General features: G+C 47.3%; 1 protein-coding gene and 1 long non-coding RNA gene across 3 annotated transcripts; one reads left to right on the forward strand and one right to left on the reverse strand.

The window, feature by feature from the left end:
- Positions 1–22,784: 22,784 nt before the first annotated feature.
- On the forward strand, positions 22,785–39,908 carry ARSI (arylsulfatase family member I). Of its 2 annotated transcripts, none has more exons than XM_088478356.1 (3): positions 22,785–22,853; positions 23,169–23,868; positions 35,978–39,908. In XM_088478356.1, exons 2-3 carry the CDS (start codon positions 23,549–23,551, stop codon positions 37,383–37,385), a joined length of 1,728 nt encoding a protein of 575 aa, XP_088334482.1. In that variant the 5' UTR covers positions 22,785–22,853; positions 23,169–23,548; the 3' UTR covers positions 37,386–39,908. The 2 variants fall into 2 exon arrangements, with proteins under 2 accessions (XP_088334482.1, XP_088334481.1); XM_088478355.1 differs by having other exon boundaries at positions 22,818–23,046.
- A 2,973-nt stretch (positions 39,909–42,881) lies between these two features.
- Positions 42,882–120,006, reverse strand: LOC148517693 (uncharacterized). The gene is made up of 3 exons (XR_015879262.1): positions 119,841–120,006; positions 82,104–82,156; positions 42,882–43,121 (listed from the first exon to the last, which is right to left on the reverse strand). It is a non-coding gene; the product is annotated as an uncharacterized LOC148517693 (long non-coding RNA).
- Positions 120,007–144,179: the final 24,173 nt, after the last annotated feature.

Here is a 144,179-nt window from a genome sequence, read left to right on the forward strand (position 1 = left end):
ATTGCACCCGGACTGGTGACCTGCCGTTCTTTCCCGCCACACAAAAACAAACCCACAAACATACCAAAATTTAAGGGGAGGGAGGGTGGGGAATCTGAAACAAGAGGCTTTGGCCCACACTTCTGGCCCTCTATATAATGTTCCCGTAACAAACCCGCCCCTAATTGCCATAGGCTAACTCCATCAAGTAATTTGCATACATGCCGGCCCCCATCATAGAGGTTTAAAACACCTCTTTTCTTATGTAATCATTCGGTTTCTCTTAGATAGAGCAAGCGCTGGGGCCAGCAGGGGAGCCAGGGACTCAGAGTGACAGCTCCGCCCCCTGCAGCCCAGCACTACAGCTCAGGGTTCTCACTGACTCTCCTGAGTCAGTGAACTCCCCGAGTCCTGGCAGTAGCTGTGCGACTCAGTGAGTCGCTGACAGCTCTGCCCCCCCAGGCCAGCTCAAGCCTCTGCACTGACTCAGGAGAGTAATGGTGCGTACACACTGGGCGATTAAAGTGGACGACTGAACGATAACGATATCGTTATCGTTCAGTCGTCCACTTTATCGTCCATTTTTAACACAAAAAAGATGAACGATGACGACGACGCGCGTTCCCGCGGGTCGTTCGTCATCCTCGTTCATCGGGCTGACATGCAGGCCAACCTGACGACCTCGTCAGGTTGCTGCATGTCAGGGAATGGGTGAGAGAGCCCGGCGCTGAACGATATCGCTAATGATATCGTTCAGCGGCTGTGCTCAATGTCATGAACGACATTGAGCACAGCCTGCCGGGGACACACTAGACGATATCGCTCAGGGAGCATATCGTCTAGTGTGTATGCACCTTTAGTGCACTGCCCTGAGCCCTGCAGTAGTTGTACGACTCAGAGCTGACAGCTCCGCCCCCTACACTGCTGATCTGACACAGTGCACAGAAGTATAATCAGGTCGGATCAGCAGTGTAGGGGGCAGAGCTGCCATTCACTAGCTCCCACTGGCAGAGAGGCTGGGGGAGGTGGGTGTCTCGATTCACCAAACACTGAGTGACTCCAATCATTCACTCATCTGAATGATTCGAGTCAGTGTGTTGAGACACTCACTCACTAGCCATCTCTAGTGCAAGCTCCTGTGTACTCCTGTGCTGTCTGCTGTGTGTGTGTTGGGCAAGGCAGATTGCTGCAGTGTGGAAGGCTGTGCTGGGATCACGTGTTTGATCCCAGCATGGGGCAGGCAGGGGGGATGTGTCCTCTGCGGGACACATCCGTTGCCGGCGCTGGGACAGTAATGTCCCTAGCGTCGGTGCAGATAGCGTGGGCACCAGTGCCGGCGGTACTTTGGCGCCGGGAGAAGCTTGGCTCCGGGCGCAAGCTCAGCGGAGCTTGGTGCCCGGCAGCCAAGAAGCGGCGGGTAGCCGGCGCTGGGAGAGAGTACCTGCTCCCAGCACCGGTCAGGCATTGGGCGCGGTGTACTGTGCGGTGGGCGTTTGGCTCTGGCCGCGAGCCAAACCTGGCTCGCGGGCCAGCAGCCAATCAGAGGCGGACGCGACGAGCCAATCGCGGCTCGCCGCGTCATAGCCCCGCCCACTCACTCCGTCTTGTATTAGACGGCGCCGAGCGGGAAAAGTCAGTTCGGCGGCGGAGAGGGAGGAGAGTAGACCTCCCGAAGAGCGGAAGATCGGCGCGGCAACAGGGGCGGCGGCCGCGGAAGAGGCCAGAAGACGCCGCTGTCAAGAAAGAAGAAGAAGACAGGCGGCGCCGGCTGGAAGAAAGGAAGAAGAGGCGGCTGAGGACCGGAGAGGACTGCGGGGGTGGGAAGTGAAAGAGCGTCACGAAGTTCCCCCCGCAGCCTCTTCCAACGTAGCAGGTAGGCCCTGCGTGAGGCCCACCATATACCCCCCTCCCTAGACCGCCGGGGTTGTCGGGCGCTAGGCCCGTGGAGCATTGTCGGGCACTAGGCCCGTGGGCAATTAGTCGGGCACAAGGCCCGGGGCACTATAGCGGGCATTAGGCCCCAAAAAGGATCCCCTCTTAATTAGGTATAAGTGGCCTGGGTACTAGGCCCAGGTCACTACCCAATAAAGTAGGCGGGCACCAGGCCCGTGGCCATAAATCAGGCATAGGCCTGTACCCATTCAGGAGGGCACTAGGCCCTATATATGAGCCCCACAGATAGGCAGGCAAATAGGCCTGAGCCCCATAATAAGTGATCTGGCCATTAGGCCCAGACCACTACCTACCACCGTTTGGCAGGCACCTAGGCCTGAGCCGCATGTAAGACCCTGGGCGTTAGGTCCAGGGCCCTGAGCCCATTAGGTATCCCCCGCATAGATGATTAGAGGTGTGAGCAGTGGTGGAGAGCTGTACGGCTTCCACCCATGAGGTAGTGGTTTCCCCAGTCACCGAGAAGAGGAGCTGGCCAGCTCTGGATAGGTAGCAGACATTTAAAGGGACAGCACCGTGTTTTGCTCTTGTATATTTAGTCTGTGGCTGGTGTTCCATGCAGGGCAAAAGTTTAGTTGTTGTTATATCTGTCGCACTACACACACTGTAGGTTGAGGGTGATGCCATTTTAGTATGTGTAGTTGCTTGACATAGGTTTAGGCCCTGCACGGCTGTGTTGTGTATCTCCTTACAGGGACCTGTAGGCGAGTGAGCGGACGAAGAGCAAGAGTGGACACGGTGAGGAATATCTGTGTGTACTGTCTCTCCCTGTTTGTCACTATCTATCTCTCCTTCCTTCTGGGCGGACGGTGAACCTTGCAACCTGGTGCAAGGACGGATCTTCACTTGGTGCGTGAGTACCGATAGGTGAAAATTCGGGATCTGAGGCCAAAAGTGCCCATGATGATCTTCACTTAAAACCTGAATTTATCCCCCGGTTCGGTAGGGCGCGTAGGTCATCGTGTCCGTGTTCTATTTGGAGGTTCCAGGACCGTCTGCTCAACACACGGCCTGAAGGTGAGAGGATGCGACGCAAGGTAAGTAACAGACGTACACCTGCACGGCAGCAGGCATTGCACCACACCCGCCCCTCACAGCAGACTCAGAGAAGCCAGACGCTGAAGAGGGGGCGGGCCGCAGATGGCATGTAGGCGGAGCCCTCAGTGGTGACTGATGGGCTCCGCAAGGGCTTATGGGAGGAGCTGCTGCTGCTGGGCATGCGCAGCAGCTCCCTCGGCGGCCATTTTGTTTATTTACTTTAGTGAGCTGCCCATCGGAGCCAAGCTCCGAACGCGCCAGCCCGGCCACTGCCAGTTCAGCAGGGGTGAGTAAAGGAAGGGCAGCGGCCACTAAAGGCAACACAAGGGCCGCCCCAGCGGGAACTGGCCCTGTGTCCCGGCGGCCCAATCCGCCCCTGCATGGAACTCTCTGTGGTGACTCATAATGGGTTCAGTACGGGAGGTGAGAATGCCAATGCCGGGATACCGACATTGGTGTAATTAATTATTTCCTTATTTATTTATTATCATTTTCTTATAATTTATTAACACACATAGGCCCTCATTCAGAGCCGTACGCTCTGAGCAGAGCGCATGCTCTGAATGAGGGCCGCCCTCCATGAAAATGGAGCGTCCTCCTGGACGCTCGTATAGCTGTGGGTCACCACCCACAGGCTATACGAGCGTGCAGTTTCATAGCCGCGATGGTCTTGACCATCGCGACCATCGAAACTGCGAGCCAGAGCCTGCGGTTGAGGTTTTCAACCGCAAGCTCCGGAGTGATTTTGGCTCTATCAGAGCCAAAATCACTCCCACTGACATCACTAGTGATGTCAGTGGGCCGGCTTCTGACGGGAGGCGTTCCCGTGGGAACGCCCCTGTCAGGGAGGCACGCCCCCGGCATGCCCACCAAAGGGGGCGTGCTGTCAATCAACATCGACAGCACGCCCCCTTTGATCAGACACAACGAGCGAAGGACTTTCCTTCGCTCGTCGCGTCTGGCGCATGCGCACGACGGAGCTCCCTCCGTCGTGCGCATGCTCAGTGCAGAACATCGACCCACTTGCGAGTGGACAGCCGCTCGCGAGTGGGTCTGAATCAGGGCCATATTCCGCTGTACTTTACAGAGTGGAGCTTGCAAGCTATATTCCCTATCACATGTGCACACATATACGCTAGGGTTCATTTTGCCAGAAAACAATTCATCTACCATTATGTGTTTGGATAGTGGGAGGAAACCAATGCAAACAAGGGGAGAATATACAAAGTCAGCCAGTTAGGGCAGTGGTGGGAATCAGACCCAAGACCTCAGTGATCTACTTAGCGAGTTACTTGAGCATTTTAATCGTGCGGGTGTTTTAACTTTACATATGCTGGTAAGCGGCATGTTTAAAGTAGGGGTGACGGGTTCGGATTTCTGAAATCCGAACCCCCCCGAGCCCCCCCGATCCGAGGCCGATCCGAGTCAGGCTCGACTTTTCCCGCCTGACTCGTATCTGAAATCGAGGCAAAACGTCATCATCCCGCCTTTCGGGTCTCGCGGGTTTTGGATCCTATATAAGGTACCCGCGTCGGCGCCATTTTCTCACTCGGCTGTGGACAGTGAAGAGGGAGGGTGGGAGTTAGGGCTGGCTGGGCTGTGTAGTGTAGTGTTGTAGTGTAGCGTAGTGTAGTGCAGTGTAGTGTTGTGCTGTGCTGCGCTGTGCTGCTGTTGTCCATAGGGGCTGTGTCCACTACTTCAAAGTCCATAGGGGCTGGCTGGACTGTGTTGTGCAGTCAGTTGTCCATAGGGGCTGTGTCCACTCCAAAGTCCTGTGCAGTGTACCAGTCTTAAAGGGGTGCTGTAGTGTTGTCCAGGGGGTGCTCTGTCCGTCAGGGGTGCTCCCCCCAAGTGCTAAAAAAAAAATATTTTTTCTGTGTTTGTGAATTGTGTGCACTGTGGCTGCACGTGAATCAAAAAAGGAGCAGCGCCAAGCGTGCGCCTGTGTCCCATAAGTAAAAGGCCGGCTGGCTTGTCCGTTAAAGGGTGCTGTAACCCCCAAAGGGCACTCCAAACAAAATAAAAAATATATTTTTTTGTGTTTGTGAATTGTGTGCGCAGTAGCCGCATGTGCATCAACAAAGTAGTGCCAAGCGTGCGCCTGTGTCCCATAAATAAAGGGCCGGCTGCATTGACCGCTAAAGGGTGCTGTAACCCCCAAAGGGCACTCCAAACAAAATAAAAAAAAATATTTTTTGGGGTTTGTGAATTGTGTGCGCAGTAGCCGCACGTGCATCAACAAAGTAGTGGCAAGCGTGTGCCTGTGTCCCATAAATAAAGGGCCAGCTGGATTGACTGCTAAAGGGTGCTGTAACCTCCAAAGGGCACTCCAAACAAAATAAAAATATATATTTTTTTGTGTTTGTGAATTGTGTGCGCAGTAGCCGCACATGCATCAACAAAGTAGTGCCAAGCGTGCGCCTGTGTCATAAGTAAAGGGCCTGACCGTTAAAGGGTGCTGTAACCCCCAAAGTGCACTCCAAACAAAATAAAAAAATATTTTCTGTGTTTGTGAATTCTGTGCGCAGTAGCCGCACGTGCATCAACAAAGTAGTGCCAAGAGTGCGTCTGTGTCCCATAAATAAAGGGCCAGCTGGATTAACCGTTAAAGGGTGCTGTAACCCCCAAAGGGCACTCCAAACAAAATAAAAAAATATATTTTTTTGTGTTTGTGAATTGTGTGCGCAGTAGCCGCACGTGCATCAACAAAGTAGTGCCAAGCGTGCGCCTGTGTCCCATAAATAAAGGGCCGGCTGGATTGACTGCTAAAGGGTGCTGTAACCCCCAAAGGGCACTCCAAACAAAATAAAAAAAAAAAATTCTGTGTTTGTGAATTGTGTGCACTGTGGCTGCACGTGTATCAACGAAGGAGCAGCGCCAAGCGTGCGCCTGTGTCCCATAAGTAAAAGACCGGCTGGATTGACCACTAAAGGGTGCTGTAACCCCCAAAGGGCACTCCAAACAAAATAAAAAAATATATTTTTTTGTGTTTGTGAATTGTGTGCGCAGTAGCCGCACATGCATCAACAAAGTAGTGCCAAGAGTGCGCCTGTGTCCCATAAATAAAGGGCCGGCTGGATTGACTGCTAAAGGGTGCTGTAACCCCAAAAGGGCACTCCAAACAAAATAAGAAAATATATTTTTTTGTGTTTGTGAATTGTGTGCGCAGTAGCCGCACATGCATCAACAAAGTAGTGCCAAGCATGCGCCTGTGTCATAAGTAAAGGGCCGGCTGGCTTGACCTTTAAAGGGTGCTGTAACCCCCAAAGTACACTCAAATAAAAAAATATTTTCTGTTTGTGAATTGTGTGCGCAGTAGCCGCACATGCATCAACAAAGTAGTGCCAAGCATGCGCCTGTGTCATAAGTAAAGGGCCGGCTGGCTTGACCTTTAAAGTGCCAAGCATGCGCCTGTGTCATAAGTAAAGGGCCGGCTGGATTGACCGCTAAAGGGTGCTGTAACCTCCAAAGGGCACTCCAAACAAAATAAAAATATATATTTTTTGGTGTTTGTGAATTGTGTGCGCAGTAGCCGCATGTGCATCAACAATGTAGTGCCAAGCGTGCGCCTGTGTCATATGTAAAGGGCCAGCTGGCTTGACCGTTATAGGGTGCTGTAACCCCCAAAGTACACTCCAAGCAAAATAAAAAAATATTTTCTGTGTTTGTGAATTGTGTGCGCAGTAGCCGCACGTGCATCAACAAAGTAGTGGCAAGCGTGCGCCTGTGTCCCATAAATAAAGGGCCAGCTGGATTGACCGCTAAAGGGTGCTGTAACCCCCAAAGGGCACTCCAAACAAAATAAAAAAAAATATTTTTTTGTGTTTGTGAATTGTGTGCGCAGTAGCCGCACTTGCATCAACAAAGTAGTGCCAAGCGTGCGCCTGTGTCATAAGTAAAGCGCCGGCTGGCTTGACCATTAAAGGGTGCTGTAACCCCCAAAGTACACTCCAAACAAAATAAAAAAATATTTTCTGTGTTTGTGAATTCTGTGCGCAGTAGCCGCACGTGCATCAACAAAGTAGTGCCAAGAGTGCGCCTGTGTCCCATAAATAAAGGGCCAGCTGGATTGACTGCTAAAGGGTGCTGTAACCCCAAAAGGGCACTCCAAACAAAATAAGAAAATATATTTTTTTGTGTTTGTGAATTGTGTGCGCAGTAGCCGCACATGCATCAACAAAGTAGTGCCAAGCATGCGCCTGAGTCATAAGTAAAGGGCCGGCTGGCTTGACCTTTAAAGTGCCAAGCATGCGCTTGTGTCATAAGTAAAGGGCCGGCTGGATTGACCGCTAAAGGGTGCTGTAACCTCCAAAGTACACTCCAAGCAAAATAAAAAAATATTTTCTGTGTTTGTGAATTGTGTGCGCAGTAGCCGCACGTGCATCAACAAAGTAGTGGCAAGCGTGCGCCTGTGTCCCATAAATAAAGGGCCAGCTGGATTGACCGCTAAAGGGTGCTGTAACCCCCAAAGGGCACTCCAAACAAAATAAAAAAAAATATTTTTTTGTGTTTGTGAATTGTGTGCGCAGTAGCCGCACTTGCATCAACAAAGTAGTGCCAAGCGTGCGCCTGTGTCATAAGTAAAGCGCCGGCTGGCTTGACCATTAAAGGGTGCTGTAACCCCCAAAGTACACTCCAAACAAAATAAAAAAATATTTTCTGTGTTTGTGAATTCTGTGCGCAGTAGCCGCACGTGCATCAACAAAGTAGTGCCAAGAGTGCGCCTGTGTCCCATAAATAAAGGGCCAGCTGGATTGACTGCTAAAGGGTGCTGTAACCCCAAAAGGGCACTCCAAACAAAATAAGAAAATATATTTTTTTGTGTTTGTGAATTGTGTGCGCAGTAGCCGCACATGCATCAACAAAGTAGTGCCAAGCATGCGCCTGAGTCATAAGTAAAGGGCCGGCTGGCTTGACCTTTAAAGTGCCAAGCATGCGCTTGTGTCATAAGTAAAGGGCCGGCTGGATTGACCGCTAAAGGGTGCTGTAACCTCCAAATGGCACTCCAAACAAAATAAAAATATATATTTTTTGGTGTTTGTGAATTGTGTGCGCAGTAGCCGCATGTGCATCAACAATGTAGTGCCAAGCGTGCGCCTGTGTCATATGTAAAGGGCCAGCTGGCTTGACCGTTAAAGGGTGCTGTAACCCCCAAAGTACACTCCAAACAAAATAAAAAAATATTTTCTGTGTTTGTGAATTCTGTGCGCAGTAGCCGTACGTGCATCAACAAAGTAGTGCCAAGAGTGCGCCTGTGTCCCATAAATAAAGGGCCGGCTGGATTGACTGCTAAAGGGTGCTGTAACCCCAAAAGGGCACTCCAAACAAAATAAGAAAATATATTTTTTTGTGTTTGTGAATTGTGTGCGCAGTAGCCGCACATGCATCAACAAAGTAGTGCCAAGCATGCGCCTGAGTCATAAGTAAAGGGCCGGCTGGCTTGACCTTTAAAGTGCCAAGCATGCGCCTGTGTCATAAGTAAAGGGCCGGCTGGCTTGACCTTTAAAGGGTGCTGTAACCCCCAAAGTACACTCCAAACAAAATAAAAAAATATTTTCTGTTTGTGAATTGTGTGCGCAGTAGCCGCACATGCATCAACAAAGTAGTGCCAAGCATGCGCCTGTGTCATAAGTAAAGGGCCGGCTGGCTTGACCTTTAAAGTGCCAAGCATGCGCCTGTGTCATAAGTAAAGGGCCGGCTGGATTGACCGCTAAAGGGTGCTGTAACCTCCAAAGGGCACTCCAAACAAAATAAAAATATATATTTTTTGGTGTTTGTGAATTGTGTGCGCAGTAGCCGCATGTGCATCAACAATGTAGTGCCAAGCGTGCGCCTGTGTCCCATAAATAAAGGGCCGGCTGGATTGACCGCTAAAGGGTGCTGTAACCCCCAAAGGGCACTCCAAACAAATTAAAAAATTTTTTTTTTGTGTTTGTGAATTGTGTGCGCAGTAGCCGCACGTGCATCAACAAAGTAGTGCCAAGCATGTGCCTGTGTCCCATAAATAAAGGGCCGGCTGGTTTGACCGCTAAAGGGTGCTATAACCCCCAAAGGGCACTCCAAACAAAATAAAAATTTTATTTCTGTGTTTGTGAATTGTGTGCACTGTGGCTGCACGTGCATCAACAAAGGAGTAGCGCCAAGCGTGCGCCTGTGTCCCATAAGTAAAGGGCCAGCTGGCTCATTTCTTAAAAGGTGGTGTAACCCACAAAGTGCACTAGTCTCCAACAAAAATAAAAAATTATTTTCTGTGTTTGTGTGCGCCTTAGCCGCACGTATGTATCAATATAACATAAATGGAGGACCAAACTTTCTCCGATAAAAATAAAATAGGGAAAGATCAAGAACCACTTCCTCCTAGTGCTGAAGCTGCTGCCACTAGTCATGACATAGACGATAACATGCCATCAACGTCGTCTGCCAAGGCCGATGCCCAATGTCATAGTAGAGGGCACATACAATCTCAAATGACAAAGTTCAGGAAAATGACCTTGAAAAAAACATTTAAATCATCTGAAGAGAAACGTAAACTTGCCAATATGCCATTTACGATACGGAGTGGCAAGGAATGGCTAAGGTCTTTCCCTATGTTCATGACTAGTGGTTCAGCTTCACATGACGATGGAAGCCCTCCTCCCACTAAAAAAATCAAACGAGTTAAGCTGGCAAAAGCACAGCGAAGAACTGTGCGTTCTAAGAAGATATCACAAATCCCCAAGGAGAGTCCAAGTGTGGTGGTGGTTGTGATGCCTGACCTTCCCAGCACTGGACGGGAAGAGGTGGCTCTTCCACCATTTGCAAGCCCCCTGCAAGTGCTGAAAGGAGCACACACAGTCCACTTGCTGATATGCAAATTGAAGATTTCACTGTTGAAGTACAACAGGATGAGGATACTGGTGTAGCTGGCGCTGTGGAGGAAGTTGGCGAGGAGGATTCTGATGGTGATGTGGTTTGTTTAAATCAGGCTCCGGGGGAGACAGTTGTTGTCTGTGGGATGAAAAAGCCCATCACGGTCATGCCTGGGCAGAAGACCAAACATTCCACCTCTTTGGTCTGGCAATATTTCTATCCAAATCCGGACAACAACTGTCTTGCCATATGTACCATATGTAAAGGTGAAATAAGTAGGGGTAGGGACGTTAACCACCTAGGAACATCCTCCCTTATACGGCACCTGCAGCGCGTTCATAAAAGTTACTGTCAAGTTCAGAAACTTTGGCTAAGACCGTAAGCAGTCCAGGGACACCTAAATCCCGTTGTCCTGTTGTATCCAAGCGCCTGCAAACCACACCGTCAACTCCCTCCTTGTCAATTTCCTCCTTATTCAGGATCGGATGTAGTCCTGCTGGCCATGTCACTGGCATGACTGACTCTCCGATCCGGGATTCCTCCGGAGGATCCTGCATTGCTACGCCTCCTGCTGCCGCTGCTGCTGTTGCTGCTGCTGGGAGTCGTTCATCATCCCAGAGAGGAAGTAGGAACACTACTACTTTTACTAAACAATTGACCCTCCAACAGTCCTTTAAGTACGACAGCAGTCATCCTGAAGCAAAACGTATAACTGAGGCCTTGTCTGCTATGTTGGTGTTAGACGTGCGTCCCATTAGTGCAGTGGGATTTAGACAATTGATGGAGGTAGTGTGTCCCTGGTTCCAAATCCCATCTAGATTCCACTTCACTAGGCAGGCGATACCGAGACTGTACAGAAACGTCAGAAAAAGTGTCCTCGGTGTTCTGAAAAATGCCGTTGTACCCAATGTCCACTTAACCATGGACATGTGGACAAGTGGAACAGGGCAGACTAAGGACTATATGACTGTGACAGCCCACTGGGTAGATGTATCACCTTACGCAGCAACAGCAGCAGCGTCACCAGTAGCAGCATCTCAGAAACGCCAGCTCGTTCCAAGGCAGGCTATGCTGTGTATCACCGGTTTCAGTAAGAGGCACACCGCCGACAACCTCTTAGAGAAACTGAGGGAAATCATCGCCCAGTGGCTTACCCCACTTAGACTCTCCTGGGGATTTGTGATATCTGACAACGCCACCAATATTGTGCGGGCATTACATCTGGGCAAATTCCAGCACGTCCCATCTTTTGCTCACACAATAAACTTGGTGGTGCAGAATTTTCTGAAAAGCGACAGGGACGTGCAGGAGACGCTTTGGGTGGCCCGAAAAATTTCTGCCCACTTTCGCCATTCAGCGACTGTGTGCCGAAGACTGGAGCACCAGCAAACACTCTTGAACCTGCCCCACCATCACCTGAAGCAAGAGGTTGTGACGCGGTGGAACTCAACCCTCTATATGCTTCAGAGGATGGAGGAGCAGCAAAAGGCCATTCAAGCCTATACATCCACCTATGACATAGGCAAAGGAGGGGGTATGCACCTGACTCAAGCACAGTGGAGAATGATTTCCATATTGTGCAAGGTTCTCCAGCCCTTCGAACTTGCCACACGTGAAGTCAGTTCAGACACTGCCAGCTTGAGTCAGGTCATTCCCCTCATCAGGCTTTTGCAGAAGCAGCTGGAGAAAGTGAAGGAGGAGCTAAGACAGAGCGATTCCGCTCGGCATGTGGGACTTGTGGATGAAGCCCTTCTTTCGCTTTGCCAGGATTCCAGGGTGGTCAATCTGTTGAAATCAGACCACTACATTTTGGCCACCGTGCTCGATCCTAGGTTTAAAGCCTATGTGGTGTCTCTCTTTCCGGCCGACACAAGCCTGCAGAGGTGCAAAGACCTGCTGGTGAAAACACTGTCAGCTGAAGCGGAACATGACACGTCAACAGCTCCTTCTTCATTTTCTTCCGCAACTGGGGCTGCCAGGAAAAAACTTAGGTATCCTAAGCAAACCGCTGGTGGTGATGCAGGGCAGGCAGGACCAAGTTTGGACATCTGGTCCGGACTGAAGGACCTGGCAACAATTTCTGACATGTCTACTGTCACTGCATATGATACTGTCACCATTGACAGAATGGTGGAGGATTACATCGGTGACAGCATCCAAGTAGGCATGTCAGACAGTCCATACCTGTACTGGCAGGAAAAAGAGGCAATTTGGAGGCCCCTGTACAAACTGGCTCTATTTTACCTGAGTTGCCCCCCCTCCAGTGTGTACTCCGAAAGAGTGTTTAGTGCAGCCGGGAACCTTGTCAGCAAAAGGCGTAGGAGGTTGCTTCCACAAAATGTGGAGAAGATGTTCATAAAAATGAATTATCAACTCTTCCAGGGAGACCAGCCTCCAGAACGTACAGAGGGACCTGTGGTGGTGGATTCCAGCGGGGACGAGTTAATACTCTGTGAGGATGAGGATGTACACAACACTGAAGAGGGTGAGGAATCGGTGGATGAGGATGAGGACGACATCTTGCCTCCGTAGAATCAGTTTGTGCAGGGACAGATTAATTGCCAGCTTGTTTTGTGGGGGCCCAAACGAACCAATCATTTCAGCCACAGTCGTGTGGCAGACCCTGGCGCTGCAATGATTGGTTTGTTAAAGTGTGCATGTCCTGTTTATACAACCATAAGGGTGGGTGGGAGGGCCCAAGGACAATTCCATCTTGCACCTCTTTTTTTTCTTTGAATTATGTACTGTTTGGGGCCTAGTTTTTCAAACTGCCATCCTGTCTGCCACTGCAGTATCACTCCTAGATGGGCCACGTGTTTGTGCCGCCCACTTGTGTCGCTTAGCATAGTCATCCATCTACCTCGGTGCAACCTTTTGGACATAAAAACACTATTGTGAGGTGTGAGGTGTTCAGAATAAACTGGAAATGAGTGGAAATTAAGGTTTTTGAGGTTAATAATAGCATAGGAGCAGGAAAATCAACACATTCTGTGATTTTAGCTGTTTTTATGCTTTTTAAAAAAAAAAATACAGATCCAAAACACAGAACCCAAAACACAGAAGGGTGGTTTTGGCAAAACCAATCCAGATCCAAAACACGAAGAAAGATCCAGATCCAAAACCAAAACACAAAACACGAAAAGTGACCGGTGCACACCCCTAGTTTAAAGTTATAAGTTAAAATGCTAGAATGTAGCATTATACCGCTGTGTACGTCACGGGACTGGCATTCTCATGGTGACATACTCACTGTGGACATACTTGGCCTGATTCAGAAGTGGATGCTGGCACTGCCATGGCAGCGTCTTTTTGGCGGTCGCCTGTCAGCAACTTTATGTAAATGTCACTACAAAGCCCATACGGGCGCAGGAATGTGCAAGGACTGAGACGCCCGATGTCAGCATCCGTACCACGCTGTTATACCATCTGCTGCAGCTGTACCATCACTCGCACCATAGACGCTGTCACCGTCACTCGCAACATAGATGCTGTCACCGTCACTCGCACCATAGATGCTGTCGCCATCACTCACACCTTAGATGCTGTCACCGTCACTCGCACCATAGATGCTGTCGCCATCACTCACACCATAGATGCTGTCACCGTCACTCACACCTTAGATGCTGTCACCGTCACTTGCACCATAGATGCTGTCACCGTCACTCGCACCATAGATGCTGTCACCGTCACTCGCACCGTAGATGCTGTCACCGTCACTCACACCTTAGATGCTGTCACCGTCACTCGCACCATAGATGCTGTCACCGTCACTCGCACCATAGATGCTGTCACCGTCACTCGCACCATAGATGCTGTCACCGTCACTCGCATCGTAGATGCTGTCACCATCACTCGCACCATAGATGCTGTCACCATCACTCGCACGGTCGCACCGTAGATGCTGTCACCGTCACTCGCACCATAGATGCTGTCACTGTCACACGCACCATAGATGCTGTCACCGTCACTCGCACCATAGAGGCTGTCACCGTCACTCGCACCATAGATGCTGTCACCGTCACTCGCACCATAGATGCTGTCACCGTCACTCACACCATAAATTCTGTCACTTTCACTCGCACCATAGATTCTGTCACCATCACTCGTACTGTTGATGCTGTCACCGTCACTCGCACCATAGATGCTGTCACCGTCACTCGCACCGTAGATGCTGTCACCGTCACTCGCACCATAGATGCTGTCACCGTCACTCACACCTTAGATGCTGTCACCGTCACTCGCACCATAGATGCTGTCACCGTCACTCGCACCATAGATGCTGTCACCGTCACTCGCACCGTAGATGCTGTCACCATCACTCACACCATAGATGCTGTCACCATCACTCGCACGGTCGCACCGTAGATGCTGTCACCGTCACTCGCACCATAGATGCTGTCACCGTCACACGCACCATAGATGCTGTCACCGTCACTCGCACCATAGATGCTGTCACCGTCACTCACACCATAGAGGCTGTCACCGTCACTCGCACCATAGATGCTGTCACCGTCACTCGCACAATAGATGCTGTCACCGTCACTCACACCATAAATTCTGTCACTTTCACTCGCACCATAGATTCTGTCACCATCACTCGTACTGTTGATGCTGTCACCGTCACTCGCACCATAGATGCTGTCACCGTCACTCACACCATAGATGCTGTCACCATCACTCGCACCATAGATGCTGTCACTTTCACTCGCACCATAGATGCTGTCACCATCACTCGCACCATAAATTCTGTCACCATCACTCGCACCATAAATTCTGTCACCATCACTCACACCATAGATGCCGTCACCATCACTCACACCATAGATGCCGTCACCATCACTCACACCTTAGATGCTGTCACCGTCACTCGCACCATAGATGCTGTCGCCATCACTCACACCATAGATGCTGTCACCGTCACTCACACCTTAGATGCTGTCACCGTCACTCGCACCATAGATGCTGTCACCGTCACTCGCACCATAGATGCTGTCACCGTCACTCGCACCGTAGATGCTGTCACCGTCACTCACACCTTAGATGCTGTCACCGTCACTCGCACCATAGATGCTGTCACCGTCACTCGCACCATAGATGCTGTCACCGTCACTCGCACCATAGATGCTGTCACCGTCACTCGCATCGTAGATGCTGTCACCATCACTCGCACCATAGATGCTGTCACCATCACTCGCACGGTCGCACCGTAGATGCTGTCACCGTCACTCGCACCATAGATGCTGTCACTGTCACACGCACCATAGATGCTGTCACCGTCACTCGCACCATAGAGGCTGTCACCGTCACTCGCACCATAGATGCTGTCACCGTCACTCACACCATAAATTCTGTCACTTTCACTCGCACCATAGATTCTGTCACCATCACTCGTACTGTTGATGCTGTCACCGTCACTCGCACCATAGATGCTGTCACCGTCACTCGCACCATAGATGCTGTCACCGTCACTCGCACCGTAGATGCTGTCACCGTCACTCACACCTTAGATGCTGTCACCGTCACTCGCACCATAGATGCTGTCACCGTCACTCGCACCATAGATGCTGTCACCGTCACTCGCACCGTAGATGCTGTCACCATCACTCACACCATAGATGCTGTCACCATCACTCGCACGGTCGCACCGTAGATGCTGTCACCGTCACTCGCACCATAGATGCTGTCACCGTCACTCGCACCATAGATGCTGTCACCGTCACTCACACCATAGAGGCTGTCACCGTCACTCGCACCATAGATGCTGTCACCGTCACTCGCACAATAGATGCTGTCACCGTCACTCACACCATAAATTCTGTCACTTTCACTCGCACCATAGATTCTGTCACCATCACTCGTACTGTTGATGCTGTCACCGTCACTCGCACCATAGATGCTGTCACCGTCACTCACACCATAGATGCTGTCACCATCACTCGCACCATAGATGCTGTCACTTTCACTCGCACCATAGATGCTGTCACCATCACTCGCACCATAGATTCTGTCACCATCACTCGCACCATAAATTCTGTCACCATCACTCACACCATAGATGCCGTCACCATCACTCGCATCGTAGATGCCGTCACCATCACTCGCACCATAAATTCTGTCACTTTCACTCGCACCATAAATTCTGTCACTTTCACTCGCACCATAGATGCTGTCACCATCACTCGCACCATAGATGCTGTCACCATCACTCGCACCATAGATTCTGTCACCATCACTCGCACCATAGATTCTGTCACCATCACAGATTTTCCCTCTGCATATGGCCTCCTACATGAGCGATTAAGTGTCTTTGGACGCAAACTTGCAACGACGCACCCGCAACACTCCCATAACACGCCCATAAGACGGACCATTTCTATACATCTAAATAGCTGCCTCCCGGTTATCGCCCAGGAACTCCCAATACAATTTAAATGTATTTCGCTGTGTGTGTGTCTGAAATTTTGACTACGACTCTGTAAGGACACAGTCGGGACACATGCACGATGCAGTAAAAAAAAATTGTACAACTACGTCTGCCATCGACATGGCGTGCTTCTCAGAATCAGACCCCGTGAAGGTCGACGTCCTGACCGCATCCCCTCATAATATACCCTTATAATTCACAGTAAAATGAACAACAATCCATACTGTATATGGATGAGCGTTTCGGTTTAGTGGATAACAGAACACGTGAACTTTGGGGTTCCGAGTTGAATCAAGTCCTGGTTTAGGTTACTTTGGGACTCCGTGTAGAACCGAGTCGCGACTCAGGTCTTCTCGCAAGTTCGGAACTTAGATCTAAAAATGGATCTCGCGCACTTTGGATTCCATGGAAGTCTCTCCTGTGTGATATCTGGTGCTGTGAGGTGGTCAAAATTAACTGGAAATTTATTTTATTGACGTTATAGTTATAATAGTAATATATAGTAATACTACAGGAACAAAAGCAGGTCCAAGCTACATGATTTTAGCTGTTTTTATAAAATTTTAAAGAAAACCAAAACCGAACAAAAAAACACTTGAGGGTGGCTTTGCCAAAACCAAAACACGGGGGTCCACGAACTTCTCTACTAGAGACCCGTGGCATCATTGAGCCAGTTTTCTCTATGTGTAGGTAATTGGTCCACTAAAGCAAATACATGAGCTGCGCCTGACCTGCCGACACAGACATTTAAGTGTTTCTTTTCCTTCAATTAAAGGTCTATAGAGACATTAACTTCAGCGCACAAAAAATAATAATAATGATAAAAACTTTTTTTCCATTTTAAAATCTTCCATTGACATTTGCAGAATCCTTCCGAAATCACATTTTTGTTCCCTGCCTGCTGGAAACGCATTTGTAACAGTACAATAGGAGAAGAAAGGATCTGAATTTAATAAAGAAAAGGACATAAGACTTTTTCGCTACCACTGGAGATAAGATGTTTTGATTAAAAATGTGACAACATATTTATTGCAGCAGTGAGCATAGAGACTGTTCTGATAAACCCGACTAAGGGGTCTATTTACTAAGCAGTGTTAGGAGACAGAGTGAAAGTGATAAGGTACCAGCCAATCAGCTCCTAACTGCCATCTCACAGGTTGTGTTTGAAAAATGACAGGAGTTGATTGGCTGGCACCTTATGTCCATTCACTTTATCTTCTAACACAGCTTAGTAAATAGACCCCTAAGGGAGGGTAATGCTGGCACGTTTGTACAGTGTGTATAATACACAGTTCTGGTGTATCTTCCCTTCAGCTGTCCTTAGTATCTGCCCATTTCATCCCTCCCAGCCACCTCCCCTCCCCTCATATGGAAAGTGGTGTTACATTTACAGCTGGGCAACATGCAGGAATTTGCCCCTTGGCGCTTCCCAGTGCCTGTGCTGAACAATACGCCCAGCAATGTCCCAAGCAATTGGTGCCAGCTGCCACATGTCTGAGAAACAAAGCCAGTTCCCAGTCATTTCCCCCGTTCCCAGTCATTTCCCAGTCTGTTGTAGATCAGTCCAGAGAGCAGTATAGCATGATGATAATAAGCCTGAGAAAGGACCCCATGGCCCAAATGTACAGTAATAGCCTGCAAGTTGCCGGCACCAGCACAATTTTGGCAATTCAACCTGTAGATTTAAAGTGGCGATAATTTAAAAGGTGAAACCAACTAAAGCTACAGGTTGATGTTGCAGGTGCCTGCAACTTGCAGGCTATTACATTTGGACCCATGTGGGTTCTTGTAGCCCTTTTATATGTAATGACAAGGTTAAAAATGGGAAAACATATTGGGGATGATGCGTCGGAAAATGCAGACAGTGGTCATGCCCCTGTTTCCTGGAAACGCAGGCAGTGCCGCCCTGTCTCCGCCCCCAAATATGCTTGGGGGTGCTGCACACTGGTATAACTACTGTAGGTGCAGGGGGTGAGGCGGCAATGGGGCCCGGACCATCTCCGGGACGCGGCCCTCTCCCTGCACCTAAGGTGCTAAGCCAACCGTGGCGCGCCCTCCAGCAGTGCGCTGCGCAAGGCAGGCACACCTCCTCTCCCGGTCGGCTCCGCCTCCAGCTCTCCTCATTGACTGATACTGGGAGGAGGCGTGGCCACCTTCTCCCAGCATCAGTCAGTGAGGAGAGATGGAGCCGACCGGGTGAGGAGGTGTGCCACCAGAGGTAAGTCAGGGAGTGCACGGGGAGGGGGGCGAGGACCAAGGGGGGGAGAGTCGGGGACCTAGGAGGGCCTATGAAAATTTTGCTATGGTGCCTCCCTAGGTCTAGTTACGCCCCTGACGCTGCGTGTGATCTCGCAGGACTCGTTCTGCACATGCGCAGTCCACCCACCGTTGGGTTTGCCTACAACTCTAAATCAGGCCCTATATGCAGTGATTCCTAGTGTGAATGATTTTTGATAGATGATAATTAAAATCAAAGTTGCAGTCTAGCGGAGACAAAGGGGCTGATTCTGTGTCGCACCCAGAGGCGTCTGCGTCTTTTGCTGGCCGCACGTCTGTGACTTTATGCAGATGCTGGAGTACTGCCGTGTGTCTGCATTTACCAGGACTGAGACGCCCATTTTCAGCATCTATAGACGCTGAAATACTGCTCGGTGCATCATTAGACGCCACCATCAGTGGCACCATTGAAATTTGCACGAGCCCCATGCGAGGTACAGATTCTCCGTCAGTGTACGGCTTTAACAATTGTGCATCTGAGTCCGCAACCATTACAGCGACATGCCAGCGACACTCCCAAGACATGCCCATAAGATAGCCCATCTTAGTGTGTCCACCATGCCACCTCCTGTCTGCTTTCTGCGCTCTCTTGGCAATGTCAGCGAGGGATCCTTTGCAGTCCAAACTTCTGCTATGTTAAGTGACTCTTGGCAAGTGATCTTGCATGCTGTGTAGTTTGGACAACATGACTCCGCTAAGAGAAGACGGCTGCTAGATCGTGCTGTGATATTGAGAGAGAAGGAAGGATGAAAATTATATATATATATTAAAAACTGCTTTCAGATAAAAGTACCAATGCTTATCTAAATGTTAATGTCTCCAGGCAGTGTTCCTAAAATTAATCTCTGTAAACACAATAAAAGTGGTCAAAGAACTGCAATGCACAATGTAGTACATTTGTATTTATTACAGGTAAAATACAGAGTTTATCATTGTCAAAATGAATTAAAATTATTATCTAGGTAACTTAATCATTGGCAATAAGTGTACAACTCATTTACCATAAATTACTCTAATGCTGCCCATCCACTACTACATGCGGGTACGATGGCACGATTACGACATAGTAATCGTGCCGTCGTCCCCCTAGGGGTGAAGTGCATACACTGAACGTTCAGACGTTCAGTGTATGCAGAGCAATCATCCCCGAACATGGCAACCTGATGGCGGTCCTCAGGTTGACCGTCATGTTCAGGCGATGATAGATGTTAAAAACGACCAGCGGGTGTGCGCATCACTGGTCGTTTTTATCATTTTACTGCCCGATTTGTGGCTGATTACTAAGCGATTGAGCAATAACGACGGTCGTTATTGCTCAATCGCTAGGTTTAATCGCCTAGTGGATGGGCACCTTAAGACCCACAAAATGGAAGTGAAATGCCAATCAGGTGGTGAGGCAAACAACAGCGCCAGTAACACGACACAGTATGGGAGACCACCCTATGTGTTTCAGCAGCTACTTCCTCAAGGGCCTCAGAATAGCTTTAAATGTAGCGTACAGTTGTATGACTTTATAATGTTAAATAAGTTATGTCCATTTCATAATAAGACACTTTTAGTTCCTTTAATGCTATCCCCTGATTGCATAATACCATTTATAGGAGTTTATGTATCAAGCAGTGAAAAGCGTGGAGAAGTTGCCCATAGCAACAAATCAGCTCCTACTTATTTTATAGACTGTGGGCCTGATTCAGAGCCGGACGCTATTTGCGGACGCTCGTTCAGAAAAAGGGGCTGGCTATTTAAACTGAGCGCTCGCTCTTTGCGGTCTGTTGATGCCTCTATGTCTGAGCGAGCGTCCGAAACATGCGCTCACTATTTTGTAAAGACGCCCCTTGGCCGTTCGCATCATACGTCATTTCAGCTATTTATTTGATTAATCGAGTACATCGAAAGGCGTATGAACTGCTCGCTATTCTTGTGGTAGCATTTTCCTACCGCAATCATGCGAGCAGTTCAGGCTAAAAGACAACCAAGTGACGTGGTCGATGACGCTGCTTTGTTAATTATGCACACCCATTAAATGCCCGTTTTGACCGTTTGGCACGCCTGCGTTCGCATCTCCACTCCCCGTTTTCAAGCACCTTCCCCTGTTACCACCCACAAACGCCTCATCCTGTCACTCAAATTAGCAGGCACTCGCTATTTTGCGAGCGCACGATTTCCGACCACACTGACTGGTTGGCGCATGCGCATTATTTACAACCCATACGCATGCGCAGATGTGCGAACATCGCTTGGAGCGAACGAATGGCCGCTTACGAGCGGCTCTGAATCAGGCCCAGTATTTGATAAATGCTACTTCAATGCTGATTGGTTGCTATGGGCAACTTCTCCACGCTTTTCACTGCTTGATATAAAAACCCCATAGATTGTAAGCTTACTGTACTTGCAGGCCCCTATTACTTATTTTGCTGTCTGTTCTTACCTAGTCTAGTTTATTACTGTTATACTGTATTCCCAATTGTAAGGTGCAACAGAATATGCTGGTGACGATATAAGTAAATGTTAATAAATGTCAACATATGACATTTTATGCAGCACTGAAGGTTTTCAGTGTGACTTCATATTGTTGCAACAACGTAAAACAAAAATATCCTAACTTCCAAGTTATAGTGTAGTGAATTGGGAAGATAGGGCCTGATTCAGAGCCGGTCGCTATTTGCGGTCGTTCGCTCCAAAAATAGGGGTGGCTATTCAAATTAACTGTTCGCTCTTTGCGGTCTGTTCACGCCTCTAGGTCTGAACGAGCGAACAAAACTTGCGGTCGTTTTTTGGGAAACTACGCCCCCTGGCCGCTCGCATCCTACGTCATGTCCGCTATTTATTAGATTAATCGAGTACATCGACCAGGGTATGAGCTGCTCGCTATTCTTGTGGTTGGTTTTTGCTACCACAATTTTGCGAGCAGTTCTGGCTATAAAATAACCCAGTGACGTGCTCAATGACGCTGCTGTTTTAATTATGCACACCCTTAACACACCCGTTTTGACCTTTAAGCACGCCTGCGATCGGATCTCCACTCCCCGTTTTCAAGCACCTTCCCCCGTTACCACCCACATACGCCTCTTTCTGTCACTCAAATTATCAGGCATTCGCTATTTTGTGAGCACATGAATTTCGGCCGCACTGACTGGTTCGCGCATGCGCATTATGACCCATACGCATACGGATCGTTATACGCATGCGCAGTTGGGCAAACATCGCTCGGAGCGAACGAGCGGCCGCTTACGAGCGGCTCTGAATCAGGCCCATAATGTGCTCTAAGATAGATATGAGCAGTTCGGTTTTGGCTCAGATCTAGAACAAATCAAAACTTCATCTTTCACGGACATCTGGGTACAAATACCCGTGAAAGATGACTTTTTGCCTCTCTCTGAGATCCGAACTTGGCGGCCAGATCCCAGCAAAAACCGAACCGCTCATCTTTACTTTAAGGACATCTCGGTTGTTTATTGTGGTTGCTCAATAATCATCCCCAAAAAATCTCATGATGTGACATCAAGGATTAAATATTTGCACGCATTAATCCCAAATATTTCACAAAGGACAGACTGTTGATGTTTGCCGAAGACGTAAGCATCCCGCCGTCGTTCCTAATAGAGGAGGGGTTATCCTGTGCAAGTTTTATGCCAAGTTTTATTATGACAGAAATACTAATTCCAGTTCTTGCTAGTTTCCACGCCGTGGTGACAAATTAAATATATTTGCTGTGTCTTGTCTGGTTCCTGTATATATATATAAAAAAAAAAAAAAACAGTGCCAGGCTGAAATGCGCTGTACAACTCACTGCAAATAACTGCATGCAATGAATTTCAGATCTGACACAGCTGTGGTCATGGGGAAATTGTTTCTTTGTATCTATATAGACTGCAGATGTCACTAAATAACCCATTAAAGCTTCTCAACAAGAGACTCATTAAACTTTTTTTTTCCCTTTAATTTGAGTCTTAAATGACTTGTAGCAACATCCTGTTATAGGGCAGCAACAATTCATCCTGAAAATGACTTACAGTAACGCTTTATTTTGGGGGCAGCCCTACTTGACCTAACAACACAATATGTGTTGATTGAGAAAGCTCTCGGAAGCCTCATTTACAAATTGAAAGTCTCGCTCATTTTTGCAAACTATTGCATCTGCTAGGGAGGGGGGCGGGATTGGGGGAAAGGGTGCACACTAGGACCCTGAAGTGTCCCAGGCTGAGTTTTTAAAGAATCTCTAGAGTGTAGGAACTGGGAGGGACCAGTATCCACAGCCAGCTCTCCTTAAACCCACCAGTGCTGACCAGATCCAAACAGATGCTATAAACTACTTATTTACTCTCCCCTGTCTCAAGTGAGTATCATTCAAGATAGAGTCCAGGCTGGCCAGGAGACAGATCCTTCCCATATATTTGGCAGCTGTCTGCTTAAAGGCATGGACATAAAAAGTTTTCTAGCAGCCTGTTGAAGCCTGTAGATGCGCTGCTGGGACCGACTGTTGGAGTTAAAATATATTTCCCTGGATTTAGGATAAAAAAAGCAAAAAGGTACTTAGATTGTGATTTCTGTGCATTTGAGTAATACATTGGGGGCATTGCACACATTCCTTGCTACCAGTGAAAATAAATCAGACACTGTAATTTGCAGCGAACCTCTTTTTGCTTTCTAGGAACAGCAGAGATTGATATGGAGAAATTAGTACATCTTCTAGAAACCCCTCTGTATGTGAGAGGCTGCTGAACCCCACCACCGGTAAGGACTCACTCTGGACATGTGTGGATGTCTTTGTTCCAAACACCTCTAGTGAGCCGAGATCACCTTGAAAGGTAACTGTCCTATAACTGGTCAACATAACTGACTCTTCCTCCTTCAGAAGATAGATGCTTATCATTGGCAATAGTAATATGAAGCAGAGGGACTTTCTAGCAAGTTGGAATTCTCACTTCAAACTTGGACGCCTATGCTCTGCACCCCTGATGTACCTACACTAGTTTGCTCCTGGTCTTCATTTTTAGCCCCTTCTGCACGAGTGGTAGTTGGAACTTGGCCATGGCTGTCCATACTCTAACAGGGTTCTCTCTGGTCAGCCTGGTAAGCTTTGGTTACATGTCCTGGGATTGGATGAAGCCTTCTGTACTGGGGGACAGTCCAGGTGATGCGCCAGCTAAATTACAGATGCCGCCCCCTCCTAGACCTCCGCACATCATCTTCATCCTAACTGATGACCAAGGGTTTCACGACATTGGGTACCATGGCTCGGACATACAAACTCCCACCCTGGACCGTATGGCTGCTGAGGGGGTAAAGCTGGAGAATTATTACGTCCAGCCCGTCTGTACTCCATCACGTAGTCAGCTTATTACTGGCAGGTAAGTAAATAAGTACATTTACAACTTTCGGGTGCACCCATTTCATTGATATACACTAATTTGATATATAAACTGCAGGTGCCCGGGAAGAGCATCTTCAGTTTTCGGCAGAAGCTTTAATTCTTAGGGGTATATTTCCTAAAGGTCTATTTTAATCGTTTTTGATCGAGTTAAAATTGATAAAAATAATCGATCAACATCGATGTCGTGTTTCTGGGGCTAAATCACACATTTACCAATACTTAAAAAAAAAATTGTCTATTAGTAAATGTGCGATTTAGGGGTCTATTTACTAAGCTGTGTTAGGAGATAAAGTGAACCGTGATAAGGTACCAGCCAATCAGCTCCTAGCTGACATGTCACAGGCTGTATTTGAAAATTGGCCTTTAGTAAATATACCCTTAGTATAACTATTCGCTGGAATTATGTATTTGCCTGCGTGGAACCCAGAAGAATATAAGGAATGTTCTCAAAGTTTTTAATTTTGGCGCCATAGTAATAGCAGCATGGGTAGTACTTGCCGAGCACAATATCAGTCCCCAACCAGGTAAAAATGACACCTTTAACAGTGCAGGAAATAAAAAGTTTGCAGGACCACGGGATATAAATAGTTAACAGATACAGTTCACTTCAAAAGATAAAATAGCGTTTACACTAGCGTTGAATTTAGGTGCAAATCATGGTCCAAGTCATTCAACATTTAACTTGTACTGATCTTATATAAAAAAATAAATTGATAATAATTGCAGATTGGCTGACGTTGTTCAAATGCCATGTTGGTAAATAGGAGTTTCATTGTGTGTTAGGATCCTGGGGATTTTCTGGAGCTATTGTGTATGTTATAAAACAGCCGCCCTTATCTTATTTGGGGGGTCATTATCCACAGCTCTCTGCTTTGTCCTATACTATAAACACAGTCCATAAGAGAGTGTTCCCTATCTATATAGGGCTTGTAGAAATTCAGTTGGCAACTGCTAGCAGCAGATTTCCTAGAGGGTCCTATGCGGAGGGCTTAAAGTTACCGAATATGTAAACAAGAGAACACTTTGTGTAGCCAGCAGCCCTTGCCAAAAAGGAACTTGGCTCCTTTCCCATTTCATTTAACCTTTTAAATGAGGGAACGTTGCAAGTAACTGAGAACGTGGTGTGTGAAGCCTCTGGACATTTTTACAGTACATTTTTTTTTTTTTTTTAAAAGTACATGGCAGAGGTTAAACTGTATAAAAAAAAAAAAGGAAAGAGAATACAAGTTGCAGTGTTCTTGCTGTTCCCAAGGACCAATGTGCCTGTAGGTGTAGGGTTTCTGCTGCAGACACACATCTCCCATTGGAATCAACTTCCTGGTTCTAAGGAAGATAGGAATTGCCTACCTTAGAGCGGCCTGTGTAGTAGGGAGCACTGGGCGATGACCAGGCTCGCACAGACGCCTCTTATTGGAATAAAACACAAGGTCACAACATAAAACAAAGATGCCTGTGCAATATAGTAAACTAGAAAGCTGTGACGAAGGAGTGATGCTGTGCCTTCAGCAAAGTGGTCACAGCAATTTGAACTCGGTAATCAAAGAAGTGAATGGAATGTCGGCGATGGGCTCTGTACTCTTATGAGCAATATCACAAAGTATATTAGACTTTTGTTTTTTTATTTTAACTTATTCTTACAGCACTGTGGTGCATGCGGTGTGCACACTGCAAAAAGTCTTAGGCCATCTACACAATTGTATGACCAGCAATCGTGCATATAGTGGGGCGATTTCCCTTAGCCCAACTCCAAAGGAGATTGCCGGTACACAGGATGGGTACGGGATGCCGGGGCTCGTGATCCTGACACCGGCATCCCAACCCTAACACTAACCATCACCTTAACCCCGCTACTTACCTTCGGGGTGCCGGGATTCCGACGGGTGTCGGGATTCTGGCGTCAGCATTCTGACCCCCGGAATCCCAGTGGTCGGGATATTGACCACATCCCCCGTTACATACTTGAACAAATTTATTGAATGATGGAACAATCACTGTTCCATCCTCCATTAATATGTACAGCCTCGCATGCAATATCGTTTGATTGGCCATACAGCAACACTCCTGCATCTGCCTAACCACCCCACTGTTGCCTCCATAGAATGCCCATTGAAGTCCACTGGTCTTGTGTCCAACTTCGTTCTATCTCTCCTGGCGGTAACCTCCGGGCCCAGGGCCGGCTCTAGGGGTGTTCGACCAGTGCGGTCGCACAGGGGCACCACCCGTAGAGGGCGCATTCCCTTCCCAGCATCCCGATTTCACCCGCGGGTGGCCAAATCGGGAAGTTGGGGACCCCCACCGTCGCAGCTGTGCGGCGGTGCCAGGACCCCGGAGTGTGAATGGATGCCGCGCACATGCGCACGGCATCCATTCACAGACGGGAGAGGGCTGGGGGAAGGCCAGCCAGTGATGGAGAGCTGGGCTTTACCCCCAGCCCGACGTTATTTGGAGGCGTGCCGTGCGAGCACGCCTCCAAATAACGTCACGCAGGGGACGCGGCCTATGGTAATTAGGCCACGCCCCCAATTTTGGTTGCGTGCAACATCGGATAACTGCTGCTTTTCATGGAAGAAAAACAATCGAACTTATGGCGCTGCACTCCAATGCAGCGTGGGTCGCAAATAAGTCACCAACGTACAGATAAAAACATTGACAGCACTTCTCATCAATGGCGATCCAAATTCTCACTTTGTCCCACTTGACAGTTCCTATCGTGTATATATATATATATATATATATATACATACAAATAACAGCGGCACTCACAGGACTTGTAAAGAAGACTCCAGACTCCCAAGGTCAAGTTCACCTTGGGAGTCTGGAGTCTTCTTTACAAGTCCTGTGAGTGCCGCTGTTATTTGTATGTATATCTTTGATCCATTGGGACCATCAGAGGGCACCCAGGCATGTACAGTGTATTTATTTGTGGAGTGCCGGCATTATTTTGATATATATATATATATATATATATATATATATATATATATAAAACCACACACTGGTGTAATATTGTTGGGAGGGGGGGTGTCCGTGCTATATGCATGTAAAACATCGCACTGCAGAAGATGGTATATATGCAGATGGTATGGTGAATATGGGAAGGACCTCAGTCCCAAATACCCTCAACAGCAGTCCTATGAGGTCCTATCCATATTTACCATACCATCTGCATAAATACACGGGTCCCATCTTCTGCAGTGGAGTGGTGTGCTATATTTTACATCTATATGGTAGGGGGGATCGGTTCAAATCCCGACGCCGGAAGACCGGCAGTGAAGATCCCGACAGGTAAGTGTTTTTAACTATTACTAACCCTACCCCCCCTAACCCTCCCTTAGGGGTGCCTAACCCTAACCCCCCTTCCCTGCAGCCTAAACCTAAGTCTCCCTTAGGGGTACCTAAACCTAACCTCCCCCCCGGAGTGCCTAACCCTAAGACTCCCGGGGGGGTGCCTAACCCTTAGCCTCCCAGGAGCGCCTAACCTAACCCTCCCTCCCACGGCTGTCAGCGCCCGGCGTCAGGCTCCCGGCGTAGGTAAAATGAGAGGCGTCATAATTTCGACGCCTGTCATTAGACCCCTGCCGGGATTAGACATTCGGGAAGCCGGCGGTCGGCATTTCGACCGTCGGCTTCCTGACTGCATCCCACGGTACGGACACTCCCCCTTCATACTTGCCAACTTTCCCTCATTGTCAGGGAGACTCCCTGAAATAGTAGCAATCTCCCTGTCTCCCTGAAGAGTCTAGCAATCTCCCTCATTTCATCCTTACCCCCATTATGAAGCTGTTATATTAAAAAACAGAGATATACACATTCAAATGGGATCATTAGTGTAATTTCCTTGCATTGGTTATTATAAGGCACAATGGGCCTGATTCAGACCCACTCGCGAGCGGCTGTCCGCTCGCAAGTGGGTCGATGGTCTGCACTGAGCATGCGCACGACGGAGGGAGCTCCGTCGTGCGCATGCGCCAGACACGACGAGCGAAGGACTTTCCTTCGCTCGTTGTGTCCGATCAAAGGGGGCGTGCTGTCAATGTTGATTGACAGCACGCCCCCTTTGGTGGGCGTGCCGGGGGCGTGCCTCCCTGACGGGGGCGTTCCCACGGGAACGCCTCCCGTCAGAAGCCGGCCCACTGACATCACTAGTGATGTCAGTGGGAGTGATTTTGGCTCTGATAGAGCCAAAATCACTCCGGAGCTTGCGGTTGAAAACCTCAACCGCAGGCTCCGGCTCGCAATTTCGATGGTCGCGATGGTCACGACCATCGCGGCCATCAAAATGCACGCTCGTATAGCCTGTGGGTGGTGACCCACAGCTATACGAGCGTCCAGGAGGACGCTCCATGAAAATGGAGCCCGGCCCTCATTCAGAGCGTGCGCTCTGCTCAGAGCGAGGGCCAATGTTCCCTATGAATTTCTGAAAAGTATTAGTGTGTTTTCATCAACAAACAGATCTTACTAACTGCTTTTGGGCTGGTTTACATTTGGATGTAAGTCAGGTTTAGGACACGCTTCTCAGATTTATCAGTACACGCCCACTGTAACATGCGCTCATAGGTGCTGCTTTCACAATCTCCCTGAAATGCTTTTTCAAAAGTAGGCAAGTATGTCCCCCTTGTGTTTTTCTAACAAAAGCTTGTGTTTGTAACACAATTGTATTATAGCTTTTTTTATTCTGTTTTATATTTTCTGTGGACAATTATGCTATCATATGTCCAGTCCTGGAGAGGATCCCAGATGATGGAAAGAGACCTTTATGAGCTTTTCACCATCCTGTCTGGTATAAGAACACATGTAAGAGTTTGCACAGTGTACCCTTGTCCACCACATGCAGGTGACATTACATAAGTGGGACTGTCTGGACTTTGGAAAGGGACTTGGGGATCTATGTACTAAGCCTTGGTGAGAGAGAAAGTAGATAGAGATAAGGGGCCTGATTCAGCAAGCAACGCAAGTGAGAGAACGCATGGTGCGAGCCGATGTTTGCGATCTGCGCATGGGTATGCATCACATTGCGCGTGCGCGAACAGGTCGCTGAGTATGGTAAGGGCTCTCTCAGAGTACGCAGGGAGCCCGCAGAGACCTTCGATGCTGATTGACAGGAAGTGCCGTTTGTGGGTGGTGACAGGGGGGTGGACAGCCGAACGCAGGCGTGCCTGTGCGTTCGCACGCAATTACAGGAGCGTGCATAAATTAATCTCAGCAGTGCCCCGCACAGCCGGCACTTCCCTGCGTGTAGGAATCTCTCAAGTCCTGCGGCAGGGTCGGGTCCACCCTTAGCTTACACGCAGCTTCGATGGCACTCGATGTTCCCGATGTTTACGCTGTCAATCACGGCATAGGTGGGTGGCTTTGTTTTGCTGGGTGTCTGCTTCTTGTGCTGCGGTCTCTGGGCCTGATTCAGAGCCGGACGCTATTTGTGGACGGTCGTTCCAAAAAAGGGGCCGGCTATTTAAATTGAGCGCTCACTCTTTGCGGTTTGTTGACGCCTCTATGTCTGAGCGAGCGAATGAAAAATGCGCTCGCTATTTTGTAAAGACGCCCCTTTGCCATTCGCAACACACATCATCTCCGGTATTTATTAGATTAATCGGGTACATCGAAAGGCATCTGAACTGCTCGCAGTGCTTGTGGTAGGTTTTTCCTACCGCAATCACTGCGAGCAGTTCAGGCTAAAAGACAACCAAGTGACGTGGTCGATGACGCTCCTTTACTAATTATGCACTCCCATTAAACGCCCTTTTGATTGTTTGGCACGCCTGCGTTCGGATCTCCACTCCCCCGTTTTCAAGCACCATCACCTGTTACCACCCACAAACGGTACATTCTGTCAATCAAATTAGCAGCCCCTCGCTGTTTTGCGAGCGCACGATTTCCGACCGCAATGACTGGTTTGCGCATGCGCATTATGACCCATACGCATGCGCAGTTGTGCGAACATCGCTCAGAGCGAACGAGCGGCCGCTTACAAGCTGCTCTGAATCAGGCCCTCTGTGCGTATGCATTGATTAGCATATTCTCACAGCGGCTGGATGCGTGCGTCTGCTAGCGTGTGTTCCTTGCTGAATTAGGCCCAAAGTTCCAACCAATCAGCTCCTAACTGTCATTTTTCAAATTTAGATCTATTTACTAAGCCTTGGATGGAGATAAAGTGGACGGAGATAAAGTGCCAACCAATCAGCTCCCAGCTGTCATTTTTCAAACACAGCCTGTGACATGGCAGTTAGGAGCTGATTGGCTGGCACTTTATCTCTGTTCACTCTATCTCCATCCAAGGCTTATGAGAACACTGATCTTAATAGACCCTTTATCCTCTGCAGCTCACATACAGCGGTCAGCCACCAGTTAACACAATGCATTTTACGGCCGGAGAATGATGGGAAACAACAAGACCTGTGTGTTTCCAAAACCACTCTGCCTTTATTTTGGACAGACAGATTATTTTATAGCACTCAAATTAACATAGAGACAAAGAAATCTAGTCTGCACATGCTCAATAACTTTACCTATCAGATCTAATTATAATATCTATGAATATACTGTATTGCAAGCATTAGATACATCGTCAGTAGATGGCAGTATTGTCTAACCTATCAATAAACGAATATTAGTATCTACAGATATAAATTTAAGTGACATCTCCTTGACAGATTTATTAGCTATGTCTAGCCTTGGAGAACATAAATCCTCAATAGTAAACAGTGTCTGACATTTTACACCACTGTTCTGAATAGAAGCATAGAATCTCTTATCTTTCCTATCATATAAATCAGAATTTAATACAAAGGATGAATACACTCTACTATAGCCTTAATTGGCTAACATGTTATTCTATATGAATACATTCCTAAGAGCTAGAATAGATAGATAAGGAATGAGGCTCTTTCTCAGGCACAATGTCTCACACAGAACATAATTTCTTCTTAGCATTTGAACACAAAATGAAGTCATGCTTTAACATGATTTGTCACTTTAAGACTTAGTAAATAGACCCCACAGCCTGTAAAGTGACAGTTAGGAGCTGACTGGTTGGTACTTTATCTCCATCCACTTTCTCTCTATCTCCAAGGCTCAGTACATAGACCCCTTGGACATCTTCTTCCTATTTACTGTTTTGGACACTTATGGGGTGTTACCCCTCCCAACAATATTACACCATTTGTGTGTTTTTTTTAATCTTTATTTATATGAAACGAACTGTCAAATACTATCACCTGGAGCAATCCTTAGCACAAAGTGGTGTCACTAGTTTTAACTGCGGCTCTTCTATTGTAGGAATAAATAAGTGTTGCTTAGCTGCCCGACAATACTGGATGGCAGCGATAAGAATACTTTCAGCACCTCACTATCATGGGCAAAAATATCATATTACAGAGATAGGGCTTTTCTCCCTATAATAAATAAATAAGGTCCACAATCATAACAAATGTTATTACTCCTAAAGGCAAGGGGTGGGGGGAGCCCTTACCCCACAGAAAGATGCTCTGACTAGGGTTGGATACGATATGCCATCCCATTGCCGATAATGCTGGCGATCAAAATCCCAGCAGCATAATTCCAATGGTGGAGATCCCGACATATGCAGGTAAGTATTCTAACCCTTCCCCTAATCCAACTCCTAACCCATGTTTCCCGCAGCCTAAACCTCAACTCCCACAGCCTAATCTTAACCGCCCCCCCACAGCCAGACTCTAACTATTCCCTCCCGCAGCTTAACCCTAACCCCCTCCCCAGCCAGACCCTAACCATCCCCTCCCCTCCCGCAGCTTAACCCTAACCAGCCCCTCCTGCAGCCTAACCCTAACCGCCCCACCCCGCAGCCTGACCCTAACCATTCCTTCCGCAGCCTATCCCTAATACTCACCATCGGGATCGCAGCCGTCAGGATTTTGGAGCCGGAATCTGGCTGCTGTTGGTATTCCGGTGCCGGGATTCTGACCACCGACACATTGTGTGCGCTGGGATGCCGGCTACATCATGCCCTCTGACTACCCTAGTTCCGGGTCCCTGTCTGTCTCTTGGCCACCGTTATTGCGCCACTAACAGACAGATCTCACACTCCTGTAACACACTCCAGTCCTCCACCCAATATAACTTCTTATAGTTTAAATTAGTAATGGATCTTCTCATCACTCTACTGCCAAGTAGAAATGCTCAGTGGCGTAACTATGGGGGTTCGCCCGGGGCTCGTGCCCTGGGCATCGTCGAAGCATCAGTCCGTTAAAGTCAGTGAGTGCTGTCCACAATACAGAATAACAAACACACCGCCGCCGGGCAGGAGGACGGAGGAGCGGATAGCGGCAGGCATGGCAGGAGTGGGGATTACTAATGGGCACTACTGGCCAGGGGCACTGTATCACTACTGAGGGCACTGTATAGGGGAAACCATGACTGGGGGCACTGCATAGGGGGGACCATTACTGGGGGCACTGTATAAGGGGCACTGCATAGGGGGGATCACTACTGGGGGCACTGCATAGGGGGGGCACTACTGGGGGCCAGGTCCACTTGTTTTATCTTGTTCACAGAAGAATACAGCACACATCCGTGTATATACTATATCAGTGCAGTAAAATGAAATATATGTCACATAGGCCGGGATGTACTAAACACAAACATGCGGGAAACCCCAGAAAATGCAATTTTGGGGGTTTTAACGCATACCCCATATGTACAAAGCACTGGTATGCTTTATCCTGGTGGGTAATGCCATTTTCAGGTGGCGTTACAGAATAGAAACCTATGGGCTTCTCTTAGGGATGCTCCTCCCATCACCTCCCCCACCCCCCCGCGGCCATCTGTGCATGGGCAGAAGGACGCCAAAGGGACTTGTGGGTGTTAAACCCGGAAATCCCTCTATCCGTGGGGGAATAGCAAGGGACAGCTCTTATCGGGTGAGCTGTCCTTTGCGATATTCTAAGCACATACCGCAGTGATCAACCGCCTTATGTAACTGATAAGAGGCGGGATGTACCCCATCGTGGATGCAATGCTTAGTACAACTCGCCCATAGACTCTCACTTTCCCTGCTCCAACTATTTGTGCCTCCCCTATACTCCAATATACACGCTGAATGGATCCTCCTACCTAAATTATGGAGCCGGCTCCGGATCTCGGTGAGGAGTGTCCAGCTACTGGATGAATGTATCATCCCTATGTTTGCCGAAGAGGGAGAGTGTTAACTCACATGTCTGGCGACGTTCAATCTTCTAAGAACTCGCTCTTTAGTAAATATACCCTTTAGACAGGCCATGTAATAAGGGTCTCTCAGGTGTAATCCGATCCAATCTGTACTTTATTTTCCCAGTTTAGGCACTCACTGACTGCAGAATGTAAACCATTTGTAAGGCAGCAGTATCTCTTTTAAACAGTAGCTTGGTTCAGTTACCATATTTCTTTAAAATATTCGGTACAGATCTCCTAGTCTGGTGCCTTAGGTGATTAGTAGCACTGATTAGATCCTGAGGGGGCCGGTGCTACGGGTGTGACAATACTGCACTATGCCAAGATTTGTTCGATCAAGCACAGAGGGTGGGGCCCTGATAATGTGATTCACCACGAAACGCATCATTGATCCCCTGGACCCTCAGGATCTGAAAGGCCGACCCCCTCTCTCAAGAGTGTAGGAGAACTCCCTGAAATGCATGAGTCTCCTGGATCTGCAAGTACGATCATATCCCATGACCTAGATTTTTGCAAATGCACCTAGATTTCTGCCAAAGTGGGGATATTGGTCGGTGTGCGGGTATGCGTTGCAGGACATGCTGCACGTAACTTTGCAGAACACTATAAATTAAATTAGATTAAGGCGTGGCGAGAATACTTTTTCAGGGTCGTTTTTGTGCTATGTGGAGGGAACACGGCCGTTTCCAATCCACAAAAGGACTCTGGGCCTAATTCAGACCCGCTCGCAAGCGGGTCAATGTTGGCCCAGTGCGCATGCGCAAGAGGGAGCCGGCTCCGTCATGCGCATGCGCAAGACCCGGATAACGACAGGCAAGCCATTGCTATGGGTCTCGCTACAAAGGGGGCGTGCTGTGGATGGTGAGTGACAGCACGCCCCCTTTGGTGGGCGTGCCGGGGGCGTGGCTGCCCAGACGGAGGCGTTCCCATGGGAACGCCTACTGTCTGGGGCCGGCCCCACTGACGTCACAAGTGAGGTCAGTGGGAGTGCTCTCGGCTCTGATAGAGCCGAAAGCACTCCAGGGCTTGCGGCAATGAGACCCTACTTCCTGGCCGCTCGCTATAGCTGTGGGTGGCCGCTCTAAAAACTAAGAGGGATGGCCCTGATTCAGAGCGAGCGCTCTGTCAGAGCGTCCGGCTCTGAATCAGGGCCTCTTGTCTTTACACCGCTCAGAACTTGCAGAGATTGGGTCTGAGCATATATATTTAGGGTCTCATTTAGAGTTGGACAGAAGCCAAAGCCCCATTGTACATTGGCTCACCACAAACCGTGTCATCAAGCCCATGAACTGTCATCTGTCTATAGAGATTAGCTGATCCAGGAGACTGTTCTACTCTCCCTGGAGCTGAAGAGATCTCCCAAAATTCAGGAGAAACTAGGACTAGAATTCGTACCCTCTCTAAACTCTGAATTGGTCTGCACATGATACATCTGCCTATCCTGCAGCACAACATAGACTTACTCCTAGCTCTACAGCAAATGTACACCTGTGGAATTATATATATTATATATATATATATATATATAGGCAGCAGTGGCAGTAAACAATATACTTGGGAGTGTCGCTGCCACTGCTGCCTATTTCGTTACTATTTGCAGAGGGCACCCACTAATAGATGAGAGGAGGAGTGCTAAGCTGTCGCTGTATATGTATATATATATATATATATATATATATATATACATATATCTATCTCACAATCGAACCGGCACTCAACTGTCAAAACCAAAGTACATCTGACCTGTACACGTAGAAAGAGGTAATTCCTCTTACAATGGGGTTGATGTTGGGTTATAGATGTATTTTGTAGCCAAAAAACCCCAACATATTTTGCAGAAGAGGATGCATCTCAGGATGCGTCCAACTCTGAAATGGTAACATATGTGACTGTTTTACGTAATGAGAAGGAAGTACACGTAACACAGCTTTGTTTATGACTAGGCACCCAATAGTTTCCGCATGCAAAACTATCTCAGGAGAGCTATGATGGCCTCTGCAGGCTGCGAGGACTGGTAAATAGGGAAATTCAATAAATTCTGCAGTTTTTGCATGATCCAGGGATTTTCTTCCGCTGACAGAACCCTTGGTGCCTGACACTAGCTTTGGGGAAAATAATCATGCAAACGTATATATTTTTTCTTCTTCCTATATGCAACAAAAAGATAGCTCTAATCATGTCTGTAGCTTAAAATCTTCTGACTCTGCAGTGCTGCACACAAAATTAGGAAACACAGTGATTGTGCCCAGTCAAAGATATAGTTTTGCTATTTTGTTAAATAGGTGAGACGGTGAAATTTAACTTGTACTTGGAGTCAACATATTGGGTCTGATCAACAGTTGAATGCAAATTGGCTATACAGTATGTGCTCTGGCTTTCTGTACAAGTAAATAAATGTGAATATTCACCCATATGCATCTTTGCGGTCTTCCACCTACCGCCATATTCATACGAGTGGTTCACTACTCATCATTATCATCCATGTGCACTTATACCAGCTAATACTTGGTGCAAAAAAAATACATGGAAACAGGTATATTTGCACTTTCATCCACGCCCTGCATAGCCCATACTGGAGTTGCGTAGACACTCCACCACAATGAACTTTGACTGGGTGAGAATACCCCATTACTGGCCAGTAGGAACTTGCCCAGTCAAAAGATTTATTTTAAGGCAAATACCATATGCTGCATAAGCTGCCCACACTTACATATGCAACAAGAGTACTATATATAGGTGTGACATATCATTGACTAAACTAAGGACTGAATATTTAAAGTATCATTAAAGCAGAAAATTAATTTATTGATATCTAATTAATCTAACTAACCACTTTGAATACAAAAACAATCATATTTTCTGTTCCTATATCCTGAACCTATTGTCATATTTTTTTTCCTTAGGTATCAGATCCACACTGGGTTGCAACATTCTATTATACGCCCGCGACAACCCAACTGCTTACCCCTACATCAGGTCACGCTGCCCCAGAAACTACAGGAAGCCGGCTATGCAACTCACATGGTGGGGAAGTGGCACTTGGGCTTTTATAAGAAAGAATGCCTCCCAACAAGACGTGGCTTTGACACCTTCCTTGGTTCTTTGACTGGCAATGTGGACTATTATTCCTACGACAACTGTGATGGGCCAGGAGTCTGTGGCTTTGATCTGCATGAGGGAGAGAATGTGGCTTGGGATCTTGCTGGCAAGTACTCCACCATCATGTATTCCCAGCGTGTAAGTCACATCTTGGCTTCTCATAACCCCCAACAGCCAGTATTTATATACATAGCTTTCCAGGCTGTGCACACTCCACTACAGTCCCCTCGAGAGTACATATACCAGTATAGGAATATGGGCAATGTAGCTAGGCGCAAGTATGCTGCTATGGTAACCTGCATGGATGGAGCTGTGAAAAACATCACCCGGGCATTGAAAAAGTATGGTTACTATGACAACAGTGTTATCATATTCTCATCAGACAACGGCGGTCAGACGTTTTCTGGTGGAAGCAATTGGCCTTTAAGGGGCCGCAAAGGAACATACTGGGAGGGAGGTATAAGGAGCTTGGGTTTTGTCCATAGCCCCTTGATCAAAAAGAAAAGAAGGACTAGTCGGACTTTGATGCATATTACCGACTGGTATCCCACCTTGGTGAAGTTGGCTGGAGGAAACATTTCCGACACAGAAGGATTGGATGGCTATGACATGTGGTCATCTATCAGCGAAGGAAAGGAATCTCCTCGAACTGAAATTCTGCACAACATTGACCCTTTATATAATCTTGCCAGGTCCGGATCCATGGAAGAAGGTCAGGGAGTATGGAATACTGCAGTTCAGGCCTCTATCAGAGTCAAAGATTTTAAATTGTTAACTGGAGATCCTGGTTACAGTGATTGGATTCCACCGCAGACCCTCACCGACTTCCCTGGGACCTGGTGGAACCTAGAACGCCATACAGATGGAGCCCGTAAGTCCGTATGGCTCTTCAACATCACAGCAGACCCTTACGAGCGCCATGACTTGTCTGCACAGAAGCCCGAAGTGGTTAAGGAGCTGCTGGCACGCTTGGCTTACTATAACCGGAGCGCCATCCCAGTGCGTTATCCGAATGAGGACCCTAGAGGTAATCCAGAACTCAACGGGGGTGCATGGGGACCATGGGCTAGTGAGGAAGATGAGGAGGAGGAAGAAGAAAACTGGATACGAGGTGGACATTTAAAGAGCGCGATCAAGAAAAAGAAATGCAAGATGTGCAAGTTCTTCAGGAAGCTGAACACGCGTCTCATGTCCAATCGGATATCTAAATAGCTAACGACGTAGCAATTATTTTGATTGGTCAGGTAGATACTGTATTTTCAGTCTTGTTTGTTTTTTTTTGTTTTTTAAATTTTGGGAATTCCATTGATAATGTGCATAAATACGGAGACCAGAGCACTGAGCGATACAGGACAATTCACAGAATCCAAGAACATGCTGTGCTTGGGTTATCCGGAGTACTGCACAATTTAGTATGCACTAAAAGTCCAGGGAGTTTGGATGTGTGCTGTTGTGGATTAAAAGTGGACGAAAACAAACACAAAGCTACACATTTGTAGACGATACATAAAGAAATGTTGAGCTGTTATTGTAATGGCTATAGAATATGCAATCTGGGCTGATCCTACAAATGATACTTCTGTACGGTTAACATGTAACCAAATAGACTGAAAGTAGAAATATTAAAGGGAAAATATACAAATTTAGGACTACTTACCTTAATGGACTTTTATAGTTAGATGCAAATTGTTGCAGGATGATTACTGCCAAGGGGAACAATTTATATTTGCACATCATAATTTTTTATCATGGTGGCATTTGTGGTGTTGCTGCCTATGTATATCAATCACATGTTTGTTTTAGCCTGAGTTAAACTCTGCAGAGCTTCGATGAACAAAACAGGCACAAACGGGCTCTATTCACTACAATCTGCGTTAAAATGCAGATTGTAGTGTGATATTACCGACTGAGGGCCTGATTCAGAGCCGGACGCTCTGACAGGGCTCTGAATCAGGGCTGTCCCTGCTCCTTTTTGGAGCGCTCGTATAGCTGTGGGTGGCCACCCACAGCTATAGCGAGCGGCCAAAATGATGGTCGCAATGATCAAGACCATCGCGACCATCGGGCTTGTGACGAGACCCTGCGGTAGGGTCTCGCTGCCGCAAGCCCAGGAGTGCTTTTGGCTCTATCAGAGACAGGCACGTCTGCATTTGTCTGACCACTCCCCCGTCACCACCCCCAAACGATCACAGCCTGTCACTCGCTGCGATGGCTTTCATTCTGCTTGAGTGATCGCAATGCTAACCCACGCATGCGCAGTATGCACCATCGACCGATCTGCATACGCTGTTGCCATAGCGATTCATGCTGGATCAGGCCCAGGGACAGCAATGATTGTTCCCCTTTGCACTGCTCCCTAGTAACGCTGCTAAGCCCCTGCCACCTTCATGAGAGACATGGAGACAGTGGGGTTACGGGGACAGAAATGAGAAATGGAGAAGCAACTATTTCCCTTGGAATGTGTCTTATTTGCAAAGTGATGTGAATAGGACGCACAAGCGGCTTGTTAAATTGATATGCGCCATGCCTGTATGCTGTGTGAGACTGCAGGTGTTTGTGCATGAGAAATGCTACGTTACACTGTAACGTAGCATTCCGCATGCAGATACAGCCGCTTTTGCCCACAAAATATAGGCATGCCGCATATCATTTTAATCAGCAGAAGCTGCTTGTGTGTCCCTTTTGGCATCACTCTGCAAATAAGACGCATTTTAAGGGAAAAAGTCGCACCAAAAGACACTCAGCGCTACTAAGTCTCGCCACGGCATGACGCAACTAGAAGGGCTGTTTAGTGCGCAAGGAGACTAGGGCCTTCATTCAGAGGCGGCCGTACGGTCTACGACCGCACGGCCGCCTCGATGTTTGTCAAGTGCACATGTGCACGAGGGAGCCGGCTCCATCGTGCGCATGCGTGAGACCCGCTACGACCGACAGCGCCGGTCGTAGCGGGTCTCTTTCCAAAGGGGGCGAGCTGTCGATTTTGATTGACAGCTCGCCCCGTTTGGAAGGCGGGCCGGGGGGGTGGCAACCCAAATGGAGGCGTTCCCACTGACATCACTAGTGATGTCAGTGGAGAGCTTCCGGCTCTGACAGAGCCAGAAGCTCTCCGGGGCTTATGACAAGTGAGACCCTACCCTAGGGTCTCGTCGTAAGCCCCGATGGTCGCAATGGTCTCTGACCATCGCGACCATCACCCTAGCGGTCGTTGTATGTAAACCCACAGCCTAACGACCGAAACAGAGGCGGGCGGTCAGAATGCAAGCGGCCGCCCAGTTTCTGAGCGACCGCTTGCATCCTCCGACCGCCTCTGAATGAGGCCCTAGATGTATGTGGACACATCTGTAGTGAAAACAGCCATTTTGTGTCCAGAGCAGCAGTCAGCCAATGAATTCACTGGAAATGAGTGACATCACTGAGGAGTGAGGCATATAGGGTCCGCCTCTACTGCATATACTGTAATAATGACCATATTGCATTCATGCAATAACAAAAGAAAACAATAGTGCATTTATAAATGAGCTGAATATAAAACCATGGAAAGCTTTGGATTTGTGCAATAAAAAGAGAGCCTGAAGGCTTTAAGAGAAGGTGACTCATTCAAGTAGGAAGATGATTTATCAAGTACTATGTGGAACATTAGGAGTGCCTTTGACACGGCAATTAAATGGAACAGAAAATCCTTTTAAAATATGGATTGGTAATAAAAACTGAGCTGAATGAATAATAGACATCTCTTCGTTTTTATATAATTGTTTATGGATTTAAAAAAAAAATCTTACATTTTCTTGGATATTAAAACAGCTTTGTTAATGTGAACACGATTTATAAGTAGCTGTTATCATATTTCTGTTATTGGGACTGATTCATTACAGAACGCAACTGCACTTGCAATAGCGAATATGCACGCAGTCTCACTGCGATAGTATGCTAATCCATCGCTATGCCGCCGCTGCACTACATAAGGATGCCCACTTTACCTTACACACATCCGTAATCCTTAGCAAGACTGCGAAACCATCGGTAACATGGAGCAGCATCACAGCCTCACGCACACTTGCACAAGCTCTGACCTTACCCAGGAATTGCTAACCTCGTCACACGCTATTAGGCCTCAAGCTGCGTATAGCATCTCAGTGGATAATTTATGTGCGCACATGCAACGGCGTTCGAACGCACTGGCACGCCTGCGTTTCGCTGCCCCCCCCATCGCCTTCGCCAAACGGCACTTCCTGTCAATCACTCTGCGATGGGTGTGCTTGGTCTCTGCGATCTCAATCGCAGTGGCTGGTTCGCACATGTGCACTGCGATGTATGTGCAGAACGCAATAATCAGCTGATTGCTTGTGTATTAGCAGCTGCGATCCTAGCTGAATCAGGCCCGAATTACGTTCCACTCCTCAAGTCACTGACTGCCTTGCGCAAGAAAACTACATTGCTGGCCACAATGTATTTTATTGCAGGTCTATTTTTTTTTTTACCTTATATTTACATATCACTAATTAAAAAAATGTCAATTGTTTCTTTCATCATATTTACTGATGTCATGTAGAACACTAGCACTACAATCGGGTTGGACCAACGCCGGGAATCTCAACGCCAGCATCCTGATAGGGTTAGGATACTGACCGACACCTTTTGGTCAGTATCCTAACGCTACCCCTACCTCAACCCACCCTCCCTCCCCACCACCTAAACCTAACCCTCCCCCCGCAGCCTAAACCTAACCCTCCCCCCTGCAGCCTAAACCTAACCCTCCCCCGCAGCCTAAACCTAACCCTCCCCCCTGCAGCCTAAACTTAACCCTCCCCCCTGCAGCCTATACATAACCCTCCCCCTGCAGCCTATACCTAACCCTCCCTCCCGGCAACCTAAACTTAACCCTCCCCCCTGCAGCCTATACATAACCCTCACCCCTGCAGCCTGTACCTAACCCTCCCCCTGCAGCCTAAACCTATCTATCCCTCCCTGCAGCCTAAACCTATCCATACCTCCCCGCAGCCTAAACTTAACCCCCCCTGCAGCGTAAGCCTTCCCCTAGTGCCTAAACCTATCCATCCCTCCCTGCAGCCTAACCCTCCACCTTGCAGCCTATACCTATCCATCCCTCCCTGCAGCCTATATCTATCCATCCCTCCCTGCAGCCTAAACCTATCCATACCTTCCCGCAGCCTAAACTTAACCCCCCCTGCAGCCTAAGCCTTCCCCTAGTGCCTAAACCTATCCATCCCTCCCTGCAACCTAAACCTAACTCTCTCCCCTGGAGCCTAAACCTAACCCTCCCCCCGCAGCCTAAACCTAACCCTCCCCCCTACAGCCTAAACTTAACCCTCCCCCCTGCAGCCTATACATAACCCTCCTCCTGCAGCCTATACCTAACCCTCCCTCCCGGCAGCCTAAACTTAACCCTCCCCCTGCAGCCTATACCTAACCCTCCCTCCCGGCAGCCTAAACTTAACCCTCACCCCTACAGCCTATACCTAACCCTCCCCCTGCAGCCTAAACCTATCCATCCCTCCCTGCAGCCTAAACCTAACCATCCCTCCCTGCAGCCTAAACTGAACCCCTCCCCTGCAGCCTAACCCTCCACCCTGCAGCCTATACCTATCCATCCCTCCCTGCAGCCTAAACCTATCCATCCCTCCCTGGAGCCTAAACTTAACCCCCCCTGCAGCCTAACCCTCCCCCCTGCAGCCTATACCTATCCATCCCTCCCTGCAGCCTAAATCTATCCATCCCTCCCTGCAGCCTAAACCTATCCATACCTCCCCGCAGCCTAAACTAAAACTCCCCCTGCAGCCTAAGCCTCCCCCTAGTTCCTAAACCTATCCATCCCTCCCTGCAGCCTAAACCTATCCATCCCTCCCTGCAGCCTAAACCTAACCATCCCTCCCTGCAGCCTAAACTTAACCCCTCCCCCGCAGCCTAACCCTCCACCCTGCAGCCTATACCTATCCATCCCTCCCTGTAGCCTAAACATATCCATCCCTCCCTGCAGCCTAAACCTATCCATCCCTCCCTGCAGCCTAAACCTATCCATCCCTCCCTGCAGCCTAAACTTAACCCCCCCTCGCAGCCTAACCCTCCCCCCTGCAGCCTATACCTATCCACCCCTTCCCGCAGCCTAAATCTATCCATCCCTCCCTGCAGCCTAAACCTATCCATACCACCCCGCAGCCTAAACTTAACCCCCCCGCGCAGCCTAAGCCTCCCCCTAGTGCCTAAACCCTAACCCCCCCTTACCCCAATACTTACCATCAGGACGCCCATGACGGGATTTTGACAGGTGTTGGGGTACCGGCACTGGCATTCTAAGCACCGGCATCCCGACTGTTGGTATTATGACCGCATCCGCCTACAGTCAAGTCTCTGTTTAAAGCTTATACTCCACTGGGAGCATGTGATAGATGATAACCAATTGTACATCCTCAGAAAAATTGTCTCTTTTTGGCTCCACCCATGTCACAGGATCATTACAGCTAAAATAAATAGGAAGAAATTAATGGAAATGATTGACATAATGCACAAAACTGAAATCACTTGCATGCATAAATCCATAGGCTGGGAGCAATTTTGGAGGAGTGAAAGTTATGTGTCAGTGTCACGTTCATGCGAAATGCGTCAGCATCACAGAAAATGGGTATCAACATGTGGGCTTGGAGAAGAGGAAAAAGGCAGGGCATATTTTATTGCATATTTTATTGTGTTTTGTTACTTTTTTTCACCCCTTTATAAAGTTTCCGTTTTGGTTCGCAAAGACAACTGCAAAGGGGGCATGATACTTAACTAGTGATACAAGAATCAATCAAGAATGAAGATATAGACGTATAGTACCTAATTTAAGCTTTTGCTGTGATTTCCGTGAGCCAGGAGTGTGGCATAGCAGAAATTATTCTTCATCTCTTTCTCTTGCTGGAGAAATTTCTTTCCACTATAGTTCTCAGCCTCCTCCTGTACAAGTGATGGGATAGTTTTGTTTTAGAAATATAAATATGGAAAATTACGGGCATGGCATTCAACAGGTGGGTACTCAATAAAACGGTGGTATTACACAGTTATTGACATATGTGCATATAAAGTACAGAGTAGGGGTGGCATTCCCACTAACATGGATAAGCAAACAGCGATGCAGCTATAAAACTGTGTTGCACCTTCACCTCCAGCATTATGGGGGGCCCTGAACAAAATCTGAGCATTCTAGTGACTTGTAAACAATACAGAGAGCATTCTAGAGACTTGTAAACAATACAGAGAGCATTCTAGTGACTTGTAAACAAAACAGAGAGCATTCCAGTGACAGAATAACAATATAGTGCATATCTAATGAAAGTGCTCACAGAGGAGGGGGTTTGCAGCTATACTTACTGTAATGATAGTTTCCGCAGCCACCGTATACACCATTAATAAATATATCCCAAGGTGACCACAATGACATGGGCCAATCATGTAGCCTAGCTGCTGGATGATTGGATCTGTTCAATTTGGCCACCCAATTGCTAAACTATCGCTATAGAGTCCATACTTGCCTACAATCGTCGAATGTAGAAAGTGACAGTTACACAAAGGCACTTACACAGAATGGTGTGCTATCACACTTGTCGCTGTGCTATAGGGGAGAAGGAGGACAAAGTAGTTTCAGGATCCATACTAGGGATGGCCATTGGTGGGTTAACGATCGATGGCCACCATTGATGGTACCATTTGTGGTTAACATCGATGGTATGAAACCATTGATAGTGTAACCATCGATAGTTTCACCCACCTGTACCGTATATATATTTATTAGCACTGACAATAATATAATGCAAATCTAACAGAGGCCCTGATTCAGAGCCGGACGCTCTGACAGAGCGCTCGCTCTGAATCAGGGCCGTTCTTCTGAATTTTTAGAGCGGCCTCCTGGCCACTCGTATAGCTGTGGGTGACCACCCACAGCTATAGCGAGCGGCCAGGAAGATGGTCGAGTTGGTCAAGACCATCGCAACCATCGGGCTTGCGACGAGACCCTTGTGGTAGGGTCTCATTGCCGCAAGCCCTGGAGTGCTTTTGGCTCTATCAGAGCAGAAATCACTCCCACTGACATCACTTGTGATGTCAGTGGGGCTGGCCCCAGACGGTAGGCGTTCCCATGGGAACGCCTCCGTCTGGCCAGCCACACCCCCGGCATGCCCACCAAAGGGGGCGTGCTGTCACTCACCATCGACAGCACGCCCCCTTTGTAGTGAGACACATAGCGACGGCTTGCCCGTCGCTATCCAGGTCTCGCGCATGCGCACGATGGAGCCGCCTCGTCCGCATGTGCACTGGGCCAACATCGACCCGCTTGCGAGCGGGTCTGAATTAGGCCCAGAGTCCGAGTTCAGAATCACTTTGGGGTACCGAGTCGAACCGGTTGGGATCTTCCCACGGCTTGGAACTCGGATTTAAAAACCAAAACATGAAGTTGAATCCAGATACAAAACAAAAAACAAAACATGGGGGTTGGTGCTCATCTCTAATATACAGTATACTGTATATATAATGTATATATATTTGTCATCTGCACTAACAATAATATAATTCAAATCTGGATGTAACTAGCAAATAAAAGCATGGGGATTTTGTTCATATTTTGATTAAAACATTGAAGCTTGCAGCTCATCGTCAAGGGACCCCAATTCTATGTAAGTCTGCACTAGCAAACGGTATATGCCCAACACACCATTACATTGCAGGTAAGTGCACTCACCTCTCAGGTACAGAGGGTAACGCCTAGATCAGGGGCTGGTTTGTGAGCCACACCCAGCTTGGCCTTACATATAGGCATACTTGCCGACAATCTGGCTGCTCCTTCCGGGAAGGAGCAGCCAGATTGGCAGAACAGGGGGCGTGGTCGGCAAAAAGGGGGTGGGTCCAAACGAGCTGAGATCGGTTTGCGGGCGTGACAGGGGGCGGGGCCACGCGATCGTGTCATTTTAGCCCCGCCCCGCTACACAATGCAGAAAAAAAGGCATTGTGAAGCAGGGGACGGGGCCAAAATTACGCGAATTGCGTCAGCCCCCCCCCCCGCTGCGGGGGTTTATCAGGTAATGGGAGGGGGGTTCGGGGGATCGGCGGCAGGCGGGAGGCTTGCCTGCCTTTCCAGGCGGGCGGGAGCTGCAAACGTTTATCGGGAGGCTCCCGCCCGAATCGGGAGTGTAGGCAACCCTGCATATAGGCTAGGTTCCATAAAATTAATCCTTGACTGAAAGCAGCCATGATAGCACTATGGAACATTTTGAAACAAACCACAAAGAAATGTGCGGGTCCAGATTTCTGAAATCCGAACACACACGAATTTAGGGGTTCCGAGTAGAACTGGTTTATGGTTCAGATTCACTTTTGTGTCCCGGTTTGTACCGAATTCTGGTTCGGATCTTTTGCCGGTTCGGAACGTATTTAATATCCGAACTTGGGGTTTTTGCTTTGGACATTTTAGCTGCGTTTATTAATTTTTATCTGAATCCAAAACCAAAAGATGAAGATATATCCAGATCCAAAATCAAAACACTGGGGTCAGCGCACATCTCTAGTATATATTAGAGATGAGCGGTTCGGATTCTGTCGATCCGAACTGCTCCGAACAACAGGGATCCGAGTCCACCCGAGCCATGGCTCGGGTGTTCCCGTCTAACTCGAATCGCACTTTGAGGCTAAACGCCATCCTCCCGATGTTGGATCCTCGCGAGAGTTGGTTTCTATATAAGGTGCTGCGACCGGGACTCGGCGCCATTTCACTCGCATGCTGCGCACTGCTCTGCTCATTAAAGTGGCTATGTCCAGACTCACAAGTGGCTGTGCTGGTAGAGTGACTGTATAGGGGGCACACTGATGTATGCTGCGCTATACTCTGCTGATTAAAGTGACTGTGTCCAGACTCACAAGTAGCTGTGCTGGTAGAGTGACTGTGTAAGGGGGCACACTGCACACTGATGTATGCTGCGCTATACTCTGCTGATTAAAGTGACTGTGTCCAGACTCACAAGTGGCTGTGTGTACAAGGCATGCTGATGTATGCTGTGCTGTACTCATGCTAATCTGTTCCAGTGTAAAAAAAAAGTAAAATAATATTTTTTTAAAAAGTTTACAAACTAAAAAAAATAAAAAATATTTTTTTTTTGGAGCTGTACCCCACTGTGTATACAAGCACCATGACTCCTTGGTCCATAGCCCACTGTGTATACAATTGCTGTGACTCTGTTGGCCGTACCCCACTGTGTATACAAGCACTATGACTCCTTGGGCCGTAGCCCACTGTGTATACAAGTACTGTGACTCCCTGGGCCGTAGCCCACTGTGTATAAAAGTACTGTGACTCTGCTGGCCGTACGCCACTGGGTGGGTGGGAGGACCATTCCATCTTGCACTACTTTTCATTTCCGCCACTGCTGTGTTGCAATGTTTCATAGATGTGCTTTAAACTGCAGTGTCTGTGCCGCTGCTCTGTTGCTTAGTAACCAGTCAGCTTACTGCAGCCTTTGGCCAATAATGGTGAAAACAATATTGTGAGCTGTGATGTGGTCTAAATTCACTGTAAATGACTGTAAATTAATGTTATTGAGGTTAATAATACTCTAGGAATAAAAAAGCCCAAATTATGTGATTTTCGCTTTTTTTTTGTAAATTTTTAAAAAAAATATCCAAATCCAAATCCGAAACCATTCACGGCAGTTTGGCAAATCCAAATCTAATGCCGGACGATGAATCAAAGCCAAATCCAAATATACTGTAGCAGAAATGGTCCGGCGCACATCAGTAATATATAATGTGACACAGTCGGGATAGGGGTCCCTCTCCTGGGGTAGATGGACTCCCTCTTTACACACACAGCAGCCGTAAAAACAGGATACAAATCTGGGGTTCTCGTACAAACTGGTCGGCACCAGTCTTTATTGTGCCAAATGAATATAAACATAAACAAAACATAAGTCCTAGCCCGGCTGGGCACTAGCTACACAGCAGATTCCCTCTCTATAATAATGGTAGGGCCTATTGCCCACACCATCAACAAAACACGTGCACAGTCTTACAAGGATTTTAACCAAGTGTCTCTGAACAGGCTAATCTGCCTGCTCTCCCAGGTGTGAGACACTCAGCTATGAAAAAAACCCAGCTTATCTGAGCCACTTTCAGGTGCAAGCCCTAATGAGCCTGCTACCAGGCTGAAAGGCCCAAAACCTGGAGTGGCCTATGGATGGAGCCCTCCCTCTCCTCACATCCACACCCCCAGAACCCATTCCGGCTATTCACAGAAGCCGACATTTCTAGTCTGCTTATCCAACAGACTTCTCCTGGGGGTTTTAAAAGACATAAGACAGGAATCTGGGACATATATAGCAGCCATTCCACACTTCTCCAGTGCTTCTATCACATATCCCCCCTTTGTTTCAACCTGTGGGGCGGAACAACTGCAGCCCCCAAACAATGGACAAGTGACAAAGCATCTGCATTGGCCAGCTGGCTTTCTGGCCTGTGTTCTACCGTAAATTTAAAGGTTTGTAATGCCAAGAAGCATCTTGTTATTCTCGCATTATTTACCTTGCTTTCTGACATCCACTTCAGAGGGGCATGGTCAGTGATCAATCTGAACTTTCTTCCCACCAAGTAGTACCTGAGAGTCTCTAATGCCCACTTTATGGCCAATGCTTCTTTCTCGACCATAGCATAGTTTCTTTCATGTACATTAAATTTCCATCTTAAGAAGAAACTCGGGCGTTCTTCACCCTCTTTGCTTTGGGACAGGACCGATCCGATGCCTACATCTGATGCATTGGTTTGTACAACAAACTCTCTGTAAAAATCAGGGGTCATCAAAACTGGTTGGGTACATAACGCTATTTTTAACTCCTGGAAAGCCTTCTCTGCTTCAGGACCCCATTCCACCATGACTTTCTGTTTGCCTTTGGTAAGGTCAGTCAGTGGGACTGCAATGGTGGCAAAATTGGGTATAAACCTATAATACCCAGTGATCCCTAAAAAGGCTCTCACCTACTTTTTATTCAGGGGTCGTTTCCAATTTTGGATTGCCTCAATCTTATTGAGCTGTGGCTTTATCAAACGTCTGCCAATGGTGTACCCAAGATATTTTACTTCTTCCATCCCCAGACAACACTTTTTTGGGTTGGCTGTCAAACCTGCCTTATAGATGGAGTCCAACACTGCTTGTACTCTGGACAAGTGAGACTGCCAATCAGGAGTATGAATGACTACATCATCCACAGTAAGCAGCATCATACTGTCTATGGGGCCTTAGAAACCTATCCGTCATTCTTTGAAAGGTAGCAGGTGCCCCATGTAGCCCAAAGGGCAACATTTTGTATTGAAACAACCCCTCTTGTGCAGAAAAAGCTGTCTTTTCTTTGGCATTCTCAGTTAACGGCACTTGCCAATACCCTTTGGTCAAGAGTAGTTAAATATCTGGCTGTCCCCAGCCTTTCAATTTGTTTGTCCACCCAAGGCATAGGGTAGGCATCAAACTTTGACACACTGTTGAATTTCCGGAAGTCATTGCAGAATCGCACACTCCCGTCGGGTTTTGGAATGAGCACAATGGGACTTGACCACTCACTATGCGATTCTTCAATTACACCCAACTCTAACATTTTTTTAATTTCCTTCGACACTGATTCTCTTTGGGCTTCTGGTAACCTATAGGGCTTTAGTTCAACCTTAACCCCATGGCCAGTGATTATGTCATGTTTGATGACCGTGGTTTTCCCTGGTAGGTCAGAAAAAAGCACCCTATTTCTGATCAGAAATTCCTTAACTTCCTGCTGTTGACTGGCTGACAGGGTTTTTGCCACTGTCACTTTGGGTACCATGGGTCCTGGGTTTACTGGAGGGGCTTGAACGGCTGACAGTGCTGCTCTATCCTTCCAGGGTTTTATAAGATTTACATGGTATATCTGTTCTGGCTTTCTTTTTCCCGGTTGGTAAACTTTATAATTGACCTGCCACACTTTTTCTAAGATTTCAAAGAGTCCTTGCCATTTAGCCAAAAGTTTAGTTTCTACTGTGGGAACCAACACCAACACTCTGTCCCCAGGAACAAAGTTGCGTAAGCGAGCATTGCGGTTGTATACCCTCTGCTGTGCCTGTTGGGCCTGTTCCAAGTGCTCTCTTACTGTCGGCACCACAGCAGCAATTCTTTCATGCATTTGAGAAACATGCTCAATAACTGTTTTATACGGACTGGACTGCCCCTCCCATGTCTCTGACATGGGAGAGCATGATACTGACATTCAGGGAGGATGCACAATAGTCAGACACCTCTTTGTGGACCCCAGGCCAAAAAACTCTCTGCACAATTCGCTCAGTAGTTTTCTCTACCCCTAGGTGGCCTACCATTATATGACCATGGGCCAGATCTAACACGGTTCATCTGTATGCTTTGGGAACTATTAATTGTTCCACAATATCTTCCCCCTTCTTAGTCACCTGATACAACAAATCCTGACATACTGCCATGTGAGGATATGACAAAGGACTATTGGGGTCTATGGGTTTACCATTGATCACCTTGACATTCTCCCTGGCTTTTACCAGATTAGGGTCATTCAAATGCTCCATGGCAAATACCTCTCTTCTGACCTCAAAATCAGGCAGACAGTCCACGGGCTCAATAACACTCCACACCTCAGTGGGAGGCACGCCACTTGGCGAGCCACCATCACGCTCCGCATTCTCTAGTTCGCCAATCATACTAGAAAAAGGGAACATCTCTGACTCTGGTACTACGTCAGTAACCCTCTCAAACGAGTCAGGGTGATTTACCTCTGTGCAAAATCGGCTTTCCCACAACTTCCAGAAGTGGACAAAGTCTCTCCCCAATATTGCATCATACATTAAGCCCTGTACCAAGCCCACAGAGACTATCGCGGAACCACATGGTGTTTCTATGTTCACTTCTGCAGTAACATAATACAGAGTATCCCCATGTATGCAGGTCACAGCAACAGTTTTCCCCTTACACTTCAAGGGGTTCACCAGTTCAGCTTTCATAAGTGTAACCAGGCTACCAGAATCTAACAGAGCCTCTACTCGGGTGCCTTCTACAGTGAGTATACACATGTGCTTATCTGTCTCAACCTGCCGGTCAGCAGTACAGGCTGGTTGTGCAAAGAAAGACATCCTGCGGTTGACATGATCAGTATCACATTGCATAGGTTCAGAGGTAAGTGAACAATTAGCCTCAATATGGTGAAACCACCACATCGGAAACATTGAATTGCATTAATATCTAGTCTTTTACGGGGTAGGAACCTTCCTGGCCTGGCTGGCCCATCTCCAGGTTCCAAACCCCCAGCCTTTAGTACATTCCACCGCCCAGCACCCTTCTCCCCTGGAATAGTCTTACCAGTGTCAGTGGGAGTTCGCCGATGCGCCATCAAGGCTCGGTGGGGCACACTCATCAGCTCCTCAGCCGCCATGTACCTCTCCACCAGTTTAACTAACTCGTCTGTGGACTTTGGGTCTGCATGGCTCACCCACTTGCGCAGAGTTGCAGTTAGCGATCGCAGATGATGGTCCATCACGACTCTTTCCACGATCTGTGGTCCTGTCAGTGTCTTGGGCTGTAGCCATTTTGTGGTGATGGACGAGGTCATGCATCTGTGAGCGTGGAAGCTTTTCCATTTGGAACTCCCAGTGGTGGACTCGTTGGGCACGAACAAATGAGGTGACTCCCAAGCGAGTTAGGATCTCCTGTTTTAGTTTTACATAGTCCTTTGCATCAGCCAGGCACAAATCATAGTAGGCCTTTTGTGGTTCTCCTGACAGGAAGGGTGCCACAAGACTTGCCCATTGTTCCTTGGGCCAACTCTCCCTTTCTGCGGTTCTCTCAAATGCCGTGAGATACGCCTCTAAATCATCACTTGTAATCTTCTGTAAAAAAAATGACTAGCGCGTATGGAGCGAGTGCAGTTTGGAGGGTCAGCGGATGCATCTTCAGACCATGCTACTAGGTGTTGTGCCACCTCTTTTATGGCCTGGCTGTTTTCTGCTAAAGCCTGGCAGGTTTCCTCGATGGTGACTTGTTGTTGCCTCTGGGCTGCCTCCAAGGCCAAAAGTTGCACCTGGGTGGACTCCTGCTGAGCCCTGGTAGCTTTTTGCTGTATTTTTTGTTTCCTGCTGAGCCATGGTAGCTTCTTGCTGAGCTGCCATAGCTTGGAACAAGGCTTTAACAATGTCCTCCATTTTGTCCTGGGGTGTAGGTTGGAAGCAGAATCTGGCTTCCCTAAGCATCTGCGGATGCTGCCTCTATGGACTTCAAAGGACACAACTTTATATCCACCCTGACGAATTGGTATCTGTCCCTTTAAATTTTAAACTAAAATGTTTCCTTGCTGCAAACTTCAGTGTGTAATTGCCCGCATTCTCCACCAAATGTGACACAGTCAGGATAGGGGTCCCTCTCCTGGGGTAGATGGACTCCCTCTTTACACATACTGCAGCTGTAGAAACAGGATACCAGTTATGGGTTCTCGTACAAACTGGTCGGCGCCAAGTAGTTTACACTGAAAGTTTTATTTGCTTTTATTAATATTTGGCCATTTGGCCTCATTTTCTGGGTGAATTATTTTTGGTGAGTGGGTATAAATACAGATGCCCGTGAAGTAATCAAGCTCATCCTTCTGGAGTTGATTGATGGTATCAAGAGATTTAAGCAACCCACATTGTGATGTTTTGGACTAAACATTGTGTAGAAACAAAAATATAATATTTTCAATACTGATCTTGTTTTGTGGGGTTCGGTTAACAGAGGATCCTCTTATAGGTGCAGCATTATCAATTTTTGGTGCAAGATCAGGGTTCTTTTCTTGTAATATATATATATATATATATATATAAATATAAAAATCCCCAAGATCCGGCACTCAAAGGTATACATGTAACTGGACCGGGTGCCTTCCTCACTGTGACCTCCGAACGGGGATACACTGACACATACTCCAACAAATGGCGGCACTACGGATAAAAAATGCTACGTACACATATCCAGCTATGTGTACGTAGCATTTTTTATCCGGAGTGCTGCCATTTGTCGGAGTTTGTATATATATTAGGGGTGTGCACCGGCCACTTTTCGTGTTTTGGTTTTGGATCTGGATCTTTCTTCGTGTTTTGGATCTGGATTGGTTTTGCCAAAACCACCCTTCGGTGTTTTGGGTTCTGGGTTTTGGATCTGTATTTTTTTTTAAAAAAGCATAAAAACAGCTAAAATCACAGAATGTGTTGATTTTTCTGCTCCTATGCTATTATTAACCTCAATAACCTTAATTTCCACTCATTTCCAGTTTATTCTGAACACCTCACACCTCACAATAGTGTTTTAATGTCCAAAAGGTTGCACCGAGGTAGATGGATGACGATGCTAAGCGACACGAGTGGGCGGCACAAACACGTGGCCCATCTAGGAGTGACACTGCAGTGGCAGACAGGATGGCAGTTTGAAAAACTAGGCCCCAAACAGTACATAATGCAAAGAAAAAAAAGAGGTGCAAGATGGAATTGTCCTTGGGCCCTCCCACCCACCCTTATGTTGTATAAACAGGACATGCACACTTTAACAAACCAATCATTTCAGCGCCAGGGTCTGCAACATGACTGTGGCTGAAATGATTCGTTCGTTTGGGCCCCCACAAAACAAGCTGGCAATTAATCTGTCCCTGCACAAACTGGCTCTACGGAGGCAAGATGTCGTCCTCATTCACGATTCCTCACCCTCTTCAGTGTTGTGTACATCATCATCCTCACAGAGTATTAATTCGTCCCTGCTGGAATCCACCACCACAGGTCCCTCTGTACGTTCTGGAGGCTGGTCTCCCTGGAAAAGTTGATAATTCATTTTTATGAACATCATCTTCTCCACATTTTGTGGAAGCAACCTCCTACGCCTTTTGCTGACAAGGTTCCCGGCTGCACTAAACACTCTTTCGGAGTGCACTCAGGTAAAATAGAGCCAGTTTGTACAGGGGCCTCCAAATTGCCTCTTTTTCCTGCCAGTACATGTACGGACTGTCTGACATGCCTACTTGGATGCTGTCACCGATGTAATTCTTTAACAGACAGACGCACGCTTGTCGCTGCTGCTTTGAGGATGCAGGTGCGGCTACAGCCCACACAATTCACAAAGACAGGAAAAAAAAGAAGAATTTTTTTATTGTTTGTTGAGCGCACTTTGAGGGTTACACCACCCTTTAACAGACAGACGCACGCTTGTCGCTGCTGCTTTGAGGACAGTATTGTATGCAGTGACAGTAGACTTGTCAGAAATTGTTGGCATGTCCTTCAGTCCGGACCAGTTGTCCAAACCGGCCCTTGACTTATGACACAGGCGCACGCTTGGCGCTGCTACTGTGTTGGTGCACGTGCGACTACATCGCACACAAGTCACAAACACAAAAAAAATAGTTTTTTATTTTTTGGAGCACTTTGAGGGTTACACCACCCTTTAACAGACAGACGCACGCAAGTCGCTGCTGCTTTGAGGATGGAAGTGCGGCTACAGCCCACACAATTCACAAAGACAGGAAAAAAAAGAAGAATTTTTTTATTGTTTATGGAGCGCACTTTGAGGGTTACACCACCCTTTAACAGACAGACGCACGCTTGTCGCTGCTGCTTTAAGGATGCAGGTGCGGCTACAAGCCCACACATTTCACAAAGGCAGAAAAAAAAGAATTTTTTATTGTTTGTGGAGCGCACTTTGAGGGTTACACCACCCTTTAACAGACAGACGCACGCTTGTCGCTGCTGCTTTAAGGATGCAGGTGCGGCTACAGCCCACACATTTCACAAAGACAGAAAAAAAAAGAATTTTTTTATTGTTTGTGGAGCACACTTTGAGGGTTACACCACCCTTTAACAGACAGACACACACTTGTCGCTACTGCTTTAAGGATGCAGGTGCGGCTACAGCCCACACATTTCACAAAGACAGAAAAAAAAAGAATTTTTTTATTGTTTGTGGAGCACACTTTGAGGGTTACACCACCCTTTAACAGACAGACGCACGCTTGTCGCTGCTGCTTTAAGGATGCAGGTGCGGCTACAGCGCACACATTTCACAAAGAGAAAAAAAAAGAATTTTTTTATTGTTTGTGGAGCGCACTTTGAGGGTTACATCACCCTTTAACAGACAGAAGCATGCTTGTCGCTGATGCTTTGAGGATGCAGGTGGAATCTAGACGGGATTTGGAACCGCGGACACACTACCTCCATCAATTGTCTAAATCCCACTGCACTAATGGTGGATACCGGATGCACGTCTAACACCAACATAGCAGTCAAGGCCTCAGTTATACGTTTTGCTTCAGGATGACTGCTGTCGTACTTCATCCTCCTCGCTAGGGACTGTTGGAGGGTCAATTGTTTAGTAAAAGTAGTGGTGTTCCTACTTCCTCTCTGGGATGATGAACAACTCCCAGCAGCAGCAACAGCACTAGGAGGAAGTGGTTCTTGATCTTTGCCTATTTTATTTTTATCGGAGAAAGTTTGGTCCTCCATTTATGTTATATTGATATATACGTGCGGCTAAAGCGCACACAAACACAGAAAATATTTTTTTATTTTTGCTGGAGAGTAGTGCACTTTGTGGGTTACACCACCCTTTAAGAAATGAGCCAGCCGGCTCTTTACTTATGGGACACAGGCGCACGCTTGGTGCTGCTCCTTTGTTGATGCACATGCGGCTACAGTGCACACAATTCACAAACACAGAAAATATTTTTTTATTTTGTTTGGAGTGTACTTTGGGGGTTACACCACCGTTTATCGGACAAGCCAGCCGGCCCTTTACTTATGACACAGGCGCACGCTTGGCACTACTTTGTTGATGCACGTGCGGCTACTGCGCACACAATTCACAAACACAGAAAATATTTTTTTATTTTGTTTGGAGTGTACTTTGGGGGTTACAGCACCCTTTAACGGTCAAGCCAGCTGGCCCTTTACTTATGACACAGGCGCACGTTTGGCACTACTTTGTTGATGCACGTGCAGCTACTGCGCACACAATTCACAAACACAAAAAAATATTTTTTTTATTTTGTTTGGAGTGCACTTTGGGGGTTACACCACCCTTTAACGGACAAGCCAGCTGGCCCTTTACTTATGACACAGGCGCACGCTTGGCACTACTTTGTTGATGCACATGCGGCTACTGCGCACACAATTCACAAACACAAAAAAATATACATTTTTATTTTGTTTGGAGTGCCCTTTGGGGGTTACACCACCCTTTAATGGACAAGCCAGCCGGCCCTTTACATATGACACAGGCGCACGCTTGGCACTACTTTGTTGATGCACGTGCGGCTACTGCGCACACAATTCACAAACACAAATAATATTTTTTTATTTTGTTTGGAGTGTACTTTGGGGGTTACAGCACCCTTTAACGGTCAAGCCAGCCGGCCCTTTACTTATGACACAGGCGCACGTTTGGCACTACTTTGTTGATGCACGTGCGGCTACTGCGCACACAATTCACAAACACAAAAAATATATTTTTTTATTTTGTTTGGAGTGCCCTTTGGGGGTTACAGCACCCTTTAATGGACAAGCCAGCCGGCCTTTTACTTATGGGACACAGGCGCACGCTTGGCGCTGCTCCTTCGTTGATGCACGTGCAGCCACAGTGCACACAATTCACAAACACAGAAATTTTTTTTATTTTGTTTGGAGTGCCCTTTGGGGGTTACAGCACCCTTTAGCGGTCAATCCAGCCGGCCCTTTATTTATGGGACACAGGCGCACGCTTGGCACTACTTTGTTGATGCACGTGCGGCTACTGCGCACACAATTCACAAACACAAAAAAAAATATTTTTTTATTTTGTTTGGAGTGTCCTTTGGGGGTTACAGCACCCTTTAGCGGTCAATCCAAGCGGCCCTTTATTTATGGGACACAGGCGCACGCTTGGCACTACTTTGTTGATGCACGTGCGGCTACTGCGCACACAATTCACAAAAAAAATATTTTTTTATTTTGTTTGGAGTGCCCTTTGGGGGTTACAGCACCCTTTAATGGACAAGCCAGTCTTCCTTTTACTTATGGGACACAGGCGCACGCTTGGCACTACTTTGTTGATGCACGTGCGGCTACTGCGCACACAATTCACAAACACACAAAAAAAAAATTTTTTATTTTGTTTGGAGTGTCCTTTGGGGGTTACAGCACCATTTAGCGGTCAATCCAAGCGGCCCTTTATTTATGGGACACAGGCGCACGCTTGGCACTACTTTGTTGATGCACGTGCGGCTACTGCGCACACAATTCACAAACACAAAAAAATATATTTTTTTATTTTGTTTGGAGTGTCCTTTGGGGGTTACAGCACCCTTTAGCGGTCAATCCAAGCGGCCCTTTATTTATGGGACACAGGCGCACGCTTGGCACTACTTTGTTGATGCACGTGCGGCTACTGCACACACAATTCACAAACACAAAAAAATATATTTTTTTATTTTGTTTGGAGTGCCCTTTGGGGGTTACAGCACCCTTTATCGGACAAGCCAGCCGGCCTTTTACTTATGGGACACAGGCGCACGCTTGGCGCTGCTCCTTTGTTGATGCACGTGCAGCCACAGTGCACACAATTCACAAACACAGAAAAAATATTTTTTTTTTTTAGCACTTGGAGGGAGCACCCCTGACGGACAGAGCACCCCCTGGACAACACTACAGCACCCCTTTAGGACTGGGACACTGCACAGGACTTTGGAGTGGACACAGCCCCTATGGACAACTGACTGCACAACACAGTCCAGCCAGCCCCTATGGACTTTGAAGTAGTGGACACAGCGCAGCACAGCACAACACTACACCACAACACTACACTACACAGCCCAGCCAGCCCTAACTCCCACCCTCCCTCTTCACTGTCCACAGCCGAGTGAGAAAATGGCGCAGACGCGGGTACCTTATATAGGATCCAAAACCCGCGAGACCCGGAAGGCGGGATGATGACGTTTTGCCTCGATTTCAGATCCGAGTCAGGCGGGAAAAGTCGAGCCTGACTCGGATCGGCCTCGGATCGGGGAGGGCTCGGGGGGGTTCGGATTTCAGAAATCCGAACCCGCTCTCTCCTAATATATATATATATATATATATCCTTAAAATTCCTGTTCTTGCCCTGCAATGCCAAATACAGGTGGCGTAAGCTGCAGGCGCCAAACTCCGGAATGCTTGGTAAATCTGACAGCTTCGCAACCCCCACAGAAACCTTTGGGTGTTGCCGCTACTGTCGGAAATGAAGGGATCGCCGCAGATATCGAAGATTTCTGCTGCGGTCTCCCCATGCTACGTTTAGGGGATACTTAAAATTTGCGGATATCGGCCCTGATTCAGAGCTGAACACTGTGAGCAGAACGCTCGCTCTGAATCAGGGCCATCCTATTTAAATGTGGAGCGGCCTTATGGACGCTCGCATAGCTGTGGGTTACCAGCCACAGCTTATGCGAGCGTTCATGATGATGGTCGCGATGGTCAAGACCATCGCGACCATCGGGCTTGCGACGAGACTCTTGCGGTAGGGTCTCGCTGCCGCAAGCCCAGGAGTGATTTTGGCTCTATCAGAGCCAAAATCACACCCACTGACGTCACTAGTGATGTCAGTGGGGCCGGACTTAGACGGTAGGCGTTCCCATGGGAACGCCTCCGTCTGGCAGCCACGCCCCTGGAACGCCCACCAAAGGGGGCGTGCTGTCACTCACCATGGACAGCACGCCCCCTTTGGTGCGAGACCCCGAGCGACGTATTTCTTGTCGCTCGCCGGGTCTCGTGCATGCGCACGACGTAGCTCCCTCCGTCGTGCGCATTTGCCCACCATCGACCCGCTAGCGAGCGACCTTCGCTCGCGAGCGAGTCTGAATGACCCCCATCCTCCGAAAATGGGCATAGTTAATGATAAATACTAGGCCCCCTAGTGTTTTAACCTTGCTTGGTTCATGTCTACACTCATGACGAGGTGTCAAAGCTAAAATCTCTCTGTAGAAAGGGGTCAAATCTAATAGACCAAAGACACATTTCAAATGGCTTTTTTCCTTTAAAAGAATTGTGTTGTTTTATTGCAGGGACTCTGCCCTAGATTTGAAGCCGGCAGACCTTTGCAAACAGGGCCCAAAGGTGTATTTTACCAATATAACGAGAGTGCATTGTTATGGGACTTGTTTTATTGCTGTGTGCTTAGAATTCCTGTCTGTACTGACACATCTCTACCCTCTGCTGGCCTGGTGTGGGAGCTGAGCATCTGCAGACTTGACTCTGAATTAATGTGTGTGGGTTTTTTTGCTTGTGTGGGCGGTAGTTTAGGAGCTGAGAAATAGTTCTGGGATTTAGGATGTGATCTGTGTGCTTATGTATAACCTAGGTACTATACATCTGTTTCAGGTGATATACAGTACTTCACTGTGCATCACAAGATAATCTACGATGGTAACACTGGGCCTGATTCAGAGCTGAACGCTCCTACCTTTTTTTGGAGCGTCCTCATGGACACTCGCATAGCTGTGGGTTACCACCCACAGCTATAGCGAGCGTCCATGATGATGGTCGCGATGGTCTTGACCATCGCGACCATCGGGCTTGCGACGGAGACCCTGCGGTAGGGTCTCGCTGCCGCAAGCCCTGGAGTGATTTTGGCTCTATCAGAGCCAAAATCACTCCCACTGACATCACTAGTGATGTCAGTGGGGCCGGCTTGAGACGGTAGGCATTCCCATGGGAACGCCAATCAACATCGACAGCACGCCCCCTTTGGTGCGAGACCCGGAGCGATGGTGAGCCCGTCGCTCGCCGGGTCTTGCGCATGCGCTCGACGGAGCTCCCTCCGTCGTGCGCATGCGCAGTGGGCAACATCGACACGCTTGCGAGCGTCCTGCCGCTCGCGAGCGGGTCTGAATGATCCCCACTGTATCATGTACTTTAATTGTTGAATCGCAGTGGGGTTATTTATGAAGAAACTTTCCTCAGACATCTAACATTATTTTATCGCCATGGCGGGTGAGCATTACCCAGCTGCCGCGGTGAAAATGGTCCTGAGCAAGAGTTAATCTGGCCAGGGCAGAGCGCGTGCACGTGGAAATCAGCGCTCTGTTTGAGCTTTCAATGCCGCTGTTAGTATAAAAATACAAAAAAAAACATTAAAATCCTTTTTAAAATACAATAAAAAAAATCTTGTGTAGATAAAAAATGATATACCGTAGATATAGAAGCTTATTTATCAAACACTAACTCCAGGGAAAATAGGAGTTTTTACCCCCAAAATTTAAATTTTTAAGATCGGGGACATCTATTGAATGCCCAATGCCTGGGAAATCAGTAATGCTGGAAAATGATCTCTCCTTGGGGTTGTTGTACTTTGGCAACATTCATTATGTCGACACTGATAAAATGTCGGCATGATTAGAATGTCGACAAAACAGCATGTCCCGGGACAGCGCTCGCTTACTGTTCCTGCTAGTGAATCTCGGGCTGCTCCGATGGGGTCTTCTGGTTTCGGCAGTCAGGGTATGGTAAGTTCCAGGTGTCAGTCTGCGGTTCTGGTGATGACAGGGAGCTTAGGCCCTGATTCAGACCCACTCGCGAGCGGCTGTCCGCTCGCAAGTGGGTCGATGGTCTGCACTGCGCATGCGCACGACGGAGGGAGCTCCGTCGTGCGCATGCGCGAGACGCGACGAGCGAAGGACTTTTCTTCGCTCGTAGTGTCTGATCAAAGGGGGCGTGCTGTCAATGTTGATTGACAGCACGCCCCCTTTGGTGGGCGAGCCGGGGGCGTGCCTGCCAGACGGAGGCATTCCCAAGGGAACGCCTACCGTCAGAAGCCGGCCCCACTGACATCACTAGTGATGTCAGTGGGAGTGATTTTGGCTCTATCAGAGAAACTCAGCCGCAGGCTTCTGCTCGCAGTGGCGATGGTCGCGATTGTCAAGACCATCGCGACCATCATCCTGCACGCTCGTATATGCTGTGGGTGGTGACCCACAGCTATACGAGCGTCCAGGAGGACGCTCCATTTTAATGGAGGTGGGCCCTGATTCAGAGTGAGCGCTCTGGTCAGAGCGTCCGGCTCTGAATTAGGGCCTTAACCTTTTGTGAATGCTTCGTGCATACACAGTAGTGTCCCACAGAAAGACAAGTTAATCTAGTGGTGAAAGATTTTTTGATGTTTAAGTGATTCCCCCAAACAGCCTCTTTTCAGAGTGCTTTCTCGGCAAGCAAGCATTGTTAAATAGCTCAGATCATAGATGCAAAACTATTATTCAGGGTTGCCTACCTTTAATATTCTCTTCCCGGGAGAAGCCCGGGTAAGAGAAGCAGCAGGGGGCCGACGGGGGCGGGGCTTGATGATTTGCGTCATTAAGCCCCGCCCCTCGTGGTAAAATTGCCGCGATTGGGCACAATATACATAGGGGGCGGGGCCAAATGCTGTGATTCATGCAGAATCACAGCTTAAGCCCCGCCCCCTTCACGGAAACCCGCGATTGCCGCGGGTATTCTCCTAATTCTGCCCACTTCACTAGGAAGTGGGCAGAATGCGGGAGAAATGCCTACCCTTCCGGGGGTGCGGGGGGGTTACCCGAAAAATCGGGAGCCTCCCGCGAAAACCGGGAGGGTAGGCATGTATGCTATTATTACATCGGTAACATTGACGTAGATCGGACAGCCATTCAGCATATGCGGCAAGTCGGACCTGTCTCAAACACGCATGTACGCGGTATCCATTCAGGGCCGGGAGAGGGCTGGGGGAAGCCCAGCTAGTGACGGAGTGCTGGGCTTACCCAAAGCCTGATGCTATTTGCCATGCAGGCACGTCTCCAAATAATGTCACTTAGGGGGTGTGACCTATGGTAAGTATGCCATGCCCCCATTTTCAGTCGCGAGTATTGGGCGCTGTTAACTGAGCCAGCACAGAGTGCTTCGACCCCTGGAGCCGGCCCTAGCTGTATTACAGGGGATCTGTGCCCAAGGATGTGTGTTATGTCACAGACGGTGAGTGTTGCATTACAGGGGGTAGTGTGCTGCATTACAGGGGATCTGTGCCCAATGGGATGGATATGGGATGCCGGAGCTCAGGATCCCGGCAGTCAGAATCCTGACAGTGTTAGGATAATGACACCTGTCGATAGGTATCCTAACCCTACCCATCTCCCTACCCTAACCCTCCATCCCCGGTGACAGACCCTAACCTCCCAATCTAGTGCCTAAACCAAACCCTCCCTCCCTGCACCCTAACCCTCCACACTTATTGTCTAAACCTAACTCCCCCCCCCTAGTGCCTAACCCTAACCCGCTCCCTAACTCCGCTACTTACCTTCGGGAATCCGGTGGTCGGGATGCCGGTAACGGGATTCTGACAGGTGTTGGGATTCCGGCACCAGCATTCTGAATGCCCGAATCCCAGCGTTCGGAATATTGACTGCATCCCGATCCCAAGGGTGGTCCGCACCAGGGTCTCACCCGCCAAAGGTGCAGCACGCGGCTCCTGACACAGTGAGGTAGCCGACACTGAACACAGACACTACTGTCTGCGCGCACCAGGTGTCACCAGGGTGAGTGATGCCACTGGTAGTAGTGTGCTGCATTACAGGAGATGTATGATGAATTGCTAGAATGTGGTGGAAGGCAGAGAAGTAGAGAGGATAATTTAAGATGCTAGAAAGTACTGGAGTGCAGCATATTTTTAATGCACAGTCACACCTGTGGTAAAGTATCTCGCATTATAATAGTATATATGTAATATTATATATTACCTGTTGCTTTAGCATTCTCCCTGAAATATATTTTCAAAATTAGGCAAGTATAATGCAACATGCACTTCCCCATTAATAAAAATGCCTAGATATTATTTTAGTCTATCAGTTAGCACTAGAGATGAGCGGTTCGGATTCTGTGGAATCTGAACCGGTCCGAACATTGGGGATCCAAGTCCATCTGAACGCTGTTCGGGTGTTCCCTGCCTGACTCGGATCCCTATTTGAGGCCGAAACACAGCCTCCTGATGTCGGATTCTCGCGAGAGAATCCGACGTCAGGGCTCCTCTAGTGTAGGGCAGACCGCTGTGATAGCGGTCTGCCCTACACAGATCAAACACACAGCCGCCAGCGGCAGCTGTGTGTTTGTAATAGCAGCCAATGAGAGTCACACAGACTCTCATTGGCTGCTGCACGGAGGGAGCCAGTTGGAGCTCACTCATGAGCTCCGTCTTCCGGCTCCCTCCGCGCGATATACAGGTAAGTTTTTCTTTTTTATGTGTGTGTGTGTGTGTGTGTGTAAGGGGGCATTACTGGGGGGCATACTACTACTGGGGGCCTGCTAGTGGGGGACATATTACTACTGGGGGCCTGCTAATGGGGGCACTACTACTACTGGGGGCCTGCTAAGGGGGGCACTACTACTACTGGGGGCCTGCTAAAGTGGGGACATACTACTACTGGGGGCCTGCTAAGGGGGGGCACTACTACTACTGGGGGCCTGCTAAGGGGTGGCACTACTACTGGGGGCCTGCTAAGGGGGGGAGGCATACTACTACTGGGGGCCTGCTAATGGGGGCACTACTACTACTGGGGGCCTGCTAAGGGGGGGCACTACTACTACTGGGGGCCTGCTAATGGGGGGCATACTACTACTACTGGGGGCCTGCTAAGGGGGGCACTACTACTACTGGGGGCCTGCAAAGGGGGGGCACTACTACTACTGGGGGCCTGCAAAGGGGGGGCACTACTACTACTGGGGGCCTGCTAATGGGGGGCATACTACTACTGGGGGCCTGCTAATGGGGGCACTACTACTACTGGGGGCCTGCTAAGGGGGGGCACTACTACTCCTGGGGGTCTGCTAAGGGGGGGAGGCATACTACTACTGGGGGCCTGCTAAGGGGGGGCACAACTACTGGGGGTATGTTAATGGGGGCACTACTACTGGGGGCATGTTAATGGAGGCACTACTACTGGGGGCATGTTAATGGGAGCACTACTACTGGGGCACTACTACTGGGGGCACTGCTACTGGGGGGCATACTACTGGGGGGCATACTACTACTGGGGGCACTGCTCAGGGGGCCCTACTACTAAGGGGACTGCATAGGGGGCACCACTACTGGGGCCATTGTGTAAGGGACACCACTGCTGGGGGCATTGTATAAGTGGCACTACTACTGTGGGCATTGTATAAGGGGCATTACTACTGTGGGCTTTGTGTATAAGGGTCACTACTGTGGGCATTGTGTAAAAGGGTCACTACTGTGGGCATTGTGTAAAAGGGGCACTACTGTGTGTCATAACATAAATAAGAGACACTACTTTATGGTGTAATGTGAATCAGGCTCTATGTGCGGTGTAATGTGAATAAGATTGTGCACTGTGACTCTTTTGGCCGTAGCCCACTATGTAAGCAAGTACTGTGACTCTGCTGGCCGTACCCCACTGGGTGGGTGCACTGCTTTTCATTTCTGCCACTGCTGTGTGGCAATGTGTCATAGATGTGCTTTAAATTGTGGTGTCTGTGCCGCTGCTCTGTTGCTTAGTAACCAGTCAGCTCACTGCAGCCTCTGGCAAATAATGTTGAAAACAACATTATAAGCTGTGAGGTGGTCTAAATTGACTATAAATTACTGGAAATTAATGTTATTGAGGTTAGTGATACTCTAAGATGAAAAAAGGACCAATTTATGTGATTTTAGCTTTTTTTTGTCAATTTTTGTAAAAAAAAATCCAAATCCAAAGCCAGTCACCGCAGTTTGGCAAATCCAAATCCAAATCCAAAACCGGACGACGAATTAGAACCAAATCCAAATCCGGCAAAAATGGGCCGGCGCACATCCCTATTTAGCATTTTTAAACAATAATGTTTATTAGTTTTAGTTGCTCAAAATGCCATATTTCTTCTCAGCTCGGTCCCATTTGTTTAAATGAAAGTGTGCTGTCTGGTTACTTATACCCCTTTTACACCGAGCTAAAAATTCCGGGTTGATGCGCATCATTTGTCGGTGTAAATGGATCCACCCGGGTACAGGGAGCCGGGGATACATCTCGGGTATTTTGCAGGGTTGGCCACAAAGAAATGCAGAACTTGAAGCAATTTAATAGTGTTCATTTAATCACCAACTTACTGTAGGTTTAACCTTCTTCACTTGTCAGTGCAATAGTGTGTTAGGGGTCTGTTTAAGACAGGGAGAAGAGCCCTAAATCCAGTGGAAACATATAACAGTGATAGCTACCACTGGGTATCACCGGCAATAGTCTTTACCCAGAGGCATAGCTACTGTATAATGGGTGTGTGGTGAGTAGTGCACACGGGCCCATGTGCCCACATAGAGTAAAGTTGCTGGTATATGTGCGGCCCCCTTCACTTGCTCCGGCTGCAACCTTACTAATTGCATATGTACTAACATATGTGATTAGTATCACAAAGGACAGCTCTTGTGATAAGAGCTGCCCTTTGCGAAGCAGACGATGCTGGGTGAGGGGGTCTCTGTGCAACCCTGCCCCCTCCGAGCCCCAGGAGCTTCCTGCTGGTGACCTGTGCAGGAAGCCACGGGGTCCTCCTCCTCCTCCTCCCTGCATCTGGAAGAAGATTAGGAGGAGGAGCACAGGATGGCAACCATGGAGAGCAGGTGAGTGGTGGCCAGTGCTGGGTGACAGCGGGGCGGCGAGGCGGCGGCGAAGCGTTGGTTGTGGGTGTGCGGTAAAAGTCCATAGGCTACTATAGGGTAATGCCAGGTTTTTCTGGCGTTACCCTCCGCACCAATAAAAGGGTGGCCGGGGCTTATTACATATGGAAATGTGGTAAAAACTCAGAAAACTGAGTTTTTATTGCATTTTTCCTTTAGTACATCCCGCCCTGAGTTATTACATGTGTTATCTGTAACATGCAGTAAAGGATGGATTTCAACACTCATTTGACACTATCATCTGAATTTTCTGTAAGACGAAAGTCTCACAAAATCTGTGAACGTGGGGTACAATTATCAAAATATCCTCACAGATAATGTTCAGAGCCATATATCAGGGGTGGTATAGGAAAGCCTGACGCGTTTCACTTCCACTCTATAGGTGCGTACACACTGGGAGATCAGGAAAGACAGTAAGATTACAACATCGTAATCGTACCGTCGTTCCTGATCACCTGTAGTGTCTGCACTGAACGATCAGTCGTTCAGTGCAGGCACTGTCCATCATTCCTGAACATGCCAATCTGTCATTATCGTCAGATTGTGCTGCATGTTTAGGCGATGGACAATGTCGGAAACGACCAGCGGGAACGCGCATCGCTGGTCGTTTCTGACATAAAAGTGCACGATTTGTGCACGATTACTGAGCGATTGCACGATTATGATGTCGTAATCGTACAGTCGCTCAGTAATATCGCCCAGTGTGTACGCACCTTAAGATTTAGATTATATATGTATATGCTACGCTGCCGTTTAGAACGTTCATTGGTTTTATGTCAGTGATTTTCAACCTTTTTCAACTCGAGGCACAATACACAAGATTTTAAAATTGCCAAGGCCCACCATCCGTTTTTTTTTTTAGCAAATATATTATGCAATAACAAATATCAACATATATTTAATATATATTGATATTTGTTATTATTTCCATTAAAAGTCGAAATAAATAGTTTTTACTTACAGTACATAAGAATATTATTGGGAAACTTGTGTTTGGAAAAAACATACATATTGGCTCCGACATAAAAAAAACACATACATTTCTCCCACACAGAAAAAATGACTATAAAACATTGCTCCCCAAAGAATTAACGACTATAACACATTGCTACCCACAGAAAAAATGACTATAACACATTGCTACCCACAGAAAAAATTACTATAACACATTGCTACCCACAGAAAAAATGACTATAACACATTGCTACCTACAGAAAAAATTACTATAATACATTGCTCCCCAAAGAATTAACGACTATAATGCATTACTACCCACAGAAAAAATGACTATAACACATTGCTACCCACAGATAAAACAACTATAACACATTGCTCCCCACAGAAAAAACAACTATAACACATTGCTCCCCACAGAAAAAACAACTATAACACATTGCTCCCCACAGAAAAAACAACTGTAACACATTGCTACCCACAGAAAAAACAACTATAACACATTGCTCCCCACAGAAAAAACTACTATAAACACATTGCTCCCCACAGAACAAACAACTACAACACATTGCTCCCCACAGAAAAACGACTATAACACACTGCTACTCAGAGAAAAAAACTACTATAACACATTGCTCCTCACAGAAAAAACTACTATAACACATTGCTCCCCACAGAAAAAACAACTACAACACATTGCTCCCTACTATAACACATTGCTCCCCACAGAAAAAACTACTATAACACATTGTTCCCCACAGAAACTACTATAAACACATTGCTCCCCACAGAACAAACAACTACAACACATTGCTCCCCACAGAAAAACGACTATAACACACTGCTACTCAGAGAAAAAACTACTATAACACATTGCTCCCCACAGAAAAAACTACTATAACACATTGCTCCCCACAGAAAAAACTACTATAACACATTGCTCTCCACAGAAAAAACGACTATAATACTTTGCTCCCCACAGAAAAAACTACTATAACTCATTGCTCCCCACAAAAAAAACGACTAGAATACATTGCTCCCCACAGAAAAAACTACTATAACACATTGCTCTCCACAGAAAAAACGACTATAATACATTGCTCCCCACAGAAAAAACTACTATAACACATGCTCTCCACAGAAAAAACGACTATAATACATTGCTCCCCACAGAAAAAACTACTATAACTCATTGCTCCCCACAGAAAAAACAACTATAACACATTACTCCCCACAGAAAAGACGCGAGCGGCTTCACTGATCCTTTTTGGAGCAGTGAATCCCGGCGTCCGGTGGAAGGAGCCAGACAGAGGCGGAGGGATCCTAAAGGATTCATTTAACGACGGAGTTGTAGGAACGGAACTCGGTCGTTAAGTGAATGTCTAATACGAAATATAGAAAAGTAATATTAAAAAATAAACCCAGTACTATTCATCTACATAACAATCCCCAAATAAGCAACTTCTGGCTCTCCATCATGCTTGGCAACTTTTTGAACCTTCTCCATGATTTGCGTCCTCAAGGATCTGGACCCGGCTATGAATGTCTCACCATTCCTTGATGATGCAAATTGATCCTTGGTGTGATGGAAGAGGGACATGATGAGGCCCACACAAGACAGATCTGGGAGGGTGGTCTTCTCTCCCGACAGATGAGGTGCACTCCCCAAAATTCGTAAGCCTCCTGGACATTGCTGAAGAGTTGCCAAGTATGCTGTCCAGCTTTTGTCAAACTACAAGTCCCAGCATGACCTATCAGCCTCTGGCAAGCACAGCATTGTTGGAATTCATAGTTCCTTGGCAGGTTGACAGCCACATGCTGCTCAACACTGATGTCACAATTTCTCCTTGCTATTATTCTCTCTGAATGTGACAGCAGCACCTGTCTTTTCTTCGTTCCAACAAATCGTACGTCTGTAGAGGCGGTTCTGAAGGTAAAACATTCCTTGCAACCTTTATGACAAGTTCCAGATTGTGTACCCAGACTACCTTGCAGTGAATGTGATAGATCGGTTCCTGCCTGTCCCACACAGTATGTTATTTTGCATTGTGTGCATGCACCTGGTAAGAGAGGTTTTGTTTTTAGTTGACAGGGCTCATTATATGTTGCCTGCGTGAAGCACAATTAGCTGCAGAGCGCACCGGCGGTGTGGGGTATTTGGAGCTGTCACAATGAAGTAGAACAGATGTCAATATGTATCAAGTGTTAAAAGTTTGATAAGAGCGAGCTGTTGTTTTCCTGGGTAGCTGTTGGGGGGCAGAGATGCCAGGTCTCCTAATTACTGCACGATTTCTGAAAAAGGCATTGGTGGAAGTCTAGAAATATAGGCAGACAACTGCTCATTTATGAAACCGTGAGGCCTATTTATCAATGTATTCCACGAGAAGCCGCAATTTATCAATAAACTATGGCCAGGGCAACTGATTGATACTAATCTGCCTCTGCAATATTGGCCTGGAGTAGATATGGCCATCGACCATCGATGGTTAGAAACAATCAATGGTTGCCCGCCGATGGCAGGTGCTTTTACAATCGATGACGGAGATTCAGGTAGTTTCTCATCATCGATGGTAGCCCAATGGTTTTATTTTCATGCTTGCACTGCAGCGCAAAGCTACTATGCCGTCAGCCAGTAGCCCTGCGCCATGGCGTTGCCACCGGCTCGAGTCTGGCGGCTTACAATTCAACAACACACTAACACAGTCCGTCAGTGTGTGTGTGATCTGTGCCGGGATGGGCTGGCCCGCCTTGCTGACTAGACACTGGCTGAGCTCAGCTGTCAGTCAGCAGCCCAGCCCCGCCCCCGACTCTCTGGGTGACACGAATGAAGCATGACAGCCGGGCGGCTCCAGTCACTGTGCATCATGTGCTTAAGGAACCTGCAGGTCCTGACTTCTACTCCACTCATCAGAGAACGAATGCCCCGTTCTGTCTCTGACGTCAGCGCAGGCCAAGTCTCTTCTGCAACATTTTATGATAAAAACAATCGATGGTGCACAGTTTCAGCATTCCATACCATCAATAATGCCTTCCGTTATATTCCATTGATACAAACCATCGATGGAGATCACACCGATGACCATCCCTAGCCTGGTGTGTCGGGACAGTCTCATGGATGTGCACGTATGGATGGATGCCCACCGATGGCAGATGCTTTTACAATTGATAATGGAGATTCAGATAGTTTCTCACCATCGATGGTAGCCCAATGGTTTTATTTTGTGCGCATGCACAGAGGAATTGCATTTGGCTCCCAGTTCCACATAGGAGACACAAAGACATTTTTTATTAAACTTGGGCCAATATTCAATTAGAGGCGAAAAGTCGGAAAAGTTTTGCCTGTCCGACGTTCCGCCTCCTTTGCCTGTATCAGAGACGGAAACTTTACGCATGCGTCCCCGCTTTTCTCCCTATTCAATTCCTAAACAGGCAAAAATGGAAATCGGCAAATGCGGAACAGGCGGAAAGTACTGTCAGAAGTGGGGAAATCAGTCTGTACCCCAAAAAAACATGCACTAACATAGAGAATCAATGTACATGTCTACTAATACCCCTAATAAAGCTATTTGGGGTACTTAAGTAGTTTAAATAGCTTCTTATTAGCGGCTTTGCAAAAGTGGTGCAGAATGGCATAAGCTGTATTTTTGGGTGAAAATAAGTAGTCCAGTCCAATTTGGGGTACTTTAAAATGGGTGCTAGCATATTTTTATGTCTCTAAAGTGAACTTTTAAAAATGTAAAAAATGCACCTGCTACATGCACCTGCAATCCCAAAACACCTGACCCATCCTTGCAGCCCCCCAAGAAGTCTATTTCACTAGTTTTTATGCTTGTCCCCCCACTTTTTACTTTTTTGCCCCCAAAACGAAAGTACTTTTTTGGGGTGTTATGAGGTAATTGTTGTTTTGTTGATTATTTGTCCTTTGGTGGGCTGTCCCAAGGGTTCTGAGTCGTTTCCCCATGTTTGTACCACCAAATAAAGATTTTGCACTTTTTTTCACCTGTTACAATGCACTGACTTTCCGCGAAATCATCCTGGAATTGAATATGGAGATACTTGGAAAACATGCGTAAACTTATCTCCAAACGGCCCTTTTTGCCTCTAATTATTGAATCCGGCTCCAAGCCTGCAGATCTCACACCTTTAAATGTACTTTATCTAAGCTGAGCTTTCATCCTCTCAGCCTCCCCACCACCATATTACTTCCATTCAGGGTCGAACTGGGACTAAAAATAGGCCCTGGCATTTAAAGAGCACACGGGCCCACCTTGTGTCAGCATCTGGCTCCTGGCATAGACTCCTCCCCTAACTATTCCTGACCCCTCAGACTTCTTAGTCTATGCTTTAAAAAATATAATTAATATTAGAACAACAGACAAGTACACATCATTCTCTATAAAAATACATACAATAGAGCACATCCTGCATGGGAGTCAAACATTTGGTATTGTGTTGGTTCTGTTAAGTTGTGTAGACACCTATAGATATATCTGTCCAATTTGTGTGGTGGGACAGAAAATCTGGGAATGTATGGGAGCAAATAACAATACAAATTTGCTCCCAGTTGCTGGAAAACGGACCAGATTTTCTTTCCCACCAGACAGATTGGACAGATATCTATAGGTACAGCTGGCACTGCACTGGCGTAGATCATACACAAAGAAAGGGGAAGGCATTTTCCCAAACCCCAGTTTGGCAGTTATAGAAGATCAGATAGTGTCACTGTAGGACTTTTTCAGGGCAGGGGTGCTGAACGCCGAGGACACATCTGTGCGAAGCAGAGCCTTAAGTACACATTTTAACAAAAGAGCGTTTAACAAAAGACAGAGGAGGAATAGGGAAAGACGAGCGATCCATAGGAGAAAGAGGGGAAGCTGGGAGTTAGAAGGTAGGAATAGGGGGAGACAGGAGAGACATAGGAGAAAGAGGGGAAGCTGGGAGAGAGAAGAGGAATAGGGGGAGATGAGAGACATAGGAGAAAGAGGGGAAGCTGGGAGAGAGAGGAGGAATATGGGGAGACTGGAGAGACATAGGAAAAAGAGGGGAAGCTGGGAGAGAGAAGAGGAATAGGGGGAGACAGGAGAGACATAGGAGAAAGAGGGGAAGCTGGGAGAGAGAAGAGGAATAGGGGGAGACGGGAGAGACATAGGAGAAAGAGGGGAAACTGGGAGAGAGAAGAGGAATAGGGGGAGATGAGAGAGACATAGGAGAAAGAGGGGAAGCTGGGAGAGAGAGGAGGAATATGGGGAGATGGGAGAGACATAGGAGAAAGAGGGGAAGCTGGGAGAGAGAAGAGGAATAGGGGGAGACGGGAGAGACATAGGAGAAAGAGGGGAAGCTGGGAGAGAGAAGAGGAATAGGGGGAGACGGGAGAGACATATGTGAAAGCGAATAGGTATTGACAGTCAGGATGAGAAAAGAAAGCAGAACAGAGGTCAATGACAGTGAAATGGGTTGCGTTTGGTGGGATCTGCATAAGAATGACAGCTGGATTTGGCACTACGGGAAATTGCCTCTACTACCTTATTAACACCTCTAAGGTCTTGTACCAGCCTATAACCCCTCCCACCACTCTTCTTTACCGGAAAGATGGGACTGTTGGCTACACTAGCTGTACAAACTAAAATTCCCTGTTGTAATAATCGCTCAATTATTGGATAAACCCCTAATTCTACCTCCTGTTTTAGTGGGTACTGGGGAATTTTTGGAGCTTGCCTACCACCCTTTAAATTTACCATTACAGGGCTTACGTTTGCCATTAATCCAGTGTCCTGTCCATCCTTGGTCCAAAGTGAATCTGGAATTTGGGATAACATTTGATCTACCTGGGATGGATTTTCATGTAAACTGGTAGAGTGATACATTATCCTTTGGGGAGTGTCCATCATATCCCTCACCTCGTGCACAACTCTCTCTGGGATATCTAAAAATACACCATCAGGGGTACAATATATAACATATCCCATCTTACATAACAAATCCCTTCCAAGTAGGTTAGTAGGAGCTGCTGCTGCCAGGAGGAAAGAATGCCTGGTATGCAACGGCCCAATAGTAACCTCTGTGGATTTTGTTAAAGAATAATGTTGCACTTTACCTGTTTCGCCCATTGCTGGTACTGTCTCGTTGGTTACCTGTAAATTAACGGGAGATTTTATCACTGACCTGGTCGCCCCTGTGTCTACAAGAAAAGGATATTTAGTACCAGCTACATCAACCATCATGACCTGCTCTTTCCTAGTACTTCCCGTTAACCTGACTATCTGTAGACTACAGGTATGACCTGACCCCTAGCGTTGGCTCCCACTCTCCAATAAAGCATTAATGGCCACAATTGGAGCTGGTGCCTGTGTATATCCTTTATGGGGACATCCAGGTACTCCCTGGTTTGGGGGTCCTACCCTTTTTGCCATACAGTTTTTACTTAAATGTCCAGGCTGGTTGCAATTAAAACACTTTCGTGGGTGAAAGGATTGTTGTGTGGGTTGAGCAGGAGAGAAAGGTGATGGGTATGGGTAAGGATATTGAGGAAAAGGATATTGTGGGGGATATGGGGTTTGTGGATATTATGGGACCTGTGGTTGTGTATGATGAGTGGGGTAGGGCTGTGTTTGCTGTGGTGTGGGATTAGTGAGGATGTGTAACTGTTCAGGTGCAGGTGCAGGTGTGGTTGTGGGTGCAGGTGTGTCGGTTAGCTGTGATGTTACTGTCATTCCTTCTAGAGCTTGAATACTGACAGCCATTAGTTTCTCACTCTGGGTCTCTCTCTTTTTAGAGATATTTTTGTCATGTTCTATGGTGGATTCTATGAGGGTATCTATTGTGACTCCCTTCCAGCCAGGCTGTGAGGTTTGAACCCGGGTCTTTAGGTTCTCTTTAAGACCGTCCATGAGTACAGTGACAATCATTCCCCTGTGGTGAGTGCTATCTTTAATATCTTCTAACCCAGTGTACTGGGTGATAGTCTGCAGAGCCCGGTCACAATAATCTTCTGCAGATTCACTCTCTTTCTGTTTTATGGTGAAGATTTTGTTCCAGTTAACTACTGCTGGAAAATATATACCCAATTGAGTTACAATGCGGGAAATGTTATCTTGATTAATTTGGTCTGTTAAGGGAACGTCTCCATCCAATACACAATCCATGATAAATTTTGTCACGTCGATATTGCGTGGAAGACAAGCCCTTAACACTACTCGCCAATCTTTGTTAGTTGGCTCGTGGGAACTACCCAAATTTCTCAAAAATCTTTGACAGTTGGCTAATTCCTTTTTGGGATCGGGGAAATCATTCATGATGGAATTTAGCTCCGCTCTTGTCCAAGGACAATGCATCACTACTTCCCTTGTGGGCACTACTCCGTTCGCATCCGCATTCCCATTCGGAACTGTTATTGTCCGGATGGGATGCAGACCGGCCGCACTGCTACCTTTGACCTTATTACCTGGCTGGGGGTTTAGTCTGTTGCTGCAATGTATAGTATTAACAAGTTCCTCTACGGGTGCAGAGGATGATAACACTTCCCGTGCTGTTACTGATGGAGATGGTGGCACCGCTTGTGCTTGTCGTATTGCAGCATCTAACATGTGTATAGCATGGGAAATGGCAGACATAACTATAGGCTCATCATCCACATCATAAACATTTTCCTTATGGTTACTTAAGAGAGGGTACAAATTGCTTGTTACGTTTTTATGGGTTTTTTCAATAACTGTACCTGCACCCTCATCCACATAAGGTGGTGGTGGTGCGCGTGAACTACTGGCAATACCTTCTGCAACGCTACCTTGTCGCACATGAGCGCCGTTTAGCAGCTCGCATGCATTGCAATTTAGCGCCGAGGGTGTACTTTCTGGCAATGCGTTCGCAACACTATTTTGCGTCGCTTGCACATTTTTAAGCCACGCATCCCCTTCATGCTGCCACAATTTTAAACATTCATTATGTTTTGCCTTTTTCACTCGAGAACGCATCAGCCTGATGTGATCTCAGACATTATTCAATACATCTTTATCAAAACTACCAATTCTGGGAAACGGCCTAACACTCTTCATCGTTATCTTAAACCATACGTCACAATACCTTATTGCATAAGCACCGTACTTAGTATGCATAATACGAAGGGCCGATCCAAGCGGCGCTTCCATTAGCAGCACATCATTGTCTAACATCTCTATTGTTTGCGTGGCTCCCATCTTGGGACAACTCCTACGTTTTTCAATAAACATTTAAACTGGTGAAAGACAGTCAAGATACTTTCACTTACCTGCGGACGCCTTGGAAAATGGATGTATCCACGAACCCTAAGGAAGACCTCTAGATGCCTCCACTCACCTATGGAAGAAAGGCTGCTTCCACGCAGCAATCCCTTTTTGAGTACTTTCCAACTGCAAGGGGGCAGTTGATTTCGTCCACCCTCTCACCAGTTCACAATCATAGTTTATCCCGAAACTATGCGGTTCAATTATAGTGCTCAAATAAGCCTAATAGATCACACTGATTACTGAATACTATAATCACACTGGGAGCCGAACCCTAAGAAAAATAACAACCCATACACCTGCCTTGTGTAAAGTAAACGGTAAGCTGCTACCGAGTCACTAGGCCAACTCCTGCGCCTAGCACTTAAGGGTCCTATGATACCCTTAACATTTAGGTCCCGTGTTACACCCTAAACAAATATTCACAGTTCCACACTTTTTTCCTGCGCAGAAAAATACACGTTAACCCAGTTATTGGCAACAGTTGATAAAGTAATCTCAATGGCTTTGTTTAAACACGTGGCAGCTCAACCGGAAATACGCATATGCTATTGTGCGACTAGTCGCATATACAAGAATGCGACTACTACACAACCGTATGACTTACCCTTAGCTGCGTACGCAGAAGTGTGTCTCTACTGCATGCGCAAAAATGCGACTCAGCCGCGTACGCAATACTGCGGCACCCTTTTTAGCGTGAAATTCTATCAACAAAGGAAAACAAACTTTTTCCTTTCTTGTCCCTGGATTCTAGTCAGCGTACCTTGACTCACACGATAACGGGTAGCGATTTCTCAGCATCAAGTGGTTACAGTAAACTGCGTGTGGCCACACTCCACCCTTTGGTGAGAAATTGATAACCGTATGTTTATCGTGTGAATAGGTAAGTGACCTAACTCTACGAGCCCCCAACTAAGGATACTGAATTTAAACCTCTGTATGCTCCTGCCTATACCTTCTAAATCCTGCCTATACCTTCCAAAATTGACACTATTTGCGTACGCGGTCATACAGTAAATAAATATCCTCAGATTTTGAAAAAATGTGTTTCCAACGCATAAGGTTTATTATTCAAGCAAAGTACAGAGTTACACGCTGTGATCTAAATACAATTTAGCGCAAAGAAATTATACAGACCCAAGGTACAGTTATACATACGCACGCGCACTGGGACCAGATTCCGGCATCAACAAGAAACCTCCATCAACAGCATCAGCATGAAGACTGAAGTCTGGGGTCAGAACACACATATATATACCCTTACAGAAATAGACTATACAATAGAGAGGTTTGTTGTGATCCCATTGGTTCTCCATCACGGTGCTTCTGTTACAGGGCATTTAACAGGTCGATTCAATAGGACACAGACCAGCCTCCGACAGCCTTTTGTCTCCGTTTTCCCGCCTCATGCAAACCTAAGCTGTTACTTTTACAAAATACATTTTGGTGTTTTAACTCTCTACGGTCCATAAGTTGAGAATGCATGTTGCGATCTTCACACCGATGATACCGGAAAGCTGTTGAGAAAGGGCAGATCAGTACAACACCAAACACGGTTTACTTATCATGTATTAAACCTTAGATACCAAATAGCCTTTATTTCACAGTATTAGTAATAAATGGATAAAATTTGAATCTTATACTTTGAAGCTATGGAACCTTTGGCGTGAATGTGCAGTGTGTAAATATTAGGGGTTTGGGAAAAGACGCTAGTTAACTTGGGGCAGATGCGTGCGCACGAAGCTAATAAACAGCGTTTGCATGTGGGATATTATGCATTCGCTAATATGCAACATGTTAACAGCGCAACTGTGTGTATAAATGTGTGTATGGGGTATGGTAAAATATGCGATCGCATGATGCTAATAATAGCATCGCCATATGTACTTAAGTGTGAGTTTAGCTAAAATGGTGCTGAGCGGCCATTCGCAAAATGGCGTCTCGCGGATGTTATTTTCAAGATGGTGTCTTGCGGCCATTCGCAAGATGGCGTCGTTTCGATCTAATTTTGAGCTGATCTAGTCTCAGCCAATTATCCGCTTTGACACATAGGAGAGAGAGGGGAAGCTGGGGAGGAGATAGAGAGAGAAGGAATAGGGGAAGCCAGGAGAGACATAGGAGAAAGAGGGGAACCTGGGAAAGAGAGAGAAGGAATAGGGGGAGATGGGAGAGAGAGGAGGAACAGGGGAAGCCGGGAGAGGCATAGGAGATAAAGGGGAACCTGAGAGAGGAGGAACAGGGGGAGATGGGAGAGACATAGGAGAAAGAGGGGAAGCTGGGAGAGAGAAGAGGAATATGGGGAGATGGATGGGATATAGGAGGAGGGGAAGCTGGGAGAGAGAAGAGGAATAGGGGGAGACAGGAGAGACATAGGAGAGAGAGGGGAAGCTGGGGGGGGGGGAGAGAGAGAGAAGGAATAGGGGAAGCCGGGAGAGAAATAGGAGAAAGAGGGGAACCTGGGAAAGAGAGAGAAGGAATAGGGGGAGATGGGAGAGAGAGAAGAAATTGGGGAAACTGGGAGAGACATACCGTAGGAGATAAAGGGGAACCTGGGAGAGAGAAGAGGAATGGGGAGAGACATAGGACAGAGAGGGGAAGCTGGGGGGGAGGTGGAGAGAGAGAGATAGAGAGAGAGAGAAAGGAATGGGGGAAGCCGGGAGAAACATAAGAGAAAGAGGGGAACCTGGGAAAGAGAGAGAAGGAATAGGGGAGACGGGAGAGAGAGAAGGAATAGGGGAGACGGGAGAGAGAGAAGGAATAGGGGAAGCTGGGAGAGAAGAAATAGGAGAAGCCAGGAGAGACATAGGAGAAAGAGGGGAAGCTGGGAAAGACACTGGGCTCGATTCAATTTAACGCAAATTCAATAACGCCGGAAATGAGCTCCCGAAGCTATTCAATCCATTGCGCTGTTAAGCCCGACTAAGGATTTCTTCTCGCATCCCTCCTGGGATGCAAGTACAAATCCGACAAAAGTCCAGGCGCAATGCTGTTTTCTGCCCTTTGCGCGGCGGAAACAGCATCGCGTCGGGAAGTTTAGTCAGAGAATGCCCGTACTCACGACTAAACACCTTGTTTAAGGTGCGAGGGGTGGGTGAAGGGCATTCTCCGAACTAACAACGCGCAGAATTTAATAGCTCCGGGAGCTCATTCCCGGCACTATTCAATTTGCGTTGAATTGAATCGAGTCCATAGGAGAAAGAGGGGAAGCTGGGAGAGAAAGGAGGAAGGGGGAGATGGGAGAGAGAGGAGGAATAGGGGGAGAATGAAGACAGGAGGAATAAGGACAGGCAGCAGAGTTTAGGAATAGGGAGAGATGAGAGGGGAATAGGGGGACACAAAAAAAAAGAGAGAGAAGAAATCAGGGGAGATAGAAGAGAGAGTAAGAGGAGGAAGAATAAGGTGAGATGAGAGAGAGACAGGAGGAAATTAATGGCGGAGATGGCAGAGATACCTGATGTAGATTTGGTTTGCAGAGGTTTTACCTAGTCACCATATGCAGTCCCCTGTGAAGCAGCGCCTTGCTGTACTGTAGCCAATGCCCGGAACCCGGAAGTGTGGCTCCTCTGAATGGCATGTACTCCTTGTGCGTCTCCGCCTCCCGGGCAGCAGACTGTCTGCATAGCGCTCCCCCCGCCCCAGATTCCTTCCCATTGCCATGGGGCTTGGTTGCGGCCGTACAACCTCCCGGACCGCGCCTTGCTCAGCAAGCAGATTTCAGGAATGCGCAGCCGCGTCGCGTCATGACATCATTACGCAATGATGCGGCCACGCATTCGTGAAATCCGTTTACTGAGCAGGGTGCCGGCCGGGAGGTTGTACTGCCGGGTAAGCCTTTGCTCAGCCTAATTTGGCCATCGGCCCTTCTTTCATTTGTCATTCAGCCCCCAACTGAAATATGACAGTTGGGAGGTGATTGGTTGGAGCACCATTTATCATACGCAACAAGTTTTATCACTTGTTGCATATGATAAAACTTGTTGATAAATGGGCCCCAATAATAGATTATAATTAACTGCCATATTTATTAATATTTGTCTCCAGACCCTGATAATGAGTATTCCTTATCGCTACAGTTTGCTGCTATAAGGAAATCTTATTTGCCTAAATTTATTATTATCGCTTAGTTGCCAGACAAGGGGCTCTGACAGTAGTCCGTCCCAGAGATCGCAGAGTAAAGTGATCACAGTTTGTGATTTCATCCATCGGGTGCGCTACATGCGAGAGCGGGCAGCAGCGAGGAGACATCCTACGAATTTTGTGAATGTAGCCCATAGGCAACAAAGGGTTAACGCCATCTAAAGATGGACTTAGCTGCTATAGTCAAGTTCCGCAATGATTTACATTCCGGAGTTTATTAAATCCGACAGCTTAGCAGCTCCAATAGAAATTCATGGGGGCCTGCTTCTGCTGTCATTAATGGTGGGGCCGCGGAAAATTTCGGAGCTGTGGCCTCTCCGTGGTACATCTGGGGGATCTTTAATATTTGCGGATACCCCCACAAAACGGTTTTGGGGGCATATTCTGCAAATAATTAGTAATAATAGGCCCCAAGATTTGTAACTCATAATTAATAGACTTTTATATATCCAACTGTATATGCAAACTATAGAAGTGCGGTTTTTTTTTTTTTTTAAAAACAAACACACCTAAAATTAATGGCTCAGAACACTTTTATAGTTCCAAGTTAAGCCGAGTCCCGGCTCGGGGTCTGCTGTAAATTCTGGAAATCGGATTTAAAAAACATATTTCGGTTTTTGGATTGCATGTAAACAGGTCTAAATGATATGATTTTAGCTGTTTTTTAGCCACCCCTGTGTTTTGGTTTTGGTTTTGGCTGTGGATCTGTATCGCCTTCAAGGTTTTGGATTGGGATTTGGTTTTGCAAACCACCCTCAAGTGTTTTGATTTTGTTTTTTTAAATAAAAAATAGATAAAAAGTTTTAAAAACAGCTAAAATCATGTAATTTATACAATCCAAAACCCGAAACTCGCATTTAAAACCCGAATTCCGAACCGCAAAAAGATCAGAACCGCGACCCAGATTTACTCGGATCTCCTCAGGAGATTAAAACCGCAACTCCGATTTACCAGGATTCACAAAAATTTGGGTGGATTCGGATTTCAGGAGAACCGAACCGCACATCTCTACTTTAAAGCACTCCAAAGCCAAAATACTTCAGCGTTGTTTTGCCAAAACTATAACCGGAACAGCCGGGAGTCTCCTGAAAACCGGGTGGCGCCCGGCCGCGGCTGCCCACATGACATTTGCCAAGCTCCCCCCCCTATTAAAGCCAAGGTATTCTTGATGATGCTAGTGTGATAAATGCCGGGTACATTCTAAAATTCTAAACTATAAAATAAAAAGCGCTAGAAAATAAATAGAAACCTGTTTGCTGTAGAGTTTGGACTCAAGTATTTGCCATATGCAATTATGAGATGTTAATAAAAATCCAACAAACTTTATACAGCATTTATATGCAAGTGCACAGCAGCTTTCAACATACAATAATTCAGCCAATACGCCGTAAGTAAATACCAAACAGGGAGGAAGTAATGCTGCAAAGTACTATATAATCCATGCTAATGGCCCCCCTAAGGATCTCTTTGCCTTCTTGTTGCCATGGTAACATTATGGGAATAATGCCACAAGGAATGTTGATATATTTCTTTCATGTTGTTACATTATTGACATCAAACTATTTAAGAAAGCGAAACATGGAAGTATTTCCTGTGATATGGTCGCATTATTCTAAATGCCTGCATGCAACAGATTTTTTTTTTGTTGATATAAAAAAAAAAAATCTAAGTTCACACTCTTTACATATTTGTACATAGTCATTGCCAATGTCTGTGACTGGTATCTGTGTCACACAAACCTCTTCACTGTATCAGAAACTTAATGAAAAATAACAATAGGAAAGGACAAAGACAAGGCCACTCTCCTAGATGACGGACTCTGTGTATCCAGCTTTCCAGCACATAACTACAGAATGCAAAACAAGGTGCATGACGTTTTGAAGTGACTGGGGGGCCTATTCATTAAACCTAAACATTCTCTAGAGATAATTAGGTTTAGAACTCGCATGGAGTTCTACCTAATTATAGGTGGAATTCATCATTCCACCTCTCCATAAGTATCTATTCCGAAAAGCTGTCATTTTTGCGATGACAGCTTTTCGGGAAATAGATACTTTTCCCTGCCTACACTACTTTATCGCATCTGGAAACAGTGCTGCGCATGCGCTGTTACATCTGTAAAACCAGCGCATGCGCAGCACTGCCTACAGATGCGGTAAGTTTGTGTACCCCCCCACCCTCCCCACTAATGTATGGGGAGTGTGGAAATTAATGCAGGGGAACTTAGCAAGGAGATATCTGTGATATCTCCTGTGCTAAGTCTGTTCATGAATAACAAAATAACGTTATTTAAGGAAAATGTCCTTGAAAACGTTATTTTAGTGTTGATGAATAGGCCCCTGGGTCCCTGCGATTCAGTGTCTCTTGTAGCAGCTAGCCAGAAACAGACACCAAACAGTATCAGAATAGATAGGGATACTATTTATTATTAGTAGTATTACATACCTCCCAACATGACCCTCTCCAGGAGGGACACAATGCTCTGGTCCTGGACTTCCCTGGTAGTTTATGATTGGTGGAGGCTCCAGAGGTGGGGCTGCAGTGCAGTCCAAAATTCAAATAGGGGAGTCACACCAACTGCCAGTGAGTCCCAGCCAGTGATGTTTGGCAGCGTGTGAAATGACAGTTGGTGTGACTCCCCTATTTGAATTTTGAACTACGCTGCAGCCCCGCCTCTTACCAGGGAAGTCCAGGACCAGAGCATTGTGTCCCTCCTGGAGAGGGTCATGTTGGGAGGTATGGTATTACTGTTATCTTTTATCTATATGGTGTCACAATGGCTCCGCAGCGTGTTATAAAAAACAGTACAAACAAAACAGGAGAAAAAAAAAATGCAAAAGACTAATGGTGCATACACATGGGTTGATTTTCAGGATTCTCGTTCCATCATGTATATCGACCTGTTTACGGGCCCCTTCAACAACCAAATGATGGTCGATGCGTGGGAACGGATGGTCGATATCGACCAGCGCCCGTGATTGCAGGCCAACCTGGTCGATATCGACCCCCTATAGTGGTGCCCCTATACAATGCCCACAGTAGTAGTGCCCCTCATAGTAGTGCCCCCAGTAGTTGTGCCTCTTGTAGTATTGCCCCCTATACATTGCCCACAGTAGTAGTGCCCCTTGTATTAGTGACCCCTACACACTGCCCACAGTTATAGTGCCCCATGTAGTAGTGCCCCCTATACCTTACCCACAGTAGTAGTGCCCCTATACAGTGCCCCTTGTAGTAGTGCCCCTTACACATAAAGACACACGGCCTGATTCAGAGCCGCTCGTAAGCGGCCGCTCATTCGCTCCGAGTGATGTTCGCACATCTGCGCATGCGTATGGGTCGTAATGCGCATGCGCCAACCAGTCAGAGCAGTCGGAAAACGTGTGTTCGCAAAATAGCGAATGCCTGCTAATTTGAGTGACAGGATGAGGCGTTTGTGGGTGGTAACAGGAGAAGGCGATTGAAAACGGGGAGTGGAGATCCGAACGCAGGCGTGCCAAACGGTCAAAACGGGCGTTTTAAGGGTGTGCATAATTAACAAAGCAGCGTCATCGACCACGTCACTTGGTTGTTTCTTAGCCTGAACTGTTCGCATGATTGCGGTAGGAAAATCCAACCACAAGCACTGCGAGCAGTTCAGACGCCTTTCGATGTACTCGATTAATCTAATAAATAGTGGAGATGACGTATGATGCGAGCGGCCAGGGGGCGTCTTTACAAAATAGCGAGCGCATGTTTCGTTCGCTCACTCAGACATAGAGGCGTCAACAGACCACAAAGAGCGAGCACTCAATTTAAATAGCCGGCCCCTTTTTCTGAACGAGCGAGCGCAAATAGCGCCCGGCTCTGAATCAGGCCCACAGACAGAAACACATACACAAACAAAACAACACTTACCTGAATCCCTGCTACTGCTCTCGCCGCCGTCCAACTGCTCCTCACGCTCGGCACTGTTGGAGAGACAGAGCATTTATGATTTGTATTTTATTCATGTCATTGTCATTTTGAATACTATAACTTTCACCTATATACATTTTCAATAAATGTTTTACATTACAATTTATGTTTAGCATATGTATATAGCGCCGTTCCACCTGTCCATATTTTACAACAAAGCACCTATAGCTGGACTTTGTTTTCGGAGAAAAGTTTTTACCTGTTTTCAAAGTATCGCCATATTCAATTCCACGACGTTTTCACCTAGGCGAAAACTCCATAGGCAAAAAACAGGCGAAAAAGTTTCTCCAACAAAAGGCAGGAGAAAAGAAGTGCAAAATCCATATTTTTGGGGTACAAATGTGGAGACTGTGTTCAGAACCCTTTGGACACCCCCCTAATGACTAATTAGGAAAAATAAATTAAAAAATATCTTAATTCACCCCAATAATGTAAAAAGTGTTGGAAAATGGGTAAAATGTAGTAGGCCTGGTACTTTGGGGGGCTATAAGGTTGAGACGGGTGTTTTTAGGATTGCAGGGGGCTGCAGCAGGTGTATTTTTTAGATTTTTTAAATCTTCACTTTAGAGACACCAAAATATACTAGTACCCATTTACATGTACCCCAAATTTAACTACGGTATTTATTTTTCTCAAAAAACATTGCTTTATATCATTTTTCCACACTTGTGCAAATATGCATATAACAGCCCTTTGACTCAATATAAGCAGTGGCATCACGTGAGTGGTGCGGACCGTACCCGGGTGTCACAGGCCGAGGGGTGACACCAAAGTGCAGACACCTGCTCAGTGACAGGAGCCGGGTGCTGGACTGTAGAATTACGTGCAGCACTCGGCTCCTGTCACTGTAAGGGAGCCGGCACTACAAGTACACTGGTCCCCGGGGGCAGCCCACACCTCCGGGACCCCCGGAGAGACTAAAGCCGGGGTTTGGATGTGTGGCCACGCCCCTTGTCACAAGACCACGCCCCTATGTGCCACGCACACTGCTAAGCTACCCGCACCAGGTGCATCAAAAGGTAGGGACGACACTGAATATAAGATCACTAAATACTTTTTATTTTAAGCCACCACACTACGACTGCTGTGCGAGGCGAATGCCGGGTGAACATTCGCTGAATCTCCCCCCACCTCCTGTCCATCACTCTGCATCTATATCCTGCTGGTGTGAATACTGCTCCGATGCCAGTGATAGAGTTTTCGTGTTTCCGGTCCTGGCTTAGTCTCCTGTCACCCAGTCGAGCTCCAGTTTTCCTGCCTTCTGTATTGTTATTCTGCCGTTAGTGTCATCCAGGTGGCACGGTCCACAAGCCAGTCCTCTGCCGTTCATGTCATCCAGGCGGCATGGACAGTACTCCGTGTCCGGAGTACGTACCACAGCGTCTGCTGCTTGTGTCAACCCGGTGGCACAGGCCGCACCACAGCGTCAGTTGCTAGTGTCAACTCGTCGGCACAGGCCGCACTACGGCATCAGCTGCTTGTGTCAACCCGGTGGCACAGGCCGCACTATGGCATCAGCTGCTTGTGTCAACCTGGTGGCACAGGCCGCACCACAGCGTCAGCTGCTTGTGTCAACTTGGCGGCACAGGCTGCACTACTGACTTCAGTGCGCAATGCTGCGTACCAACACCATTGACTTCATTACAGCACTGCCCTTTCTGCTGCCGCAAGTTACCTCAGTCCTCAAGGCTGCTGCACGGCCCAAAGGCCGCTTCATATTCTACGGACCACCAGCCACAGCTAGCCAAGGTATACGAGCCCTCAAGGCTGCTGCACGGCCCAAAGGCCGTCTCATAATCTATGGCCCTCAGGCCGATCTAGATAAGTTATTTCCAGCTCTCAAAGCTGCTTCACGGCTGCATCCAGCCAAGAATTCCAGCCCTCAAGGCTGTTGCAGGACTATATTCTAAAGAGTCACACACGTGCCTTAACATATAGTGATTCCCAGGGTCAGTTAGGCTTTTATGGGGTACAGACTGTCCCTATCGCTAGTTTTGCTATTCACTACATTCGCCTATCCACGTTTTGGAATTGGATAGGGCAAAAAGCTGGGACACGCATGGAGAAAACATTGCTTCAAAACAGGCGAATGAGGCGAAATCATTGCGCTTTTCGCCAAGCTGGACTATTCGCCTCTAATTGAATTCGGCCCTAAATATGGAATGATGCCTGTTCTTTTCTATACGTTCATTTTTGTATTAAGGAGACTGGCTATCTCCTCACCAAACATCAGCTTTACATTGGAACAGCAACACTAAGCAGCGCCTGTCAATAATCGATTCACTATACCGAGGCAATACTAGTACCGCTTTTATACCTAAATACCGGGTCTGACCCGGAGGTTGGTACAGGGTTCCGAATCGGATCAGACCCGGAATTTAGCTGGCGCCGATGCCAGATATTCCCGAATCGGTGCCGTTCACACCGGAGCCTGGTCTGCAGTGACCCGGCTCTTCCGGCGTGGAAGTGGACACTTGGAGATGACGGCATCTCCAAGTGCCACTGAAGACGGCCAATCGGCCGGCATGTGGTGCGTTCCTGGTCATCGCGCTGTGCGCTCGCGAGCGGGTCTGAATCAGGCCCATAGTTAGTTAGTGGCCTCCAAACTGCCACTTGACCAGCACAAAGATATTAAGGGGTAAATTTAATTAACTAAAGTAAGAGTTTTTAGAAGTGCGTTTTAGAAGTGATGTTGCCCATAAAAACCAATCAGATTCTACTTAACATCACTTTCTAGAAGATAATAGCTAGAATCTGATTATTTTCTATGGGCAAGCAACATCACTTCTAAAACTCACTTCTAAAAACTGTCACTTTAGTAAATTAAATTTACCCCTTAAGGTCTTACGTTGTGTCTTTCTTGAGAATCCTGAACCTACTTCTGCTGCTAGGAGTGGATTTTCATCCCAGAATGGGACCAGGAAGAGTGCTTTCCAAAACAATTGACTGTAAAATAATCCTTTGCAAAGTTTCCACAGTGAACATTTCCCAACCTGTACAGGGACATTAAAAAAAACATTGAGCCTGATTCAGAGCCGCTCGCTATTTGCGGTCGTTCGTTTTATAAAAAGGGGTGGCTATTCAAATGAACCGTTCGCACTTTGCGGTCTGTTCACGCCTCTAAGTCTGAACGAGCGAGCAAAACTTGCGGTTGTAATTTAGAAAAAAACGCCCCCTTGCCGCTCGCACCATACGTCATGTCCGCTATTTATTAGATTAATTGAGTACATCGTACAGCGTATGAACTGCTCGCTATTCTTGTGGTTGGTTTTTTCAACCGCTATTTTGCGAGCAGTTCTGAGTTAAAAAAAACCAAGTGACGTGGTCAATGACGCTGCTGGATTAATTATGCACTCCTTTAAAACGCCCGTTTTGACCTTTAAGCACGCCTGCGTTCTGTTCTCCACTCCCCTGTTTTCAAGCACCTTCCCATGTTACCACCCACATACGCCTCCTGCTGTCACTCATATTAGCAGGCATTCGCTATATAGCGAACAAACGATTTTCGGGCGCACTGACTGGTTCGCGCATGCTTATTACAATCCGTACGCATGCGCAGATGTGCGAACATCGGTCAGAACGAACGAGCGGCCGCTTACAAGCGGCTCTGAATCAGGCCCATAGTTAGTTAGTGGCCTCAAAGTGCCACTTAACCAGCACAGATATGTGGACAAGCGTAAGATCTATGATTTAAGGCAGGGGTAGCCAACCATGGTCCTCGAGAGCTACCAAAAGTGCATGTTTTCCAGGTCTCCTCACAGAATCACAACTGTAATAATTAACTCCACCTGTGGATCTTTTCACATTTGGTACTGAGTAATAAATACACCTGTGCACCTGCTAGGTTATCTGGAAAGAGTGAACTGTTAGTAGCTCTCGAGGACCGAGGTTGGCTACCCCTGATTTAAGGCCTTACATCAGGGGTCTTCAACCCATGGCCCGCGGAGCCATTCCCCGTGGCCCGCCGATGGTTACTGTAGTGCAGACCGCAGTAAGTGCAGTCTGCACTACAGAGAGAAACAAACAGACTGGCGCCTGCAGCAGTATGATTGTTTTGACAGCCAGCCAATTAGAGTCAGACAGACTCTCATTGGCTACTGTGCCCACTGCAGGAGCCGGGCTAGAGCTCACTCATGAGTTCCATCTTCCAGCTCCCGCAGTGGGTAATGGGAGAGACGTCATGACATCTCTCCCATAATTCAGAGCTGGCCGGCCCGTGAGGCCGGAGGAGCGGATGGCGGCAGAAGCAGGAGCGGGAGCGGGGATTCAGGTAAGTGTTTTTTATTTTTCTTTATGTGTGTGTTTGTCTGCACTGCTGGGGGAGATGGACTACTGCTGGGGGCACTGCATCGGGGGGCACTACTGGGGGTACTGCTTCGGGGGGGACTACTACTGGGGGCACTGCATTAGGGGGGACCACTACCAGGGGGTTCCACTACTGGGGTCACTGCATCGGGGGACCACTAGTGGGGGCACTGTATAGGGGGGAATTACTACTGAGGGCACTATATAAAGGGCACTACCACTAAACAAACTTAGACATTTGCCTAAGAGCGCCGGCCACTGCAGGGCGGTAATGTGGACGGCACACAAGTGCTGTCCGCACTGCACTACTAGGAACAAACACACAGCCGCCGGACCGGCAGCTGTGTGTTTGTTTTAGCAGCCGTGAGAGTCAGACAGACTCTCATCAACTGCTGTGCCCACTGCCGGAGCCGCGCTTCCGGCTCACGCAGTGGCTGATGGGAGAGACGTCATACGTCTCTCCCATCATGCAGAGCGGGCCGAACCGTGAGGACGCCAGACGGAGGAGAATGCCGGAGCGGGGATTAAGGTAAGTGGAGGTTGTTTTTTTTGTGTGTGTGTCTGGTGGTGGGAGGGGGGGATAGACTACTGCTGGGGTACTACTATGGGCACTGTTGGGGGCACTACTAGGGGCACTGCGGGGGTACTACTAGGAGCACTGTTGGGGCACTAATGGGGTCACTACTAGGGGCACTGCTGGGTGTACTACTAGGGGCACTGCTGGTGGTACTACTAGGGGCACTGCTGGGGGTACTACTAGGGGCACTGCTGGGAGGACTACTAGGAGCACTGCTGGGGGTACTACTAGGAGCACTGCTGGGAGGACTACTGGGGGCACTGCATAGAGGGGGTTTACTACTAGGGGTACTGTTGGGGGGTCTGGTACTGGGGGTACTGCTGGGGCAGACTGCTACTAGGGGTACTGCTGGGGACTACTACTGGGGCACTACATAGGGGGGGATTACTGCTGGGGGGACTACTACTGGGGGCACTACATAGGGGGGATTACTGCTGGGGTCACTGCTGGGGGGGCTACTACTAGGGGCACTGCTACTGTATGCACTGCACTGGTGGGACCACTACTGGGGGCACTGCATAGGGAGGGCTGCTACTGGGGGGATTACTACTGGGGCACTTCCGGGGGGGAGACTACAACTGGGAGCACTGCATCGGGGGGACCACTACTGGGGGCACTGCATAGGGAGGGTTACTACTGGGGTCACTATATAAGGGACACTGCATAGGTGGGGGACTACTACTGAGGGCACTGTATAAAGTACACTGTATAAGGGGCACTATATTGGAGGCACTACATAGGGGGGCCACTACTGGGGGCACTGTATAAGGGCTTGTGTAGCTATCAAGGGTGGGGGCAGCGGGGGGCGTAAGGCTTAAGAAATGCCTAGGGTGCCAAGAAACCTTGCACCGGCCCTGGGCACTACTGGGGGCACTGCATAGGGGGGACCACTACTGAGGGCACTGCATAGGGGGGACCACTACTGAGAGCACTATATAAGGGGTGCTGCATAGGGGGGACCACTACTGGGGGTACTGAATAGGAAGGACCGCTACAGGGGGCACTGTATAGGGAGCATCACTACTGAGGGCCTGCATAAGGGGGAACACTACTGGGGGCATTGTATAAGGGGCACTACTGGGGGCCTGCATAAGGGGGACCACTACAGGGGGCACCGTATAAGGGGCACTGCATAGGGGGCATCACTACTGGGGGCCTGCATAAGGTGGACCACTACTGAGGGCACTGCATAGGGGGGACTACTACTGGGGGCATTATATAAGAGGCACTACTGGGGGCACTGCAAAGAGGGGTCTACTACTGGGGCATTATAGAAGGGGCACTACTGGGGGCACAGCAGGGGGGGACTATTACTGGGGGCACTGCATAATGGGGACCACTACTGGGTGCACTGTATAAGGGGCACTACTGAGGGCACTGCAGAGGGGGGCAGTTTTGGGACATAATTAAAATTGTAGAAGGGGGCAGTTGTGGGTCATACTTGTGTGAGGAGGGGGCAGAGTTAAATACCGCAGTATAGCTTAGTGGCCCTCGGCTTCGTTGAATTTTTTAATGTGGCCCACACTGCCTTAAAGGTTGAAGACCCCTGCCTTACATTGTGTCTTTTTTGAGAATCCTGCATCTGCTTCTGCGGCTAGGAGTGGATTTTCATCCCAGAAGGGGAGCAGGAAGAGTGCTTTCCAAAAACAATTGACTGTTAAATAATCCTTTGCAACCTTCCGAAAAAGCATTTCCCAACCTCTACAGGGACATTTAAAAAAACACAGGCCCTCATTCAGAGCCACTCGCAAACAGCAGTACGCTCGTTGCGTTCCGATGTTGACTAACCGCGCATGCGTCGGAGTAACACTGCGCATGTGCGTACGGCAGATTGCGAGTTTTTTTGGTCTCGTTCGTCAAATAGCGTACAGGAAGTGACATGTCAAATGTGATTGACAGAACAGGGCGTTTTTGGGTGTTGACGGGGGTGGAGATGGAAAAACGCAGGCGTGGCGAGGCGTTTTTGGGGCGTACATACATTAGCAGATGCGAGCATAAAATGTGTACGGACCGACTCATACGTCACTGGATGATCCTCTTTCCCTTCAAAATGCTCGCACAGCTTAGGGTCTGGATTACTCAACCACATTGGCGATGGCCTTCTCCTCCATCCCGGCACTCCTCGATGTTGCTGCGATTAATCACGGGTGGTCTGAACAGCAATTAGTGGTGGATTGAAAACCGGCTTGGTATGTGTATTGAAAGTAGTTTTTTGTGTTAGCACAAAAGCGTACGCAGGTGGAAATCATAGCTGCTAATGTGATGATTACACAATCAATTTACGTACATTTGTGGTAGTTTCTTTGGGGCTCAATTTGTTGGTTAGGGCCTATTGTAACAATAATATCATCATGTTTTTTTGGTTTTTCCCTTTTTCTTTTGGCCTGTTGAATTTGCCTCGTTATGTTAAATTTGAAACGTTCCTTAAAGAGCCCTTTTTTTGGGGGGCATGTAAAATGTGGTTCTTGCCAGTTTGTGCCTTTTGGCCCAGGATTAAATGTAATCCATTGTGACAATAATGTGAGAATACAATGTCAGTTTTTTATTATTTTTTTATTGCTCAAACAAAAAATCACAATAAAAAAATTTTTTAGCAAAGTTTTTTTGCAGGGTTCATTTCCAAAGTTACAATAATTGGGCCAAAATAAAAGATTTATGAAATGTAGAACACAAAATTAAAAACAATTCACAAGAAAGGAGAGGGAAGTTTTGACCAGAAAGGAATATGAGCCAAGCACAGAAGGAGTGTGGGAAAAGTCGCCATTGCTGTCACCGTTTTTTCACCCGTTTGGCTGGGGGAGGGAGGGCGCCAGACCGGGTCCGGGATGTCATCGGGCTTGCCTGTCCAGAGGCAGATGTTGTGGCCTCTGGACTAGGCACAGGGCTAGGCACATTTGGAGGATTGGCTGATGTTGTGCCAGAGGTGGAGGATCCTGATGTTCCGGCAGGAAGGGAGGTCGGCTCCACCATGTGCTGGCGAACGAGCTGCTCCAGGGCATTGGCGATGCGGATGTTGGCCCTGGTATTTTCCGCCAGGGCCTGACCAATGGTCACATTGGCCGCAGCATTTTGCTCCAGGGCCTCAGCCACCCGGTAGCAGACTGGCGTCCATCCTCTGCAGAATCTCCATATGGAAATCCGATTTGAAATTGAGTTCTGTGAGGAGGGCCACTGCCTGCGAGGGGGATTGCCCTGGACTGGCTTCCGCAGGGTCAGCCAGATGTACTGGTTCCTCCCCTGCAGAGCCAGCAGAAATTTGGCGGCCAAGGCTCCCCTCTGGAGCAGACTCATCCGCCTGTGTCTCTGTTAGGAAAAATGAGAAAAGACTCACATTAGAATCTACATATTGGCCCACTAACATTTCAGAGTTGGTGACATCAAAAGATTTACCTGGGACAACATGAGGAGCCGCAAAGTCTGGCATGTCCGTATCCATGTTGGACACGCCAAACACCTCCACAGGCTGCACACACCCCTGTGCCAGCTCTTCTAAATCCGTCAACTCCAATGACACAGGGGTGGTACCCCCACCTGTCCCCCTTGCATGCCTAGCCCTGTCCGCGAGTTTTTGCTTTAGGCGATATTTGAAGTCGCCCCATCTGTGGGATAAAATGGAAACCATTATCCTTTTGTTTAAAATGGTGTTTGTTTTTAGGGGGGGCAAGTGTTTACTTACCGCCGTTTGACATCCCGGGCTAGACGGACATAATCACCCACCCTATTGACAGCAACGGCTACCTCTTCCCACATTCTCCACTTCTGGCTTGTACTCATATTCCTGTCTGCCTGTGGCAGGATGTCCACACACTTCTGAATCAAAACCTCCATCTCCTTTCTTGTGAAATGTGGCTGCCTTTTTTTTTTTGCAGCTTTGGCCGGAATACTGGGCCCAGCAGCCTCTTCCATGTCATCCTCCTCACCTATTTGTGTAAATATTCAGATTTCTCAATTTCACAACTTGCCCAATCTTATGTTTCAAATGAATCATTGAGACAAAATGCATGAAAGACTTACCGCCTGACTCTTGTCCATTGTTTCCCTGGTCTGTAGCCATGTCTGAGGTCCAAACAAGAAATACACCAGAATTTAAATGTGTTTTCGTGACGTATTTATACATGCGTCCTTATTTTGCGGCCGCATCATTGATTGTGCGTTCCTATGATCCCTCCTTAATTTGTGCGGGAAACGAAACACTATTTATGGCTTGGTGTGTCTCGAGTCGAGGTGGCGTTTTTGGATTGTTGGAGGTTACCTTGGTTGGAGTTTCTTGTTTGCGGATAAAGGAGTTGGCGTTTGGAGTTTATTTTGTTTGCTAGATTTGCGTTTTTATTTTCCGTTCGCTTTTTTTGTTGTTTTTTTTTTAGCCTCGTTTCTTGATTTGGTAAGTTTTGTGAAGTCTAACTTTGGTTCAATTGGTGTCTCATTGTGTTTCTTCTTGTTTTTAATTTTTGGATCCATAATTTCATCTCTTTTAGCTTTTTTTTAATTTCGGACCCAAAGACCTTTTGATTTGGAATCTTATATATTTGCTCTTGGTAAGTCCATTTTTTATCTTGTATTTGCGAACTAATTAGCGCATTTTTCTCTGTTTGTATAGTGACTTGTATTTGCGAACTAATTAGCGTATTTTTCTCTGTTTGTATAGTGACTTGTATTTGCGAAATAATTAGCGCATTTTTCTCTGTTTGTTTATTAACTTGTATTAGCGAAATAATTAGCGCATTTTTCTCTGTTTGTTTATTAACTTGTATTGGCGAATTTATTCGCGCATTTTTCTCTGTTTGTTTATTAACTTGTATTTGCGAATTAATTAGCGCATTTTTCTCTGTTTGTTTATTAACTTGTTTTTGCGAACTAATTAGCGCATTTTTAAATGCTTATTAATCCTGTAAAATTGTTTGTGGTTGCCCTTTCGCTTTTTTGGCTTACATTTCAACCCATTTTGATGTACTGTGTGCAATGTCGTTTTGCTCTTTGGCCAAATGTGTGTTTCGCCTATTTTATGTTTTGTCTAACACAAAATTTAGAAACATAAATGCACAGACTAAACTTTTTCAAATTATTTTGGGGATTAATTTCAGTTTGGACGTATCATGACAATACCCCGGCATGTAAGCAGCAATGGATGGTATCATCAAGCTAAGTTGTTCTTAATTTTCTTTTGGGGTGGGTCCAAAGCCTTACATTCAAAGCTTGTCATTTCAGGTTGATCTTGGGCGGATTGTTCTGGCCATGCTCCCGGAAGCCGACCAACCTCAATCTCGTCCCAGGCGTAGGCATCGTAGGCGTGCAAGGCCCCAGATATTTCAAACACGTGTCACCCTTTTTGGAATGCCCGATGATGAGGTTTTAAGACGCTACCGTCTTCCTCCCAAAATCATCATAGACACTCTCTCATTAATAGAGAGTGATCTTGAGCGGCAAATTGACAGTCCAACAGCAATACCACCACTTACGCAATTTATGGCGGTGTTACATTTCTGTGCCTCAGGATCGTTTCAAACAACGGTGGGAATAGTGGCGGGCATCTCACAATCCTCCTTTTCCAGGATCCTGAGGGCAGTGATGGAGGCACTTTTCAAGCACCTCCATCATTTTATTAAAATGCCTTTGGATATGGGTGCCCTTAGTGTGGCCAAGGCCAATTTTTACCAAATAGCTGGCTTCCCACACATCATAGGGGTTGTGGATGGTACCCACATACCACTTCAGCCTCCAGCACGGCTGGAGGCAATATTTCGCAACCGTAAACACTATCACTCCCTGAATGTAATGGTGGTATGTGATGCCTCCCTCCAGATCCTGTCCCTGAATGCAAAATTACCAGGAAGTGCACATGACTCCTTCGTCATCCGTCAATCAGGGATATGGCACAAATTAAACAACCTACAAGCTGGTGATGCGTGGCTTCTGGGTAAGTGGAGACCTTTAGTACATAACAATGTTAAGCTTGATACACAGTGATCCTGATGTTGTCTATTCTTTTTCACAGGAGACAGTGGATACCCTTGCATGCCCTGGCTGCTCACTCCTTATTTGGCTCCCACACCAGGTCCACAAAGTGAGTTTAATACCGCACTTACAGCCACCAGGCAAGTGGTGGAGCGCTGTATCGGCCTTTTAAAAGGCCGATTCAGATGCCTCCACTGCTCTGGTGGCGAGCTCATGTATTTGCCGGATATGGTTTCGAAAATTGTGGTCCTGTGTGGGATCTTTCACAACATCGCCATAAGGAGTGGTGTTCCAATGCAGCCAGAGGATGCCTTACCTGAGGATGGCCCCTCCGAGGTTGGTCGGAGGTCAGTATGTGGGGGGGCTATACGCGATGATGTGGTGGCCCGATATTTTAGGTAATTATTCACCAAACAACAGTGTGTATACCCAATGTGTTACGGTTTTTTAGCGTTCATCTTTTTTTATATTAATTCTTGCACCATCTTCTGTTTGTTTGCATAATCTTTGGCACTCCCACGATGACTACTTCCTGCTACCCTTCAAAAACCTTTATGTGGAAACTTCTGGAATATATTCTGACACCAATATTGCAACGCCATATTTTTGAAATCATGTGGGCATGGACCTTCGTCAACCAGTTCTTGATTTGTTGTGTGTTTGTTTCGTGTTTTTGGTATGTGGTGTATTTCTGATTATCACTGTGTGTTTTGTTTGTGAGTGACCACTTTGTATTTTGATTTCTGTTGTGAATAAATATTTGGAGAGTGTAATTTGTTTCCTTTTTGGGCACGTTAGAAGCAAGTGTAAACAAACTCCCAAACGTTAATTTTACCTAAGGGGTAACCCAGTAATGAAGCAAGTGGAGCTAAAATGTAATATGTTTTCGGGGTACTAACCAACACACCAAGGAATCCTGTACAATCAGTTGCCTTCGTAAGATTGTCCTAAGCAGTTTGGCCACCAAATAGGAACCTGAAAAATGTTGTAAACTATCATGTTGGCCACCACAAAAAAGGAAAATGACATTGGTACTGGGAGGTGTTTCTTGTGCCTGTTTGCATTCAAAATACAACACACAATCTGTAGTGAGATTCTGTGGCAATCCTTGCTTGAAGAGTCTACTTATGTCAGTGTAAAGAATCTTGGATTTACTCAAAACGCATGAGACAGAGCTTGAATTAAAACTGATTTATTAGGAAACAATTAGAAAAAAAAAAAAAAAAAAACTAATTCCTAAGGAGGACCAACAGATGGTCAAGGCCCTGCAGAAGCCCGGTGACCTGCTCCCGCATACGGGCCACACAATGACAGATTTCTGCCCGACGCCTCTGTTCCTCTGTGGGTGACAAAAGTTTGGGGATTAATAAATCTATAATGAAGCAACATTCTAAAAAAACACAAAACAAGCAAACCAAAACTTAAAAGCTTGTGGCCAAAAAAAACATTACACGGATAAAACCCAGCACCCCAAAATGTCCTAGGCCAAAAATACAAGGGCCCTAAAAAAATGCACACAGGTGTGATATGTGTATGGTGACATCAGCAGGAACAGCTAAAGACAACCCCCAAAAATACCCTAAGGCGACAGAAAGCCAACAAAAATGGGGACGACACATGATTACATACAAACAGTTTGTGGTGCCCAAAATAAAATTAAAAAACATACCGTTCTCCAAAACGCCAGAGCCAGAAGCCACTCCCTGGACCACCTCGGAGGTGGCTACATTCCCCAAACCTAGGGGCAGGGTGTTTGACGAATCCTGGGAGGGGGTATTTGGAGGAGGGACGGATGGAGGAGAGGGGGAATTGGGCTGGAGGGGAAGTAGACCTGAAATCTCGGCCACAGGGTCTGGGGAGGAGGGGATAATTGAGGAATTGGGGGTTGGAGAGAGGGGCCGGGACCGGCATCTTGTCTGGCGATGCCGCCGTAGTCTTTGCTGTGCCCCTAAAAAATGAAAAAAATATTGTGGTTAGTTTCAACAGGAATCCAAAATAAAAAAAAATAAAAAAACAATGACTAAATAGGACAGACATGAAAACATGCACATGCAGATATGACTACAATGACTCAATAGGACAGACATGAAAACATGCACATGCAGATATGACTACAATGACTCAATAGGACAGACATGAAAACATGCACATGCAGATATGACTACAATGACTCAATAGGACAGACATGAAAACATGCACATGCAGATATGACTACAATGACTCAATAGGACAGACATGAAAACATGCACATGCAGATATGACTACAATGACTCAATAGGACAGACATGAAAACAAGCACATGCAGATATGACTACAATGACTCAATAGGACAGACATGAAAACAAGCACATGCAGATATGACTACAATGACTCAATAGGACAGACATGAAAACATGCACACGCAGTTAGGGCCCACAAGATAAACTTGAAAACCACAGTCCAGAAAACGTACTTTCCGCAATCTGCATGCGAAAGCATGCCAGCAAGCGGGGCGTACGCCGATGCAGGTCCGACCACCTGCGCTCCAGCTGGCCAATATGACGGCGTGAGCCGAAGGAGCGCAGGCGGCGACGTACATCCGCATATGCGGAACGCTTTCGCCTATTTGAGATGGGTGGAGGCTGACTGGTGATCCGCCTGTCCATCACCTCCGTCAGCACCAGCAGTTCGCGCCTGGTGAATGCGGCGGATCTCATGATGGCAATGGTGTTTTTTTGGCTAAATATTTTTAATAAAGCACCCCAAAAAAATTTGATTGGCTAATGTATTTGGGAAATTAACAGGACAAATTCTATTGGTTAGTGTATGAGTCATGTGTTCGACAGGGCCACAAATCTCTTGAGAGTTATGATAGGCTTGATGCAGTGACATGCGTAAGCAAATTTAAATAAAGAAATGAACCACAGAAAATTTGTGGGGAGACAAACAAATAGAACAATTGTTTAATTGGGGCTAACATGTCTTTTGAACAATAAAAGCGAAGGTTTCAGCCGTACGTACACAAACACGGACAAGAATAAAGTTTATTGCATTGTGTTGAAAAAAAAAAAAAATTAAGCTAATTGATACATTGATTGGCATGATACGATTGAGGGAGGTAGGCAGAAAAAACGAGCAGGTAATCGGAATCTGACAGTCCCACTTCCGGTTTGTACTTGTGCGTGCGTTCCCTTCAAGCCATTTCGGGGATGTACGCTCGCTATTTGGCACGCTCGTTAGTTAGAGGAGGGGTCGGCTGAGTTTGGGGCGGATTTTTTGCTGCGTACGAAAATACGAGCGAGTGCTTGAATTTAAATATTTTTTTACGTACGCCGAACGTACGTACGCCCAATTGCGAGTGGGTCTGAATCAGGGCCATAGTTAGTTAGGTGGCCTTCAGTTTACAGTGCCATTGTACTCACTGTCCACTTAACCGGAGCAGATTTTGTGGACAAGCGGAACAGAGTAGCAAATGCAACATTTATTATTTAAGGTTTAAGTCTTACGTTGTGTCTTTAGCGCCGTGCCTGCTGCTGGGAGTGGATTTTCATCCCAGAAGGGATGAAGACATTGGACCTCATTCAGAGTCGGTCACAAGCGCTGAGCGCTCGCAACCGACTCAATGCCCCGAAGCGAGAGAGAAACAAATCAAACTTTAGTAAATTTACCCCCAGGTGTCGGCTGACCCTCTCTGCGAGTCCTTAGCAGTGACTTATGGGTGCTACTTTGCATTTCTGACCAATTTACACACAATTATAGCAGATATTTTTCTGGGTCTTGACTTTGCTGTAACTTTCACTACTTAATGACGTATCTGAAAGTGGAAATTCCAAGCTGGAAGGATTTAGATATCTGTTGGCTTACACCATAGACAGCTATCAGGGCAGTGGTGGAGGTGGGACTCGGCAGGTGGTGGACCAATCAGGGATGGGAGCAGGGCTTTGCAGGTCACATAAGGGGCGGAGCTAAACTCTGTGCCTCTGGCACCAGGGGGGAGAAAGCAACATGTGTGTGTTAGGGAATATAGATTATATAATAAGTGTGCACTATATAAATAACTTTTCATAAATAAATAATACTAAACTATAATATAAAGCTTTTTCCCTGGTGGTCAGTGTACAATAGTGATATTTCCCAGGTGGTAAATGTATAATAGAGCCCATTCCTAAGGGTAACAAAGCTGCTAGCAACCAGTCTATTATGGAAGCGGCCACAGTGTCACCTAATTAAAATTGTTTCCACTTTTATAAGTATTTCTCTTTAGAATCACTCTCAGTTATAGGATGATGAGGCTTCAAAGTGCATTTAACGCTACTTTAATAGATTTTGAAAAGACCTATCCGTGTAGACACTGCTTAACAATACAGGAGACAAATTGAACACATCGTGCTAATATAATTATACATGATGTATGGAAACAAAAAGGTAAAATGGCCTCGCTCGCTGGAGCTCTCAATCACTGAACTCATTAATGAGTATTATGAATAATGTAATATTACATGAATCACTCTGTCCATACTGACAATGAGTACTGCAATTATTATTTTGTAAATGCTTTGCAGACCGCAAAAGTAGAGAAAAATAAAAACAGGACATGCATAAAGTAGGCACATGCAAGGTATAACATAACTGCGGACATGAGAACAGCTGGTAGGGAGTACATTGTTGGGAGAGGAAATACCTGACACAAGGGAGCTTGTATGACTCACAGTGGGCATTGGGACAGCAGTAAGGGGGGCAGAGGAGTGGGTAGTATTAGGTCAAAGTAGGGTAAGTACTAATAAATAGATGGGTTTTCAGTGAGCGTGTAAAGATTTGGAGGCTTCGGGAGAGCCTGGCAAGGTGTGATAGGAACTTCCATAAGTGAGCTGCAGCATGGAATAAGTCTTGTAGGCCTGAGAGGTGGGTACCAGAGCTGAGGCAAGGTGCAGCAGGTCAGTAGTAGATGGCTGTAATCAGTGGGTTAAATAGTTAATTTCTACATAGGCATATAAGTTACAAACACATATACCCCTTGCTAGGCCTCTTGAGGTTTGAAATGAGATTGTCTTAATACAGTTGCTGTTTTTCCATAGAATGGTCAAATGACCTTTTGGGGTCAAAGAAGACATAAATATTGAGGCCTAGCTCTATCTGTCATTTCTATTGCAACTAGAAGTATAATGAGCCATTCATAGCTTCTATGTTCTTATCAGTTAGCTACATTTCATTGGAATGACCATCGTAAGCTATGTAGAGATGCTAAGCATTATGGGTAATTAGCAGTGATGTCCAGACTCTACACAAAGGAGCTTTCAAACAGTTCATCTCCATACATTAGGATACGTCATTGCTATATCTCTTTGTCTGGTAGTATATATCTTAGTCCTTACAGAGCATGTGCAAGAGAGATAAGTTTGGTCAATGCTATGCTGGACCAATCAGTGCATGGTACAGTACCTAGTTTGTAATTGATATGGGCTTAATATCCGGAAAGCCAACACCCCAGACTAGGGTATATAAACCAGAGGTACACAAAGGACCCATTAGCTCATGTATGGACCTAAGACTCTGCAGTAGAGGTGCCTGCAATGTAAATTGAATAACCTGGGCGTTGGAAAAAGATGGGCTCCCCAGAGAAGATAAGATGAAGTACATCTTATGCTGAAGATGATGATTTACCGGTGTCATCTGAATACATAGACAAAAGTTGAGTATACTGTATACTTTGTATGTTGTTTGTTTGTTTGTTACTTGTAAATAAAGTGTGTTCATTTGTACTCACTCATATTGGTCACATGTGTGTACTATTTCATTTCGATCAGAACGAAACCCACCGTTATGCAATGGCAAGAGGGCAAGTCTTTGATAAGATATTTGAGATGAGATGGGGTTGATTTGTTGAGGACTTTGTAGGTAATTGTGAGTAATTTGAATAGGATTATGGAGGACACAAGGCGCCAGTGTAGGGATATGCAAACAGGCGCAGTTTATGAGAGGAGGGAGTTTGTGTGCAGTCTCATGTGGCTTCTCCTCAGGGGCGTATCTATAATGGGTGCAGGGTGTGCGGGGCACACGGGCCCCTGGGTCCAGGGGACCCACATCGCACACCCTGAACCCATAATCTTATACTTATCTCTCCGTAGTGCTGCTTTGCAGCGCCGAGCCCGCACTGCAGAGCAGCAAAAATCACTGGAAAAATGGCCGTGGCCATTTTTCCAGTGACTTGCGCATGCGCAGTACTACTGTCCCTGGGAGAACGGCACAAGCGCCATTTTCCCAGAGACCCGTGCATGCGCAGTACTACTGACCCAGGGAGAACAGCACAGGCGCCATTTTCCCGGAGACCCGTGCATGCGCAGTACTACTGTCCCTGGGAGGACTGCACAGGCGCCATTTTCCCGGAGACCCGTGCATGCGCAGTACTACTGACCCAGGGAGAACAGCACAGGCGCCATTTTCCCGGGGACCCGTGCATGCGCAGTACTACTGTCCCTGGGAGGACAGCACAGGCGCCATTTTCCAGGAGACCCTCGCATGCGCAGTAGATTCTGGAACTAAGCCAGAATCTACAGTGCACTGCGCGAACGCGGGAGAGAGGAGGGGGCTCTCACTGATTCTGCACATGGGCCCCCTCCTCTCTTAAAACGCCCCTGCTCCTCCCTCTATTGCCGTTGCAGTGGTCGAGTAGACTCTGGCACCATGCTAGAGTGTACTAGGCAGGTAGAGAAAATGGCGGAGAGGTTTTTATAGTCTATGGATACAAAGTGGGCAATGTGGGACCCCGTGGACCCAGGGGCCCATGTGCATTGCACACCCTGGACCCAAGATAAATACATCCATACAGTCTATCCAAAGCAATGAGAGTGGAAGATTAGTCTTTCTGCAGCATTTAAGATGGAGGTCACGACCACTTCCAGTGACCCCGGATCTAGTACGGCACTTACCTGTACAGGTTTTGACAGACTGTCAGACCCACTTCTCCTTGCGGTCGCTTCTGCCTGCTCCGATCCAAGTCTCCTCTTCGCCTCAGGCCAGCTGATCTCTCTGTACTCTTGCTGGTGCCCACTCACTGTCTCTGTTGACTGTCCCGGTATCCCACGTGTGGAGTCTCCCGCCAGTGCCGGAGTATGGGTGCTGCCATTTTTGGTTTTGGTCAGTTGAGCGCCACACTGCCAATAGAAATCTTCTTCAAGTCAAGCCCGGAACCTTCTGGTTCAGTCCAAGTCTGTATCCATCCGGTTCGGTACAAGTCCAGAAACAGTACAGTTCAGTCCAAGCCTGGATTCGTTCAAATCTGGATCCAGTCCGGTTCTATTCAAGCCCAAATCCAGTCCGGTTCAGTCCAAGTCTGGAACCAGTCTGGTTCTGTTCAAGCCCAGATCCAGTCCAAGTCCGGAAGCAGTCCGGTTCAGTCCAAGCCGGGATCCAGTCCAGTTCACTTCAAATCCGGATCCAGTCTGGTTCAATCCAAGTCCAGTGCCAGTCAGTATACTGTACGTCTATGTTGTCCATAGTGACTAAAGATTACACGACTCATACATTTGTTTGGACTTCGGCGGCTTAAGTTGTTCTTGCGCACTCCTCCAGCTTCCATCATCTATTTCCTTGTGTACCTCTCCCACATACGAAGAACCTTCATTAAGCCAGCGAGTTTCCAGCATACCATATCTTCTCCTACTATATCCTCAGAACCCAGCTCAAATTCACAAAAACTCACCAGCATGACAATGGATTGTAGCCGGGATAGATAGGTGATGGGAATGCCAGAAAGCAGTAGGTTGCAATAGTCAAGGCAGGAAATGATGAGAGAATGGATAAGAGTTTTGTTAGCATATGAGGCATGAAAAGGGCAATTTCTGTTAACATTTCTATGGTAGTGGTGACAATACTGGTAGAGAGACTGGATGTGAGGAATAAAAGAACAGAAGGCAGACTATGTCTGTCGTGGGTTAAACCACAAAGGCTATGGGTGGTTTGTGTGAGGTCACATGGGTGATTTTTAGCCAGTTAGGTGTTAGTGGGTGGGGTTAAAGGTTAGAGTATTTAAGGTTTGTGGTCACATGGCAGAATCCTCTCTGTGAAGAATTTTCCCTCCTGCCTGCCCTTTAATTAGGTTTTGTTCGGTTGTTGCCTATTTTCCATTAGCCAGAAAGAACGGCAGGTCATTCAGTTCGGGTGCAGTTGATTTGTATTTGGGTGCACTCAAATTTGTCTGCCCACCAGGGGCAGCACTACACTTTTCCGGGTGATTTTCTTCTGTTGCAAGGTTGAGTTGGATAACCCCTTTTTAGTTGTGTGCTGTAAGCATCCATATGGTGGACTCCGCCTGCAATGCATGTTTTGTGTTTACGTTGGTGCATTTCTGGGCTGCGATGATTATTGTCCGTCCTTTCTTGCCATCATAGAGTTTTTTTTTTATTTGTGATTTTTTTCATTAAATGGCTAAACTTTGTTAATAACATTCCTGTCTCGGTGTCATTATTTTATATACAAGTTTAAGGTCATTGGGACCTAAGCACAAAACACGCGTCAGCTGTTAGGAGGTTTATAGCAGACTAAATAAAGTGTGACATCAAGACAGCCGGCTTGAGGGAATGAGGAACTTGTGATGTGATTGTCAGCGAGGGGTTGGAGGGGAGGTGGTGAATCTGGGAGGAGGTAATGATAAGCTCTGTTTTGATCATCTTGAGCTTTTGATTGTGCTGAGACACCCATGTGGAGATAGCAGTTGAGCATTTATCTGTGGTCTGCACGTGCGTCCGAGTCACACTGTGAATGCGTCAAGTTACATAACCATCGGCGATCGCAGCGACTATTCTCCCGCAGTGTGAGTCACAGTCAGGGAGCGTTTGGGGAGAGGTAACTGGGGGCTGACGGCAAAACCAAGACATTTTTGGGGCGAGTTGGAGACTGCAACTGGATCTTGTCTGAAGAAGACATGGCTCCGGATTCACAGTTCCCGCGCCCATTCTGGGCCACAATAGGGTTACTCAGAAGGCAGATTATCAAAGGATCTGAGACCAATGCTGCATCTATGTACCTCTATGTACTAGACGCTTGGATTGTATAGCCATTTGTGGGCGTCTCACTACAAATCTAGGTGTCTGCGACATTTACATATTCTCGCACACCCACTGCGTGCAGAGACGTTGCAGCTGTGGCACTAGTTACCATCTCTGGATCGGGCCCTAAATGCTTTGTCTGAATTAGAAGAAAACAGTGAAGCTCAATTATAAACCCCAAAAAGTGTGGTTTCACCAGTGCCGCAACTGGGGGGGGTCTGGAGGTGCACGTGCACTGGGTGCACTGCTGCACCCGGCGCCAGTGTCCTCCAGCCCGGCGCTGGAGAGAGGCTCCAAGCCGGACGCCCGCTGAGATGTTATTACCAACGGGCACCCGGCTCCTTCTCTGCAGCGACGTGGTGTAGCCGGAGCCGGAGGCTGGAGTTCTCTCCTGAACTCCAGCTTCCGGCTCTCCCCACGGGCACTATGGGAGAGACATCATGATGTCTCCCCTATAGTTCCAAGGAGCAGCCAGGCGGACCGGACGCGACGCTGGATGCAGGAGCAGGGTTCAAGGTAAGTATTTTTTTTTAATAAGCTGCACTACAGGGGCATTATTATGAGGGCATGGACATTACCACAGGGGTATTACTATGGGGGCATGGCCAATACAGGGGCATTACTGTATAGGCACTATAGCGGCATTACTATTGGGGCATGGGTACTACAGGGGCATTACCACAGAAGCATTACAATGGGGGCATGAGCACTACATGGGCATTACTGTATGGGCACTCCAGGGGTATTACTATGGGACCATGGGCACTACAGGGGCATTACTATGGGGGCATGGACACTACAGGGGCATTACTGTATGGGCACTACAGGGGTATTACTATGGGGGCATGGGTACTACAGGGGCATTATTATGGGGGCATGGGCATTTCCACAGGGGCATTACTATGGGGGCATGGGCAATACAGGGGCATTACTAATGGGGCATAAGCACTACAGAGGCATTACCACAGGTACATTACTGTGGGGGCACTAAAGGGGCATTACTATGGGAGCATGAGCACTACAGGGGCATTGCTATGAAAGCATGAGCTCTACAGGGACAATACCACAAGGGCATTAATATGGGAGCATGGGCACTACAGGGGCATAACTGTATGGTGGGCACTACAGGGGCATTACTGTATGGTGGGCATTACAGGGGCAATACTATGGGGGTATTAACATATGGGCATTACAATATAGGCACTACTACAGGGGTATTACTATATGGGCTCTACTACAGGGGCATTGCTATGGGGGCATTATCATATGGGCACTACTACAGGGGCATTACTATATGGGCACTACTACAGGGGCATTACCATAGGTACACTGATGCAGGGAAGAATTACCAGGGGGGGGCCAAATTACTGTCTTGCCCCTGGTGACAAAAATCCTAGTTTCGGCCCTGGTTTCACATTGCTCCTTTATTTTGCGTGAGAGCTCCGATATGTCTGCTTAGTACAGTGCAGGGTACATGGGGGCTTGGCGCGATGCACGGCTAATCCTGTCATTGTGGTCCCCAACTTCCCCCCTGCTGTACAATGCTGCAAATTGCAATGATGCAATTCTCTGTGTCACGCACCCGCACCTTCCATTTGGGGACACTGAAAAAGTCAGTAAAAGTGCTGAGCAGGGAACTTCATTCAAATGTACTTTCTCCACACATTTATTCCATTTAAATAAACTTGTGCTGTATAACAAGATCTTGTTTTGTCATGTGATTGCAGAAGTCAGTGCAATCATCTGCCTAAGCTGTTCCCCTGATTTGTCCAACTCCTCTCCTTATACGGCACATATTTCTGCCGACACATAGACACCGCCTTGTGTTCCAATTAAACCCGACCCATTTCACTTTAATCAGTCATGTGATACCATGCAAGAGATTGCGCACTGTGAGTTGCACTATTGAATATTTGGTACATGAATCTTACTATGGGCTCCATTTATTATCAGATGTTTGACCTAATATTTAAAAAAATTTTTGCGCTTGTCCCTGTGATGTGCAAAAAGTAAGGCGATCGCATGGGTTGGGTATGGGATCCCAACAGTCTCAGTGCTGACGCTCAGAATTCTGACAGTCAAAATCCCAATGGATTATTTTATTCTGTACCCTCCCGCAGCCTAACCCTAACCCTGATACTTAAGGGGTCTACACACGGTAGGATTTGCAAACGTTTCAATCTCGTTTGCGATTTCCTTTGAATTCCTGTACACTCCCGGACAAATGATATTGTGCCTACACACGGAACGATTGTACAAATGATCAACTGATATAGATGGGTCGTTAACGACTGCAGATCGTTAAAGATATATATCGTTTGCAGCCACACGATACTGGCACAAAATAGCGGAGAGGAGTGGCCAGGAAAAAGTGGCAATGTATCGTCCATCGCATCGCTCATCGTGCATACACACGGAACGATGTGTGCCAAATTGTGAACGATAGGTCGATATCTTTCTGCAGGTTCAATTGATCAGCGACCACAATCAACAACAGCAGGAGCGTGCATCGGCATCGTTATCATGCCCACATACTGCACTTTTATAAGCGATTTGTCGCTCCAATCGGTCGAAAACGCCCAAATCATTTTTTTTTTAAATCGCACCGTGTGTGGGGACCTTTACCATCGGGATCTCTCTGGATTGTGACTGTCGGGATGCTGCTGTTTGTACTGTAACCATCCCAATTGCATTAGCAATCACTTAACTATGGACCCCTCTCTCTGTACTCATTGCAAAATATAGCCTTTACATTACAATGGCTAATTCCATCTTCAGATTTCGATAGTTACCGGGGCCAAGCTCCAGAAGCTTGGCAAATTTGGCAAGAAGAGAAACCGAATGATTAGCATAAGAAAAGAGGTAGCTTAAACCTCTAGGATGAGGGCTGGCATGTATGCAAATCACTTGGTTAGGTAGCCTATAGCAAGCGGGGGCGTATTTGATAGGGAAAGTTTATATAAGGGGTTAGAACTATGGGCCAAAGCTTCTTTGTTTCCAGGTTTCCCACCCTCTCTCCCCTTTTGCTTTTGTCATTGTTTCTGTTTTGGATTTGGCTTTTGTGTGGCGGGAAAGAATGGCAGGTCACCAGTCCGGGTGCAATTATTTAGTTGAGTTGCGCTCCCTTCGTTGACTGGTAGTTGGCTGTACCAACCTAATGGGGGGCAGTATCATCACCCAAATGGGTGGGTAGTCAAGGTAGAAGGTGAGTGATACCTTTTTGTTGCTTATAGGGGTTTCTATAGCTATGGTCGTGCACCCTGGGCGAGATACGCCTGCTGTGCCTGTTGTTATTGTTTGTGTGTGGGCATTGCAGATTTGGCTGATTTCTGGCCGTCCTTTCTTTGCCACCATACATCCTTAAATAAATAATAAATAACAATGAATAAATAATTATCGCTCCAATAAATCGCCATTAACTTATCTGCCAAATCTACGTCTCAGTGTCTTTATTTACTTTAGTTTAAGGGTAATTGGTTTGCACGCATGACACACCTCATCCGATAGAAGGTTACAGCAGCCTTCATTGATTTCTGCGGTCCAAAAAAAAGGGGGATTGCTCAAGGGGGGGGGGGGGGGGGGGGCGGCAGCAGTTATCTCCGATCCCCTGTAGAGATAGATATATTCAGGGGGACACTGATTACTTGCGGCTGTTTCGTATTACGGGAGCATTCGGGGGAGACCTGGTTTATGGGCAAAAATGTTTCCATTTACCTGACACGAAAAATAGATTTTGCACAATCTGGTGTATATTCCTGCATAAAATGATTTCTTCCATATTAAAAGTACTTGGAGTAACCATAAAACAGCATTTGCCAACTGTACATACGGTACCAATATGTTTACTGCATTTATCTTTCTGAATGTGCAACGCCAATAGGAGAGACTGGGTTATTGAGTCATACATAGAGCTGCTGAGCGCATACATATTATACTTAGCATACAGAACACCTTCTAGTTACATATACGGGTGCTTGTATACATACACATAGGTGCTGCTAACACAAGCTGCCAGTGCTAACCACCCACACATACTGGGAACACTCCCCCAACACCTACACACACAGGCATTCCAACAGACAGCCATACACATATATAACACTTCTCCCTGCAATCACCGCCTGGCTCCCTCAGCTTCACATTTTACTCCTCTTTGTCCTTCTGTCACAGAAAGCTGTAATCCTTTTCCTGCCATACTGGTACAGAGTGCTTTCTGTATTCCCTGTATCACCCTCCCTTTTGTCTTTCCCTTGCACCCCTCTCTGTTCCCCGCCCACGCTCCACGTGCTGCCTTCCCTTCTCATTTTCATATGCTCTGCAACCTGTGCTCTGCAATGGGGGAAATACTTATATGCTGGGAAGATACAGCTTCTGGGAGGCAGGGAGTTGTGCAACTACGTTACAGGAAAAACCTACTGAAATTTGTAATTATACCACATGGGCAAGCCCTCACAATATAGAGGGATCGCAGGGGTTAATATTATCGACATTCACTAGACCAGACGTTCTCAAACTCTGTTCTCAGGACTCCAAACAGTGCATGTTTTCCAGGTCACCCAGCAGGTGCACAGGTGTATTCATTACTCACTGACACATTTTAATAGAGCCACAGGTGGAGCTAATTATTTCACTTGTGATTCTGTGAGATCTGGAAAACATGCACTGTTTGGGGTCCTGAGGACCAATTTAGAGATTCTATGCACTAGACCAGAGGTTCTCAAACTCAGTCCTCAGGACCCCAAACAGTGCATGTTTTACAGGTCTCCTCACAGAATTGCAACTGAAATAATTAGCTCCACCTGCAGATATTTTAAAATGTGTCAGTGAGTAATGAATACACCTGTGCACCTGCTGGGTGACCTGCAAAACGTGAACTGTGTGGGGTTTGAGACCCACTGCACTAGACCAGTGGTTCTCAAACTCGGTCCTCAGGACTCCACACAGGTCACATTTTCCAAGTCACCCAGCAGGTGCACAGGTGTATTCATTACTCACTGACACATTTTAAAAGATTCACAGGTGGAGATAATTATTTCACTTGCGATTCTGTGAGGAGACCTGGAAAAACATGCACTGTTTGGAGGCCTGAGGACCGAGTTTGAGAACCTGTGCACTAGACCAGTATGTACCAAATCCAGTCATCAGGATATTCCTAACAGTGCAGGTTTCCCAAGTCTCCCCACTGCATGGCCAGTGAAATAATTAGCACCACCTGTGGAACTTTTACAAAGCCTCAGTCATTACGAATAAGTCTATGCTCCAGCAAGGATATATGGAAAACATGATCTGTAAGGGCGCACTGTGGACTGGATTTGGAAAACATTCGACCGGTGAATCTCACCATTAACCTTGCACTTTTAAAGCACATATTTAAATATACATAAAGGGACATGATGAAATGAAGATCAATAATATAAATGTTTTTCAATTAAATACATGGTCAGAACAATTTAGAATTTTAGTCATACACAGTTCACGCAGGTGCACTAAAACTGGCAAGTCAGACTCTGCAGTGCTAAGTGTCACTGCTCTGAAAGGAGCAGTGAAAACATTCTGGGAGACAGCTGATTTTCGGATCAGCTGTCTCCATGCCGGTGCTATGATGAACTGATCCGGCGCTCACCTCGAGTTAGAATGTTAAATAACATGGTCGGCCCAAACCTCTTTTATTAACATAATGAATAGACCCCTTTAACCCATACCCATCCACACATACAGATACATATGTCATGATACATTACGTATTGAGGTATGAGGATGGGAAGCTTGAACCTTGGCCTCAGGAGGCACTCTGGTGATATCATTGGTGCTGCCATAGCTCTGGGCTGATTTTGCACCTCAGATGGCTCCAACATTTTTTACACTCTCGTCTTCCAAATGATTCACTGTGAACAGCTGTCCGCAGTTAAGATATTAACCCTGTAGCTGCCACTCAAGGTAGATTGGTTGCCAAAGTGGGGGAAGGTCTTTGCTATAAATTCTATAGACCCTTATAGGTCTTTTTAACCGACAACATTTTTCCTTGATAAGTTTCATATGTCATCAATGGGCTTTTTTAAAGCACTATTTTTTGGGCACAATGTAGCAAAGAAATGTAACAGCGGCTCTGGCAAAGGCTTGTGCTGGTGATGAGTCAGCTATGACATTAGTACCAGGACCTAACGCTATTATCTATCTACAGTATTTATCTATCTATCTATCTATCTATCTATCTATCTATCTATCATCCAGTAGTGGCTTTGGGTGTTCCTTAAAATCATTGATACAAAAAAAACCTCAGATGTTCTTCAATTTCATATCACTACAGTAAGTAAAAAGCACAGTGAGGCCTTGTCAAATTTTATAGCTGAGGTAGGATCTGTGATGGACAACTGTGCTTAAATCCAAGTGGTTCAAAACCTGCTCTCAGCTGCACATGACTTTCAAGTAGAATTCTTTGGAATATTTCCGACCTTTCATGCAGACAGATTTTGCTCACATCAGAGCAGAACATACATTATCAGTTGTCAAAAAAATGCTGGACAGCCGACAGCACCAGAAGTCCCTTTGCAGCAGCAACATTTTCAGTACACCCTTCAGTCTGTCTGTAGGTCAATGTTTATATATGCCTGTAATGTACAAAGCATCTTTTATGTATAAGGCAGCCCCAGTGGTCCTGCATATTGTACAATAAAGGACAGTCTTTTTCCAGTGATGAAGTTTCTTTTAGATATCACTGTGACTGTATCCCCTACTGTTACATTAATGGTAATACTACCATAATAATCAAATAATAATAATAATAATAAAATATGACTCTAACATCCAAGAACTGGAACCTAATGTAAGAAGGGCTGCCTACCCTCCCGATTCGGCCGGGAGCCTCCCGATAAACGGGTGCAGCTCCTGGGCTCCCGGAGAGGCAGGCAAGGCTCCCGACTGCCGCCGATCCCCCCCGGAAACCCCGCAAATACCTGTTAAACCCCCGCAGCTGGGGGAGGGCGGCATTGTTTAGTGGAGCGAGGACTAAATGACGCGATCACGTGGCCCTGCCCCGTCACGCCTACAAATTACATCTGCCCGTCCGGCCATGCCCCCTTTTGCCGGACACGCCCCCTGCCCTGTCGACAAGTATGGTGTAGTCCTGTGGCTTACTTTGCTTTGCACCCTCTCACCTTACGCCGTTGGGTAACAGACAGTCCTGGTATGCAGACTGGACACAAACATGAAGGAGGAGATTTAGGAGGAAGGAAGGGAGGTGAGAGCTATCTGTCCTCAAGCCAACCGACACGCCCTTCCATACCAAGAACCGCTGCCAACGAAAAGAGGAATTTGGGTTGAAGTGAAGATTATCACTGGCACTTTTGGCCTTAGATCCCAAGTTTCGCCTATGGGTTCTCATGCACCAGGTGAAGACTCGACCATGCACCGGAGTGCAAGCCCCAGTGTCCGCCCAGAAGGTAAGTAGACAGAAAAGAGACAGACAGATAGACGCAGAGGTTCCCACCAGTGGCACTCTTGAACTTTGTCCCGCTCTATACCTCACAGGTCCCTGTAGGGAGACAACAATAACACTGTGCAGGACCCTATCCTAACCTAACAGTGTGTCACACTAATACACTTACCTACATCTACACTTATAATGGCCCTAACTCACTGGCCTGGTAAACTATATGTTTAGTGTGACACAACCTATGAAGTAGAACAATTAATAACAGTGCTAAATAAATTTACCCTGCATGGCACAACAATACAATAAACACAGCAAGGACACTTATACAGATCAAAAGCAACCACGGATAATAAACCTAAGTACTGTCCCTTTAAATCCTTCTTAACTGGCCAGCTCCACTCCTAGCTGGTGGGAAAACAAGATATTTAAGTCGGAGCCTGACAGCCCTCCACGTGAGGGGGTAATGGTTTTGGATACTTGTGTAGCCAGAAGAAGGGTGCCACGTGGCTCTGTCACACCTCAACTACAGAGCTCCACGCATTTTTCCTTTTGTTAACTGAGTTTCATACCTAGGCTCACCAGAGGGGCGCTATGCAATCTTACTACTTATTAGCACATATCACGTTCCCGCCTGATTGGGGTCTTTTATAACATAACCTGGACCTAATGCCCAGGTTACTGCTAGTGCCTGCCTAACTGACTATACAGTGACCTGGCCCTCGTGCCCAGGGTCACTTTGTGAATGGCTCAGTGCCCTTGGACTAACTGCCCTGGTTGTTTAGGGAGGGGTTAATGACAGGAAGACCCCATAGAGGTAGGAGAGGCTGCAGTGGAGATCTTCATCAGCTATTTTGCTTCCTCCGCTAGCTCTCTCGTCCTCAGTTTCTTTCTTTGCCTGCTGGACCTTTCTGACTCCCCCCCCCCTTCTGTCCAGGCCAGAGGCCACCGCTTCTTTGCTTCATCAAGCCAGCGCTGAGCATCTTCCTTCTTGAGTCCAGCATCTCCTGGCCTCTTCCGGTGGAGCTCTTCACGAGACGTCCATTTCCTCCACCCGCCACTGCCAAACTCTTCCACCCAGTGTTACCTAGCATCACATCAGACACCTGGGGTGGGGCCAACCATGACCTGCTGGGGACACACCTCACCACACCGCAGGACTTCCAGCGCTGGGATCACACACTTGATGCTGCTACAGCGGAGCAAATCTTCACACTAATTATTTGTAAATGGCTATTTAAATAGTTTCCCTGTTTATTTTATTACTGTTTATTTTTATGGCGCCAACCTATTAAGCTGCGGTTTTTGCCATGTTAATGAATACAGTGGCGGATCTACAATTTTGGGGCCCTGAAGCTGGAACTGTTATGGGGGCCCCTTTGCAACCAGCAACAATAGGGGCAACATCCAACAAGGCTCAAAGGGCCTTGCTGCCCTTGCAAGAACCTTGAGGCCAAAACGGTGGAGATGAAGAAACCCCCCAGATATTGAGAGACTGTAGATAGATGCAGAAACCCCCCAGAGAGTGAGACACTGTAAATAGATAGCTAGATAGATAGATGTAGAAACCCCCCAGAGATTGAGACACTGTAGATAGATAGATAGATAGATAGATGTAGAAACCCCCAGAGATTGAGACACTGTAAATAGTTAAATAGATGGAGAGATAGATGTAGAAATCCCCCAGAGAGTGAGAGACTGTAAATAGATAGATAGATATAGAAACCCCCCAGAGATTGAGACACTGTAGATAGATAGTTAGATAGATAGATATATGTAGAAACCCCCCAGAAATTTAGGCACTGTAGATAGATAGATAGACAGATAGATAGATAGATGTAAAAAAAACCCAGAGATTGAGACACTGTAGATCGATAGATAGATAGATAGATACATAGATACATAGATAGATACATAGATAGATGTAGATATCCCCCAAAGAGTGACACACTGTAGATAGATAGATAGATAGATAGATGTGGAAATCCCCCAAAGAGTGACACACTGTAGGTAGATAGATGTAGAAACTTCCCAGAGAATGAGAGACTGTAGCTAGACAGATAGATACATGTAGAAACCCCCCAGAGTGAGACACTGTAATAGTTAAATAGATAGAAAGATAGATGTAGAAATCCCCCAGAGAGTGAAAGACTAGATAGATTGATGTAGAAACCCCCCAGAGAGAGAGAGAGAGAGAGACTGTAGATAGATAGATAGATAGATATAGAAACCCACCAGAGAGTGAGACACTGTAGAGAGATAGATGTATAAACCGCCCAGAGAGTGAGAGACTATAGATAGATAGATTGATGTAGAAACCCCCCAAAGAGAGTGAGAGAGAGACTGTAGATAGATATAGAAACCCAACAGAGAGTGAGACACTGTAGAGAGATAGATGTATAAACCGCCCAGAGAGTGAGAGACTATAGATAGATAGATTGATGTAGAAACCCCCCAAAGAGAGTGAGAGAGAGACTGTAGATAGATATAGAAACCCAACAGAGAGTGAGACACTGTAGAGAGATAGATATATGTATAAACCCCCCAGAGAGTTAAAGACTGTAAGCATATAGATAGATCTAGAAACCCCCAGAGAATGAGAGACTGTAGATAGATAGATTTATGTAGAAACCCCCAGAGAAAGAGTGAGATAGAGACTGTAGATAGATATAGAAACCCACCAGAGAGTGAGAAACTGTAGAGAGATAGATAGATGTAGAAACCCCCAAAGAGTGAGAGACTGTAAGTAGATAGATTGATCTAGAAACCCAACAGAGAATGAGATACTGTAGATAGATAGATAAATAGATGTAGAAACCCCCCAGAGAGTGAGACAAAGTAGATAGATAAATGTAGAAACCCCCCAGAGAGAGACTGTAGATAGGTCATATACAAAACCATAGCTTACTCACTTCCTCGGTAGGATCCCAGCTATTGATCCTCCAGACTCTGAGCTGCATGCCATCCCTCAGTTAGCTCAGTTTCCAGTTTGTGGTCAGCACTGCAGGGCCGACTTCTGGCAGATGGGACAGCACATATGGATATGTGAGCATCTAGTGGCACCTGGCAGTACTGCACTCAACAGTGACACTGACAGCAGCTCTCTATTCTGCACCCCACCGGCTCATTAGTGCCATCCTCTGGTCGGAGCTGCAAATAGAGTGACTGATGGCCAGTACTGATCAGGGGGGGGTTTCTGGGTACTCAGAAATCCCCTTTACATGCACTACTGTAGAGCATATTCTATGGTCAATATTAAGTACTTCAACCCATTGACATGATTCTATCACTAAAATAACCTCCCTCGTACGCATGCGCACTTGACAAACATTGAGGCGGCTGTGCGGTCGTAGACCGTACGGCCGCCTCTGAATGAAGGCCATTGTCCTCTCCATCCACATGCCACACTGTGCTCCCCATCCACATCCCACACTTTGCTACCCATCCACATCCCACACTGTCCTCCTCAACATCCCACACTGCTCCCCATCCACATCCCACACTGTGCTTGCCATCCACATCCCACACTGTGCTCTCCCTCCACATCCCACACTGTGCTCCCCTCCACATCCCACACTGTGCTCTCCCTCCACATCCCACACTGTGCTCTCCATTCACATGCCACACTGTGCTCCCCCTCCACATCCCGCACTGTGCTCCCCATCCACATCCCACACTGTGCTCCCCATCCTCATTCCACACTGTGCTCCCCATCCACATCCCACACTGTGCTCCCCATCCACTTCCCACACTGTGCTCCCCATCCTCATTCCACACTGTGCTCACCATCCACATCCCATAATGTGCTTCCCCTCCACATCACACATTGTCCACTCCATCCACATGCCACACTGTGCACCCCATCTACATCTCATACTGTGCTCCCCATCCACATCCCACACTGTGCTCCCCCTCCACATCCCACACTGTGCTCCACATCCCACATTCTGCTCCTCCTCCACATCCCACACTCTGCTTCCCCTCCACATCCCACACTGTGCTCCACATCCCAGACTGACTGTACTCCTTTCAGTGTGCTCCCCATATACATTGTACTTACTGCTCCCCTTCTCCTATACACATGCCTCACTGACACTGTGCTGCTCTGCCCCTCCTCCTAATCCCACAGCTCAAAGTAACCCCACCGCTACGGATGGCTGCGCCCCCACCAACCTTGTGGTGCACTTACCTTAGCTGGAAAGGTAAAGTTGTTCCGTGTGCTGCTGGCTGCTGTTAGGGTGGTACTGAAGTGGTTAGTCACTGGGATGGGGGCAGAGCTGAGCACTGAGGTGGGGGCCAGTGAGCCGAGCAGTCTGAAGCAGACAGTTCAATTTATTTAAGACTCCTGATATCACTGGCTGAGATCCGTGGAGTCATCATTGAGCAGCTCCGCCCCCAGCTCAGTGCTCAGCCTTCCAGGTCCCTGCAGCAGTCAGATTGTATGAAAAAGCTTTTTTAACGAATTTATGTGATTCTTTAGATTTTTGGCTTATGAACACGAAAATGACTCCTGATTTTTCATATCACATCACATTTTTCTGCAAAAAGCATGTATTTATGAATTAGTCATTTTTTTCATATTCTTTAAAGTAATACATGTATTCTGCCTACATTTATTATAAAACATTGTCTTAAATGATTTCAGTCGGTAGTATAGAACGTTGCAATTCAGTTTTCGTCATAAAACTTCCCCCGCCCAGTGCCAGATTAAGGTCCACATGTTTTGGAACTGATTGGATATGCAAGACACAACTGGTTAATATGTGGAGATATTAAAATTTTATGCATGGTATTTGGCCAGCAACAAGGTTACACTAAATTCCCATGTTTTCTCTGTGAATGGGATAGCAGAGCTAAAAATTTACATTGGCAAAAAAACAATTGGCCAGCTCGAAAAAGTTTAGAAATTGGAAAAACTAATGTCATCAAATCCAGTTTAGTAGATCCAAATAAAGTTTTACTTCTACCTCTACATATAAAATTAGGACTGATGAAACAATTTGTACAGTAAAAGCACTGCCTAAAGATGGAGAAACTTTCAAATATCTTTGCACCAAATTCCTTAACCTATCTGATGCTAAACTGAAGGAAGGCATTTTTACAGGCCCTGACATTAGAAAGTTAATAAAAGATGAACATTTTGGGTAATGAATATTGTGGAACTTTCGGTGTGGAATTCATTCAAACAAGTGATTTCAAAATTTGTAGGCAATGTCAAGGATCCAAACTACAAAGAAATTGTCAGGAAAATGCTTAATAGTTACAGAAACCTTGGCTGCAATATGAGTTTAAAGGTAAATTTTTTGAATTCCCATATTGAGCATTTCACGAATAATCTCGGAGACTACATTGAAGAACACGGTGAATGGTTCCACCAAGACGTTAAAGATGTAGGAAGAAGATACCAGGGTCATTGGGACGTCAGCATGATGGTTGACTACTGCTGGATGATACACAGACGACACAGAAAAAGCTTATAAGCGAAAAGTGACAAAATTAAGTTTGAAGGCAAAAAAAACAAGATATTAACAATTTTTTCAATAATTATGGTTTTCTTTATATTATTGTTTGATTTTCTTGTTATTTTCTTATGTACAGTAATTAAGACAAAAACACAGTGATATCATCTACACTTCTTCATATTTCACAATACATATGTCAAAAACAATTAAACTTTTTCCTTGATCTTAAAATCATGTAACCCCCAAATAGGTACTGTAAATGTGATGTGGTCATTTTTTTAAATATACTATTTCTTGATGTACACAGGAGTATAATTAAGAATATAAAAGTATTATTAAAAAAAGATTTCAATACCTTAAATTTCGCAGACCTGTGTTATCAGTAAGATACTGTAGATGCAGGGACCGACAGTTTCAGGGTATGCAGCGTGCGGCTGCAGGAAACTAGTGGCCACCCAGGGCTTAAATAGTAGGCAGATGGCACCCTGCCCCTGGCCCAGCCCACCATATATATCTGTGATAATAGTAATCTCCCTCCTCGCCCCTGTATGCTGCATGCGACGATGCAATGTCTCTGGGGGGGGGTCTCTGCAGCACCGGCCCCCTACAACCTCGAGACCCACATTGTGTATGTGGAGATGTGCAAGAATAAGTCTCTTTCTCACTTTCCAACATCATAAAAAGGGAGAGAAAAAAACATTGGACCTTCGTTATCAATTGGCAAAATAATCAACCATCATTAGCAAACCATCGATGGTCAATGACCAACCCTGATTCATCCTAATCTTTCACTATTTCTTCAATGGCTACTCTATTACAACTTCTAAATCTTAGGAAATGGCTCTCTGGACAGGGGGACATTCAGTAGTGAGGATTTTAAGGATAGGGATGAAGGTCCTGTTTCCGAGATTTACGCAATGCCGATATTTATGCAGATCGAGAGATTGTTAGCTAATGAGCATGTGTGCATGCCGGACTGCACACAGGCAGCGATTGTATAGCAATCAGGCTCACTCAGAGGATTTACTCGTAGAGTGAGTGACAGGTAGTCAGCGTTTGAGGTTAGAGAAACACAGGCGTGTCTGACCGTTTCAATGCCGTTTATTCAGGGTTGCCTACCTTTAACATTCTCTTCCCGGGAGAAGCCCGGGTAAGAGATGCAGCAGGGGGCCGACGGGGGCGGGGCTTGACGATTCGCGTCATTAAGCCCCACCCCCTCACGGTAAAATTGCCGCGATTGGGCACAATATACATAGGGGGCGAGGCCAAATGCTGTGATTCATGCAGAATCACAGCTTAAGCCCCGCCACCTTCACGGAGACCCGCGATTGCCGCGGGTATTCTCCTAATTCTGCCCACTTCACTAGGAAGTGGGCAGAATGCGGGAGAAATGCCTACCTTTCCGGGGGTGCGGGGGGTTACCCGAAAAATCGGGAGCCTCCTGCGAAAACCGGGAGGGTAAGCATGTATGCGTTTATTTTGAGCATAACTCTCTGCGTGTCATGAGAGCCTCAGGGTGGGTTGCACTAAGCATTGTATGTGGTACTTCCCCCCCTGACTTCGGTATATACCGCTTTTCATTACCGCGGTATGTACAGTACCAAGAATATCGCAAAGGACAGCTCTCCCAATAAGAGCTGCCCTTTGCGATGGCCCAGGACAGATTGACTTCCGGGTTTAACACCCAGAAGTCACTCTGGCATGCGCAGAACGCCGCGAGCCGCGGGGGTTGATGACAGGGCTCCGATCGGATCCTTCCCAGCCTGGAGCGTCCCGATAAGAAGCCCATGAGGACGAAGCACCAGAATACATTGCTTTCCGGTGCTTAGTACATTTGTGCAATGTGGATAAAAAAACGAAAAACTGCATTTTTCGGGGGTTTTACCGCATTTTCGTTATTACATCCCGCCCTCAGTGTTTAAAGCAGGTCAGACTTGACATACAAGCTGTGTGACTGCCCGATGTGAGTCGATGTTACCAATGTTTAATCTGTAGCACGTCGAAGTAGGAATCTACCATTACGGTACGATGGAGGGAAAGGGGTATGTGTTGGATTTGCATAATAAAGGCTATTTTTTTCTTTGCACAATTTCCATTGATTTTAAGGTCATGGAAGAATCACTGAAGAGCGACTCTCGAAGAACAAGGGGCCTAATTCAGAGCCGCTCGTAAGCGGCCGCTCGTTCGTTCCGAGCGATGTTTGCCCAACTGCGCATGCGTACGGATCGTAATACGCATGCGCAAACCAGTCAGTGCGGCCGAAAATCTTTTGTTCGCTAAATAGCGAATGCCTGCTATTTTGAGTGACAGGAGGAGGCGTATGTGGGTGGTAACAGGGGAAGGTGCTTGAAAACGGGGAGTGGAGATCCGAACGCAGGCGTGCTTAAAGGTCAAAATGGGCGTTTAATGGGTGTGCATAATTAATACAGCAGAGTCATTGACCACGTCACTGGGTTATTTTATAGTCAGAACTGCTCGCAAGATTGCGGTAGGAAAAACCAACCACAAGAATAGCGAGCAGTTCATACACTGGTTGATGTACTCGATTAATCTAATAAATAGCGGACATGACGTAGGAGGCGAGCGGCCAGGGGGCGTAGTTTCCCATAAAACGACCGCAAGTTTTGTTCGCTCGTTCAGACATAGAGGCGTGAACAGACCGCAAAGAGCGAACGGTTCATTTGAATAGCCATCCCTTTTTTCAGAACAAACGACCGCAAATAGCGTCCGGCTCTGAATCAGGCCCAAGGATCATAATTCCCTTTGGCCCACTGTAGTTTTCATGCTGCTTGTATGTGTTCAGCAGTCACTGATAGAAAAAAAACGTGAGTGGTAAATAAGCCATAATTGATCTGTAATTACTCTAAATAAAATTGATGAGTAATTAGCATTGCAATACAGAACCTCAGTGTTCCACTTCCAGCTACAGCTGACACATTATTTCGGTGCTGGCAGAATGGAGTTTATTTTTTTCCCAGTAAACAGCACCCTATCCAATTACAGTTACAGAGCCGAGAGGACCTGCAGTGACAGTCACCTGTAAATGTGGATGCAGGATGGAATGATGATAGGCAATGCTTATCGGGAAGGCCTGGGGGGCTTTGTTAGAGTTCTGGGGCTAAATACTATTTATAGTCCTTATTGCTCACCTCCAGGGGATTATGTACTCCATGGAAACTGCCGTAAGTTGGTGAAACACGCTGCTAATTGTGTACTTAGAAATGTTGCCTTGAGTGCTTGCACTTAATAAGTCTGATGCAAGGAGAAGTACAACACAAATGGATTAATATACTCCTAGGCAGCACAGTTGGCGTAATGGTTAGCATTACTTTCTCACAAACATGAACCACTTGCAGCAGCACTATGGCTGGTACAGTGTGTCCGCCTGAACATGGCCTCTGTGGCGGCGGCTGTGTGTCTGAGAGCAGCAGCCGCTATCGCTGACACGTCTGCCGACACTGCCATAACACGCCCATGTGACAGACTTTTTTTTTGCATTTACTTCAGGCCACCTCCCAGTGCCCAGGAACGCCCATCAATTTGCCGCTAACATGCTGCATAACATGTGCGCGTGGCGTTCTATAAATAGTTCCTACTAAATAATTGTGTTATTATACTGAACTAGTATTTTGGATCCTTCATTCAGATTTAATTTTCCCCTCTGTCTACCCCCACCTTCCAATCTTTGTCGCTCCTCTCCACCCCCAGTGGGGCCAAAAGGGTGGGGGGGGAGTGGGTAGTCTTTACCCGCTCCCGGGCCTGTTGGAGGGGCCTGTACTGCAGGCAGGGAGAGAGGACTGTCTGATGCTGCAGTCAGTCCACTCTCTGCGTGATATGTTGGGGGGGCGATCACTCTCGGTGAGATGGAGGTTATTTGCATAGCCGCTGCATCTTTGGATACAGCAGTGATGTGAAAATATGCTAATGAAGGAGGCATCTGAGGGACAAAAGACGCCCTCTTCCGGCATTTCAGATCCAAGTACTGTGGGCCTGATTCAGCACGGAACACAGTTGCAACTGCGCACGCAGATCGGTCGACGGTGCAGACTGCGAATGCAAATGCACCGCAGTGCACCTGTGCGTGATAGCATTGCGATCGCGAACGCAGAAAGAAAGGTATCGCAGAGTGAGTGACAGGATGTCAGCGTTTGGGTATGGTGACTGGGGAGTGGTCGTGCATCAATTAAACACTGCGACGGCATACGCAGCTTGCAACGAGAATGTTACTCGAAGTTACCGATGTGTATGCAGGACTATTAGGAATGTGAGAAATTTACAGTGGGTGTCTCTATGCTGGCTCTGCGATTGCAAATATTAGCATATTTTGTCAGCAGTCCTGCATGAGTGATCGCAGCCGCCATTGCAATAGTGATCCGTGCTGAATCAGGCCCTGGTCAAAAGATACGGCATAGAATCATCATCGAGACCATGGTCACGGCATCGGTCATCTGAGTAAGCCTAAAGCTGGGTACACACTTAACAATTGTGTACCCAGTAATGTGACCCATGACCCCACCACCGTCGGGCTGACATATACACTGGGTGATGCCAGCCCCTGCCAAATAGCGCTGCATGGGATCTTCAGCCGTATCGCCTGATCTTCCTGCATGTATGTGAGGACCAGTGACGGGCTGGGCCGGGGAGCAGGGTGCCATCTGCCCTCCGAGCCGGTATAATTGGGAAGCACTAGGGCCACCGCTGCGCTCTGTAACCATATACCAGTAACAGCCGCGGAGGTTCCTGTGCCTGCCTCCCGGCTGTCACTGTCAGGCCGACCATTACGCCGGGTACACGATACGGTGAGGAGGGTGCTGCTGTGCCACAGCCCTACAGTCACAGGCAGGCCCAGGCTACAGGGGGGTAGAAAGGGGACACTATCAGGCCCCGACACTTCGAGGGGCCCCGTCCATGTGTCCTCCCATCCCTTACCTCTGCCGCTGGGCTGCTGCTTTAAGCGGCAACATGTTCAAATAAGCCTGGGGCGAGCTGTCCGGCGCAGAGCAGAATAGCCAGGGCCGACGGGTGTAGCAGCCTGGTGCAGCGTGCACCTCATAGCGTCACGATGCTGGAACACAGAGGAGCCGGGGCTGGCTCTGGGCTGACCACCTGGGAAGAAGAACAGCAAACGTAGCCGGACAGAGAGCCGCCTCAGGTAAGTGGGGGCAGGGCTAGAGAATTGCGGGCGGTGGACGTATGCACATGATGGGGGGGATGGAGGTATGCACATGATGGGGGGGAGATGGAGGTATGCACATGATGGGGGGGAGATGGAGGTATGCACATGATGGGGGAATGGAGGTATGCACATGATGGGGGGGAGATGGAGGTATGCACATGATGGGGGGGATATAGAGGTATGCACATGATGGGGGGGATGGAGGTATGCACATGATGGGGGGGATGGAGGTATGCACATGATGGGGGGGAGATGGAGGCATGCACATGATGGGGGGGAGATGGAGGTATGCACATGATGGGGGAATGGAGGTATGCACATGATGGGGGGGAGATGGAGGTATGCACATGATGGGGGGATATGGAGGTATGCACATGATGGGGGGGATGGAGGTATGCACATGATGGGGGTGATGGAGGTATGCACATGATGGGGGAGGAGATGGTGGGGATATGGAGGTATGCACATGATGATGGGGGGATATGGAGGTATGCACATGATGGGGGAGATGAAGGTATGCACAATACGAGGGAGATGGAGGTATGCACATGATGGGGGGGATGGAGGTATGCACATGATGGGGGGGATGGAGGTATGCACATGATGGGGGGGAGATGGAGGTATGCACATGATGGGGGGGAGATGGAGGTATGCACATGATGGGGGGGAGATGGAGGTATGCACATGATGGGGGAATGGAGGTATGCACATGATGGGGAGGAAATGGAGGTATGCACATGATGGGTGGGATATAGAGGTATGCACATGATGGGGGGATGAAGGTATGCACATTATGGGGGGGATGGAGGTATGCACATGATGGGGGGAGATGGAGGTATGCACATGATGGGGGATATGGAGGTATGCATATGATCGGGGTGATGGTGGTATGCACATGATGGGGGTGATGGTGGTATGCACATGATGGGGGGGAGATGGAGGTATGCACATGATGGGGGGGATGGAGGTATGCACATGATGGGGGGGATGGAGGTATGCACATGATGGGGGGGAGATGGAGGTATGCACATGATGGGGGGGAGATGGAGGTATGCACATGATGGGGGATATGGAGGTATGCATATGATGGGGGGATATAGAGGTATGCACATGATGGGGGGGATGGAGGTATGCACATGATGGGGGGGATGGAGGTATGCACATGATGGGGGGGAGATGGAGGCATGCACATGATGGGGGGGAGATGGAGGTATGCACATGATGGGGGAATGGAGGTATGCACATGATGGGGGGGAGATGGAGGTATGCACATGATGGGGATATAGAGGTATGCACATTATGGGGGGGATGGAGGTATGCACATGATGGGGGAGATGGAGGTATGCACATGATGGGGGGATATGGAGGTATGCACATGATGGGGGGGATGGAGGTATGCACATGATGGGGGTGATGGAGGTATGCACATGATGGGGGAGGAGATGGTGGGGATATGGAGGTATGCACATGATGATGGGGGGATATGGAGGTATGCACATGATGGGGGAGATGAAGGTATGCACAATACGAGGGAGATGGAGGTATGCACATGATGGGGGGGATGGAGGTATGCACATGATGGGGGGGATGGAGGTATGCACATGATGGGGGGGAGATGGAGGTATGCACATGATGGGGGGGAGATGGAGGTATGCACATGATGGGGGAATGGAGGTATGCACATGATGGGGAGGAAATGGAGGTATGCACATGATGGGTGGGATATAGAGGTATGCACATGATGGGGGGATGAAGGTATGCACATTATGGGGGGGATGGAGGTATGCACATGATGGGGGGAGATGGAGGTATGCACATGATGGGGGATATGGAGGTATGCATATGATGGGGGGGATGGAGGTATGCACATGATGGGGGTGATGGTGGTATGCACATGATGGGGGGGAGATGGAGGTATGCACATGATGGGGGGGATGGAGGTATGCACATGATGGGGGGGATGGAGGTATGCACATGATGGGGGGGATGGAGGTATGCACATGATGGGGGGGAGATGGAGGTATGCACATGATGGGGGGATGGAGGTATGCACATGATGGGGGGGAGATGGAGGTATGCACATGATGGGGGGGAGATGGAAGCATGCACATGATGGGGGGGAGATGGAGGTATGCACATGATGGGGGAATGGAGGTATGCACATGATGGGGGGAGATGGAGGTATGCACATGATGGGGGGGATATAGAGGTATGCACATGATGGGGGGGATGGAGGTATGCACATGATGGGGGGAGATGGAGGTATGCACATGATGGGGGGATATGGAGGTATGCACATGATGGGGGGGATGGAGGTATGCACATGATGGGGGGGATGGAGGTATGCACATGATGGGGGGGAGATGGAGGTATGCACATGATGGGGGGATGGAGGTATGCACATGATGGGGGGGAGATGGAGGTATGCACATGATGGGGGGGATGGAGGTATGCACATGATGGGGGAGAGATGGAGGTATGCACATGATGGGGGGGATGGAGGTATGCACATGATGGGGGGATGGAGGTATGCACATGATGGGGGGAGATGGAGGCTTGCACATGATGGGGGGGAGATGGAGGTATGCACATGATGGGGGAATGGAGGTATGCACATGATGGGGGGGAGATGGAGGTATGCACATGATGGGGGGGATATAGAGGTATGCACATTATGGGGGGGAGATGGAGGTATGCACATGATGGGTGGAGATGGAGGTATGCACATGATGGGGGGGATGGAGGTATGTGCATGATGGGGGTGATGGAGGTATGCACATGATGGGGGGGAGATGGAGGTATGCACATGATGGGGGGGATGGAGGTATGCACATGATGGGGGGGATGGAGGTATGCACATGATGGGGGGGAGATGGAGGTATGCACATGATGGGGGGATGGAGGTATGCACATGATGGGGGGGAGATGGAGGTATGCACATGATGGGGGGGATGGAGGTATGCACATGATGGGGGAGAGATGGAGGTATGCACATGATGGGGGGATGGAGGTATGCACATGACAGGGGGGAGATGGAGGTATGCACATGATGGGGGGATGGAGGTATGCACATGATAGGGGGGAGATGGAGGTATGCACATGATAGGGGGGAGATGGAGGTATGCACATGATGGAGGGGATGGAAATATGCACATGATAGGGGGAGATGGAGGTATGCACATGATGGGGGGGAGATGGAGGTATGCACATGATGGGGGGATATGGAGGTATGCACATGATGGGGGGAGATGGAGGTATGCACATGATGGGGGAGATGAAGGTATGCACAATACGAGGGAGATGGAGGTATGCAGATGAAGGGGGAGATGGAGGTATGCAGATGAAGGGGGGAGATGGAGGTATGCAGATGAAGGGGGAGATGGAGGTAAGCAGATAAAGGGGGGGAGATGGAGGTATGCAGATGAAGGGGGGAGATGGAGGTATGCAGATGAAGGGGGGGATGGAGTTATGCACATGATGGGGGAGATGAAGATATGCACAATACGAGGGAGATGGAGGTATGCAGATGAAGGGGGGGATGGAGGTATGCACATGATGGGGGGATATGGAGGTATGCACATGATGGGGTGGGGAGATGTAGCTTAGGGAATTAGACTGAGACACAAAGGGACTGGGAAATGAGACTGGGCTGGGTGATGATTAAACTGAAGGGCAGGGTGATGATTATACAGGCAGGGGCTGCGGAATGATTAAGCTGAGAGACAGAGGGGCTGGGGGATGATTAATCTGAGAGATTGAAACACAGGGGATGAGCCAATAGCTCACCTGCATATACATACTGGGAGGGGATAGGGGGCCCCCAAAAAATGAGTGTGCTGGGCCCCAGGATTTCTGTTGCCGGCCCTGGTCACAGGAGGACAGTGAGGGATGCGATGATGCAGCAGGTCGGGCGCCGGATCCTAGGGGGCAGGTAGAGGATAGATCACCTGCAGGAAATATATCCCCTGATGTCGTTATGAGTTCCGATCATGTGATCAGACCATGTGACCGATCCATGTTACAGTGTCCCCAGGTCCTGCAGCAGCATAGTTTTTGCGGGCAGCTGGCTGCTTGCAAATTCATCACAATGAAGATAAAATGCTGATAGGTATATGGAACATGTCAGGGAGAGGCTGGGGGCACAAAGGAGACATGTGGGGAGCATGCTTCTGGGGGATGGCAGAAGATGGGGGCATTTGGAGCACAAAGTGACTAATGTGGAGGGGGCACGTCAGACAATTGGGGCACAAGGAAGCATGTAGGGAAATGCTAATGGGCAGACACTGGGGCATTTAGGGCATGGGACATATGTGAAACATGCTGATGGGGGGGAGATGGAGGTATGCAGATACCTCTGCAGCTTGGAGCATTTTGGCCACAGGGGGCATGTGCTGCAGATGCTGCTGGGGGTGAAACAGACAGACACTATGATCAATTGTGGCAACAGGGGGACATGTGGGGATAATGCTGCTGGGGAGCAGATGCTAAAGGTTATTCAGGACACAAAGTGGGGCATGTCAGACATTTTGGGCACTTGGGGGCAAGTTACGAGCATGGTGCTGGAGAGTGGTAAAAACAGGTGGGAAATAGCCGGCTGTGGAGGGGGCATGTAAGGGGGTACCTGGGGTCATGTGGGTCATATAGCATTTTGAGGGTAGGTGGACTATGCAATTGAACGGTTGGGCATGTGAGAGAGAAGGTGGTCTAGACAGTGCTAAAAGCCGGGGCCATTTGCTTGTGTTTGCCCCCCAGGTTGAAAGTTGCCAGCCAGCCCCTGGTGAGGACTGACTCATCGGTAGACAATAGTGTTGACTCTCTGCCCTACCGGAATATACAGAAGATCTCACATCAGGGCAGATGTACTAAGCCTTGGAGAGACATAAATTGTAGAGAGATAAAGTACCAACCAGAAGGGGCGTTTCTATTCTAGAGAGGAGGGGGCCCATGTGCAGTCTCCAACATGGGCCTCCTCCTCTCTGTCCAGTGGCCGGCAGCGCACTGAGCTGTGTGCGGCCAGCGCCAGAGTTATAGACTCTGGGCACTAGAGTGCACCCAGAGTCTATAGAGGTTGTGCTGGTCACCGGGAAAATGGCCGCAGTGGCCATTTTCCCTGTACTGCGCATGCGCAAATGATGGGATAATAACTGCAGTGGCCATTTTCCAGTTGTTTTTACAGCGCCGGACCCCCGCGCTGAAGTGGGACTCCGGAGAGGTAAATAATTCTATGGGTACAGGGTGTGCGGTGTGGGGCCCTCCTGGACACAGAGGCCCGTGTTCCCCGCACACCCTGCACCCATTATAGAAACGCCCCTGACAACCAGTCAGCTCCTGTCATTTCAATGCGGTCTTACACCCTGTCTAGGATGTTACTATTCTACTGCTTTGGTAAAAACATACTTTAACCAGCCAGAGAGGGAAATTCCTGGCTCTCTTGAAGAGTCCATCAATCTTCATTACACTGAACACGCTCTGATTTATTTTCTTGTGTGAACAAAAATGGAAAAGAGAAGTTTGGCTTACACAGTCCATTGGTTCTGAAGCTGGGCAATTAGGACCGATAACGGCCCAGGGTTTCCTGATGTCTTTGTACATTTGGTCCATAATCTTGGACCTGTTCCTTGAAGTCTGGGGTGGGAATCGCTGCTGCAGCCACATTTAAAGAGCTGAGCACTGCCAAACACAGTGAGAGATATCTTTAAAATGGATTAACTTTTATCATGTGTTTATCATTAACATATTGTAGCAATTTTGTAGCAATTCATTATTCAAGCAAAATACTATTCTTTAAAAGCGTTTCTAAAAGGGGTCATTAATATTGTTTATAAAAATGAGTTGCAGATTCATTTGGTTACTTGTTTAGATGCTCCTTAAAGCAGTTTTCATTGGTCTTGTTCCTAATAAAATGGTACGCAGGAGAACCAGCGAGGACTGCAGCTCGAAGCGAGATCCATTGAGCTCTGTGCCATGCAGCTTATTCTGTGCCCCTGCATGGCAGTGATACTACAGTTTATGTGCAACTTGTCCCTAGTTTTGAAGCAGATGGCCTTAGAACATCATATACTGCAGCTAATAGGATCATCAGCAGCACAAAGTATTTCAGGATTTCAGGACACGAGTAGGCCGAACTTATTGTAGTCAGAAAACTATCCACTTGTGACTGTGGGGTCTTTGTACCAAGCCTTGGAGATTGATAAAGTGGAGAGAGATAAAGTACCAACCAATCAGCTCCTAACTGTCATTTTTCAAACACAGCTTGTAGAGTGACAGGAGCTGATCGGTTGGTACTTTTTCTCTCTTGACTTTATCACTTTCCAAGGCTTTGTACATCTCACCCACTGTGTGAGGACAGAAGCGCATATGACAGGGCCAGTGTCATTGGATAGCAGTCAATAGATAGACAATGAAAAGGCTGACAGTGTCTAGGTAGACAGGCAATAGGTCGGCAGGTACAAAAGGTCGACTTGGTCTAAAGGTCGACACATAAAAGGTCGGCATGGATGAATATTGACAGGTACAAAAGTTTGACATAGTCAAAAGGTCGTCATTAGAATGGTTGACACGTTTTTTTTTTTGTTTCTTTGTTTTTCAGGGTTAGGGACTTACCAGAAGGTTAGGGTGTAGAAGGGACAGTTAGGGTTAGGCACTAGGAGAGAGGGTTAGGCACCAAAGGGAGGTTTAGAGTTGGGGTGAAGATTAGGGTTAGAAAACAAAACGGAAATGTGTCGACCAGTTTTGTGTCGACCATTCCAATCTTGACCTCTTGACCAGGTCGACCTTTCGTACATGTCGACCTTCATCAGTGTTGACCTTGTATGCGTCGACCCTTTGACAATGTTGACATTTTGTACCTGTCAACCTATTGCCTGTCTACCAGTTGGTGTTGATCGTTTGACTGTCTAAATAGTGTAGATCTTTGATTCCACACCCAGTGTCTCAGGAGGAGAATGGAGACAACCTGGAAGCCTGGAAGTTATACAGTGGAAGTAGCAGGTTCCCCCCAATAACACAGAGCACTTACGTGAGGGTCCTGTCATGCTGATGTGGTAAAACACACAGGGGGCCCACACATAGCTATATCACCAGTGTAGTGGGCACCGTTGCATATGTGAACTGGGGTTCTTATGGTATAATGTGAACTGGGGGCACATTTATCACATTTGTGCTGCTTACACAATATAGGCCTGGTTCTGAGCTGGATGCCACTTCCCTCCATGTACTTATTATCTCTTCCAGCCTCCAATGACACACAGCTCTACCTCATCAACTTCATCTTCCTCTGGCCTCTTCCTTACACCCTCTCCTGTGTCATCTGCTGTCTGCAGGCTATCCCCTCTTTCTGTCTGCAGGCTATCCCCTCTTTCTGTCTGCAGGCTATCCCCTCTTGAATGACCCCCTTCAAGATCAACATCTCTAAAACAGAAGTCATTGGGCATGATGTACTATGCATGGCATTATGGATGCGGTACGCAGCTTATCGGGTACGTACCGGAGATAAAAACACCGGCATGAACCAAGTATTGCAATTAAAATCGCAAAGAACGGCTCTTCCGAAAAGTGCCATCCTTTGCGATGATAGGATTTCACCGGTTTATGACTCAGGAGTCCTGTCTGCACATGGGCTGCCACCGCGTGCTCCGAGGGTGACACTGGGAGGGGTCTCAGTGTCCTATCTGCGCATGGGCTGCCTCCGCGTGCTCCGAGGACAACACTGGGAGGGGTCTCAGTGTCCTATCTGCGCATGGGCTGGCTCCGCGTGCTCCGAGGACGACACTGGGAGGGGCCTCAGTGTCCTATCTGCGCATGGGCTGCCTCTGCGTGCTCCGAGGACGACACTGGGAGGGGTCTCAGTGTTCTATCTGCGCATGGGCTGCCTCCGAGGGCGACACTGGGAGGGGTCTCAGTGTCCTATCTGCGCATGGGCTGCCTCCGCGTGCTCCGAGGGCGAGACTGGGAGGGGTCTCAGTGTTCTATCGGCGCATGGGCTGCCTCCGCGTGCTCCGAGGGCGACACTGGGAGGGGTCTCAGTGTTCTATCTGTGCATGGGCTGCCTCTGCGTGCTCCGAGGGTGAGACTGGGAGGGGTCTCAGTGAACTTTGAGAAGAGGAGCCTGTTAGGCAGCAACATTTATAGATGGTGTTGACTAATGGGTCCAGGCTCTGGAAAATAACGCATCCCGGAGCTTGGTACATATGGGGAATGCGGCCAGAACTCCGAAAAACTCAGTTTTTGAGCTTTGGACGCATTTTAACCTTAGTACATCCCACATATTGAGGGTCATTCAGACCCGGTCGTTAGTGCCGATGCGCTCGAACCGGGTCGATGGCCCCCCACAGAGCATGCGCACGACGGCGACGGCGCCGTCGTGCGCATGCGTGAGACCCGCTACGACCGACAGCGCCGGTCGTAGCTGGTCTCGATCCAAAGGGGGCGAGCTGTCGATGTTGATTGACAGCTCGCCCCGTTTGGAAGGCGGGCCGGGGGGGTGGCAGCCCAAACGGGGGCGTTCCCATGGGAGCGCCTACCGTTTGGGGGCGGCCCCACTGACATCACTAGTGATGTCAGTGGAGAGCTTCCGGCTCAGACAGAGCCGAAAGCTCTCCGGGGCTTATGACAAGGGAGACCCTACCCTAGGGTCTCGTCGTAAGCCCCGATGGTCGCGATGGTCTTGACCATTGCGACCATCACCTTAGGTGGTCGTAAGGCTGTGGGTGTTAACCCACAGCCTTACCACCGCAAAGGAGGACGTCTTGAAAATTCAAGACGTCCTCCCCTCATTCAGACCGACCGCACGCTCTGTGCGACCGGCTCTGAATGAGGTCCATTGTCTTTTGCCTTCAAGATGCCCTCTCCATCCCTATTATTCCTATCCATCGAAAATACCTCCCTTTCCTCTGCCCCCCAAATGCACCAACTGCATGTCACCCTCACCTCTGTCCTCTCTAAAAGAGCACTGGAAAACTGGGATTTTATTATAGATTTCTCCTGGTTGTGCTCTTTTGACTCTTATCCCTCAGTAAAACTGCACAATGCAGAAACACTGGCGTTTTATAAATCCCAGTAAAATTAGTAATAATAATAATTATGATGCTGTTTCCATTTGTTCTGAAACTGCATTTATCCATTACGTGTATTAACCTCTGTGATCACACAACTCTCACCTGCAGGCACGGCACTGCTACTAAAATGTAAGCGGTTAAGTAGCAGGGTGTATTTGTTATTGAAAGACTTTTAAGGTTGTGAAATGTTAGGCACAAAGCTTTGCAGCACATTCATTGTTCACAAGCTAAATTGCCTCATGTGATTATTTAGTAGTTGGTTCTCCCACAGCTGGATGGAAATACCGGTTATTAAAATCCGTCTCCACTTCGGGATGGGGACCTTTCACATACAGTTTTACGCAACGCTGGACTCAGAGGCTCATGTGCATGTAAGTCGGACATAGGGGTCTATTTACTAAGCAGTGTTAGGAGACAGAGTGAAAAGTGATAAGGTGCCAGCCAATCAGCTCCCAACTGTCATGTCACAGGCTGTGTTTGAAAAATGACAGTTGGGAGATGATTGGCTGGCACCTTATCAGTTTTCAATCTGTCTCCTAACGATACTGCCTTTGAACCTCTATACACCCCTGCCTATACCTTCCGATATCCTGCCTATAAACCTCTAAGGATGACGCTATTTTGCGTATGCAGTCATACAGTAAATAAAGACTCCAGACCTAGAACCTGTGGTTCCAAAGCACAAAGTATTATTCAAGTAAAAGTACAGTCAGTTACACGCTAGTTATAAGTACAATTTGGCGCAAAGGAATTATACAGACCCAAGTACAGTTATACATACGCAGTGCTCTCTGGACCAGATGTAGGCATCAGCAAGAAACCCCTCGTCAATCAGCATTCAGCACGAAGACTAGGAACCCAGGGTCAGAGCACACATATTTATACCCCCCAGAAATAAACAACACAATAGAGAAGTTTGTTGCTAATACCATTGGTCCTAAAGGAGAGGGCATATGTTACAAGGCATTTAACAGGTTGGTTCAAATAGACACAGTCCAGCCTCTAACAACTGGTGGTCTCTGGTTTCCCACCTCATGCAAATCCTAACAGTTGGTCATATAATGTACATTTTGTTGCTTGAAGTCTCTGCAGTCCATAAGTTGAGAATGCATGTTGCGATCTCTCCATCGATATTACCGGAATACTGTTGAGAGAGTACGCATTAGTACAATACCAAACATGGCTTACTTATCACGTATAAAACCTTAGTTACGAAATAATCTTTATTTCCTAGCAATTATAATAAATGTGCATACTTGAATCTTAGGGCCTGATTCAGAGCCGGACGCTATTTGCGCTCGCTCGTTCAGAAAAAAGAGGTGGCTATTCAAATGAACCATTCGCTCTTTGCGGTCTGTTCACGCCTCTAGGTCTGAACGAGCGAACAAAACTTGCGGTAGTTTTTTGGGAAACTACGCCCCCTGGCCGCTCGTATCCTACGTCATGTCCGCTATTTATTAGATTAATCGAGTACATCGACCAGCGTATGAACTGCTCTCTATTCTTGTGGTTGGTTTTTCCTACCACAATCTTGCGAGCAGTTCTGACAATAAAATAACCCAGTGACGTGGTCAATGACGCTGCTGTATTAATTATGCACACCCACAAAACGCCCGTTTTGACCTTTAAGCATGCCTGCGTTCTGATCTCCACTCCCCGTTTTCAAGCACCTTCCCCTGTTACCACCCACATACGCCTCATTCTGTCACTCAAAATAGCAGGCATTCACTATTTAGCGAACAAACGATTTTCGGCCGCACTGACTGGTTCGCGCATGTGTATTATGATCTGTACGCATGCGCAGTTGGGCAAACATCGCTCGGAGCAAACGAGCTGCCGCTTACGAGCGGCTCTGAATCAGGCCCCTATACCTTAAAGCTTATGGAACCTTGTATGTGAATATGTAATGTGTAAGTATGTGGGGTTTGATGTAAAGACGCTAGTTAACTTGGGGCAGATGCGTGTGCATGAAGCTAATATTCAGCGTTTTCATACAGGATCTTATGCATTTGCTAATATGCGACTAGTTAACAGCGCAATTGTGCGTATTAATGTGTGTATGAGAAATGGTGAAAGATGCAATCGCATGATGCTAATAGTAATATCGCCACATGTACTAAAGTGTGAGTTTATCTAAAATGGCGCTTGGGCGGCCATTCACAAAATGGCATCTTGCGATCTCATTTCCAAGATGGCGTCTTGCGGCCAGTCGCAAGATGGCATCGCTGCGATCCAATTTTAAACTGATCTTGTCTCAGCCAATTATCCAGCTTCGACACTCCTAACACTGCTTTGTAAATAGACCCCATATTTACAACAGCAGTGCGTCACGTGCACGTAACTGAAGGCGGATATTTGCCCTTATGCCTCTGTGTACAGCACAGTGGCCCTAACAGGATAGTTCAGATGATTCAGAGATGTACGTTCATCCGAGGATGAACGTAATCTCCGATGTTTTGGGGTCTGCGTCTGTACAGGACCCGTTCTGTGATCCTGCTGGCAGACCCCCAAAGCCGCAGCATATTTGACATGCCGCTGCATTTGGAGGGTGGAGCAGGGGCGTGCCTGGGTGCTGATCCCGGACATGGAGGGATGACACCTTCTTTTTTCCGGGGGGGGGGGGAGAGGCCAGTGGACGCTGAATCCTGGCCTCTTGTGCAAGCTTTACTTCCCGCAGCCTGGCCAAAGGGACAATTATCGTGACCATCATTGGCGAACCTCTACATCACGGTCCTCAAGGCACACTAACAGTTCAGGTTTTAAGAATAGCCATATACGTGAGCACAGGTGTCATAAACAGTACCTCAGTTATTTTGATTTAACCATCTGTGCTCAAGCATGGAAATCACTAAAACCTGGACCGTTAGTGTGCCTTGAAGACCGAGGTTGGGAAACACTGCTCTACATTGAATGAAAATAGTATAAGGTTTAATGCTACAGCTTCATTGCAAATATCAGCAACAACCAGTATTATTCCAGTTGTGTATTGTATTTTGCCTTTACAAAAGAGAAAGATTATAATAAATTTAAGGATTTTTTCCGTGGAAGGAGATCACTAGATATACAAGGAACAGAACTTGTGATCATATAATAGGTTTACGCCACATACAATCTGGGAAACATGAAAGTGCGCCTATCTTTGTGAAACAGCAACCCATTTATTCCTTGCTACATTCTTCTATGATAAATAGCTCACAACATGCCCATAATCTAAATATGACAAGTGATTATATTTGTGTTGAGAATTGTGGTTCTACTAACTAAGGGCCTGATTCAGCAAGGAACGCAGTTGTTATATGCACACAATCGGCCGATTGTTGCGTACTGTGCATGAAGCGCAGTGGGCGTGCGCGAACTAGCCACTGCAATTGGGACTGCGATCGCAGAGGATACCCAGATCCATGGCAGAGTGACTGACAGGAAGTGCCGTTTGTGAGGGGGTGAGGGGGGGGGTGGTCGGGCGAACACAGACGTGCCAGTGCCTTTTAACGGCGTTGCAGGGGCGTGCATAAATTATCCACTGCGATGCCCTATGCAGCCTGAGGCCTCATAGCGGGCGCTGAAGTAAGCAAATTCCTGAGTAAGGTCAGGGCTGGTGCAAATATGTGTATAGGTCCGATGGTACTCGATTGTACCGATGGTTTCGCTATTCTGCTCAGTATTACGGATGAGCGTATATGGTAAAGTGGGTGTTCTTATGAAGTGCTGAGTTTGCATTGCGATACCAGGGCAGGCTTGCCTACCTTCCCGATTTGGCCGGGAGCCTCCCGATTTTCGGGTGCCGCTCCCGGCCCCCCGGAAAGGCAGGCAAGCCTCCCGGCAGCCGGCAACCCTCCCGACCACCCCCAAGAATAAACAAAAAACCCCCGCAGCGGGGGGGCCGGTGACGCGATTCGCGTTGAATCGCGTCATCGTGGCCCCGCCCCCTGGTTCACAATGCCAAAAATAATGGCATTGTGAAGAGGGGGCGGGGCTACGATGACGCGATCACGCAGCTCCACCCCAGGCTCTGCCCCCAAAAGTGACATCATGGCCGGGCACGCCCCCCGCTGTTAGCTGACAATCAGCTCCCTCCCGGAAGGAACTGTTTGTCGGCAAGTACGTACCAGGGGAGTGCCTTGCTATCACAGTTGAACTGCGTGCGTACGCAGTATTGCGATCCGTAATGAATTAGGCCCTAAATCCCCTCAGTCTGAGAGCCACATAGTATGAAGGGTGGGATATATCCATAAAAAAATGTAGTCAAATATCAGAAAACTGACATTTTCACTGTATTAATGGGGTCTGCAGCAGATATCACCGCAAGCGCCATAGAATTCTGTGGTGCTGCGATGAGCCCGTATGTAGCAAGCTCCGGAAAGCGTAACTTTTCTGAGCTTCTGCCCGCCATAGATGGCATTGCCTATAGAAGCCTATGGGTTTCCATGATGCTTCTCCCCTGCAGTGTGCAGTGGTATAAACTAGGGGTGTGCACCGGCCACTTTTCGTGTTTTGGTTTTGGATCTGGATCTTTCTTCGTGTTTTGGATCTGGATTGGTTTTGCCAAAACCACCCTTCCGTGTTTTGGTACTGGGTTTTGTGTTTTGGATCTGTATTTTTTTTAAAAAAAGCATAAAAACAGCTAAAATCACAGAATTTGTAGGTTTTTCTGCTCCTATGCTATTATTAACCTCAATAACCTTAATTTCCACTCATTTCCAGTCTATTCTGAATACCTCACACCTCACAATAGTGTTTTTATGTCCAAAAGGTTGCACCGAGGTAGCTGGGTGACTATGCTAAGCGACATGAGTGGGCGGCACAAACATGTGACCCATCTAGGCGTGAAACTGCAGTGGCAGACAGGATGGCATTGAAAAACTAGGCCCCAAACTGTACATAATGCAAAGAAAAAAAAGAGGTGCAAGATGGAATTGTCCTTGGGCCCTCCCACCCACCCTTATGTTGTATAAACAGGACATGCACACTTTAACAAACCAATCATTTCAGCGCCAGGGTCTGCCACACAACTGTGGCTGAAATGATTGGTTCGTTTGGGCCCCCACAAAACAAGCTGGCAATTAATCTGTCCCTGCACTACGGAGGCAAGATGTCATCCTCATCCTCCTCATCCACCGATTCCTCACCCTCTTCAGTGTGTACATCCTCATCCTCACAGAGTATTAATTCGTCCCTGCTGGAACCACAGGTCCCTCTGTACGTTCTGGAGGCTGGTCTCCCTGGAAGAGTTGATAATTCATTTTATGAACATCATCTTCTCCACATTTTGTGGAAGCAACCTCCTACGCCTTTCGCTGACAAGGTTCCCGGCTGCACTAAACACTCTTTCGGAGTACACACTGGAGGGGGGGCAACTCAGGTAAAATAGAGCCAGTTTGTACAGGGACCTCCAAATTGCTTCTTTTTCCTGCCAGTACAGGTACGGACTGTCTGATATGCCTACTTGGATGCTGTCACCGATGTAATCCTTTAACAGACAGACGCACGCTTGTCGCTGCTGCTTTGAGGATTCAAGTGCGGCTACAGCCCACACAATTCACAAAGACAGAAAAAAGAAGAAGAATATTTTTATTGTTTGTGTAGCACACTTTGAGGGTGTCACCACCCTTTAACAGACAGACGCACGCTTGTCGCTGCTGCTTTAAGGATGCAGGTGCGGCTACAGCCCACACATTTCACAAAGACCGAAAAAAAAAGAACAATATTTTTATTGTTTGTGGAGCACACTTTGAGGGTTACACCACCCTTTAACAGACAGACGCACGCTTGTCGCTGCTGCTTTGAGGATGCAAGTGCGGCTACAGCCCACACAATTCACAAAGACAGAAAAAAGAAGAAGAATATTTTTATTGTTTGTGTAGCACACTTTGAGGGTGTCACCACCCTTTAACAGACAGACACACGCTTGTCGCTGCTGCTTTAAGGATGCAGGTGCGGCTACAGCCCACACATTTCACAAAGACCGAAAAAAAAAGAACAATATTTTAATTGTTTGTGTAGAACACTTTGAGGGTGTCACCACCCTTTAACAGACAGACGCACGCTTGTCGCTGCTGCTTTAAGGATGCAGGTGCAGCTACAGCCCACACAATTCAAAAAGACAGAAAAAAGAAGAAGAATATTTTTATTGTTTGTGTAGCACACTTTGAGGGTGTCACCACCCTTTAACAGACAGACGCACGCTTGTCGCTGCTGCTTTGAGGATGCAAGTGCGGCTACATCGCACACAAGTCACAAACACATTAAAAAAATAGTTTTTTATTTTTTGGAGCACTTTGAGAGTTACACCACCCTTTAACAGACAGACGCACGCTTGTCGCTGCTGCTTTAAGGATGCAGGTGCGGCTACAGCCCACACATTTCACAAAGACCGAAAAAAAAAGAACAATATTTTAATTGTTTGTGTAGCACACTGTGAGGGTGTCACCACCCTTTAACAGACAGACGCACGCTTGTCGCTGCTGCTTTAAGGATGCAGGTGCGGCTACAGCCCACACAATTCACAAAGACAGAAAAAAGAAGAATATTTTTATTGTTTGTGTAGCACACTTTGAGGGTGTCACCACCCTTTAACAGACAGACGCACGCTTGTCGCTGCTGCTTTGAGGATGCAAGTGTGGCTACATCGCACACAAGTCACAAACACATTAAAAAAAAAATTTTGATTTTTTTGGAGCACTTTGAGAGTTACAACACCCTTTAACAGACAGACGCACGCTTGTCGCTGCTGCTTTGAGGATGCAAGTGCGGCTACAGCCCACACAATTCACAAAGACAGAAAAAAAGAACAATATTTTAATTGTTTGTGTAGCACACTTTGAGGGTGTCACCACCCTTTAACAGACAGACGCACGCTTGTCGCTGCTGCTTTAAGGATGCAGGTGCGGCTACAGCCCACACATTTCACAAAGACCGAAAAAAAAGAACAATATTTTAATTGTTTGTGTAGCACACTTTGAGGGTGTCACCACCCTTTAACAGACAGACGCACGCTTGTCGCTGCTGCTTTGAGGATGCAGGTGGAATCTAGACGGGATTTGGAACCGAGGACACACTACCTCCATCAATTGTCTAAATCCCACACTAATGTCGGATACCGGACGCACGTCTAACACCAACATAGCAGTCAAGGCCTCAGTTATACATTTTGCTTCAGGATGACTGCTGTCGTACTTCATCCTCATCGCTAGGGACTGTTGGAGGGTCAATTGTTTAGTAAAAGTAGTGATGTTCCTACTTCCTCTCTGGGATGATGAACAACTCCCAGCAGCAGCAACAGCACTAGGAGGAAGTGGTTCTTGATCTTTCCCTATTTTATTTTTATCAGAGAAAGTTTGGTCCTCCATTTATGTTATATTGATATATAATATACGTGCGGCTAAAGCGCACACAAACACAGAAAATATTTTTTTATTTTTGCTGGAGAGTAGTGCACTTTGTGGGTTACACCACCCTTTAAGAAATGAGCCAGCCGGCTCTTTACTTATGGGACACAGGCGCACGCTTGGCGCTGCTCCTTTGTTGATGCACGTGCAGCCACAGTGCACACAAGTCACAAACACAGAAAATATATATTTTTTTGGTTTGGAGTGTACTTTGGGGGTTACAGAACCCTTTAACGGTCAAGCCAGCCGGCCCTTTACTTATGACACAGGCGCACGCTTGGCACTACTTTGTTGATGCACGTGCGGCTACTGCGCACACAATTCACAAACACAGAAAATAATTTTTTTTTTGGTTTGGACTGGAGTGTACTTTCGGGGGTTACAGCACCCTTTAACGGTCAAGCCAGCCGGCCCTTTACTTATGACACAGGCGCACACTTCGCACTACTTTGTTGATGCACGTGCGGCTACTGCGCACACAATTCACAAACACAGAAAATAATTTTTTTTTTGGTTTGGACTGGAGTGTACTTTGGGGGTTACAGCACCCTTTAACGGTCAAGCCAGCCGGCCCTTTACTTATGACACAGGCGCACGCTTGGCACTACTTTGTTGATGCACGTGCGGCTACTGCGCACACAATTCACAAACACAGAAAATAATTTTTTTTTTGGTTTGGACTGGACTGTACTTTCGGGGGTTACAGCACCCTTTAACGGTCAAGCCAGCCGGCCCTTTACTTATGACACAGGCGCACGCTTGGCACTACTTTGTTGATGCACGTGCGGCTACAGCGCACACAATTCACAAACACAGAAAATAACTTTTTTTTTTTGGTTTGGACTGGAGTGTACTTTGGGGGTTACAGCACCCTTTAACGGTCAAGCCAGCCGGCCCTTTACTTATGACACAGGCGCACGCTTGGCACTACTTTGTTGATGCACGTGCGTCTACTGCGCACACAATTCACAAACACAGAAAATAATTTTTTTTTTGGTTTGGACTGGAGTGTACTTTCGGGGGTTACAGCACCCTTTAACGGTCAAGCCAGCCGGCCCTTTACTTATGACACAGGCGCACGCTTGGCACTACTTTGTTGATGCACGTGCGGCTACTGCGCACACAATTCACAAACACAGAAAATTATTTTTTTTTGGTTTGGATTGGAGTGTACTTTCGGGGGTTACAGCACCCTTTAACGGTCAAGCCAGCCGGCCCTTTACTTATGACACAGGCACACGCTTGGCACTACTTTGTTGATGCACGTGCGGCTACTGCGCACACAATTCACAAACACAGAAAATATATTATTTTTTTAGCACTTGGGGGGAGCACCCCTGATGGACAGAGCACCCCCTGGACAACACTACAGCACCCCTTTAGGACTGGGACACTGCACAGGACTTTGGAGTGGACACAGCCCCTATGGAGAACTGACTGCACAACACAGTCCAGCCAGCCCCTATGGACTTTGAAGTAGTGGACACAGCCCCTATTAACAACAGCAGCACAGCACAACACAGCCAGCCCCTATGGACTTTGAAGTAGTGGACAACAGCAGCACTACACTACACAGCCCTAACTCCCACCCTCCCTCTTCACTGTCCACAGCCGAGTGAGAAAATGGCGCCGACGCGGGTACCTTATATAGGATTCAAAACCCGCGAGCCTCGGAAGGCGGGATGATGACGTTTTGCCTCGATTTCAGATCCGAGTCAGGCGGGAAAAGTCGAGCCTGATTCGGATCGGACTCGGATTGCGGGGGCTCGGGGGGGTTCGGATTTCAGAAATCCGAACCCGCTCACCCCTAGTATAAACTAGAGTTGTGCGGTCCGGATTTATGAAGTCTGAACACACCCAACTGGGTTAAGGTTCGGTTTCACTTTTGTGTCCCGGTTTGAACTGAGGAGCTGATTCAGACCCGGACGCTAAGAAGCGTTCGCTCTTAGCTGGCCGATGTTTGCATTCTACGCACGCATCACAGTGTGGGTGCGCAAACCAGTGCGAAAGATTAGGATGCGTTCGCTCGTTGCACATAGACTGCCCAGCAGAGTGAGTGTCAGGAGAAGCCATTTGTGGGTAGTGACCTGGGCTGGCCACTAGAAACGGGGGAGTGGAGGTGTGAACGCAGGGGTGCCTGAGCGCCCCAACGCCATTTCGAGGCGTGCATGATTAAAAGGAAGCGTTATTGTACACATCACCTGGCTGTTTTTTACACTCAAGTGATCGCAGTGCTCGAGGTAGGATATAGGCAACCTCAAGCGCTGCGTTCACTTCCGATGGTACCCGATGTACCGATGCATGCATACACTTCCTGGAGATGACGTGCGCTAGTGGGCGTCTTAAGACAGGCTGGTGGGTGTCTGCATACACAAAGTGATGGCACGCCAAGACATAGTGGGCGTGCTTATGCCTTGCCGTGCGATCAACTGCCGTGCCGTCACTTAGCCGGATTTGCATATGCTAGGTGCGAAAAAACGCATCTTGTGTGCGGGTCTGAATGAGCTCCTGAGTTCCAGTTCACATCTGTTGCTGGTTCGGAACTCGGATTTAAAAACCGAACTCGGGTTTTGGATTCGGACATTTTAGCAGGTTTTATCAATTTTTTTTTAATTTTAATCGAATTTTATCCAAATCCAAAACTAAAACACGTGAGGGTGGTATTGCAAAACCAAAGCATTGAGCTGAATCCAGATCCAAAACCAAAACACGGGTATCCGCGAACATCTCTAGTTTTAAACCTCCTCTTTTCTGTGATCAATCGTTTTCTCGATTTGGGAGCTTCTGCTCCACAGCATCCCGAGGGCTCCCCATGCTGAAACAGACACTGACAGATATTTTGCTGACAACCCATGTCATGTAACCAGCTGCCTCTGACATGAATCCAGCAGCCAACTTAAGTTTCCCCCATGCCTCCAATACTCCCAACTTCAGATATTCCGAGTGCCTGCTCCACACTGTCAGTCCATACACTCACTGCCTTTTACACCAAAGTTAAAAAAGATAGATTTATGAAATCTTGAGATCTAAAGATGGCGTCATGCTGCTGTAGCCTATGGTTACACTACACCTATGCAAAACTAGCTGGGAGAGGGTTCCAGGGGAACCTCTCCGGCAATGGCCGAGCCGCATGCGCATTCTGTAGACCGTGCATGCGCTAGAGTCACAGCACAAGAGTGACAAGACCCCAGACGCGGTCACTTCACTCCAAGCACATTGCAGGGACGGGCTCCTTTCTTATGTTGGAGCGGTGTGATTGCATACTGCTAATATCATGCCCAGATCGCATTTAAAATGTGATCATTGATTATTAGGCTCCATAGGCTGTTAGAAATGATTCGCACTGAATCATTACAAACTGAAGAGCCTCCATCTTGTTTAACTAAACTACCTGAGTGTCTGAAATCATTAGTCAGTGGCAGCGGTTTAGTCAGCAACACCGTCATTTATATGCAAAGAGACATCTTAATCACTGAACGACTGTCTGCATTCACCTCTAAAGCGCATCTAATTACTTTCTATGCCAGCCAATTAGAACTTCCAAAGTTGAAAGCCTAAGTGATGCTTTCCCCAGGAGGAATTCTGGCTCCAGGTTTCCACACAAGCACACACACACACCCCAGCAGTGTACCTACACATCAATACACAGCGCTGCAAGCTGTAACACAGCAATGAAAGTGGCTTAGTCACCAGCAGCTACTGCAGGGACATATAAAATAGAGAGCATGCGTGGGCAGAGAGGGCATTGCGGATGGGAGTGGGTGAAAATGTATCGTATGGGAGGCAGTCAGTAGTGGGAAATGCAATACAAAAAGTCCCAGCTCACCGAGAGGGATTTCATAAGATAATTACAGAGTGTCTTTGTCATCGATTGTTTCAAGGAAATTGTACAGAAAGGAGAAAAAAAAAAAATGTCTTCTCTCTGGGAAATTGGTAATATATGAAATTGTGCAGTGAGGGGATGTGTGCATTCTTTATTCCGAAACAGGAGGCGTTCTTACATGTCTGTTATATCCAACATCTGAGGCATCCCCCGTGTGAAGTAGAACTATGAGTTTATCAATTGATTAATTCTAAAGATCACATAATATGACAATGAGGATTTTGTATAAAGAAAGTATATATTTTGAACATTTGTTTGATATTCTGCAAGTCACATAGGAGATTTTAACACTTTCATAACACATTTAACAACATTTGTCTGGAAAGATTTAAATAGGAATTAATGTGACTGTGGGGCCTATTCATCACCTGTGGAAGTTATTTCGCAAAATGTCTGCACCAACCCTGCAATATGTTTATTGTGCTCTTTAGGTTCTGGTTGTTTTTAATTAACGCCGTGTAGTTGTCTATTTTCTGCAATACCTAATCCGTGAACAATGTACCATGTTTTCTGATTTCTGTAAAGCGACTTTAAGTCCTGCAGAAGAAGAGAGCTATATAAATACAATTATTATTATAAATTACTTCACATACTGTAAAATAGGAATCCACCCATCTGTCATCTTAACCCTCTGGGCCTGATTCAGACCCGCTCGCGAGCGCTGAGCTCTCGCAAGCGGGTCGATGTTGGCCCAGTGCGCATGCGCACGACAGAGGCAGCTCCGTCGTGCGCATGCGCGAGACCCGGGTAGCGACGTGCAAGCCGTCGCTCCGGGTCTGTCTCGCTACAAAGGGGGCGTGCTGTCGATGGTGAGTGACAGCACGCCCCCTTTGGTGGGCGTGCCTGCCCAGACGGAGGCGTTCCCATGGGAACGCCTACCGTCTAGGGCCGGTCCCACTGACATCACAAGTGATGTCAGTGGAAGTGCTCTCGGCTCTGATAGAGCCGAAAGTACTCCAGGGCTTGCGGAAACGAGACCCTACCACAAGGGTCTCGTCGCAAGCCCGATGGTCGCGATGGTCTTGACCATCGTGACCATCTTTTTGGCTGGTCGCTATAGCTGTGGGTGGTAAGAAGGACGGCCCTGATTCAGACCCGCTCGTGAGCGCTGAGCGCTCTCAAGCGGGTCGATGTTGGCCAAGTGCGCATGCGCATGACGGAGGCGGCTCCGTCGTGTGCATGCGCGAGACCCTAATAACGACGGCCAAGCCGTCGCTATGGGTCTCGCACCAAAGGGGGCGTGCTGTCGATGGTGATTGACAGCACGCCCCCTTTGGTTTGTGTGCCGGGGGCGTGGCTGCCCAGACGGAGGCGTTCCCATGGGAGGCCGCTCTTAAATTCAGAGGGACGGCCCTGATTCAGGGAGAGCGCTCTGTCAGAGCGTCTGGCTCTGAATCAGGGCCTCTGTCCCTTGCTCATTGTCTACCCCATCTGTGCCGCCCCTCCCCTTTAGAATGTAAGCTCTCACAAGCAGGGCCCTCTTCTCTCATGTGTTTTTCTTTCCTTTACTTAGATCGTTATCTACTCTTTACTCCAAATGTTTATATACCATGTACTTGTCCTGTAATGTCTTGTACTGTATGTCACTATTTTCTTGTTTTGTTCAACTGTTTCTGTACTGTTTCTGTACTTTGTATATGTACCTTGTAAGGCGCTGTGGAACCCTTGTGGCGCCATATAAATAAAAGATAATAATAATAATAATAATAATAATAATAATAATAATAATAATAATAATTTGTATGCAACAATAAAGAAATCACAATACACGTTTCACTAGTCTTTGATTTTATTTTATAATTCAGCGTAAAGCTGGGTACACACGTAAAGATTTTCTGTCCAACCATCCAACTAGTTGATTGGTTAGAATGAAAATCTGGTAAGATATGAAAGCAAATGACAATCAGCAATTTGCTCCTAAACGCCGGTAAAAGGACAAAAACTGTTGTTTGAACAAATTGTTTTGATCAAACATTTAACAAACTTGTCTGACGACCATTTTCATCTGTTTTCTGGCATTTAGGAGCAAACTGCTGATCATGTTACTCCCCATATCTTACCAGATTTTCATTCCAACCAATCATCTAGTTGGCTGGTTGGACAGAAAATCTTTACGTGTGTATGCACCTTAAGAATACATTCAGGAATTCCAAAAACAAACAAAAAAATTGTTACATGTGATTTTTATTTAATGAGATGTTACAGTACGTGCTTTGCAATAGGTAGAATATCTAGTATAATGGAAAATGATCACATTTGGAATTACCATGATTAAATCAGGGGTAAATGTTTATGATCTAAGGCGGGTCCATATAGAGGTGGCAGAGTCCAGAAAGCTCAATGCCGACAAAAGGGGCTTGGGGCGGGATGTTTCCATTTTTGCAAGGAAATTCCCGCCCCAGTTGGGATTATTGGTCCGCCGGAATACTCATCTTTCCGATAAAAGTTGTCCCGGCGATGAGAAGACTTCTGGGTTTATGGCATGGGAGTCCTATTGCGCCTGCACGGCCTCTGCTCGCGCAAGCTGCAGGGGGACGGAGAGGAATCTGAAGGGGCTTCTTGCAAAAAGAAGTCCAGGAGCTTCTATAGGTAATGCCAAGATGGCTTTTCCTATTGTGCAGAAGCTCCAGAAAGATTCGCTCTCCAGAGATTGCTGCCCATTGCAGTCCCATTGAAATCTATGAGGTTTACTGTGACAGGGTTCCACAGAAGATATCAAAGATATGGTCCCTTTTTTATACTTATCTAGTATTTTTCCCAAGTTTTACCGCATTTTTTACATTGATACATCCCACCCTTGGTGTATTGGTTTTTAGAAAAGGGGGAAAGGTGATGCTATGTTTAAGTAAATTAGGAAGACTGGTGATGGGAATAAGGCAAGAACCCACTAAGTAAAAACATTAAATGCTGTCTCCCACTCGCTACATACTAAGGGCCATATTCAATTACAGGCGAAAAGTCAGTTGCCGGACTGAGAAAGTGGTGAAGAATAGCATTTAGCAACATTTTGAAATAAAAACTAGTCCCATCAAATTTGGGGTACATGAAAATGGGTGCAAGCATATTTTTAAGTCCCTAAAGTGAACTTTAAAATCCCCGTTTTTTTACAAAGACTTTTCGCCCCTGCGAAAAGTCTTTGAAATTGAATATGGGGAAAAAGTGAAAATGGCGAAAATGACGTAATCGACAATTAAGTATTGCCAATAACGGGGTTTCGCAGCCTAATTGAATTTGGCCATAAACCCTCAACATGCATCACCTGACCCCATGTATCAAGCAAGTTCCCCACTATATACAGAAATACAGTTACACAAAATAGTACACGTCTCACTTTACACTGTAGGAGAAGTATGTTTGTTTAGGTGAATGGCACCTTGCTTATTATACCTAAACCCACCCTGCTTCCAGTGAAATACAATTTTCTAACCCTCACTCACTAATCATGAACATATTAGACTTTATATCTCGCTCTCTGCATTATTATTGGTACACATACTTACATCAGACAGACCATATTACGCTCAGATTTACCAAGAGGATGGGGAACAGGTGCTAATTACCCAAGCATGGGCATCTTGGAGGGGCCCAGTGGGGTCTCGGGCCAGCTGCTGAGAGGGACAGATATCCCCCTTTGCTGTGTTTCAGGGCTGTGTGCATATTTTATTTACATGCCTATTTGTGGAGGGGACATGGCTCACGTCTACCGGACTTGGCCACGCTCCCTTCTGTATTACCCGGGCCCCCGCAGATGTTTCAACTGCCCTGATT

This window comes from Taudactylus pleione, unplaced genomic scaffold (genome assembly GCF_031769625.1).
Source record: "Taudactylus pleione unplaced genomic scaffold, aTauple2 ptg000212l, whole genome shotgun sequence".
Lineage (NCBI taxonomy): Eukaryota > Metazoa > Chordata > Amphibia > Anura > Myobatrachidae > Taudactylus > Taudactylus pleione.

Coding starts and splice junctions, on each gene's coding strand:
- ARSI (XM_088478356.1), top strand. CDS start 23,549: ATGGCTGTCCATACTCTAACAGGGTTCTCTCTGGTCAGCCTGGTAAGC. Junction 23,869..35,977: donor AGTCAGCTTATTACTGGCAG/GTAAGTAAATAA, acceptor TTTTTTCCTTAG/GTATCAGATCCACACTGGGT.